Here is a 117316-nt window from a genome sequence, read left to right on the forward strand (position 1 = left end):
TAGTCCTTAGCACTTTAGTCATAATATTCATATGCATCTGGAGACCTTCATCATTTAAATCTCACACAGCTTAGCATGCATTCGCTTACAAGATGCAAGCTGACAAGCTGTTATGTCAGCGATGTCTAAATCTGACCTAAAGTGTAAAGTACTGAAATGTCCCCTGAAAATAGGAGCATGGCATCAACTTGCTCTCTTTCTTTTTTTTTCTTTCAAAAGTGCATACATACAGCCTTAGGTGATGTGCAGCCAGCCACATTCAAAACTGAATTCTATTATAAGTACATTGATATGCAAAAAGGCTTGAAAGGGCATTTGAAAATGAAGATTTTTTAGTCTCATGTTGGTTTGCAGTGTTCATAAAGTCATTGTACAGTTGGAGTGCTTGGCTAAACAAGAGAAATGACTGTTTTATTGAATATTTTGTACAAGAAGAGTCTTTCTGCCAAATGGCCTCTAAAACTGTCTGCACTCCAAGCTGCACCATTTCAGAGGAAACTGAAAAGTAGTAATTGATTCAATACTTGAACTTGTGTCCCCAAATTAACATGAGGTTTTATTAACTTTTCAGTAGTGTGCAAAATACATCACCACTAACCACATGTGTGCTAATGACAGTATGGCGTGTTAAATGACTTTTACATGGCAGGTTTCAAGGTTGTAGTTTAAACTTTAAAGGGAGTATGAACAGTGGTTACATGAGCTTCAAAACCAGCCACAACTCAGCCCTGAGCAGAGTGACCGTCCTCTATTGACCAATCAACAGACTGCAGTGATCACAGCTCCACCTTTTAGTACCAGATCTGTGTGCTAGGTACCCCAACAGAGGGGGGACCAAATATGGGGACAGTACGGAACGGTTTCATTGGTACCATCCACAACTTTTCACAGTGGAAACAGTAAAAAAGCGCACCGAACTGAACTGTACTGTACTGCTCAGTGGAAACAGGGCTATATATTTAAGAGAAAGCCAAAATCTGCGGCTGATATCTCCAACACTTTGCAGCTCACACTAAAACAATCTAGACTGATAAATAGCATTACAGGTAAGAGGAAAAAAATGTTGATTTTGGAATGAACTATCCCTGTAAGCTATCCACCAGCTATGGTGATTGTATCTGACCAACTTGTTTTGATCGAGAGATTAATGTGTATCAAGATAACAAGGAATGGAACTAATTTCTAATCAGATGGTGAAATCTGATGAGATGAATTTCACATGGAAACATCAGACATGCTAATTTAAATGATGACAGACAGGCCTGCAGAGTAACACGCATGAAACAAGACCTTAATCATGTAAAACCTGATTAATAAACATTAACAAAATTTTATTTTGACACGACATGTGCTGTTTTTTTTCCTTAATCATTTGGCTGCTTTATTACATGACGTAAGCAGGGGGCTCTAATCAGCAAGCTTGTTGAAGTGATTAAAGTGCAGTGTTAATTAATTATGAATTTGAGCAGGAGAAAGAAACAGAGACTGGAGACTAGAAATAAAAATAAAAAAATGGGGAAAACGGGAAACAGAGAGAGAGAGGAAGGAGGAACATGGAGGGAAGGGAAGAAGAGATGAGCTGTCAGATAAACATTTATGAAGCCGAGAGTTGTTGTGATCATTTCTGAGAATTTAAATTGTTTTTCTCTATCGCTTCAAATATCTGAAACGCTGGATATAAGAATAAGAGAGGCCTTCACCAGAAAAAAGTCAAATAATCAAATCATCTAGAAAATGCTTCACCGCAGAGACGGGAGTTATTCCGGCTCTGTTGAGATATTGATTTTACATATCAGGGACACCTCCTTCTCTCATAACGCTTTTGAAAATCCTCAGGGGTTCAGGATTTATTAGAAAAAGTGCAGTGCCTTTGTTTGGCAGAGACACATTTTCAGTGCACTGAGAGACATTTTGCTTCATTAAGACATGAATATTTTAAATAGCCATTTAAAAAATATATTTCTAATAAACATATACAAACCCTCCATTCGCCCATTACCTGTGAAATTACACAATCAGCATCCCTCTCCATTTACACCTCATCCTTTGGCGCTCCCTGTGACAAAAGATGTCGCCTTCTCCATTAGCACTATCGACTTGTGTCGTGAAGATCTTGATCTGGCTAGTACATGCGGAGGGGAGTAAAAGAAGATGCTAGTTATTGTCTCCGCCAGATGTAAGCCTGGAGGGGATCATACGTCATTGAAACAAAATAAAGTTTGTTTTAGTTGCCAATGTTAATTCCATCCATCCATCCATCCATTTTTACCCGCTTATCCGGGGCCAGGTCCCAGGGGCACCAGGCCAAACAAAGCACCCCAGACGTCCCTCCCCCCAGCACACTTTCCAGCTCCTCCTGGGGGACCCCAAGGTGTTCCCAGGCCAGATGAGATATATAATCCCACCAGTGTGTTCTTTGTCTATCCCAGGGCCTACTACCAGTGGTTCGTGCCCGTAACACCTATAAAGGGAGGCGCCTAGGAGGCAACCTGATCAGACACCAGAACCACCTCAACTGACCCCTTTCGGCGTGAAGGAGCAGCGCCTCGACTCCGAGCTCCCTTCGGATGTCCGCGCTCCTTACCCTATCTCTAAGGCTGATCCTAGCCACCCCACAAAGGAAAATCATTTCGGCCGCTGTATCCATGATCTCATTCTTTCGGTCACTACCCAGAGCTCATGACCATAGCAGAGGGTTAGGACGTAGATGGACCAGTAAATCGAAAGCTTCGCCTTCCGGCTCAGCTCCCTCTTAACTAAGACGATCTGGTGCAGCGCCCACATCACTGCGGAAGCTGCACCAAACCGCCAATCTATTTCACGCTCCATTCTACCCTCATTTGTGAACAAGACCCCGAGATACCTGAACTCCCTCGCTTGAGGTAATAACTCTCTCCCAACCCACAGGGGGCAATCCACTTGTTTCAGGCATGAACCAGTGTAAATCCATATATTGTAAAACCATGTAGGAGGCCGTGGGGCAGACCACGAACACGCTGGTCTGGCCTCACTATGCCTTGGGGTCCCCCAGGAGGAACTGGAAAGCATTGCTGGAGAGAGGGACTTCTGGAATACTTTGCTCAGCCTGCTGACCCCGCGACATGGCTTCGGATAAGTGGTTGAAAATGGATGGATGGATAAAACTATGTTTAGCAATGTATGTTATAAATAAAGTAAACACACTACGTACCAGTCCAGAAGGAACGTGGCCAATTCAGGATCAATTTTGCATCTTTTTAAATCCCACAGTTCTCTCCATCTGTTGAATAACTGACCAAGGCTGTCTAATGGTTTCTCTTATACTTTTACATTGTTCCTACCAGATTTTTTTGTTTTTCAGTCAATTCATTTTTTTTTCTTTGCTGAACCTGCCTCAGTATCAACCATAACCACAAAATATAATTTAAAAAAAAAAGCGAATATACTCCTCACTTTGAAACTTTGTCTGGGAATATGTTAACAGGTTCTTCCAGTCTGTGTGCAGTAAATTCTTTCAGATGATTTTGTGGGGAATAAGACCCGGAACAGGCATTACAGAAATAACCAATCTTTTCGCTTATGGTCTTGTCTGCTTTCATATAGTGCGGGTTCCATTCTGAATGGACCATAAGTGACTTTAGAACGAGTCAAGTTTGTAAAAAACACACTTTATTTTGAAGTACAGTGAATTACTGGCACATATCCTGTATTTTGAAGTGCTGTAGAGAGACTAACGGACAGCTACTTGACAGAGGCAGCAAACTAGCTCGACGACATGGCCAAACGCAAGCATGATGCTCAGTGTATAAACCTGTGTGGACCTTGGACTAATGACTAAGGAGAAATCTGGACCCTGTGGTTGGAGCAGTTGAGAACCACTGATATCGAGGCATCAGTATTAAATTGAAACTGTTTCATAACCAGTTAACGCCTTGCTTTAACCAAATGTTAAGCAACAATTTAAGTGTCTTATTTAAAGGTGGGGAAAAAGAGAATAATATAAAGCACAACACTATCTCCTCCAGCAGAGCTTTGAATGACCCAGTCTGAGGAGTAATGGCTCTTCAGAAATGACTAAATTAGGTCTGTCAGATGACAACCAAGCCAAGTGATGGCTGGAACATTAACTGCAAGAGTGACCTTTCATTATCCAGTAGTGCACTTATGCTTTCATAGCAAAGCTCACAGGACAAATGTCTGAGTCAGACTGACATAAAGAGCTACGCTTTAATAAATTAAGATTCATGTCAGGATCAGTGGAAAGTTGGAAGATCTGAAAACAATGTTTTTTACTGATTGGATGACAGGAAAGGTCTTCTGGGAATAGTTCAATATTATGATGCTTATTTGGTTTCTGCCAGAGAGTTAGCTGACAAGAATGATACCACTCATGCAGGGCTTGACACTAGCACCCACCCACCTGCCAAATACATGCCTTCAGCTGCACGCAGAATACACCGTATATACGTATGTTGATGCACGTAATGTGGAACCAAAGTTCACAAGCGCAAGTTCCGCCTGGAAACTTTTAGCTGTTCATCATTAGCAACAAGTGCTGTGCTTTGTAAAACAAGCATCTGATTGGCGTGCGTGTCAGTCATGCTAGCGAGTGCAAATAAATCTGCAGCTACAACAGCAACACAGAGTTTTTTTATAAGACAGAGGATGTGTCGCTGCTGCTGCGCCGTTATTTGCAACACACACACACACACACAGGGGACAGGTAACATCCTGGAGTCTTTGCTGGTTGCGAGGAAATACTTAAATACTTATGTCATACATAAGTAAAAAAAATCTCATTCAATACCCCATTGACATTTGTAAATGCTAATAACTGAAAGTGCGGCCTTAAACATAACCTTACTTACATTTACTGTGTTGGTGGTTTCCAACACCATCTAATATCAATACTTTTTTTTTAGCAGCCTTTAACAGACAACATTTTCCATAAGCCCTAGACCAGTGGTTCCCAACTGGTGGGTCACGGTCCAAAAGTCCATTGTGAAGGGACCGCAAGTGACTCGCTACCTTGTCCAGTTTGTAAAAAACACTTTATTTTGAGGTACAGTGAATTTCCAACACAGAGCTTTCATTTTGAGGTGCCATTTCCCGTTGTAAAGTGAGGGACTAACGGACAGCTACTTGACAGAAACAGCAAACTAGCTTGACGACATGGCCAAACACAAGTAGGACGCTGACTATATTAAACTGTGTGGACCTTGAACTGATGACTAAAAAAGACGGGTTCCATGTGAACAGCAGTTGAACATGGGTCAGTTGGTCCTAGCAGATTGGGATTGAGAGTCATTTATGACTCTTTCTTTTATGAATTTTTGATCCATGGAGGTTTTATAGAAAGGTTTTGTAGAAACACTACTGTGCATATTCACTGGGCCACATAGCACAAAAGCAGACTTAATAGATAGAAACTTCTACTTAACTAAATTGGCGCCATGTTGGGGTCTGGAATCTACTAATTGTTATATATTTATCTTTTTTAGGCCTCGAATTTGACATGCTGACTGTTGCTATCTTAGATTTGTGGAGCCATATTTGGACAAGAGGTTGGAACTGTGGAGGAAGAAGGGGTGGATGTGACTCATGTACTGGGGTGACACCTTGCAGACAGCCTGTCACCCAGTAAAAATTCACCTTCACACAGTTGTCATGAATGTTGAAATTAGCTATAAGGACAAAATAGTTTCTTTTACCAGGCTGTAAACACGTTTATTTCTGCTGTTAAGTTGGGCATTTTAACATTGATGTCTATTGATTGGCTCCTGGGGCTTCAGAAGTTGCTGCTTGGGTCTGACAGAGGAGTCCATGGCGGTGGTGAGTTCAGATGTGTTTGTAATAACAGCGAGGACAAAAAAGTGAGCTAAAAGAGAGAACTCAAAAGTTGGACAGGGCCCGGCTAGCCGCTTTCAGGGAATTCCAGTCTAAGCTAACTGTCTTCTGGCTGGAGCTTCATATTTAACAGGCAGATATGGTGTCATTCTTCTCAACTATCTTTCGGAAAGAATCCAAATTAGTGTGTTTCCCAAAGCGTGAACCGGCCATGAAATCAATCTGCACCCCCAGCAGCAGCAGTGAAATTGAATATGTCCAAGGTTTTACAAGAAGACATCTACTGTAGTAATCTGTTTAGCTCCAATCACCACTGTGAAGCCAAGTTTACAGTATATTGCCTGGAGGCTGCAGGGGAAACGGCACTGGTGACACATCCACACACACTCAGTCATTACGGATTCTCGTATGCACACACACACTCATTCACCCACTGTTGTTCCCTCTGCCCCCATGTATACACAAATGCATGCACACACATGCATGTATACACACGTTGACACCCCCAGTGTTAAATCTCCAACATGTACAGCCCCAATTGTAATCCGGCTGCCAGTTGCTAGGCAACAATGGAATTTGTAGTAGCACTTGGGTATCATGGCCCGCTGCGGGTGGGGTGGGGGTGAGGGTGTGGATGGGGGTGCCAGGGTGAGGAGGTCACATGTTGTTTTTTTTTGAGAGGTAGCCTCTGGAGGGGAGAAAGACGACGGTCGCTCCAACTGATGGAGGCTTATTGGCTCCTCCTTTGACCACCCAACCATCTCTAACCATCATGGGACTCAACAGTCAACACTAATGACATTTCTGACAAGAGCAGCTCTACGAGAGGGGCTACGATGTTAGATGAGGGCAAGCACAGCAGGGACAAATGACCAGATATATCTGGCATTTTTTTTCCCAGTAGCCTATGTTCTGACAGAAGTGAGGGTGGAGGGAGAAGAGGTGGGTGATACTGAAAAGATTTAATATTTTATCATCCAAACTAGGGCTGCAAGAACCTACAATTTTTCTTTTATTTAAAAAGAAATAAAACATGTCAGCATCAACATCAAACCTACATTATACATACAGCAATAATAAAAAAAATAAAATTAATGAAAAACAACATTAACAGCAGCACAGTGCCTGTTATACCTACTGAAACATTCAGTCTTCCAAGGATTCTAAATCTGAAAATATAATTTACTGATCATTTGATAACATGATCTTGATGAATTCATTTATAATTTGTGTTATGTCCTTTAAGGCTCTGGGGGCAACTCAAAGTCGGACATATCAGTCGAAATGAAGAAACACAACCCCCCTCCACAGTGGAGGACGATGGATGATGGTAGTGATGAAGATGTGTGTGAGTAGGGGTGTGTGTTTGAATATGGGTGTGGATGAAAGTAGAATTGAAGCTGACATGTAACGGGGAGGAGAGGGACAGGGAAGTACATGAAGTTTTGCATTCATATTCAGTAGAATTTCAAAAGAAAAAGTTGTAATAATTAAAATGTGTGTTTATTTTATTCTGCCAAATAAACATAAAGTTGAAAATAAAAAGACTAAATCAATTGATGTATTGTCAATATATCTTGAACAGGCTGTTACATCTTTAAGAAAAAGGCTAGATGTAACTAAAATGACACAATAAATCTAATGAAACACGTTCGCATTGATAAATTCATGTTGTAGGAATTGGTCATTGTGGAAGAACAGGGACAGAGTGCTGGAAGAAGGAAGCTGGATTCAGTTACATCACCCGTCCTCCTTTCAGGCAGACGTGGCTGCCAACATAGTACCCCAGCACTGATGTGATATAGTCTTCCACTCCATCCCTCATCCCTAAGAGGCAACCTGGGAGCAAGTTTGTCAGGTTTAGTCAGGCTTACTGTACCTTCTGCCTGTCGCCAAGCAGAACTGAACTAACCACCCTAGTGGAGAAGCCGCACTGCCTACTGGAGCTCAACTGTGCCAAAGGGGGCAATTTAAAAAACATTATAATCACATGAGGAGAAATGTCTCTGGCTTGATAATTAGCAGTGGCGAGTAGGGGATATCTTTGATGCTATTTGGTTTGGCTGCTGTGCAACAGCATAATAGGCTTCTTCATTATCCTCTTTCCAGCTGTCTTGGAAGCACTTTTAGGAGGAAGGGAAAACATACATTCATAATTCATGCAGGTTTTAGGGTAATGGTCTTTTGTCGAATTCCATCCATAACCATCCATCGCAGCACTGCTGTTTTCAAGTGCAGCAGAAACTGCTATCCTGTGCATGTTAAACATGACACAGTGGTTGAAAGCATAGCCTGATATTTGGGGAAAATCCAGTCTTTATGCTAAGGTAAGCAAACTGACTGTAGCTCTGTATTTACCAGAGAGATAGGAGAGCAGTACTGTATCAGTCTTCTTATCTAACTCTTGCTAACAAAGAAAATAATGTTAATTTTCAATGTCAAATTTAGGGATGTCAACACTTAACAGTTAATTGATTAATAACTGCCGATAATATTTTTGTCCGGTTATGTGTGTTGGTCTGTAGGGTAAGTTTGCTACTCTTCATTTTACTGCACTGCACACCACCCAGGTCTGGTGGGAGCTACCATTAGCTAGCAGCACTGCTCATAGCGATTACCACATGTAATGCCGGCCTGACCCTGCAGTGTTGCTGTAGAAGCTCTTCCCACAGGTCACCCCACTGAGTAAGCTGCCAAATTTTGAGCCACAAAGTTCATTTAGAGTTGTTAATTACTGTTGGCTCTGTTATTCCCATCTGCATTGTTAGCATGGCTAACAAAAGGTTAGTCATATATTGGAGATATTGATTGGGGTATGTCCTGCTTCCAGGTTCAGGTGCTGATAGTAAATGAAATATGGATCAGGTTGAAGAAGGGCCAGTAATCACCTCTACAGATTCTCTCACTCTTCATCAGTGATTAAAGGCATTATGTATGACCAGTACATAACATATTCATATAACATATTAAGTAGCGAAGAATAGAGACGGTTCCCCGACTGTTCACACAGCTCCATGAAAACATTGTGTTTCACTTAAAACTTTTCGCTCCGCTTATAACTGCCTCAGGGCACTACTTTCGTGCCCAAGTTTGGCACAGGTATGCCAGCGCCACAGGTGTGCCAAAAGAGCCTGGCCACAAAATTACCAAAAGTGCATTTGGCACGTTTGTGAGGCACTTGGCAGAGCGCACCGGACTGCAGTCTGGCTGCACTGCTGAGTTCACGAGCCTGCAGAGCAGCAACTAATATTCGACTTGTGGAGGCAAATAGATAAAAACAAACACTCTGACAGCTGCAGATTCTGAAATCTGACTGGATGGATATCTAAAACATGATGCATCATTCCAGACATTATCGATTGATGATCCTATCTTCTTCTGAAAACTGCAAAGGTGGTCATTTGCAAACGACATGAGATAAAGAGCTGTACAACCTGGATATAAACCACTGGCTTTGTCCCACCCTAGGATGTGATTGGCTGTTGGAATGGAAATTGTCAACTGTGATTGGCTTTCAGAGCTCAAAGGGGACAGGAAGTAAGTGACTATTGGGGTATCTGGCTCTGGCCTCAAACCAACCAAGATTGGTCTTTAGGAGGAAACAAAGACGATTGGCTGTTGTGTTTCCTGCTTGTTGTGGTTAGGTCATGTGTTCAGAGGCAGACAAAGAAGATCAATCGATGGTCGTCCCTCCAGCTTCAAGTTTTTAGTGCTATTTTAAATGATTCAGTAGAAGTAAAGCAAATTTAATGCAGATACCGCCCACAGAGAGTCAAAGTAGGGCCCCACCTTTCCCCAGCACTCAGCCTCAACACCGGCTCCTCACAGGAATGTGTGCTGAGCCCCCTACTGTACACTCTCTACACACATGACTGCACTCCCACCCACCCAAGTAACTCTATCGTGAAGTTCGTGGATGACATGACGGTGATCGGGTTCATCACAGGGGGAGATGAGACTGCATACAGGGATGAGGTGGAAAAACTGTCATCTTGGTGAAGCAACAATAACCTGGTCCTCAAACCACACCACAAAAACCCAAGAAATAATTGTGGACTTCAGAAGAAACAGATCTGACCTTCAGCCCATATACATCAACGGGGACTGTATGGAGAGGGTCTCTGACTTCAAGTTTCTGGGCCTGCACTTGGACGATGACCTAACCTGGAAACCAACACAGGAACCACTCCTTCCTGAGGGTCCTGAAAAACACGTACTGTTTCTAAACCTTTATATGTAAGAGCAGTTAGGCCTTATTATCAGTTAGAAATTTGTTTTTCTCTGCATTAGAAAATGGACCTGTGGCACGCAACATGTGAAAAATGTCACTTACATGAGTCTTATAGTTAATGCGTGAGAGTTGGCAGCCCTGCAGCTAAAAACGGGGACATTCCTGGGCACAGCTCCAGCCAGGGACGGGCCACCAAAACGGGGACTGTCCCTGGAAAATGGGGATGGCTGGTCATCCTAGGTAATTGTCGAATGAGCTGTGCTGCTAGTTAGCACAAGGTGGTGCGCAGTGCAGAGTGGCCAAGGCTAACGTTAGCTAACCAGTGGAGATGGAATGGTGGACAGTGGGCATTATGTTTCTGCATGTTAACGTGTCTGGCCGGCCTACTATCAGCAAAGCCAACGGAAAATAAAATACAAGGCAAAACATTTACATCACAAACCATTAAAATATTATCACCTGTAAATGGACAGCACTTTGAATTGCGGTGCTAAAGCTCACTGAGTCGGGCTAAAAGGAAAGGACTCTTGTATTTCACGTCATTATACATTTTTTTTCTTAAAAGTTAACCGGTTAGTTAAAATTTATGGATTTTCAGACTATCTAGCTAGCTAAACTAACACTGCCATCCCTACTCAGTTAAATTAGAGTGTTGTGTTTAGCTAATCAATGTGACTATTTGGAACCTAGACAGAGATTTTCATCCAGCAGCCATCACTGATGCAGTCATATGTTTTCTCATCCTCTCTGGAGCACTGATACTCCAACACACACGCTCACAATGCAGCAAGGTCCCTCAGCGACAACAGTAGTGATATAATGACAAAGGCTGAAACTGTAGGCACGACCACAATGCGACCAGGCATATCTGCACATGGACCATTTGTTCTTATTTCACCATTGTGCCGCTCTGCAGCTCTGCTCACCATCAGCCTTTATGGCCCCTGACAACCCATGTGACAAATAACCTCCAGGCCGCCTCTCTCCTGATACCTCAGCTCCCACCAACAATCTCCACTTTCTCTTAGATGATAATCGTCTGGTGACAAAGACGGACTGTGTGCATCAGCCATGGGGAATCACTGTCTGGCATCGGGATCCACCAGCTGCCAGCGTCAATCACCAAGTCTGTTTCAAGGCCACTGTTTGTGTATTACAGTGAAACCATGCCACCCTGTGGAGGGAATAGCTTCAGAAAGCATCAGAATGAAGAGCTCATCACAGGTTTTGCTACATCTACAGCTGGATCTAGGATCCAAAACTTGAATTTAATGTGGTGTAATGCTTTATTGATCCCCGGAGGAGAATTCTCTCTTTGCTTTTCTCACACCACCTTTAGGTCAGAGCACTGGGTCAGATGAAAAACAGCAGTGTCTCGCTCAAGGACATGTTAGCAGGATGGATGCTTGCTGACAGTGCAGCTTGGAGCCGAGACCTCTGGTGGAACCGGGGTCTTGGTACTCACATCATCAACCTGCTGCACAAACTGTGATCCAGATGGGATAGTTTAAATTTCTGTGTCAAACATGCAAAGATCACATCTGGCTCCCAGGGGAATATAAAGCAGGTGCTGTGTTCCTCTTCAGTGGGTACAAGCTGCACTATGTGTGAAATCAGACATGTAGTTTTCAGTTAAATAAGTCAGTTATTCTAGCTTGAATACAACCAATTGTTTTTTCTATTTTTTATCTCTTTATTTTAAAGCTTTATATTTTGCTTTATACATGAGTGAGATACTTTAATTAACAGTATGGATTTTCTTCATCAACTTGAAATGCAGGGAAACTAATTCACACACACAAGGCAGCTGAGTGGGTTTGATCGTTCACAACATCCACGTGTCAGGTCCTCTTGTTTTGCAATATGTAAGCACCAGTAAACCAGGCCGAATTCCTTCTGCACTCTACTTGTGGCTCTGACCTAGTCTGTATAATGACGGGCAAAGGGGCGAGGCCTGTTGTACTCGGATTTTTGTGTCGGTGGGTCAATGATGTCTCTTGTATTTCACGCCATTATACTTTGGCCAAAGGTTGTTTAATCACACAGAACAGTGTTTTAAATTTAAATTTGTAGACTTGCTTTAAAGTAATAAATGGACATACAGAGATTTTACATGAATATTTTGTTGCCTTTTTTCCCTTTGGTGGGCGTGGTTTTTACTGTATGGTGTGTTGCGCTCTGTCTCTATAGCCTGTTCACCATTTTTGGGAAAACATATTCCCCTTCTTGCAGAGAATTAGTTGAGATGATACCACATGAACTAGCATCTGGTTAGCTTAGCTTAAACAAACAGGATTTAACATGTCAATTAATGAGCTTTAGAGGTCTGAAAAGTGGATTGTGTTATCGTTGAACCGAGCCACGTTAGTGGTTTCCTCCTGATTTCAGCCTTAATGCTAAGCTAAGCTAACAGGCTGCTGGTTGTAGATTAATCTTCAGCGTACAGACATGCAAGTAGTATCAGTCTAATTTAACTCTGTGCGAGAAGCTTACTTTCCAAAACATCAAACTTCTAGACATTTGTCATACATTACTGTTGAGATGTGTATGAGATAATATGTTTGTATCATAAAAGTATTTGTTGACTATTTGAAGTGGATGTATGATGCATGACTGAGGTTGTAATACCTATTCTGTCTACAAAACATATTCCATGTAAAGGTTTCAGAGGCATGTTTAAAATCCTGCAATGCTCTGAAAGTTTCAAAAAATGTTGCACCTGTTTTAAATACTAGAGTTTGGATTCTGACAGCAATGACAGTGAACCAGCAATTCAATTTCTATTTATTTATTTGTTTATTGGTGTTTTTGTCATAGTTTGTCAATGACATTAACACCAATGGAGAGTTTTTAAGGATAATTAACAGAACTAACTAAATGAAAGTGATACCCACCCAGACCTTAGACTCTCAATGAGGGCGAGGAAAACTCCCGTTATAAGGCCAAAAAAAGGAAGAAACCTCGGGAGGGCCCACTATGGCAAGCTGTTTTAACATTTAATTGCTAGACTGGATTTTCATTACTGATATCTGCAACATAATTTTGCCTAGTCAAAACTCTTATTCAAGATATCTGTAATTAGATTTTGCCTAGTCAAAACTCTAATTACAGATATCAGTAATTCAGGTTTGACTAGTAAGATTCAAACTACTTTTGCCATTCATGTGTATGGGGTTTGTCATTATAGATATCTCAATGTAGTTGCGGATATCTGCAATTGTTATTGTGGATATCTGCAACTAAATTGTGGATATCTGTAATTCCAGTTTGAGATATCTACAATTTAATTTTGACTAGTCATAATTCAAGTTCAAGATATCTTTAATTATTATCAATTGAAGATATCTACATGGTCCTTTCTAGATATCTTGAATTGAGTTTCAGATAGTCAGAATGGCGTAGATATCTTGAATTCGAATTATGACTAGTCAAAATGACATTTTAGATATCTGCAACTGAATTATGACTAGTCAAAATGACATTTTAGATATCTGGAACTGAATTATGACTAGTCAAAATGACGTTGTAGATATCTCAAACTGGAATTATAGATAGTCATAATGTTATTGTAGATATCTATAATGACAAACCCCATACACATGAATGGCAAAAATAGTTTGAATCTTACTAGTCAAAACTGAATTACAGATATCTGTAACTGTAGTTTTGACTAGTCAGAATGACATTATAGATATCTGTAATTCAGTTTTGACTAGTCAGAATGACGTTATAGATATCTTCAATTAAAATTCATACTAGTCACAATGACATTACTACTTGTCAAAATGACGTTGTTGATATCTATAATGGTAATTCCGGATAGTCAAACTTAGTGATTAAATGTTAAAACGGCTTGCCATAGGCCCACTCAAAGAGAGATCCCCCTCTGGGACGATCAGCAGATGGGTGCCACTGTCTCTTTGTCCACAGTAGTCTTTGTTGTTGGTGTCTCCTCTTAATATTTACTTTTTTTGGTGTTTTCCTCATCTCCATCCTCCTGCCTTGACCTCTTTCTTGGTCTTCTTGGCTGTAGGTCCTCTTCCTCGTCCACCTGCTTGTCCTCCTCATTATCAGTCTGTTCCGCGGCACCTGCATCTTTGGTTGCATCAACATTGCCACTGCTGTCAGCAAGACCTTGGCCAGTTGTTACGGTAACAGTGTCCAAGATGCTGTCTGCAAACTCATCACACTGTCTTGCTTTCTTGCTGCTTCTCTCGTCCTCTGCTCTGTTGCTCTTTCGTAACCTTTTCCTGGATGGACCAGGCAGAGTTTCTTCCTCAGCATCCTCAGTGTCGTTGACTGGACTTCTTCCTGTTTCCCTGTTGAAGTCCTGACTATGGGTGCTGTCAGTATGGCTGTCTGAGCTGCTGTCAGCAAACTCATCCCACCTTCTGAAAATGTCCTGGTCATCCTCATCTCTAGATCTCTTCCTGGATCCTCCAGTCAGAGGGTCATCTTCCTCTACACTCTGGTTAGATCCAACCTCAAGCCCAGCACTCGGACCAGCGTCCTCTGCATTGTCATTGTTGTTATTAGCACTGAGACTGTCAGTGTTTTCAACATTGACATCTGCATTGTCGTCGTTATTGTTGTCGAGGTTGTCATGATTGCTGTTGTTGTCATTGTTCACAATGTTATCATTGTTTTCTTTGACCTGGTTGTCATTGTTGTCCTGGTTTTGGCCATTGTCATTGCCAATGTCATCCGAAAGCACATCGTCGTCCTCTTTTTCTTGAATGTCATCCAAAAGAACAACGAATTCATGGTGCCATTGTCCGAGATCCATGAAAAATTCCATCCAGGCAATGAATGCACCATTAGGATCGATGGCAGGCGGACGCCAGGTGGGAACAAAATGGGTAAAAAGGGATCTGCAAGATTGGGTAGAGAATTGTTAGAATTACCATTCATTCAATTAAACTGTAAATCAGTTTTGGCTGAAAGGTCTAGTGTTATTTTTGGGCATATATTGGTAGAACTTGTATTTAATATTCATTACTATGTTTTCATTAGTTTATAAATGCCTGAAATTGTGTTTTCTTTACCTTAGAATAAGCCATTTATATCTACTTATACCATGGTCTGGGGGAAATACTCTATTCTGATTGGCTGCAGGGTGTATATAATATATATGTATATGTATATATATATATATCTATACACACACACACACACACACACACACAATAGATGTGTGTATATGTGTGTGTGTGTGTGTGTGTGTGTATATATATTATATATATATATCAAATGTAATAGATTACAATAATTGTGATTTCAAAACACTTACACGTTGTTATTCTCAATTTTGATAAGGATCTGTCTTATCTGGCAGAGTAACATCACAGATAAACTTGTAAAGCTTATAATGTCATCATTAAAACATTGTACAAATATTTGTGTATTTTTCACTACCACCATATTGTTGTCTGATATAAGCTATCACTTTGTTTATTTGGTTAATTCTGTAATATTTTAGTACAGCACACGATGGGGAACTGCCCATTGGTCCGACATCCCATTGTTCCAACCACATTAAACCCATTGTTCCGAAGTCCGTTCCAAAATCATCATGGTGCCCTGTGGTTAAGGTCTGGTTAGGTTTAGGCACAAAAACCACTTGGTTAGGGTTAGGAAAAGATCATGGTGTGGGTTAAAATGAAAAAGAAAGTGGCAAACACATAAGCCGTGAGCCTGCTTCGCCTCAAGCCTTTCCCAGCTGACCCAGAGCCGGTCGCGGCGCACCATCAAGGTAGAAATACGCCCGCCGGGAGCCATTCAGCACCGCAGACCGTCGGACTAATGGGATGTCGGACCAATGACATGGACCCCACACGATGATGTGAATGCTAACGTTAGCTTGCTAGCTAAAAGCGGCACGTTGTATCATCAGGCTTTGACGTTAGGCTAGGCTACATGTATTGTAGTGTAAGGTATATGATCTAGGCCTGTCAGTAGTGTTTTATTGTTAATGCATGTTAAATTGCTGTCTTCACTTCTATAATAATTTGTACTGCAAATGATAATGTGAATGCTAACGTTAGCTTGCTAGCTAGCTAACTAACCGCGACACGTTGTATCATCAGGCCTTGACATTAGGCAAGGCTACATGTATTGTGGTGTGAGCCATACGATCTAGGGCTGTGAGTAGCGTTTTAGTGTTGTGACGGCCCTACTAATGTGTCTGTTTCTACACAGCTATCTTTTTCCTTGTGGCTGGAGAGGCGGACAGTCAGATCTTCTTGGCCACACCTGAGAGTATGGTCTCACCTTATAAAAAGGCCTTGTCATCCTGCTCTCTCTTTTCCCTGACTGAGCAGCTGACAGCTACATGGCCAACATGGTGTAGTTTGGTTTTCCTTTGTTCCATTTGTTCTGTTTTACACACACACACATCCACACACTGCAGTCACCACTTCAGCATGCATTATTTCTTCTTTTGGAGTATGTTTAGTTAAATAAACTATCTCTGTACCTTGAAATGGTTGTGTAGACTCTCTTTGTGTGAGCCAGGTTTGTAACAAATGGGGGCTTGTCCGGGATAAATTGTCTACTATGGTGAGTAAGAGACAGTGACTGTTGTTGTTGTATTTTGTAGCAGTAGTCTAAATTTAAGCATTGGTTTTGGAGGGAGTCTAACACATATTTAAAGGGTACATATGTGGTGAGTCAGTGTGGATTGCATTTCAGGCTCAGTTAGTCACACCAGTAGGCAGTTGTTAACCTGCCTTAGTTTTGTGTTTGCCTCTGATCTGGTGTGAATAAAACAGCCTTGTTAGTGGAACTACTTTCCAGATAGGTATTAGAGTGACATCCATTCGTGGATTTGTTGTTTTTTTGTTTTAGTTTGTTGTTTTTGTGCATTATGGCCACAGCATTTTTGCTTTGGGTGCACTTCCATGACTGTCTAGGTAGGTCGCCATTTTAATGGTTGCCTGGTTGGGTCATTGGGCTATGTGTTTAAATCTCCCACCAACACTATTGCATGAAGACTAGGGTTGAGACAGACAGCTAGTTTCCCGGTTAGGTAGTTAGCTGGGGGGGGTTCCACATTGTGGCTGTCACATCAGGTTGGTGGTAAACTTTTGTGGTCAGTTTGTGGCAGGTTAGCCTAGAGAGTCAGGTGTGGTGGTCTCTTTGGTCTGTGTGGGTCAACTGTTGTTGTTGGTCCAATCATGTCTGCGATTGAGGATTTTTTTTGCAGAATCCCAGTGAAGGTCTGTTGAAGGCCTGCACCAAGGATCAGTTGGTAAGGGTGGCAGAGCATTTTGAGCTTGAAATCCCCAGTCAGGGATGTAAAGATTGTACCTTCTGTGTATTAAAGGATGGTTTGGTTCAGTTGGGGGTTTTGTCTGCTACAGGTAAAGGTAGTGACATCCAGTCAGTCAGTGCAGTTTCTTCTCAGGTCAGTCAGCCAGAGACTTTTGAGAGTCTCAAAAGTTTGTGAGGCCTGTAGTTGGGATTGGGGTGCCTTTAACTTTTGAACAGCAAAAAGAACTGTTGATTTTGCAGCATAAATTGGAAATGGAACAAGACCAGGCTATTCATGCGCAGGAGCATGCTGTGGAAATTGAGAGGTTGAAATGTAATGTGAGGTTACATGAAGTTGAGCAGCAGCAGGAGAAAGAGCGTCAGGAGTTTGAGCATTACAAGCTGGAATTAATCAAGAAAGGTAAGAGTGTCAATGCATGTTAAATTGTCGTCTTCACTGTAGAAGATTTTAGTATTAGATTTGTGGTCAGATGCTTGACAAGTTGTAAGTATTCACCAAATGCACCAGCTATCATTAACTCAGGCTAGTACCAGCCATTATCAGCCACAGACATTTAGCGAGCAACATGCCGTGAAAGCATGTTCATTTTAAATTAAGTAAATAAATAATACAGAAAAAGTCAAGTGAGCAAATAAACAGATGTAGCAAGCATACATTTATGTAAGTGACAGTTGTTAGTCAAATGTTGGCGATAATGCTTCGCCTGGTTGCAATTTGCTGAGAAAAAGAGTAAGAGCAGCCAGATATATATATATATATGTATGTCCTTTCTTCCTGGCAGATTTTATTTTACTTTTCCATCATTTTACTGTTTGTATTCTTGTTTATTATCCTTGCCAGACGCTGCTAGTTATTTGTGTTCATGAACTTTTCCATTAGCGTGGAAATCCAGACTCAAATCTAGAAAGATTTAGGGTCTGGCTATGAGTAATGCAAATGGCCCAACTTGAGGAGCGGCACCAAGCATGCATTTGAAAATATCACTGCACGCAATTGGATAACACTACGACCAATCAGAACAATACACGGGGTGACATATCCAGAGCTTAGCTACCAGCAGAGCTAACTGGTAGATTAGACTCTTGCCGTATCCGGTCGGCAAAACAGCAAAAACGTCCTTCTTGCAAAGGAAAGATTCGAGCGCCGTCTTCTGTTCCTCTTTTAGAGAAAAAGCCAAGTCTAACTCGTTCATTGTAGCGGCCAAAGCCGTTTCAAACAACTGGTGTTCATCCGTAGCCATCTTGCAATGTTTATCGTCATCTGTTTAGCTTGCCTCTGGCCCGCCTATATCAGATACACCGATGTGATTGGTGCAGCTCGGCTACAAGGGCATGGGTAATGAGCATCATTACTGATTGACAGAGTGACTCGCTGAGCAAATTCAAATTGTGGTCTCACGAGAACTCTGGATTTCCAGGGTACTTTTCCATCATTTTATTGTGGTTAATTCTTACAGCTTGGCTTTTGTATGGATTACACAGACAAGGTACAAAATGTTAATTAGTGAGCTTTGGAAAAGCTGCTAGTCAGATTTTTTTTAACCTTTGGACTGTGCCAGGCTAGCTATTTCCCCATTGTTTACAGCCCTTATGCTAAGATAAGCTAATCCATGCTCTGGCTCCAGCTACATACTTATCGTGCACACATGAGAGTGGTATTGATCTTGACAAGTGAATATAAGGCTGTTACCCATAATGTTGAATTATTTCTTTAATAGGGTTTGGTTAATCGTTTCAAACTGACAATTGCTTGATAGTACTTTTTGAAACTGAACATCCTCTGTTGGATGAAAGTTTTATGTTGAACATCATGAATTAACTTCAATGAACTGATCTTGACTGGGTGTAGAGGTGACAGTTCAGGCGGGGGAGAGCGGAGGAGGGACTCAGGCTGTTTTATCTGCCTGGATTATCCATCCATCCACAGAGTTCAACATCTGGTCAGAGAGACAGCAGAGATAGAGTTACTCACTGCTGACAGCAAGAGAGGCACACAGACAGAGAGGGGTGGAGTAGATTTATTTATGTAGCAAGGGTTTTTAAAAAGAAGAATTCTTGGTTTATGACTAAATATCTATAAATTGGCAATTGAGCACCACCAATTCATGTCCAATAAAACTTCTTGTTTTTGCCACTGACAGGCTCAGATTGTTGCTGTGAATGTCTGACACTACAGAAAAGATCCCTGCAGAGATAGACCTGATTGTAAGAGAGTAAGATCCTGTTTGTTTGACCAGAAACAGCCCCAAAATCGCTATCCCCAAACCCACCAGACTCCATTTAAATTAACAGTAATTTTAGTGTGTATAGAACCAGTGTATTTACACATCTAACTGGGTGAAATAAGGGTTTATCTCAACCAAACCAGAGTTGGTGATTTTTGAAATAGTAGTTAAGACACACAAGATGGGTATTGTGAGTTTTATTGTGCTTCTGTCAACTTTGAATGAGGTGTGTTTTATGATGATAAAATTACAGTTTTTGTAGATGGAGTCTGGTCTGACAATGGCAATTTTGGGGTAAAACAAAAACAAAAAGGATCTTACTCTTAAACAAAGACATCCATTAGCTGTAGTGATCCTTTCCATAATGTTGTCAGACAAGTAGCATAATATTTTGAGACTGCTAAGCCTCATTTCTATCAAGCAGTACGATATAGTGCAGTTCAGTTCGGTACGCTTTTTTTTCTGTTTCCACTGTGAAAAGTTGTGGATGATAACCAATCGTTCGTACGGTCCCCATTTCTGGTTTTGAGGCTCATGTAACCACTGTTCATACTGTGGAGAGTTTTATTAGTAGACTAATTAAAATGAAAGGATGTATCACTGGACTGCCGACGACTTTTAAGGTGGAACATTAACTTGTAATGTTACTCAGTGCATGAGCTGACGACGTGAATCAATCGACACACCTTGAATATTCCATATGACAACTTTGACCGTTACTATGAGTGGATCTTTAAGCGTTTATATAGACTAATTTGACCAGGTAATGTGAACTGCATATATTCTAATCCTCGCTCTTGAGAAAAAAAAAAAAAAAAAGCATCACGGAGTGTCGGGCTAAGGCAACACTAAACCCCTGAGCCTGCCTTAGAAGGACGAAATGCACAAACCTGCTATTTTTAAATATCCCGTGGAAAGAGACTCTCACTGCAGCCTGTTCTATTTTGTTCTGAGAATGTTGGCATGTAACCTCATTCTGTGGACGATAAACGAGGTGCAGACTTCCATCTGTGTCACCGGTAATGAAAAGTGAGTACAGTGAGTGCTGGAGAGGGCAGTGATGGACAACATCCCCGCCCACATTTAAGAGTACTGTTTACAATGGAAACGCTAGGGTCTAGGTACCGTGTCTGAAGGGTTACTGTTGGTTTCAAAGGCACCATACCCAAAGTGTTTGGTGGAAACAGGGCTTTAGTGACCAGAACAAGCATTCTTAGTAGGTGTACATTGAAGGTGCACAATTGCCCCACATGACCACATTGCAGGCTGCTTCGCCCTGCCGTCTGCAGCAGTCTTGCTCAGTACTGGACCAATTTCAAAACTTGTTGTCTCCATTAGTCACTTAGACACAACAACATGGGAAAGTAGGGTCCAGGTTGAGAAATACCAAAGTTGCCCTTTAACACAGGTTTGGTGTGTCTGGGCCTGGACACAGCAGACCTGTTACCTGCAGCATGGCTGAAGGTTCTTATTTAAAGTCTGCGCTTGTCTCTTGTTTCCAATAAATATGACCTAAGTATGTTGTACTTCAGGCCTGTTTAATATTCAGATAATAAAGTATGGAACAAAATTTGCTTTGGAAAAACTGTTAAAGATAAGTACTAAACACCACACATTTTTTTATTTTTTTGGCTACATTATCCATCTACATTGTTATTTTGTCAATACCCTTGAATAAAAAAATACATTTGGAACGAGCATGAGTGAGTACTAGGTAAAAAAAATTTCAGCAACAAAAAATTAGTCACGGTTTTTCAAATGAGTCATGCACTGTGCCCTAAAAGCACAAAGTTAATAGCACACAGTTAATGTTGCTCTTTGTGGTGCAGCTGTTTGAGTGGTCCGTCAATGGTTGTCCTGCAGTTAGAGGGGCGATTTGCAGTGTGTTTTATTGTGTCTCCATCTTGCCAGCTGGAAAGCAGCCATCTAAAATTGCGTTGCAGCTGCGTCTTTTTTTAGCCTCCGCGTTTTCAGCCGCTCGGGTTGGGAAAGTAGCGTGCAGTAAGTTTAGTGAATGAACACTGGTGTTTGCTGCAGGCCTCTCTGAGCTGAGACTGGAAACAGACCAGCAGTGTGTGTGCAGCGCTTCAGTTTACAGCCCCGGTGTCAACTTCTGTGTGTGACCGCCTGGTGAAGCTTGGTTTCGGGGAACGACACGCTGCGATGGACCGGTGAGACTTGCAGTGCATGGAGGGAGGAGTTCATGCAGCAAGTGCAACATTTTAGCTTAATTACTCTAAAATAAAGTCCGAGAGTAACGTCATGTTTAAGATGATGGCTTGTTAATATGTCGATGTTTTAATTTAGGGTAACGTGACATGACAGGTCAGAGCATGTTCAGATGGCTTTCATTTTAGGAATAACAACTTAAAATGCTCTATAGGCATATTATTACTTTTCTTTCCTTGTCGCTCTGAGCCAGAACATTTATCACAACTGCAAGTATGAAGTCTGGTTACTGAATAGCAGACCTGGCGGACAGGGGCGTAAATATGAACAGTGCAGTCCCGGGGCCTGTGGGGTTGGGGTGGAGGGGGCCACAGAGAGAGTGGACCCTGCAACAATGTGTTGGGCGGAGAACAGGCCCTTGCAAGTGATTCAGATTCACCACCTTGGAAATACACCTGTGTTTAACACTTTCCTGCCATATTATTATTCAAAGTTGCCAGCCACCGCCAGCATTTTGATTATATTCACTAATCTTTCAAGACCCACAGAATAATTTGTTCTATTAATATGTGAACAGTATGTACATGAAACTAAGGAAGAGACCCTCTGTTTTTAAACACACAAAAACATTTTATTCTGTCTTATTCCATTCCTTTTTTATCAACATTGAATTTGTGTATTTTCATAAAACAAAAACCATTTTTGTCAAAGACAGTCATTTTAAGTTTAAAATCAATTTTACATTTACATTTTTCATTACGTTTCCTTACGTCAGTTTGAATTTTATAAATTATAATGATAATTATGCTAATAATTTGCTTTATATGTCCTCAAAAAGGCAAACCTATCTCCATCATGGTTTCAATATATTTTTTTAAATTTTCAAACAGTCGTAATTTGCATCAACATGATATACTTATTCTGCAGTAATTATAAAATAATATAAATAAACTAAAAAAGATTCAATTTAATCAATAATATATTATTTACTTTGGAATTTTTTGTCATATACTGATATGCAATAATATTTTCTGGGTAATATGTACATTGATGTTGATGTCCAGTGTCAACATTTGATCATGTGACAAGACAAGACGATATACAGTCAGGGTGGACAATATGGCCCTAAAATAATATCACATTATTTGGAGTATTTTTCCAATAACGATAGTCTTGACAATATGACAAATTAATAAATTAATAATAATTTACTATAACGTTTAAGAAAATAAAATTGCAACAAAATAAATGATACAGTTTTACAGTTTGTCTTCAAATATTCAGTAAAAACTAAACAAAAACGATCTCTCATTTCTTTAGTTTGTGAACAACAACAGTAAGTCAGAGTGAGATTCAGATTCTGTAGACAATATTAATAGTTCATAAAAGAAGATCTAACACAAATTACACAATTAAACAGCTCCCAATACAAAAAAGTACCCTGGGATCTATATATAAATCAACAGGTGATTTCCTTCTCTTTTAGCAAAATCTTAATTGATTGAGTTGTTTTTTTTTTTTTTCCACCTGGACCTTAATGCTCTGCCATTTCTCCTCTAATCATCACACTGTAACCTGTGACAGGTTATTATGATACCAGAACTTTCACACATTCACATATATGTAGTTATTTGTCGGGGCCGTGAGTGTCACGTAGGTTTACATTACCAAAGATTTATGACAAAATGACTTGGTGACACCGACTCCTGTGTGCGCACGGAGAGAGAGGAAAGAGAGAGAGGCGCTGTGCTGCTGCCAGAGGAGCCGCTGAATGAGTTCTGTGTGAGCAGTAACTCACTGAAAGAGCCTGAGAAGTCCGGGCTGTTCATAAAACATTCAGGACGCCACAGTTTATTCCACACAGCTGCTCCTCTTTTTGAAACCACCGCAGAGTCGATAATAATTTTGCTTTCAGCCATTGTTGTTGTTCCGTGGGCAACAGTATGATGTCAATATGTCAACAAGTCAAAATATTAAAATTGAAATATTGCCCATCAGAATAACGTACACTGGGGCCTGTCATAACTACCTTAGGCCACTGGTGGAGGAGGTATTCAGATCCTTTACTTAAGTAAAAGTACTAATACAACACCATAAAAACACTCTGTTACAAGTCCTGCATCAAAAATGTTACTTACCTAAAAGTATGCAAATACACCAGGAAAATGTATTCAAATATTAAAAGTAAAATTATTGAAGGCAGAGAATTTTAAATCAGTTTAATAGATTAATTTAGGCTAATTAAAATAATTAAAAAGAAAAGCAGTAAGTCTCATACTTGAGAAGCTGCAACCATGAAATGTTTTTGCATGAAAAATGACAATTATCCAAATACTTGCCCATGAATTTTCTCGTCAACTGACTAATCGTTTCAGCTGCACTTGTAGATTTTCATAACATTCCTGTGCAAAAATCTTCATTTGTAAAGTGACTAGTGACTAAAGCTGTCAAATAATTGTAGTGCAGTAAAAAGTACATGAGATGAAAACATTACTGTAAAGTAAAAATACATTAAATTTGTACTTTAGTACTGCGCTTGAGTAAATGTACGTAGTTACATTTTACCACTGCTGAAAAGCCAAAGGTTTTATTTTATTGGAAATATTTTAAAATTATCTCCATTTATAAAAAGGCTCTTGGCAAAATCTGAAGTGTTAGATATGGATCTGTTTCCACTGTGAGACATTTCCAAAATTACTTTACATTACAGTGGCAGCTAAATCCCCATTACCACACAGTGTTACAAGCATTATTGAAAGATAATACAAGTAGTGTAAGTGTATTTTGTTTTGTTTTGTTTTTAATTAAATCGGAAAAAAAAAAGATTCAAATGTGGGAAACAGCTTGAGTTGAAATTACTGTGAGACAGAAGGTAAATGATCTCATGAAGCAGCCTCTCCTCAGTGTGAATTCCTTTTTATGGGTGGTAAAAATAGAACTGTTAAAAAGAGCATGCACATTTGTAATTATCTGGTTTTAGAGTTCCCCCTTGAGTTGGTTAGTTGTGTTATGGTGCAGACTGGCATACATTAGTTAGGCTCCCTCATATATCTCCAGCCTTATTTCCCCACATACTCCATCATGCCCTTTATGTTCCCTTGATGCCGGTTACTTAACCATTCCTCGATTTAATCAGAACTCATGGGGTTGTTGAGCCTTTGCCCAGCAAGCCCCGCTTCTCTTGAATCATCTCTCACTGCACATTAGGAAGGCAAGTTCTGCTGATACAAATCCAAAGCCGAAACACACATCTTTTTTTCTGTACATTATGATCTCTCCTAATTTCTTCAGCTGGGAACCCAATCACTGACTGGTTTCACCTCATTGATATGTAGGATACCTCAATCCTGTTTCAGTTATACTGTCTGATCTCTGTTTTTTTAAAATGACTAACTTTAACCTTGTTCTTTTACCCAGATTATTACCCATGTATATGTGTGTGTGTTTATTTTTACATGTAATACTAAGCTTGTCTGCTTTTCATGCCTCCACGCTGGCGACAAGCCCGGTTCTAGACAGGCATATATGAGGGGGCAGTCATAAATGTGAAGGGGGCATCATGCTCCAGCACATTTTTGCCATAGGTAGAGCTGACAAATAAAGCTCACTCACTCACTCACTCACTCACTTGCAGGATGTGGGGACGCTGTGTGAGTGCCCTATAGAAGGTGTCACCGTGGTTTCAAATGTGCTCACTGCTTGTTTTGTTGTTGATAACAGTGTTTTCTACATGGAATTGGGTTGTTGTTAGCTGTGTGTCCAACCCCCAACCTAAAGAAATGGATTGCACTTTGTCAGGCCTCTACCCTAAGACCTGTCCAACTTGGGTGTCCCACCTGAAGACTAAGCTCCTGCTGGTATAGCTCTTAGGGTCACTGAGGCACGCAAACCCCCTGACCACAATAAGGTGGCAATCCCTCAGGGAGGAAAACTGAAAAATAAAATGAACAAAAAATAAAATAAAAATTAAGAAAAAATAAAATAAAAATATCCTTCATCAAGGCACAACCAACATCTTAACATTTATCCTAATGGATGGCCATTAGGCATCTAGACATATGAAATAAATTTGAACCTAATAATTACAATAACCTCACTATAGCCAGTATTTACCAAAGCTAGTCTTGTAAAATAAACTTCTCAAACTAACAGAACTAATAAACACAACAGCTATAGGCTAGAGCAGAACATTTTATACTTTTTGTTTTGTTTTGTTTTTTGTCATTTTTTTTGTTGTTGTTTTTTTTTTTGGGGGGGGGGGGGGCGTTGTTAGCAATTTAACAGATTTCTCTTCACTCTACTCTCCTTTGAGCTGCTGAAAGCTGCAGGAGTGAAAAGTTAAGCTTTGTAAAAATCACTGTGATTATCAAAAAACAGCATACAGAACTAGAGGCTGGGTGGGGCTTTATGTAGGGGTCTGGTACACACAGGGCATTTGTCCTCAGTATGTGACATGCAGCAGGTACTCATCTCTCGCTGTGCTTGTGTGACTGAAGAAACGTTCGCACTGACAGGCTCACACTCTATGCTCACTCTGCTATATTTACTTTTGGTTTTTGTTGTTAACTATATATTAAGTATCTCGCGACACGAGACGCTACAACGAGCTGTTTGTCCGTCTATATGGCCGTCCCATTCTTGTGAATGCAGTATCTCAAAAATGCCATAAGAGAATTTTTTCAAATTTGGCACAAACGTCCACTTGGACTCAACAATAGACTGATTAGATCTTGGTGGTCATAGGTCAACCGTCAAGGTCACTGGAACCTCCTCTGTGTAATCATTGTGAATGTGATATCTCAGCAACACCTTGGGAGAATTTTTTTAAATTTGGCACAAACGTCCACTTGGACTGAAGAATGAACTGATTAGATTTTGGTGGTAAAAGGTCAAAGTCACTGTGACCTAGTCTGTCTCATTCTTGTGAAAGCAATATCTCAAAAACATCATGATGCATTTTTTTTTCTAATTTAGCACAAATGTACACTTGAACTCGACAATAAACTGATTAAATTTTGGTGGTCAAAGGTCAAGGTCACTGTGACCTTGCATCTGTCTCATTCTCATGAAAGTGATATCTCAAGAACACCTTGGTGCACTTTTTTCAAATGTGGTACAAACGTCCACTTGGACTCAAGAATGAACTGATTAGATTTTGGTGGTCAAAGGTCATGGTCACTGGTTTTGGCCATAACTCAATAATTCATACGCTAATAACAACACAATTTTACACAAATGTCTATTAGGGTAAAATGATGGAGTGATGACATTATACATCCAAAAGGTCAAAGATTGTGACACTGTGACATCATAATGTTCTGCAAAAACACTTTTTTCTGGCCATTACTCAATTTCAAAACTCGGGAACAGAAGGGGAGACATTTGGTCAGATACTGAACTGGTGACTCTTTTCACCTCGAAACTGGTGATTATTAAGATCTTCTGTGTTGCCAGGAGAGGATGTGTGTGAAGCATCCATGTTTTTGCAGACATGGATGTAAACTTGACTGGTTTTTGCTGACTTTAAGAGGGTGAATAGATGCTGGGTGATGTGTACTTTGTTGGTTACTGTTTCCGAGGATACTCGCCAGCCAGATTGAAAGTAAAAGCCAACCTCAGATTCACTCTTGTTTGGCATTTGGCCTCGCTCTATTTGCATCGTTTTGGCACTGTGGCACCTGCCTTATAAAGCCCCGACCTCACCTGAGTGCTGTAGGGGCACACAGCCATAAACATCCAGAACACAGAAAATAAGATGAAAAAAAGCAAATACAGGCAGAAAAGAGGCAGAGTTTTTCAGAAAAATATACTGCCACACACTTCTAGTGGGTTAGTAGTGATGACCTACGGGGATTACTTCTGTATGAGTCCAAACCTTGTTTTTCAAGACAATCCTGCATAGTCTATCTTTAAAAAAGTGAAGTTAACAGAGTGGTCATAGCCTCTTTTGTCCCAGCAGATCTGCTACAGTGGAGCACTATAAGGCAGCCATGTTGCTGAGTGGTGTTGGTGATGCTCTGGGATACAGGAACCAGCTGTGGGAGTACAACGAGTCAGGACCAGCTATCCACCAGGTCAACATGAAAAGATGTGCTGAGTTTGTGATGAAGTTAAACCACTGCTAAAGCTGTATTTAACCTAAGATGTCTGCCCTTGTCTTTTCTGTCCTTGCAGGAGCTGAAGGAGCTTGGTGGTCTCAAGAACATCAAGGCCGAGCTCCCTGACTGGCCGGTGAGCGATGACACAGTTCTGCATCTGGCAACGGCTGAAGGACTGGCAACTGGTGAGGTCAAAATAACACACTCAAGCCATCTGCTCTCTCTTCTGCCCCTCCTTTGCTCATTTTGTTTCAAACAAGGAGTTTATTGGATTGATCTGATTGTCGGCGTCGTTCTGATGAGGCCTCATCAGGCCACGCGCCACACCCTCCTCCTCATAACTAAAGGTTAAATCTAATTTTCCAGCCTCGCCTTGATTTGGTGCTCTATTACAGCTTGGCAGAAGTGGAAGGAAAATGGTAGAAATTCAACTTGACCTTTACTGTGATAAGACAAACAACCAGCCTTGTTAACAGGTCCCTTACATCTTTAAAAAGTTAATAAGGACAGCGTCTGCAGTTTGAACAAGTTAACTCTGTGTTTTCTCTCATAGGGAAGACGGGGGAGGAGCTCATGCATGAGGTGGCAGCTCGATATGTGGAGGGGATGAAAGACATGGACGGGAGGAAACCAGGGCCTTCAAGCATTCTGGGTGAGATGAAGTCTTTATTTTTAAACTGCTGTACAGATGTCATCCTCCTCTCAAATATACTGAGCACTGAGCTTGTGCTGCTCAAAGTGCACAATAAAAACTGAAAAACTCAACAGCAATTTCTCTTTCCATAAATCCTTACCCGCTTACTCAAGAGAATTCACAGACCTGTGAGCAGTTTCATGTAGGAACTGTGACTTTAAATTTTCCACAGGTGTGAAAGTGAGTGTGAATGGTTGTCTGTCTCTGTGTGTCAGCCCTGTGATAGTCTGGTGACCTGTCCCATGCCAGCTGGGATCGGCTCCAGCCCCCCTGAGACTCCTAGCAGGATAAGCCGTCACGGAAAATGAATGAATGAATAAATGAATAATAATGTTGGGACGGCTGAGGCTCAGGAGGTAGAGCAGGCCGTCAACTAATTGGAAGATCAGTGGTTCAATCAGCGGCTCCTCTTGCCCAATTTACCTTGGGCAGTATCTTGCATTACTTGGGCAAGATACTGAACCCCAAATTGCTCCCAATGGCTGTGCCATTGATGTGTGAATGTGTGTGTGTGAATGGGTGAATACGAGTCATTGTGCTTTGAGTAGTTGAAAGACTCAAAAGGCATTATATATGTATAGGTCCATTTACCAATAATTATAATAATAATAATAATATTAAAATTGAAACACCACTGAATTGATGGCATTGAAATATTTTACTTAGAAAGGTCTGTATCTGAATTTATTTGCTGTGAATTCTCTTTGAAATTAAAATATGAAATTTCTTGATTTGCAATTTCAAAAGCAGAATTTGAAAATATTTTTTCAGTGTTCACAAATTTAAATCCACAAATCCAGGTTTTCGAATTTAAAAAAAAACAAAAAATGTTTTTACTAGAATTTTTGGACCTGAATTTGACAAATCACATTTAAGCAACCTTGATCTATTTTTTTTTTTTAAATCTGGAGCTTAATTTTTTTGGTTATGAATTTGTTAATATTGACAAAAATATATAGCTTTTGAAATTGCAAATCAGATTTCATATTTCAGTTTCAAAGAGGAGAATTCAGAACAAATAGGTTACGATACATGGTTTCAAAATAAAATATTTCAGTGCTACGAATCCAGTGGTGTTTAAATTTCATTACTAAGTATTCAGTGGCTGTTAAGATAAAATTAGTGTCTCTTTTTGCTTCGATAGTTTTGGACTTTTATTCACAAGCAAACTGCGTTTTAGGTCACTAAAATGAACCTTTTCTAAAACTATGTCCAGGGTGAAGATTTTCAGAAAACACTGTTTACACGTCAGTGTTGATGTGTAAACAGGGAAAAGGTAGAGAGAGTTTTTGACCTGAGATTTCAGAGTGCACTGTTATCTCCTTGTGGGATGTCACAAATGAGGCAACAGTTTGTGCAGTGGTGGAGCATGCCAAAACAGTGCTGTTCTATCCTTACTAACAGAAATTTTCATATGAACATGAATATACAGCTACCCCTCCATTATCTTGAGGGACAGGGGCTTCTGAAGACAATATTGGCATCACTGTTGCAGGTAGCCTTTCACTCATGGTTTATTTTAGGGGTTTTGATTGGCAAACATCTGCTCTTGACCTCACTTAATTTTTTTTAGAATGAGGGAGGAAAAACATTGTTTTCAAAACTACCTGCATATGTGTGGGCAAGGCCTTATGCTGTCTTTACTGTGTTTACAAGAAGAATCCATATGAACGCCCAATTGTAGTATTCACAACCTCGGAAGTTTCAGATTTGCAAGTTTTGACATGGTCTCTGAAGTTTTCGGAAATGGTGGAGGCTGTGGAAGTTAATTTTCCAGTGGATGGTTAGTTAATATATTGTAATTTAAGTCCTTTAGTGTTATCCTTTTTAGTCTTATTAATTGTCGAAGAAAAATGTTGACATTACCAACGGTCTCATCTTTTTCCTCCATCATTATACCTTTGCATTACCTGCATTACGTTACTAGCTCATCAGCTTGCTAAATTGTTGGCCTTGGTGGCTTCTAGATGCCGTTGACTTAACCACTTGAATGCCAAGATTATCGTACACATGACTTACCATGTTGGGACCACGAGCTCATGGGCAATACTCTCATTTGCTCTTTTAGGAGTCTCCCAGCTGAGGCCTGGAGAGGAAGGGGGCTACAGAGTGTCCTATAATCCAGAGGGGACAGGCTGTGGAGCAGCCATGAGGTCCATGTGTATTGGCCTCAGGTAAGATGTTTGTCCTGAAAATAAAAACATAATAACTCAGTCTAATCCTTTTGTATTCCAGCCTGAGCCATCCATGGGTTTGGTTATTAATTTTTAATTGTCAATTACCTTGCAGTATTGCTTTCCTGAGGAGGTACAGGGCAACATAATGACAAACTGAGGGCAAAGTAGAGAAAAGGAAATATGTTACAAATTGATTTCGAGCTGAGTGGCACTGTGTTATCAATTCATATCTCTAAATGGCAGATGTTCCAGCAAATCAAGTCACCTCCCTGTTGTGCTAGAACTTACTTTCATTTGTTTCTTGAAATGCGTAGGTTTTTGTTGGTAACACACCTGGTGTTTGCAGTAATCTGCAGTGATATTTTATTTATATAGTGCATTATTTTACAAGTAAACTCAATGTGCTTTGCATGAAAATGCATTTGAAAGACACCCATCCACCCAGAGACAGTCAGGAACTAAGAATCACCCCTCAGACACATACATACAGTATCTACATTTCAGTCAGGTCCACTTTAGTCAAAGAAAACTTTATTCCCATTTGCAGTATTATATTTGTATCATATTTACATTGCTACGTTTTGGGGCCTCTCTGCTTTTCCTAGGCCTACACAGAAAGCCTCTGCCATGTGCCTGCATGGAAAGCCTAAGGCGGAGAGAGCACACCTCTCCGCCCTTCCATGCGCAAACAAGGAAAGCCTGAGGCAGGGAGAGCAAACCTCCCTGCCCCTCCATGTGCCTACAGGGCCAGCATCAATGACAAACAGAAATGACATTGATGAGTCAGACAACATGAAAAGGAGAAGCTGGGGTGGAGGCAGATTGCAAAGCTTGCAGATGAAGCAGCAACACACTTGTCCTTAAAACAAGTGTTTTTGATCAAGTTTTCAAGTCATCATCTTCATTTGGATGATGAGGCTCAATAAAGTGAAAATAAGAAGGCGAGGTGGTGTTTGTAAAAAAGCACCGTGCAGCTTGGTGTGGTTATCTGAGGACACGAAGAACACGTGACATTGAACATTTCACATCTAAATTCACAGTTGAGGCACGAAGCTGCTGCTCTTATCCTAAGTAATTTATAATAAATGCACTGGTGGAATATGTTTACATTCTCTGATCACTGAGCAGAAAATAACAAATAAGAGTTCAGGGTAAAAACATCAACCAGAACCAGAGAGCGACATGGTGTGGAGTCAATTAGAGCATGAAAAGAAGTAATTACTATAAACAGAACTTGTATCCAAATATAATATAATGCAGGAAACATATTTCTCAGCTGTTTAATGGACCTCATTAGGTTTATGCAGAAACCTTCAGCTACATCTCCATAATAATAACTGCTGATAAGGACTTTAATACTTTGTCCCCGCCAGGTATCCAAAGCCTGACCAGCTGTTGTCATTGGTGGCGGTTGCCGTGGAGACAGGCAGAATGACCCATCCTCACCCCACTGGTTTTCTGGGAGCCGTCGCATCGGCCCTTTTTACTGCGTACGCCGTCCAGCGCAGGCCAATCACGACTTGGGGTCTAGGCCTGATTAATGAAGCCTGTCCAATAGCAAAGAACTTTGTTCAGAGTCGAGGCTACGCCGTGGAGGAGACGGAGAGAGACTGGAACTACTTCTGTGACAAGTGGCAGTGGTAAGAGTTGCTGGAGTGAGCCTATGTTAGGCTGCCATGCTTTATTAAAATTAGGTTTTCAACATGAACGACTTAATATGAACCTATTACGTCTCAAGTTTAATAGATGTTGACATGGGATTTGTACTGAAATGTCACAGGTTTGGTTCAATTCAGAAGCACAGAGCTCTTGAAAATGTCTCACCTTTGTTTACAGGTACCTAGATTTGAGGGGACTCTCTCATGGGGTGGGGCCTGTGATTTGGCCCTCCTCCTACGGCCCAGCTGAGAGAGATGAAGTCTACAAGACCTTCAGCCTGTCAGGCTGGGCGGGACGCAGCGGCCACGACGCTCCAATGATAGCACTGGATGCCCTGCTGGGGGCGGGTTCGGACTGGGAGGAACTGATGAGCAGAGCAGGCTTCCATGGAGGTCAGAGATTCAAACAACAAAATGTCTTTTTGGATGGTCTTATCAATCTCATAGGCTGAAGAACAGTATTGCCCCAACTTTAATACTACCAAACCTTTACAGAATCTCAAACATCTCCAGTTTTAGCTTAATGGTTTTGAGTTTTCAATTTAAAACCCACACTTAACCATCCCAGGCCTTTCTAAATGTAACCTTTTAGAATAAAGCCTGGTCTTTTACCTAAACACAGCCTTCTGGTTTAACTTGAATCACAGTAAAAATCATAAAGTCATAATTTCTCATCATTTAGCATTTTTCCAAACTCTCCTCTTGGTTTAAAGGGAGATGTTTTTTATCTGAAGTCTGAATTCCTGCTAAGACAGGCCATATGTACTGATGGTCTAAACTGTAATTAATCCTCATTTGTCATTGTCTTGAGAACAGAAACAGCTTTGTGGAAGCGCTACAAATGAATTGTAAAGGAAACTTCTTTCATACATAAGTTAGTAAGCAGGTAGTCTTTACCACAAAGGCCGACATGAAAAAAAGTCATAGTGTGATATGTCATAAAATTTTATATAAGACATAATACAGTATGTTATTAAAAAGGTCATATGGAGAGTCATAGTACAATATGTTATTAAAAACACCAGTAAGTCATAGTATAGTATGTCATCAAAAATAAAATAAAAAAAGTCATTGTATGGTATGTCGTCAAAAATTTCATAAAAAAGTCATAATATAACATGTCGTCAAAAATATCACAAAAAAGTCATAGTATAGTATGTCACCAAAAATATCACCAGTGTCATAGTATAGCATGTTGTCAAAAATATCACAAAAATGTCATAGTATAGCATGTCATTCAAAACTGCATAAAAAAGTCATAGTATAGCATGTCGTTCAAAACTGCATAAAAAAAGTCATAGTATAGCATTTTGTTCAAAATTGCATTAAAAAGTCATATTCAATTCAATTCAATTCAATTCAATTCAAATCACTTTATTTATGCCCAAGGTGCAATTTAAAAGGGCATGACAGTAACTATAAAACACAATCAGCAACACAAAATCAGCACATACACTGCAACATACAACATTCACAGTTAACAAGAGTATAATGATTTATAAAGTGCATGGATTGAAATGTGTTCAAAATTCATTCAAAACTGCATAAAAAGTCATAGTATAGCATATCATTAAAAACTGCATAAAAACGTCATAGTATAGCATATCATTAAAAACTGCATAAAAGCGTCATAGTATAGCATGTCTATAAAAACTGCATAAAAAAGTCATAGTATAACATGTTCAAAACTGCATAAAAACGTCATACTAGTATGTCGTTAAAAACTGCATAAAAAAGTCATAGTATAGTAGGTCGTTCAAAACCGCATAAAAAAGTCATAGTATAGTAGGTCGTTCAAAACTGCATGAAAACGTCATAGTATAGCATGCCGTTCAAAACTGCATAAAAAAGTCATAGTATAGTAGGTGGTTCAAAACTGCATAAAAAAGTCATAGTATAGCATGTCTTTAACAACTGCATAAAAAGTCATAGTATAGCATGTCGTTGAAAATATCACAAAAAAGTCATAGTATAGCATGTCATTAAAAACTGCATAAAAAAGTCATAGTATAGTAGGTCGTTAAGAACTGTATAAAAAAGTCATAGTATAGCATGTTGTTAAAACTGCATAAAAAAGTCATAGTATAGTAGGTCGTTCAAAACTGCATAAAAAAGTCATAGTATAGTAGGTCGTTCAAAACTGCATGAAAACGTCATAGTATAGCATGCCGTTCAAAACTGCATAAAAAAGTCATAGTATAGCATGTTGTTGAAAATATCACAAAAAAGTCATAGTATAGCATGTCTTTAACAACTGCATAAAAAAGTCATAGTATAGCATGTCGTTGAAAATATCACAAAAAAGTCATAGTATAGCATGTCTTTAACAACTGCATAAAAAAGTCATAGTATAGCATGTCATTAAAAACTGCATAAAAAAGTCATAGTATAGTAGGTCGTTCAAAACTGCATGAAAACGTCATAGTATAGCATGCCGTTCAAAACTGCATAAAAAAGTCATAGTATAGTAGGTGGTTCAAAACTGCATAAAAAAGTCATAGTATAGCATGTCTTTAACAACTGCATAAAAAGTCATAGTATAGCATGTCGTTGAAAATATCACAAAAAAGTCATAGTATAGCATGTCATTAAAAACTGCATAAAAAAGTCATAGTATAGTAGGTGGTTCAAAACTGCATAAAAAAGTCATAGTATAGCATGTCTTTAACAACTGCATAAAAAGTCATAGTATAGCATGTCGTTGAAAATATCACAAAAAAGTCATAGTATAGCATGTCATTAAAAACTGCATAAAAAAGTCATAGTATAGTAGGTCGTTAAGAACTGTATAAAAAAAGTCATAGTATAGCATGTTGTTAAAACTGCATAAAAAAGTCATAGTATAGTAGGTCGTTCAAAACTGCATAAAAAAGTCATAGTATAGTAGGTCGTTCAAAACTGCATGAAAACGTCATAGTATAGCATGCCGTTCAAAACTGCATAAAAAAGTCATAGTATAGCATGTCGTTGAAAATATCACAAAAAAGTCATAGTATAGCATGTCTTTAACAACTGCATAATAAAGTCATAGTATAGCATGTCGTTGAAAATATCACAAAAAAGTCATAGTATAGCATGTCATTAAAAACTGCATAAAAAAGTCATAGTATAGTAGGTCGTTAAGAACTGTATAAAAAAAGTCATAGTATAGCATGTTGTTAAAACTGCATAAAAAAGTCATAGTATAGTATGTCGTTCAAAACTGCATAAAAAAAGTCATAGTATAGCATGTCGTTCAAAACTGCATAAAAAAGTCATAGTATAGCATGTTGTTAAAACTGCATAAAAAAGTCATAGTATAGTAGGTCGTTCAAAACTGCATAAAAAAAGTCATAGTATAGCATGTTGTTAAAACTGTATAAAAAAGTCATAGTATAGTATGTCGTTCAAAACTGCATAAAAAAAGCCATAGTATAGTATGTCGTTAAAAACTGCATTGAAAAAGTCATAGTATAGCATGTCATTCAAAACTGCATAAAAAAAGTCATAGTATAGCATGTCGTTCAAAACTGCATAAAAAGTCATAGTATAGTATGTCGTTGAAAATATCACAAAAAAGTCATAGTTTAGCATGTTGTCAAAAATGTCACAAAAAAAGTCATAGTACAGTATGTTGTTAAAAAAAATTATGAAAATGTCGTATAACATGTGGACAAAACTATCACAAAAAAGTCATAGTATAGTATGTTGTCAAAAATGTCACAAAAAAGTCATAGTATAGTATGTTAAAAAAAATTACGAAAATGTTATAGTATAGCATGTGGACAAAAATATCACAAAAAAGTCATAGTATAGTATGTCGTTCAAAATTGCATAAAAAAAGTCAGTATAGCATATTGTCAGAATGTCACAAAAGTCAGCACATCGACAAAAATGTCATAAAAAAGTCACAGTATAGTATGTCGTCAAGAATATTATGAAAAAGTCATAGTATATAATATGTCATTCAAAATGGCATGAAAAAGTCATAGTATAGTATGGTGTCAAAAATGTCACAAAAAAGTCATAGTATGCCATATAAATGCCATAATATAGTAAGTAATAAAAAAAAAGTCATAAAAAGTGAGAGCATAGCATAGCATGTCATGAAAACTGTACTAAAAAAGTCACTTAATTGGACAGTCCATCTACAGACATTTTTTTAAGTATTTGTAATATTTCAATAGCTTGTTAGTTGAGATTCAAAGATTCAACTGTTCCGCATTCATCTGTAAATCTGTAAACAGATTATTTAGGTTATTTGTAATAATTCATGAACTGAAGTGTATATTCTTAGAATAATTTAGTTGAACTTTTTACTCAACCTCTGAAGCACAGGTCGCTAACCAAAATGTGATATAAAAAGTCACAGCATGTCCTTGAAGTCATACTGTAATGTGTCACAAAAAATGTAATAACAAGTGTGTTGTAAAGTCATATGGTTTGCCACTGATACATTTTACATCATCTCAACATCCAACAAAAAAACAATTTGTCAGATTTCCTGTTAAACTTCCTAAAGCAATAATGTGTGACACAGTATGTGAAGTTGTCTGCTTCCTTTTCTTCCTGTCCAGGTGACAGTGACAGCACAGCTGTGATTGCCTGCTGCTGCTGGGGTCTCCTCTACGGCACCCAGGGGGTCCCTGAAGGCAACTACTCCAACCTTGAGTACCGGGACCGACTGGAACGCAGCGCCGAGCAACTCTACACCCTGTCACACTGAGTAGGCCGCCACAGCCTGCTGCACTGACCGAGTGTGTTTCCCCTCAGTTCCCCAACTGAGGGGAAACTAGGCCGCACACTCTGACACATTGACGTAGAGCTAGTTGGCGCGCTCGGTAGTACATTGATTTAGGGGCCTGTCACTGAGCCGCAAAGTGTGGTGTCATACATGCCTGAAGGGGAAGCAGAGTGGCCCACTAACCCAAAGAAGAGTCATCTCTGCCTTAACAAGGACTGTGTGCTGTATAATGAGGGGTCCCCCTAGTGAGCATTTTAAATTAACATGCAGAATTGCACCACCGAGTGGAACGAATCCGAGCTAATGAGAATGTGAAGAGAATACAAAGTCCCCTGGGAGGTAATTACTTTGTTTCGTCAGCCTGACATAATAGCAAATGCTTATCGAACTTCAAATTAAATGTGCTCTTGTTATTGTCTAATGAAAAATAAATGTCTGCGTCTCATTATAGCTCTTAGCTTACTACAAAACTGTTAACTGTAATACTCAATTAATAGTACAATAAATAAAACAAACAAACCTTTTAAGTTGAGTTGAAAACTTTATTTTTTGGTCATTGTTGTTTTATTATTTTTTTTGTCTTGTCCATTTTTTTATTAATTATATTTTCCTACAGGAGAGAAGAAGCAAAGGGGTGGTTTTAACTACTGGATTGAGTTAAAAGAAAAAAGAAGGGGGGGGGGGGGGGGGAATGATTTGCTAAAAATCCCCTCTCCTCTTTAAATCCGTCCTTTCATGCTGTATTCATGAGAATCCCGTGACAGTCTGTGTTTCCCATTTGTGTCATGGTACTTAAAACACACTGCTGGAGGTGTCTGCTGCTGTTTGTCATCCGTGTTTTTTCCTCTCCGACTGGTCCGCCCAGCAAGGTGCCTCATGTCTCTGAAATAGGAGGAAGTTGGAGAGAAGAGCAGGATGGCAGCAGGGGGTCGGGCGCGGCTCGTCTGCCACCTTCATCATTAGCACTGAAAAGGTCCTCCTCGTCTGGGGCTGACACTGAGGTTTGTACTGATGAAGAACATTCCAGCAGAAAAATAAGGTGCTGTGAGACTTTTTGTCCTCTTCTCTCCTCTGCACGATCCTGTCAGTTTGTTTACTAATGAGTCGCGTTCAGTCTGGGCCTCGCGTCCAGCAGGCAGTGGGGGATGTTGGGGCTCATTCCTAAGAACAGTTGGGAAGGTGGGGAGGAGGGCGGGTGGGGTTTAGTTTCCAGGCTGATGGAAGGGAGCAGGATGCGTCTGTACCTGCATTGCTGTTGGAGGTAAACAGATAAAACAAACTGTAAATGTCATGCTTCAAACAACGGATAGAGAATCGGGATGGATTATACTCGGCTCTATGGCTCGTACCTTGTGGATGTCCTATGTAAAAGTGTTGGTGTGCTCCTTGCTGTGGTCCATGCTGGGGGTGCTGAGGCACTGAGCCGGGGCCCTGCTGAGGAGGTGGCTGCAACATCACTAACTGAGGCTGACCGTGGCTCCCCGAGTGGTGGGGACCCGACATCGCTCCTTGTACATGGGCCTAGCGGGGTGAAGGAGGTGGCAAATCAAAATTGAGAATACAAAGTTGTGTTTTATTAACTCGTCTCGTCATTTGGTCTGACCTGGGCTTTAAACAAGTGATGCATGAGAAGGAACAGTAACCACAAGCACTGTGGATCCATACCTGTGCTATCTGTCCCAGGGGGTACGTTGGTGGGATGCCCTGGTGGCTGTGGATGCTGTAGCCCTGAATGGGATAAGAGCCTTGTGGAGACGTGTGGCCTGGCGGCATGTTGGGTGGAGTGGGTGCTGACAGGGGACCTGAGTGGTACAAGGACTGGGGCTGTGGGCCGGACTGGGCGTTCTGAAAGGAAAGAACACAGCGTCAGAAGATTCATCACAATAACAGTGTCCCAGGGGCGGGAATCTGCTCCATTAGATTGAACAGTACAACAAATTCAATGTGTCTGTAGGTTTATAGGATTGTATTGTGAAAACTGACAATAATGTTGAAATGATATGGAAATGTACGTTGCTTATTTTGTTTGAAAGATGTAGGGTGAGGCTATAGGATGCAGTTTAGCCATCATGAGGAGACTTAAGTAACTGGACCTCTTTGAATTTTAACTAAAAACCCTTGTACACATTTCAATAGTATAGTATCAATATGGTTGAGGCTTTGTCTGTACGAATGTAATTCATTTAGAAATTTGGACACAGCAAATGTGTTTTGGTACATTTGGGAAATTCAAGCAGTCCTGTATCTCACCTGTCCGGGACTAGGTGCAGTGTGCTGGGGAGGGGGCTGGTTGCCTGTCGGGGTACTGGAGGGCTGGGGCTGATGAACTGCACCTGAGTGGTGTGAGAAGGACTGTGGAGCTGCACAGGAGAAAGAGAGAATCAGTGTCAGGTTAATGCTTTACATCGTTTTACAGTCCATAGTGAGACTCCTCATGGATGTTTTCAAGGTTTTTAATCAGGCCACTTCAAGACCATCCATGAATCAAAAAACACTGATACCATATGGGAGCAGTTTAACCTAAAATATGGCACGTTTGGGTCCACTCACCGTAGATGCCTTGCTGTGGTCCCTGAGGTCCGTCTCCCTGTGCAGAGAACTGGGGGCCTCCTGGGGGTCCCAGTGCTTGTGGGTGAGGACCCCCACCTTGACCTATCATTCTTCCACCTTGCAACATGGAGTACATCTGCTGGAGAGAAGAGGGGAAACAGTGTACTTGTTTTATACGTAGGAGGTAAGATATACCTGGAGGCTGTGTGGCTGAACCACTTATGTTTAATTTAATGCTACCACAAACATTATGCTAATTAAAACCTTATTAAAAAACGGGGTTAGAGGGTAGCCATCCTACCTGTCCAGGGTAGGGTGTCATGGCCTGTATGACCTGCTGCTGGCCGTACTGCTGTGGATTGTACTGAAGGTAGGACTGAGGGTAGGGGGACGCCACCAGCGGGGCTCCGGCTGCTGACGCTGCAGCTTGTAGCATGGGTGGTGCTGAAGTACCATGGTCAGAGCGCTGAGCCACTACTGAGCCTGGTGGAGGCAAAGAATTATCATCTTATAGGCATAGACACATCTATAGCAAGAGGCTAATTTTAAAGTGTTATTCTGTTAAGCAGATGTCACTGCACTGTTGTGTCGCAGGTTATAGCAATTTATAATTAAAACCACAGACATAAGGCACTGCGGAAAGAAATGCTGCTTTTACCTTTGGTCCTGGGGTATTTTCCCTGGCTGACTGTAGACATGGTGTACTGGTACATCGGTGGGGGCTGGAAGACAGAAATGATCAAGAGTCAACTCAAGAAAAAGCTTCCATGTCTTAAAATGACACTGGTAGTAAACATGTAAGAGTTAATTTGCTCACATACCTGCACAGAGTGGATCTGTGATACGTAGGAGAGGTAGGGGGCGTTGTAGAGTGGTCCCTGTCCGCCTGGGTGTTGAAGGACCACTGGGCTTGGAGGAGTTGGCCGAGGTGGGGTGGGCGCAGTGTTGGGCTTCGTCTGTACGACAACAGAACCAGAGGTCAATAAAAATGCATGTCACTTAGCTAATCACAGGGTTTAAACACATTATGTTCTACATATTTTACAGTAAGTGAAATAACAACATAGTGCCAACAGGTCTTTGACAGTGCTGGAAATTAACATTTTTGTCCACCTGCCACTGTGGCCGATGGATTCCAAAATCTAGCAGCCACTCAACAGATTACTGTTGTTTTATTGGCTGGTGAGTTAACAAAAGCTAGCAGCCCCAGCATTTGGCTGCCGGCTGGTGCTTATTTCCAACCCTGGTCTTCTACTATAAAATAGATGCTGCAATAAATATTCAGAGCAAATGACAGTATTTTTCATACTTTTTTTTACACTTTGGTGCATAGTTTATGTCATGGACTCCACTTAAATTCATTCCCTGAATACTAAACTGCTCTTTATATACAGCACCACCCTCGTCTCAGCCAAGATAATACATATTTTTTTACATTTTAAGGATTCAGCAGGAATAAATGAGCTTACCATGGGCATTTGAGGTTTGATGGGGTTGAACTCTTTAGCGTTGGGGTTTAAGGTTGATTTCTTTACTTGGCTAAAAGATATGAAAAAATAATGTGTTAGCAAAAGACACACCACAAGGACATAAGAGAGCATGATCAAACAGTTTACAATCTCTTTTTGGAACTCACTCTGCCACGCCCTCTGGCCGCTCTGTCGTCTCAGACCTGGCGTCCTCGCTTCCCGGGGTCCTGGCTGGCTGCGGGGTGGCTGGTGAATGCCTGTCTGAAATGGGTGCAGCGGCGGTGCTTGGTGTGGCACCAGGTGTAGTTGCGGTGTCCTTGGTGGCGTCCTCAGCAGGGGCTGGTGAAGGCTGAGGTTGGGGCTGGGAAGGACTGGGAGCTGGAGCCTGAGCTTTGGGCTCTGAAGCAGGGTGAGCGTCTGAGGGCGAAGGTGTGGCTGCACTGGGTTGGGCGACCTCGTTGACGGCAGGTGGGGTTGCTGCTGCTGGGGAGCTGGGAGAGCTGGAGCTGCCTCCACTTGGCTGGAGCTGGGAAAAAAAGTGGAAGACAAGGATTGAGTAGACGGAAGAGAGGTAAATAAGTATGGAGGGGATGGCAAAAAAGAGGAAAGTCATGAAGAGTTACTAAACATAAAAGTAAGCAGGGAACATGTGCAACAAATATGAGCTACAACACATTAGCAAATTTGTAGCAGGGTTTTTCGTGACTCTGACGGGGGTCTTCATGGATAATACTTGACTAGCAAGCCTTACACTAGATTTCTGTCATTTATGACTGCAATTGCAGCATTATGCCACTGTGGTGGCGCTGTATCTTAACCAGCAAAGTACACCGAAAAAGGTGCAGCTGAAACTGCCAAAGCGGAAGAAAAGACGCGTCTGTTTTGCAAATCAGGGGCCAGCCCTATAAATGCCCAAGTATGTCTCTCACTGACTGATGACGCTACACCACTGGTTGGTACAGTGTTGGTGTTTCCCCACTTGTTACTGCATGTGCCACAGTATTTCCACTGATAACATCTTTGCCACCACACACTCCAACACACTCACACCCACTCAAAAAACATCACCACAGCAAACAAACATCCTGCGATCATGTGGAACACGGAAAGTCGATGAGGTCTTGATTAGTCTCCTTTTCCCTGCAGTTCAAAATTTTAATATAGTTTTATATCATCTGGTGGCATTTGAATGCTGTTGCAAACAGCAGGTGTGATTTATAAACATGGCTCTGTGTGCCTCAATCTGTGTGTCTGAACACTGCCTTGTACTGCGACTACGACACCAGAGTGCGTCTGTTTACACCAGTAAAATGTGAGGAAATTAAGTCTTTTTTTAATTTTTATTTAATTTTCCTATTGAATTAACTTTTTCTCCCACTTTATCAAAAGCTCAAGCAGACATCTGTAAAGCATGATACTAGTTCACTGCAATACATACAGATACTGATAAAAGCAAATAATCTAAAATAGGAATGATGATGATGATGAGTTATGAATAAAAAGATAGGCCTTATTTTAAGTGTCTTGTAAAAGAGTGTGAGAGGGATAACGTAAAATACAACATACTTTAAAAACAGGAGATCTTCATCAGCAGAATGAAAATATTTTACAAGATACTCAGTCTATCAGTATTTGTGGTCATGTCCTCAGTCTAAAACATCACTCAACCAGGTCATACATATAAAACATTACTGGGACTGCTACAGAGAACTGCAAATCAACATTTATTATCCAGAGATTCACATTATAGACACCACTGACTATCTCTTTAACAGTTTGGCCATATTTCAGTACACTGACAGTGTTTCCCATGGACAGACTTTACAGTGGCGGGCCACCTAGAAATATTAACAGCTGACGAAGTATATTTGTTGACTCATTTTAGCATTTTTTGTCCATCTGAGACGACAGCATCTGCGATCAATTAACTTGTGGACTGAGCTGTGTGCAGCACATTGATTCACGCAGCCCCTCATCTTTGCCCGCTCTCTCTTAAACACTGACACAAACCAGTGTATGAGCAGCACCTGCTTTCTGTACACACTGTGAGGTTCAAGTTTAAGAGAAGCTTTGCTGATTTTCAGCCAGCTCTGTGACACTGCAGTGTGCGCAAATGAATAGTGTTTGACTTCCCCCTATGAAGCTGGAGCTCCCTGTCCATCTGCCAATGAAGGTGTCAACCTAGTCTAGTTTCCCCACAATTAGTTTCTGAAATTTGTTAGGCACCCTGAAATTTCGTGGCTGTTCCAAGTGAATATTGTTTATTTTGCATAATTCTCCGTCCAATTTCTTAAAGGTTAACTAAGTCAACATTGCATCAGTGTAATGGTTTCAGCTTTGCAGATATGGCTCGTAAAATCGACGACTATTCTACAAGCCAATTTCGTTGAGAGGAAATGATGAGGACAGGTGAAACAGTGCAAGACATCATCTTAATATTACAGGCGGTTAAAAGGAAATAATTCATGTTATGTGGGGGAGCCCCTCTGTGTGGAGTTTGCATGTTCTCCCGATGTCAGCATGGGTTTTCTCCAGGTACTCCAGCTTCCTCCCACAGTCCAAAGACTTGCAGGTTAATTGGTGACTCTAAATTGTCCGTAGGTGTGAATGTGAGTGTGAATGGTTGTCTGTCTCTATGTGTCAGCCCTGTGATAGTCTGGCAACCTGTACAGGGTGTACCCTGCCTCTCAAGGCCAAGCCATTGTCACATATAACTACGTTTCAGTAAATAGGTCTCACAAGTAATTTTTCTTACAGAACATTACGAGTAAAAGTGTCAAGACTTGAGTAATATGACTGTGCTTTACCTCCTCCACCCAAAAAAAGGTGGCACAACAGTAAATAATCACACACTGAAATCGAATAACCTCATCCTAGAAACCAGAGTCCCTGATGTACAGCTAATTTTTATACTAAGAAGTGTTGCATAAAAAGTGATGTCTCAATGTCGTGTGAAACGTTAATCGTCACAAATAAATGAATGAGGGGTTGTTGTTTTTTTTAGGAATCATAACATCAGTGGTGTCTCAGGTCATAGCCTCTTGATTGGTCACAGACTTTCTAATTTCATGCTTCGACGAAAGGAAGCTGAACTCTTACCCTGAATTCCTTGCCAAATTTCCGCAGCTCCTCGATCTGCGACCTTTGCTGAACTGAGGGAACTGTTTGAGGGGAGAGAGGGGAGGGGGAAGGTTAATGAAGATGTGAAAATTTGGAAACTTCAATCTGTTGTCAAAAACATACAGGGCATGCAACTAAGCTCGAGTGGATGTGTGTATAGTTATATTAAAAAACTCATATCCTGTTCAAATTGAAGTCTTACACACCTTTACTGCTCTTGCTGTCCTCTGTGCTGCTGGGGCTCTCTGCGGCACGCTCTTTTGCTGCACCAAGGATCTCATTCACTGTAAAGACGAGACAAACGGTAAACTAATTAGTTGCAGCACTTCATTAGATTCCACCTTCAAGACCTGTCACTTACTGCTGCCTCTCACTGAAGCAGATGAAGCTCACATCATTACAGAAAAATGAGTCTGACTTTGGTTTCAAACAAAATTAGGCAAGAACTGAGACAGTACCATCAACAGGGAAAAGAGGGGCGGGGCCAGACGTCTTCTGGGGAGGCAGGGAGACAGACGATGTGTCCAAATAAGGCGTGTCCTGGGAAGAACCTGATTTAGGAGAGCGAGTAGCTGCAAGGACAGCGCAGGGAAAAATAAAGGTTAGGTTTCAGACAATCGGTCAATAATGTAAAAGAGGATTTTATAACAGCAGCTGACTGAATGTACCTGTGGACTGAGAGTGTGAGTTTGAAGAACGGACTGTTCTGCTCGACTGTGGAGGTCTTTGGGCTTTAGGTGATGTTCTGGTCGAGACTGAAAGGCACACAAAAATATTCACAATTCATACTGCCTTATTAACATACACAGATGCTGTTAAAACACTTTCTGAAACAAGCTGAACACTTACTTCCATTAACAGGTCTACCAGCGTCAGACAGCGAGTGTGGGAGTGAGTGGGAATGAGGGACTGCGTGTCCGTGTGGGGCAGGGGGGCTGGCTGGCGACGGGGCAGTGGAAGCAGAGGCTGGCGTGGATGCTCCTCCCGGAGAGGCAGGTGTGTAAGGGCTCGCAGGGCCAGAGTTTGGGCCTGGGCTCGGGCTTCCCTGGGGGTGGTGGGGAGCGTAGGCCCCACCTCGGCCTGACAGAGGGCTGTTTCTCTCTGAGGGGGAGACGCCAGACTGCGGCCCAGCAGCAGAGGGCAGAGGGGGTCTGGGGGAAGAGGAGGATGGAGGATTGGAGCGATAACCTCCGCTAAGACGATTGTGGGGTGGAGGCCCACCAGGACCTCTCTCAGCTCGTTCCCGCTCCCGGTTCATCTCTCTCTGACGTTGAGGTAATGGAATGTACTTGCCCTCCCTGAAAGAGAAAGTACGTTACACAGGGGGCAACACATGAATGACATTACGCTGTCAAAACATAGCAGTGCATAGAAACATGATGGAGACTAGCTGAGGTTCAGACTTCATTTAACAGTTGACTGGGTTGATTATAAACTATCATCTAAATTACGACAAACACTGTTTATCTACACGCCCAACAAAGCAGCGGACCATCTCACCTGGTGCTGGCTCCAGGGCTGTCTCGCCCCCTTTCACGCTCTCTGTCACGGGGGCTCTCACGGCCCCTCTCACGATCGTTGCTGTCCCGCACCACAGCACTGTATTTGTCCTCCTCAGTTTTGCCCTCATCATTTTCCAGGCCGACACGATGGCGATACTGGGGACTGGACTCGATCTCACTGGCCAGGCGGGCAGCGCGGGCTTCCCTCTGCCGATACATCTCAGAGTTGCCCTTTTCCAGTGGCACACTGGAGAGCAGCAGAAAGACGGAACACAGAAACAACATCAGGTTACAAGAACATTTAAACCTGTTGATGACACCAAAGTGAGCCCAAAGATTGTCTTATTTTTTTTTTATGTATTAGTTAACGTCAAATGTGTGAATCATATTGTTATAATTAAAGAGTCTTAGAGGTAAAAATGATCTTGCCGACACCGGTAAGATTCCTTATAATTTTCTGGGCTGGGATCAGGCATCTTACTTTAAGCTTGACTATAATCAAACTTGATGCAAGGTAGAGATGGTACAGCCAACTTTAAGAACTCTACTGAAACTGAAACTTAAGTAAAGCTGCAGGTTTTCACTCCCTATAATAGTATGACATCATGTGACATCATGATTAAGTTTAATGTTTCATTCCTCTCTGGTTTAAGTTGTATTAACTACTGAAATCAGATGGAGCAATACACTATCTGATTAGGGTGAAAACCCCTAGCCACCAATGACATAATCTGAGAATACGGTAATTTATGGACCACATTACTGTAAATAGATTCACACTTGCTGTAATTTGTAATTACACCAGTGATGCTAATAAGGAATTTTTAATTGCATCTTAATGAATATGTATGATATGAGAGACATATATATGGAGTCTCACTGCTCACATAACATTCTGACACTGTATGATCGCCTGCTTGATTAACTTGATCACCACAAAATAAAGACGCACACTTCTATTGTTCTCTTTGCCAATAAATCCACAAAGAGATCTGATCTTTTTTTTTTTAAGTGAGCAAAAATACATAAAAACAGTTCAAGTCAGCGTGACCATTACATTTTAAAGCTGCCTGGGATCAAGACCTTTGACAGTTCATGACACCTGCATTAAAAATAACTGACAGGTTTTATGACTATTGGTCAGACGCTTATTCATTTACGTCCAAATATCTGCCAGGCTACGCTTTTCTTTAGTAATGCCGTCACCCCCTATTGGTCAATTGCAAAACAGCTTAATTGAAATTATCTAATGAGTTTGGTGATGTTTGGACAAACTCACTGATTTATGGCCAAATTTTGCACTAGGCCAATAGCACTTGTTTGGAACTAGTGACGCCCCCTACTGAGTGATTTCAAAATCATTTTACAAAGTAGTTCAACATTGTTATAAAACATATACTGCAGGTTCTGTCATGGTTGGACAAACAATAATATGGTGTAAAGTCTTTACAACCAACTTTTAAAGTGTGTTTTCCTGTAGTTTTTGGCTTATTTTAGTAATAATATTCTATTTTTTATTCCTAAAGGCAATGAGGCCATATGGAAACTTACGTATACATGGAAAGGCTGGAATCGTATGTTGACGTGACTCCATACTTCACTTCATTGTAACGGAACATCTCATTGGCATCCCAGCCATTTGACTGAAAAAATAGGAGATTAAAAAGGAACATTAGTGGGGTAATAAAATAACACTAAATTAAAGGCGCTGTATGTAAGAATGCGGCCAAAACGGTTACTGCACTCAAATTCAAAATACTGCCGCGAGTCGTGTCAGCCCCCCCTCCCCTACAGATTCAAAGTTGCTGGACAGCGGCACGCCGGAGACTGATTTGTTTGCCCACAAGAGGCTGCCGTGGCAGGGCCGAATCGCTGTGTCCTTGATCTTCTGTTTTCCAGCTGACCGTTCGAGCAAGTACGGCTTCTCTGCTGCTAACGCTGCTGCCGGGATACAGCTGAGGAGGAGCCATCTGCTAATGCTATGTACCGGGACACTGCTAATGCTGCTTGTCGTGCTGCTGTAGCTCAGTCGTAACTGTAACTGATGCTAAGACTCTACTGACTGCGTGACTGGTAGAAGGCGGTGGGTGGCGCAACAGGCCAAAACACAAATTCGAAACATAAACATGATTTGCGGACCGTAAAAATGTTTTTTAAATGCGAATATTCTGGCTGTACTATTGTTGTCAGTGAGATCAGTATGTTATATGAAAACTATACCTTAGTCTCTGTGACATATTAGGATGATTTTACGACTATTTGCTTTAGATATCTTACATATAGCTCCTTTAAGAAAGCAGTTTAAAAAAAAAAAAAAAAAAAAAAAAAAAAGATTTCCTGTGGAATATCAGATGAGCAGTTAACTTGCCTCAAAAGATTAAAGTGTGAACAATCATCTTAACATGTGTATGAAGTATCTTTAACTGAGGGTACATAGTATTCCAACATTTCTGAGTAGAAAGGGTATTTATATCATGCGATGGTTTGATGGTGTTTATGTGTGCATTTAAGAGACAGAGCAACTCACTGCATCATTTTCCAGGTCGTAACTCTCTCCATTGCTGTCTCCTCCCTCCCATCTCTGCAAAACCTTCTCTTTGTGTTCTCCATTCACGCGATTGGAGCTGATGGCTGTGTCTGTGAAGGTGTCTGAAATCCAAGACAAAAAAAATTAAACACTCTCCAAGTGTTTCATTTGGCAAGATGTGTCTACAGCAACATTTGGGGCTGATCATTTTGGGCCTGAAATGTTTAATTATGTTCAATTACGTTATCATTTGCTTACTTACTACCCGTACTGCAGAACATCAATTATTTTCTCTCAGAGTATTTAAAAACCAGTTGAGCCTAACAAAACATTTACTATGAATCAAGGACACAATCTAGTGCTTACTTTCACACAAAGCCCTCCTCTCTGTTTCAGGAAGAACTACAGATCTTTGCCTCCAACGCTTGCAGGTCTGTGAAGAGCTTATTTCTGTAACTGTCTTTCCTCAGTACCCTGAGTCTCAGCATGTGTGTGTGCTTGTACCTCTGGTGGCATAGTTGAGGTCGACGTCTCTGCAGATCATCGTCACCAGGTCTGAGGGGCTGAAGATCATAGTGTCAGTGATGTCCTCCCTCCTCGGCGGAGTTGATGTTGAGCCGTCCTCCTCACTGCGTTTGTGTACAGCATCCACAGCCAGCTCACACTACGGACCAAACATTAGGAAGGCAAAATGAAATTTGAGGACTGTGTGCACAGCAAGACTACAGAAAAGGCCTTATTTTTTCCTTGACATGAGTTTACTATTATGGTGACAGGATAACTTGCGGTTCCTCATTAAATGGGCGTAGAGAAGTGCATGACTGTGTGCTCAACCTGAGCTTCTTACCCGAGAACTGAGAGTCTTGAATATGCCTTCAAATACACTGCCGTTCTTCACTCTTATGTCACAGTTGGAACCCTGAGAGAGAGAAAGATTTTGTTTTAAAACTTATTCAGAAAAGTTAGTGATAAACAAATCATTTAGATAAGTGGCACTTCCAAAACTGGAACAGCATTTGTGGATTAATTATGCAAATATTTGTACACTGTTCTGTGTAGGGCTGTCCCGAAAACTAGCTTTTGGGCATCAAGGCTTTAGTGAGAAATAACTGCGATCAATCAAAGCTTCGACAGGGTTAATGACAGATAAGGACATAAGTCGGACTTTTTTGAATCTAAGACGGCTAAGCTGGTACACTATTTACATTGTAGATTGTATTGTAGATTTGTGATACACCTGTTTTCTTTGGCATATCTGGCATCCGACTTTTTGAGGGTTGTCTTTACTAACATTAAAACTATCCCAAAAGCTTGACTTTTTCGACTCTGAAGTTTTCGAAATACTCATCTGAACATCGACTACCATGGCAAAGACCAAAGCTTTAACGCATTCGGATCGGCCCTAGTATTCAGCGTACTGTGCATATTTTCAGGGGTAGCTGTGACACAGGATGTACAGCCTGCTTCTTCATAAACAAAAGTAATAGATGGCAGTCAGACGGAAAAAGGATTTTATCCATTAACCCTTCTAACCCTTAACTGCCTGGTACAGACACAGCAGATCATGAAACAAAAGGTTGCTTTGTAGTAGGTAGGAAGGTTACATCTCACCTCCAACTATTATGGTCTGTGTAAAAGGGAGTGATGCAAGTCATTAATTTTCTAGAATAATCATCCTGGTCGGAGAGACACATCGATAACAAGCCAAATGACTTACCACAACAGCTGTGAGGAAATGAAGCATTCTGGCATTGTTGTACACACCCTCGAAAACCTGCAGATGGGAAGATATGTATAGTATCGATCAAACAAAGTTTCAAAAAGACATGACATCAAACAATCACATTGTGATATACATCGAAAAAGAACATAGTTTGATCCGTTAACCAGTGCATAAAATTAGACAGTCAATTCTAAGAGCAGGGGAACACCAACTCTCTCCTTTTATACTATGACATAAATCTTCCGCACAGAGGTTACTTTGCTCGTGATCATCAGATTCAATCAGACTTCAGTTTCATGCATGCAACATTTTCTGTTTCTTTAAAATGTTTTTTACATAAAGTGCTGGCTACCGAACTTTGACACTTTTATGGCACCAAACAAACTGCTTCAATACTATCAAGTTTTGTAAAATGTCTTGTCATTCGGTACTAGATTTTTGATACCTAAGGAGTGAATCTCATCAGCCTCAGTGAGCCAGTAAGGATGCAGTATGCTTGTACCAACATTTAATAATGCTGGTGATGGGCTGTCTAAAGCTACAGGTCATAGAGATATGCATGAAAAACAGTATATTGTGTGTTGTTGTATTTGGAATATTGAGAGGCTCGACTACAGTGTGTGTTGCATAGGTGTAAAAATTAAAGAGACCACAATGTGGCTCAATTTTAACAGCCAATAGTGTGCAATGCAATACATGCAAATAGGGTATTGTCGCCAAGACCGGAGGTCTCCTGTATAAACACTGCATACACACAAACAAGGTCTGAAAGAGGCATATGCCACTTCCCACAGAAAAGTTGTGATTTATTAAAACAGGCTTGATGGGAGAAACTGTGACCCATGCTTTCAAACATTTTGAAGACAGGAAATTGGCGACGCAGATGGTGAGGTGGAAGCCTGATTGTAGAAGCTGTCGAATAATTTTTGGCACACGCCATTTTTAGCTTTGTCTGTACGAACATTTTTAGTATGGATCCTACTCACTGTTTTAAAAATGAGACCCCCCGCAATGGGACAAATTAAAAGAAATGAAGAACGGACCACTGCCACCTTCCTCTCAGCATTCAAATCTGGCTAACGTAACAGAGTCTCTTTCAAATATTACACCACTGGATTTCCCGTTATCCAAGATTACTGCGGACAGATGATGACTGGGATTCTAACAGGTAACGTTTGCAAACATAAAAATTCACCTAACTTGTACAAGGCTGTTTACTTAACGTGACTGTAATATGTGATGTGACAAACTGTGGCCTATGCAACGTTTATGTGTGTAGCTTTGGCGTATGGCTATATGGTACATAGCTCTCTATTGTTTATATTATAGTATTGCTAGTGTCAAAATGCCAAGGAGCTGAAAATAAACCTTAAGATTTGTACCACTGTGTTGAAAGTAATTTTCTGTTTGTTAAAATTCATTTTGTAAGAATGGTATCTATAAAAGTATTGTTTAGAAACCAGTTTATAAGTCAAAGTACTGTCTTGAACATTTTTGAACGACAACCAGCCCTATTTACATCAGTCATGTTTGTAAACATGACAAACATCCTTATATTTTAAGTTATGATCACTTTAGATTGATTTAAATTCAAAACATTGAATTTCCCCTCAGGGGGATTAATAAAGTAAATAAACTTAAACTTAACTTAAACTTTACGAACACAAAGATACTGATTTTCCATCAATATTTTCAAATCTTCACTCATATATGACCTTAAATATGGCAAGACAGATATAAGATAAGAGTCTTTCAATACCGTCCCTAACTTTTTATTACTGTAGTGTACACAATATGTTGTGTGTTTGTTTGCTGCCCAATTTGTCTATAATAGGATACTCACCGGAGATGACTGGAATGATGGCTTTGCAGAGGATCGATTCCTGTGGGAAAACAGCATAGTTAAAACATGTTTGTCTGCTTAGAAACAAAAGGAGTATAACTTGTTTTCAAAGCCTGTCAAGGCAGTGTCACATTCCACATCACACATATACAACATACAGATTAAGAGAAGTGGACACACTAACTTACAGGCCTGACAAGTTCCCAAATCAATATCCCTACTGCAATGAAAATATACAGTGCACACTTGGCCTCTAGAATCACCCATTATGAATGTATGCTTCATCTACTGCCAACTTTTCTTGTGTTAATGCTAGGTGTCCTTGTGTCACCTTCCACTCCACCTTTGTGGCTCAGAGCAAAAACACTGGCATCAAAACAGAAGCGGTTTTAATGAGGTAAGGTGTTGTCTAAAAGACAAATTAAAAATTGGTTTAAATGTCTCAAAAACCTGTTTCAGTTTCACTTATCCCTTTACAATGGGTCAACCCGAGTATTTCTATTTAAAGTAGAAAAGAAAATGGACACCTGCAGTGTTGAAATCACGTCAACATTTAGGAAAAGATAAACGTGGTTTATTGCAATAATTTCTATACAGTCAATACGGGATTTTGATCATTCTGGATACTAAATGCACCCCCCATAAGATTGTACAATTTGGGATGATATCACTGCTGCTTACAAAGACGGTTACAAAACAAAGGCTGAAACGAAGCTGCCAAGAGTTCAGTAAACACACACACCTCAGTGATTTAAACCACATAATACGACCTTGTGTTGGCCATAAAATCTCTTCAATGTTAATTATGATGTTCCTAGAACAAGTTTTTCTTAGCTACCAAGACGTGTTATTGTAAATTTTATATTTTGCAATCATCAACGTCCATTCTGTGGCACTGACAGGCCAGATAAACTTTCAATAGCTTGTATGCTGATTTGCTGCTCATTGCTTTCACTAAACTTGACTCCACCTCACTTTTTGTCTTCGACTCAATGTGAGCATTCTGATTGGCCCAGAGCCCCTGTCAATCACACACGAACCAATCTCATTGGCCTGGAGAGAAGCCGTATTACCGAGACACACCCACTAGGCTCACAGCGCCTTAACCGGTAGGCCTCTAAGTCACAGGACAATCCCCGGACTGTCCTGACAGGGAACCCCCACATCGCTTACCTCCCGGCCGGCGTCCTGTTGCCACTGTTGATGCCGCTGACTGGGGAAGACATACCGGCGGGGCCCGAGGTTCCGTTAGACGCTTTCCTCCCGCCTGAGCCGGGTTGCTGCTGTTTCAGCATCGCGAAGCACAAGGCTTAGACACCACCAAGTGTAAACTAACTTATAAACACCGATATGAAGTTGCTTTAAAGGCGACTATCTTTAGCAATATCACCTGTCCTGATGAGCGCAGAGCCGGTGTAACCTCAATAAGACCGGCTATTGTAGCTACTCTTGCTAAGCGAACACCAGTCGCTTGTGGCCTAAAATGTAAAGGCAAAACACCTCGCTATTTAAATTAAATGTAACATATAATTTAACAGTTCCCCCCCCCCGACTATCTACTTTGTAACCACAGTGGTTATGTCAAAGCAAGCGGCTTATGAAATGACACGAGTTTCCGTATAATTATTTAGCAATAGCAGGCTAACTTAGCATTAGCTTTGATCCTCAAGCTCACTTCGGGCGCTTTCCCTCCGGGATTTACTCTCTTCTCTCTGTCGCGTCGCCTTAACTCCGGCACCGCTGTCCCTTCCGTTAAAAAACAAGATCTTGGCGTTACTGTCAGTTGCCTTAGGAAGTTTGATATTCCAGGTTTCTTGGTGAAAACCTGCTGCGGTCGGTCAACACCACCTCTCGGTAGGTTCACTTGACTCAATCCGCGCGCGGCTGACTGGAAACCGGCTGGAAGGGGGAGGGGGCGTTGACGTGCGCGTGCGCCTTTGACCTACTAGTGAGCGCGCGTACGTGGAAAGATGTGTGCATTGAATCTATACTTGATTAAACCTGATTTATCTCTGACATAAACAAGAATGGATGGTTTCTACTGTACACGTGGCAGTCACCAAACAAAACACCAGTGTGGTTTTGTGTGCACACTATCACCTTGATTTTTGTGAATTCCTCTTTAACCTCACATGTTTTCATGTGTATGCTCCCCGTGCTTGCTTTATGCTTTCATTTCATTTATGATTTTATCAATGGCAGATACGAACAGCCAATGCCATGGCAAACCGACTTGACCCAGTCAAACAACTTTGTCAGTGCGCCTATATACCAGTTATTACTACAGTCAGCTGCAAACAGCATGGCAGCCTCCATGAAGTGCGTTTGTGTTACATAGCAGGATTTTGGTAATCTTCTCAAGGATTTTGATCATTCTGTGAGTCTCAGTATCTTCAGACACCATTCTGGAAACTAAACTTCTTTGGTCTTCTGCCAAAGAAACTGTAAGTAACTTTAATACTTGAGGTGATGACGTAGTTGAAATGGACCCATACATACAGTAACGTTAGTGTTAGGTGTATGTCCATATGACATTATGGGACAGTTTTCCTCTGTTAAATGGCAGAGGTTATATCTATGATCTTTATAGATCTAATAGATAAATATTCAACAGAAATGAGTTGCCTATGCAGTCTGGCTGTTGAGTGGAACATATCATATATATCATTGATTGTAAGCAATACTTCCTAAAAATGTGTTTTGATGTCATGTACAGTAACCATAGGTCTAAAAGGCTTGAGAGCTGTTAGTTTTGTCCTTCCGAGAGAACCAAGTGCAAGTAAATTTAGCAACAGTATATCAAGTAGTTAGAACAACTAAATTATAAAATTACTTATCAGCCGGTGGTGTATAGTGCACACTGAAAAATGATTCATGGGGTTTGTGGATGATGCTCAAAATAAATACGTTTTTCAGCATAGAAAAAATACATTTAACTTTTTAGGAGGTTTTTGACATTTTCAAGTAGGGTGGAATTGAAGTAAATAAATTAGAATATCTTTAATAAAATAATTTGACCACTAAACATCACCACAACCTTTGGATAAATATTAAGTTGATTCAAGTTAATTAAGCTTTTCGAGGTCAAAGCAAATCATGTTGGTTGTACTAAACTAATTGGGTTTGTTAGATTATGAAAGACTCATAGATTATCTCAAAAAGGCCAGAGTTGGACCAACTTAAAAAAGATGCGTGCAAATTGTTACCTTATTTTTTAAAAGTTGAACCAGTAGATTATGTTTTTTAATGTAGTTACCAGGGGCTCCAGTGCATACTACTGTGACGGGCCCTGGTGCACACTACTTACTAGTTATAAGGCACACACACCACTGGCATTGAAAACACAGTAAAGACAGTTATGCGCTCACTTTGTACTGCTCTCATTAAAACAACCCATCATGTCCACATCTCTGACCATCTAACCTTCACTCTACAGGTATGCATCCCACATGTTGACGAAGAAGCTTCCACCCCTGAAGGGTTTCCTGTCACTGGTTCCCAGACGTGCCAGTCACGTTGCCCGACAGCAGTATGACGTCATTGTTGTGGGTGGGGGCCATGCAGGGACCGAGGCTGCAGCGGCAGCGGCCAGAGTGGGAGCTGAGACGCTCCTGGTCACACAGAAAATACAAACCATTGGTGAGGAAAATATGCTTTGTTTTTCCTCTTTGTGCAGTTTTAATCTTGTTTTTCACAGACTATTGACTCTTACCCGTGCATGGTCCAAACATCTCTCTCCTTCTCCCTTTACGTCCCTCAGGTGCCCTGTCCTGTAACCCGTCCCTGGGAGGAGTAGGTAAGGGTCAGCTGGTGAAGGAGGTAGATGCTCTGGATGGTCTGTGTGGTCGAGCAGGCGACTGGGCTGGGATCCATTTCTCCATCCTGAATCGTAGTAAAGGCCCCGCTGTGTGGGGCCCAAGGGCCCAGCTGGACCGCCAGCGCTACCGTGAATTTATTCAGGTATGTTATACACAAATGTGGTTACATTTTCTGTGTTGAGTGTAATGGAATTTTTGTTTTATGGTTAATAATGTTGTTAACCATGTGTCTGCCTGCTGTTACTCATTCAGTCTGAGCTGCTGTCCACGCCCAGGCTGACGGTGCTGGAGGGCTCAGTGGAGGAGCTGCTGGTAACAGAACCAAACCCAGAGGAGCCTGGACAACACAAAGTCACTGGCATACGTTTGGGTAGGGAGCAACTGAGAACCTTTTTAATATTTTTCCGTCTAGATTGTTTTGGTGTGAAATGCCAAGTCTCAGAAAAATCGGCCGTACAGATGTTCTCCTTCTCTTGATACAATGGAACTAGATGGCACTCAGCTTGTGGTGCTCAAAGCAGCAATTTAAAAAAAAAAAAAAAAACTCAACAGCAATGTCTCTTTCCAGAAATCATGATCCAGTTACTCAAGATAATCCACAGACCTTGCTGTGAGCAGTTTCATGTCAGATTTATTTTCTTTCTACCGAACTACACCTGCTAAGTGTATCACCACGCAGAAGGAAGCGTGCATCTACTGCTAGCTCACCTAGCACCACTGAGCTAGCTAACATTTCAGCTCAACTGAGAAGGACGCCATTTATGTTTACATTGGCACCGTCACAAGCATGAGCCCCTTGTCCATGAGTAGATGCACATTTCCTTCTGTGCAGTGTTAGGGTTACAGTTTGGTAGAGAGATGTGCTTTGAGCACCTCAATCCGAATAAATCATCTTCAATATGCATTTTTCTTTCTCCATTGAATCATTTTTAATGTTCTAACTAAACTGTAAATATCGCACAGATTGTTTTTGAGAATCTGGAGTTTGTTTGACATCTGATATCTGACAATTGTACAAACCAGTAAAATGCACTTTTAAAAATTTCCGAAACAAGTTACAGAAATAAAAAAGCTGCCTGTTAATCAGTTAATTAATTTGCACTTCCTCTGACATTCTCTCAGCTAACGAAAGCCACCCGATCTCAGCCAGCTCTGTGATTCTTACCACTGGAACTTTCTTGTCCGGCTCCATCTTCATGGGCCAAAGCACGTCCCCCGGGGGGCGGATTGGAGATGCTCCATCGAGCGCTGGGCTGTCCCAGACACTGAGGGAGAGGCTGGGGCTAAGGACAGGCAGACTGAGGACTGGTACCCCTCCCAGGATTCTGAAGGATTCAGTAGACCTTTCCCAGGCTCACCTCCACCCCCCTGACAGTCATCCTACTCCATTTAGCTTCATGAATACACACACATGCTGCAAGGTGAAGTTTATTTTAAGTACTCTAAGTTTAAAAAATGTAAGTGGTCTAAAAAGAGCTGTCTAAAAATGTTTTTTGACTTCTACTTTTATTTCGAAACTTAACACCTCTGCAGCCTGAAGAACAGCTGCCATGCTACCTGACCCATACTACTCCTGGTGTAGAGAGAGTGGTGAGGGAGAGTCTTCATCTCAATTGTCACATACAGCAAGACACCAAGGGTCCCAGGTACACACATACACACACACACACACACACACACACACACACACACACACGTAACTTGGTATACAGATTGTTCCAAAACTCAGGATTGATACTTCTAGTCCTCGTCTCTCGTAGGTACTGCCCCTCCATTGAGTCGCGAGTGCTTCGCTTCCCAGGCCGACAGCACCAGGTGTGGCTGGAGCCTGAGGGGTTCACCTCTGACCTTCTGTACCCTCAGGGTCTATCCATGACCATGCCCCCTGACATGCAGCTCCGCCTCATCAGAGAAATCCCTGCCCTGCACAGAGCTGAGATCCACACGCCTGGTACGCTGAATCCTGATCGATCTGCACAGTAACACCTGATCTACAGTACATTTAAAAATCAGATACAATTATACAGCATGTGTACTGTGTTGCCTAATCATTCTTATATTTTGGGCTTTTCCAGGGTATGGTGTGCAGTATGACTTTGTTTGCCCGACTCAGCTGAGCCCTGCGCTGCAGGTGAAGAGCACACAGGGTCTATTTCTGGCCGGTCAGATTAATGGCACAACAGGGTATGAGGAGGCTGCCGCACAGGTACTTGCCGTTTTCTGTACACTACATTCAGATATTTAGGATTCATACAATAATCGTGGCTCAGAAAAAACATTTTTTGTCTTCTGCTTCTGCCTAGCAGTGCACACTTTGGGCCCAATTAAAGAGTAGTCTGCGGGTCTCATAGTTTATCTCTCTGGGGCAGCAGTAGCTCAGTAAGGACTTGGCTTGGGAACTGAAGGGTCGCCAATTCAAGTCCCTGTATGGACCAAGTATGTAACACGGACTGGTAGCTGGAGAGGTGCCAGTTTGCCTCCTGGGCATCACCAATGTGCCCTTGAGCAAGGCAGTGAACCCCCAACTGCTTGGGCGCCTGTGCAAGGCAGCCCCCTAGCTCTGACGTGTGTGTATTTTGGGCCTGTGTGTGTATGACAACAGAGTGGAAAAAAATTGAATTTCCCCTCAGGGATAGATCAAGTATATCTCTTACTCTTCTTCTTCTCTGCAGTCTGTGCAGCACAGTAAGGTAGTCCTAACCTTTACCCACATTTTCGCTTTGGTGTTCATTTCTGACGTTAAATGTGTTTTTGCAAGTACTCCATTACTCGCTATTAATATAGTATAAGTGCTTGAATATGGAGATTACTTAAAATGCCCATGCTTTGTTATTTTATTCCAAGTCTGCTCCATAACTGGACATGGATATCGCTAATACACCATTTTAAGCCGTGTAATTTCCCCTGCAATTATGCAACAGCCTGTTTAACCTCTTTATTACTTTCTAATTAAATAGCAGGCGTTATCTAAATGTTAGGCGGATCACGTACTTGCATTCCCCTGGAGAAACACAATGAGGAGCTTGTTTTCTTACTGGTATTACTTGTAATTGCTGTTTGTATCCCTGGGAGGAGGACTCTTCTTTCTCACGGCAAATGTTGGGGATCTACTGTTTGCACTAATAAGTAACACACGATGCTTTACACTTACACACATACTCATTTGCATAACAAAAGACACCCACATTTAGCAAAGTGCTTTAAAACAATGGTAGGACAAGCACAGTGGTTCCAACTACTCTGAAACAGAAGGTATTTAAACTCTTGTGTCTGTCTGTGTAGGGCCTGTGGGCGGGGGTGAATGCTGCCCGCTTGGCGCTCTCCATGCCTACACTGGCACTGTCTCGGACAGAGAGTTATATTGGAGTTCTCATTGATGATCTGGTGAGTCGAGGCGTTACAGAGCCGTACCGCATGTTCACCAGCCGGGCGGAGTTTCGAACCTCTCTAAGACCGGATAACGCTGACCTACGCCTCACTCTGAAAGGTAGGCAGCATAGACTGAATAATAAAGATGGACGACATGACAGCTCCTCAAAAGTGAAGCCAAAACATCTCGATTGCTTCCTGGTGGTTGGCTGCAGCATAAATTAAAAACCCTGCTCCCTCCATGTTAGAGAATGAGACATGGGCCAAACTAAAGATAATCAAAGTACAAGTCAAAAACAGTGGTGTCCATTTTCCTGATAAGTTTGTTTATAATTGTTTATGTGATGCTATAAAAAGGAGATCTGATGTCATGATTGACAGCTATGTGTGCCAGTTCGTGTGCTTGTAAGCAATGGCGCTGTTCCCAAAAGGTCGGACGGCGGCAACTTGATATTGTGGAGAACACTACTGCACAGACTGCACTAAGATGGCGGCAGTCATATTTTGGCTTCATTTTTGTACACTGGGAGGAAGTAGAGACGTGTTGTCCATCTTGATATACAGTACCTGGTAGGCATAATGTCTGGTACTTGAATAATGTCACAGACAAATATCACGAGGTTATGAGGGGCCCCTACTTTCTGTCCTTTAATTTTCTCCTCTCATAAAACCTTTTCCTCCGCCAGGGTTTGAGGAGCTGGGATGTGTGTCCACCTTGCGCTACCAGGAGGCTGTGAGAGTGAGGGACAGTCTGCAGGATGCACTGGCAGCCCTCGAGGCTCTCGCTCTCTCCACAGTCAACTGGAGAAAAAAGCTGCCCGACATGCGTATGAGTGAGGCCAAGAACATGACACTGACGTGAGTGACACTTGTGTGGAATCACCAGTGTAAAGATGCCGACCTGCCCAACTGAGCATGCCTGGTGCTTGACTTCAAGATGCAGTCAGCAGTGGTCAACTTTTGGTCCTGACTGTTACTCTGTGGCTTCTTTTTCAGCGGTGGGAACATGCTGCAGTACAAAGATGTGTCCTTTGAAATGCTGGCGTCTGCTTTCCCAGAGTGCCTTTCACCTTACATGGAATTCTCACAAAGACTTAAGATAGAAGGTAAAAACTGGTATTTGGCATTTTGAGGCAACAGAGAAAGGTAACCCTGCATTCATGGCTGCATTCACACCAAATCAGCTTTTAGAGAAACACAACCTGACATCATGCTGCAGTGGGCAGCAACGTAACAGGTGATCATACCGGCACATGCCCGCAGTCAACAGGCACAAGTAATAGTCTCCTTCTACCATTTAATATTGAGTAAAATAAATTAAGTATGTATTAAGAGCTCATGTGTACTATCCTACAAAGGAGAGCAGTCACTCTGTCTTTTGTGGCAGTTATGATAATGAATTTTACAGATCTGTTGAGCCAACAAAAACAAACCTACTGAATACAAATACTCAGTTGCTGAGATGGAGAGATTGGCTTTCTCTTCACCCTCCACTCCCCCACAAATGAGCCATTTGTAACGCTCCCACACCACCACACAAACCTGCGACTAATCGCTGCAATGCCTGATTTGGTGTGAATGCAGCTTTTGCCTCAAACTGTTGCTTTGGTATTGTGTTCTTTAATTAAGCTACCATAACACAGTTCATTCTCTCTCAATAAAATATTTCTCCTGTTATGAAGCTGTGTACAGGCCTCACTGTTACCTACAGAAGAAGGAGATTGAGAGAATTCAGAGGGAGGAGAACATGTCTCTCCCACAGGACATCGACTATTTCTCTCTGCCAGTGTCTCTGTCTCAGGAAGTCAGAGAGATTCTGGACAGAGTTCGACCGAGCACTGTGAGTACAGTGTGTTTGTTGCCTACTATCAACTTTTTGTTATTCTTTATATTTTCATAGAGCAGAAAATGGTTGGCTAAATTAACTTCATCTTTGTGTGGTTAAATGAAAAACTAATTCATACATGCCATGCTTTGTCCTCCAGCTGGGTGCTGCTACACGTTTGCAAGGTATAACTCCAGCTGCTATTGTCCATCTCCTCCACTACACGGTACAGAAGGAGAAAAGAACACACAGAAACCAAGCGGACCAAAAAGAGGACAGAGAGGAAGACATGTGTGCAAGAAATGCATCTTTACCTCAGTGAAACAATGACTCGTAAATGTCTTGTAAAAATGTATGTATTCCTGAAAATGTACAAAAGTATAAATTAAGGTTTTTGTAAAGTTTTGCTTGGGATGGAGACATCTTTATATTGTTTACAACAGCGTAAGAAAATAAAATGACATACTAAATATTCTTTCATAATCTTCTCTGCTCCTCTGTTAGCTGTCTGACTACCTGGTGATGAGCTCTAATCCTGTTAGTAACATGACTGTGAACAGCAGTAAACTCAATGTGACCTTCCCAGTGTCGGCACTGTTAATGGCAATGTGCCCGTCCAGCTCAGCAGCGCCTCTAGTGAAGAAACCAAACGGAAACTTCCAGTTAGGCTGAGGCATGCCCCTGGGGGGTTCTGGGTAAACTGTAGTGTCGACAAATGTCACCTCAGTGGTTAGAGTGATCGGAGACGACAGAGGACACTGGAAAAAAGATGGAAGGAGAGAGTTTGAACATTTTTGTAGAGGTGAAACAATGTGTTGCAGAGACAAGAATGTTTGACGCTGGCCTACCTTAAAATTTTGACACTGGAAAATGTATTTGGCCCCCAGGATGAAGTTCTGGGGAAGGTCTAGGAGACCCTGGCGGGCCCACAGTACTCGGATAGACAGAGAGTTGGGGAGGACGCAGCCTGATTCACATGCTTCCTGAGAGAAGCAACAAAATAAAAGACTGAATAGCAGGAACACAAGGTTATAAATTTAAACCACAGGCACACAAAAGCCTCTTTCACACATAGTTCCCAGTAAATTAGTGAGAAAACCTTTCAGGCACCCTAAGTGATTATCCCTGTTTACACAAGCTGCCTTATTGGGTGGCTGTGGCTCAGGAAGTAGAGCAGGTAGTCCACTAATCATAAGATCGGTGGTTTGATCACTGGCTTCTCCAGTCCACATGTTGAGATATCTTTAAGCCCCGAATTGCTCCTGATGGCTGTTCCACCGGTGTGTGTGAGTGTGTTAAAAACTGAGTAGCAGGTGGCACCTTGTACGATAGCCTCGGCCAACAGTGTGTGAATGTAGCACATGGTCAGAAGACTAAAAAGTTGCCATACAAGTGCATTTATATGCACTAGATTCAGGAACATTTCTGTCTTGCCCCTTTCACACATGCCATGGCAGTACAGGAATACAAGGGGACAGTGACAGTCCTGCAGATGGCGGTAATGCAACACTTACAGATGCCAACTACCATAAAACTCAGCAGCAGAAGAAGAAGGGACAAGGCCAGATGTACGTGTACGCTGCAGAGGACGTCTCTTATTATTTGGCAGGTGAAGAGATGTTTTTGGTGCTCGTGTTTTTGTGAGTTTGTGAGGCAAGTAATGAAACTGTAAACAAGTCGCGGATTCATATACGGCGTTAGTGGAGTCTCGTGATTGGTTCGCTAACTCCACATAAAAAGCATTTTTCATCAGATGTCCGGAACCATTTACATGTGTGTCCCAGCAATGCTACTGCTTTTATTCACAACGCAGCTGTACCGGCATTTTCCCTGAAATGTTAGTAAGTGTTGAGGTGGGAAATTGCCAGTACAAGTTTCCCTGACTATCAATCCTGGCGTCTAGTGTCTAGGTGGTAACCCCAGATTCGTGTTAACCCCCTCAAGATTTCATGCTCTGTGTTTCACGTGATCATTCTAACCCAAACCATGATCCTTCCCTAACCCTAACCAAGTGCTTTTTGAGCCTTGACCTCACCAGACCTCAACTACAGCAAAACAATGAGACAAGAACATTTTTAAGCAACTTGCGAGAATTTCACAATCTAGGGTTACCATATAGCCACAGCTATTGATCCCTGCTCCCATTCACACACGACCCCATGACCCCAAGGAAACGTTCCTGAACATATCATGAATGGAATGCATGTGTAAAAGAGGTTAATGTGTAGTTTTAGCTAATCCAAATTTGCTCAACACTGAAAGCTATTAAATTTTCTTACATACTTTAAATTCCTGATTCAGCTGTACCTGCAGCCTGACAGGACACTCCTGAGTGATGACTCTCGTCCAGTCTGGTTGGGAGCCCATGTTCATGGCGATCACATCAGGAGTAGCAAGTCCCTGCAAGATCCCGTAAATCTGGGAGCGCAGCTCTGAACAATCACCAGATGGAGAACTAAACAGCACAAGGAGAGAGTGCAACGACACAAAGAAAAATAAATAAAACTCACTGTTTCAGAATTATAATCTTAAAAACTGGGGCTCATTTTTAGCAACTTGATGTCAGAGGCCAAGCTAAGTATACTCACCTAAAGGTGCAGCCAGTGATGGTGTTGTGTGTGAAGAGGACAGCTGCTCGTCTGCTGGGGTCAGAGGAGCACTCCCCGCTCTGTGACACCCCCAGTGTGCTCAGCTGACTCGCTGTCAAGGAAGCATGATGCCTAAGTAATGCAAAGCTAGCTGGATAAATGAAACAATGGATTGAAATAGTGAAGTACATGATGTTGTTTTGAAGGATACAGGCTGCACTTCTCCATCAAAGCGACCAATGACAGGAGATCCCACTCTCAGTCCGACCGCAGGGGTCGGTCCTCCTGGAGTGGGGCTCGGTGTTGCAAGCTGGAGGAGAGAAATTATATTAATGTAAGCATCTGAATCCAGAGTTCATTTAGTGATTAAATCTGTAGCTTTAACAGGCTACCTGGAACTGTACAGAGTGTGTCTGCAGCAGCAACTGATTTGGATCCACATCAGCTAAGACTACGTTCACTGTTGCATAAGTGAGTTCTCCTCTGCCTGTGTATCCTATGACAAACTCAACCTGCAGGAGATTCAGGAAAAGGAGAATTAAGTGATGGATTTCTGATTTAGGAAACAATTTGGGGAAGAACAAATTTTCATGTACTCACATTTTTCACCACGTTGATGCAGGAGTTGTTTTGTTCACTTGGTGCAGGCCAGTCAGACGGTGGAGTAACTGGGATCTGAAACAAGAGTTAAGACAGAAGAAAAACATGTCTTAAAATGGCATTAACTCTTTGTGTAAAACCTTTTTTAAGGTAGAGAATACCACTGAATAAAATAAAGAGTAAATAAATAAAAATAAAAAAAGAGGTGGATGTCTGTAACCCTCGTCATAAACGATGTATTTTTTAATGCACATACTGTACCTTTATAGGCTGATGACTACCACACTCAAGAGGCTATACTTGTTAGTTGATAACACTCAACAAGTTTATTATTTATGCAACAGATTAACATTTTTGTAGATACAGTAAGGGATATTGCTTCATTCTCATGCCTTGTGACATGCAGGAGAAAAATTCAAATGCTAGTGCAGCTGATTTCATAGGCTCACTGTTGATCAAGATGTGAAGGACAAAATGAAAGTGTTCCTGCTTATGTCATGTATGGCTTTAATAATAACAATACTACATTATACTTATATAGCGAACGACAGAAGGTTGGTATCGGCAGAGCGTGTGATAAAGGAGGAGCTCAGGCAGGTAGGGTGGGGCCTGGTTATTGAGGACTTAGTATATTATGAGGAGGATTTTGAGGTGAATGTACAATCAGTAACTTACCAGAAATTCTGACATGTGTGCAGTCTCGGCTACTGGAATCTGTAATAAAAGGCATTGATGTTAGTCCTTCTACTTTGACATTCACACCACTAATTATTTACATATAAGCATCAGTGCATGCAGACTTGCTGACCTTAATCAGGCTCAGGTCGGAGAAGTAGGAGCGGGCGTTGAGATTTGGGTCAGTGGTGCACGACTGAGGAGTTAACATGCGGGTACAGGACAGAGACACAGACCTCAAGAACCCTGCAAGCAGAGGAGAACATAAGTTATAGTGGTTAATGTGGTTGTAAAATGAGGGCACAATATACTATACACACAGTAAAGCAATGACTATTTAAGAATATTGTTTATTTTATAAAAACAGAGCACAAATATACAAAGGAAAATGTCTGCAGATTCAGTTTGAGCTTGTTCGTCAATAAGGAAGCAGTTACTATCAACTGCAAAAAAAACAAGTACTTCAGGGACTGTTGGAAATCCTTAAAGGCTAACTTTGGTGTTTTTCAACCTGGACCCTATTTCCCAGTGTTTTTGTGTCTTAATGACTAATGGAGACAACAGTTTTTAATATTGGGCCAGTACTGAGCGAGACTGCTGCAGCAAGGTGTGGCTCAGACGTAAAGCAGAGTGTCCACTAATCAGAAGATTGGCAGTTCAATCCCTGGCTCCTCCAATCTGCATGTCGAAGTATCTTTGAGCAAGATACTGAACCTCAAATTGCTCCCAATGGCTGTGTGAGTGTGTGAATGGTTACTGAGTAGCAGGTGGCACCTTGTATGGAAGCCTCGGCCACCAGTGTGTGACTGTGTGTGTGAATGGGTGAATTGGGCAAATAATAATAATGGGAAAATTATGATTTCATTTTGTTGTCACTGGTGACATGAGAAGGACTGCTCACTCTGACAGGAGGAAGCTCCTGACACAAAACTCAGATGGCAGGTCTAGATTTGAAAATATTTGGGGAAACTCTGCAACACTGCGATACGCAACACTATTACACACTGTTATTTGGTGTGAACTTACTTGCAGGGTTGCGGTTGATGCAAAATGCAGCGGCAACCCCTGGAGACGGCTGACGGAGGACACCTCGCACAGACGAGCCAGAGAAATATGTCTGGATGACATCATCAACCTACAGAATGAGGAGAGTGTCAGTACTGTTGAGCACCTTTAATCTCAAAAGAGTATTACATTTAATACTATAGATACAATATTGAGAGTAGAAAGATATGTGTTTACCCTGTAGAAATCTCTGCTGTGGCTGCTGCCTGTAGGTGCTGGTGGTGAGAAATGGTAGGAGTCCCCTAAAGCTGGATATTGAGGTAGAGCTGGGAGGGGCTGTGGTGATTTATCTGTTGGGAGTTGCAGATTTTAACTGCATTAGTGGGGGATACTTTAATGTTGCTTATTAATATGCTCTTGCAAAATTAGCTGTAACATAATCACCGATTCCCCTGGTGACAGCACTGATGATTGTTCATTCATTTTAGATTAGTATATTCTGATTAAATCTACGTACCTTCGGGCCGGACACAAAACAAGGAGTCAGTCACAGTGACAAGAGACGAATCCACGTTGGCCCTGAACATCAGCCATTTCTCAATACAAACTCCTGAACTGAAAAATACAATTAAGAAAAAAAATTTAATTCTAAAAAATGTGCACTTTACGAACTATAACTTTAGAGCATGTGCAAAACACTTACATGGCTTTTTGTGGACATCCGGTGAAGACAGTGCTCAAGTTTGCAAAACCACAATCGAGTGTATCACAACAGCAGCCGATGTCACAGAAATCAGGGGTTAAATCACAGAGACAACCTGAATAACAACAGAGAAGATGTGTGTTAGTCAGGAAAACTTTAGCTTCGTGTGAAGTCACAGAATGTTCACTGGTTTAACAAGAGCACATGAGAAGACAGTGTCAGTCAAATGACTTTATATGATGTTACTGAGTTTATTGTACACACAGTTAATTGTAAAAAGTGAATTCGACAATGTTTGTGACAATTGATCTGTTTATTCTGTATATGGCAGAAAAATGTGAGTGAAATATAAGCATGTATGCTCTGCACAGAGGACTCACAAAGTGCACTTATATAGTGGACTATAACCTGATGTTTATTACTACTACCATTATTAAATGTATCTAGGTTAATCTGCAAATTTAAGGAAATTAAGATGACTGCAATGCTTTTGAGTTGTATATATACGGAAGCGTATTGCATTCACTTGACAAAAAAGCCCTGTTTTTCTGAGTATTTTTTTCTGTTTTTCGTAGGAATTTATTTATTTTTCTGTTTTTTGGCATAATTTTTTCTGTTTTTCTGAGTAATTTTTCTCTGTTTTTTCGGGGTAATTTTTTTCTGTTTTTCATGGTAGTTTTTTTTCCTGAACGAGAAGACGAGATACTTCAGAAAAACAGAAAATACTACTCAGAAAAACAGAAAAAATTACTCAGAAAAACAGAAAAAATAAAAAAAATTACTCAGAAAAACAGGGCTTTTTTTATTTGTCAAGTGAATGCAATATGCTTCCGTATATATAAACCTGAATACACACTACCAAATTATATCATGGGATTTGAAAAAAATAACTGGGTCTAGTGGGATACAGTTTGATGGATCATGTAGCACCTCTGTTTATCAGACCATTAATAAAGTGTGAGAGGCACTTGGCAGAATAGACAAGTGACTGCAGCAGAGTGGAGACAAGCTGGACTGAGACTTTCACAACATGAGAGATGAGAAGAGGCAGGTGTGTGTTACCCTCTGAAGTCACCACAGGTTGGACTGTGGTTGCAGGGGGCGCTTCAGTGACCACAGTGGGAGCTTCAGACACACTCAGCGACGTGGTTGCTGTGTAGTCTAGGGTGGGCTCCACGGTGGAGGAGTCCAGAGTGGGGTCCAGACTGGAGGGGTCCAGAGTGGGGTTCAGGGTAACCGCCTCAGTGGTCCCTACATTGGTGGAGCCCGCTGCCGCTGTACCGCCTGGAGCAGGGGTTGCTGAGCTAAGAGGCTCCCCAGGTATAGGGCTGGGAGTGACGGTTGAGGTGACCCCTGCTTCTGTGGCTGCGTGAGCCAAACGTCCACAGAAGATGATAAATATCTGAACTAACCACCACTGACGAGAATTCATTTCTTCAAGGAGACATGATGCGGTTAGCGGTGCTAAGTCTAGCTAATAAAATAGTTAAGTGTTATCTTAGATAACGTTAGCTTCACAGATAACTGGAATTATTTCTGCTACGACGCCACAACTACCCACCCATTGCTACTTACAATAAAATACAACTACGTTAAAATAAAACAAGCAATTTAAAGAACGTTTTACATTCATGCATTTAGCTAAACATGCTAGCCATAAATACACCTTGTTACTAAGGAAGTCGTCACGGCGACTTCCGTTTCGCAGACAGTGCTACCGTAAAACTTGTAAAAGAGGAGCCAGATTTTTTTTTTTTTTTTTTTTTTTTTTTTGCAACTACTTAAATTGATGTCATCATTCAGCAATGGTCTTCCCAGGAATCTGTGGTTATGCTGACATATCTGTCATAGCATTTACTGGCTTTTGACTTTGTGCAATATTCCAAAAACATGTGGATTATTTATTTATTCTGATTATTTAAAGGATCCTCTTTAGCTGATGTCATGGTAATGAACTAATCCTCCTTAGGCCCACAACTAACATATAGTACATAACAAATTACATGATGGACATTAATTGCATTAATATACTTAACATTACATTCATATATAATTCAAAGTCAACACTGTGTATACAATAGGGTGGAATACTAATTAAAAAGCATATATAGATTATGTTTAAAAAGAATAGATGGTATGAAGGAGAATTCTGTGCAATATTTCATGACTATGCGCAATAATTTATCATACTTACTCCACTTTAATGTCCTGTTTTTATATTTATTTATTGTTTTTATTGTTGGTATTTAGTCTTTAATGTGCCTGTTTATCTGTGCACTTCTGCGTGTACCTCTGGACACACCTAATGTCGTTGTACAGCTGTACAACAACAATAAAGTCATTGATTTATTAACTGAATTGCACAACTTATGCAAAGCGAAATGCAAATCCTATTAAATCCTATTATCCTATTAGAGTTGTACCTCCTACTATTCAGCCAGTCATTTGCATGCCAATAAATGCCTCTGCATATTCTTATTTATAAAGGATATATATTAGACAGCACCGAAATGCATGACTTGCAGAGTTTAGCATGCAAAAACAGCAAATTTTTCATTAGAAATTACTCATAGCAGTTGTTTGATAAAGATATCACATAGTTGTTGTGCTGTATATGCTTTTATGATGTTCTGTGCCTGGACTCTACAGAGGTATAAGGTCTGTTGTCTCAGTGGAAGCAGACACAACTGATATATTATGGAAAATGGTGATGGAAAAACAGTGGCCCTGTGTGATCAGTGTGCACAGTAACCTCAGCAACCAGGAGAACATTTCAACCTTTTCAGTATGTACATATCCATTTACCCAAATTTATGTCTTAGGTCTTACTCTTCTGAAGAAAATGGATACCCTAAGAGAGTTGTCAAGTTTCACAGTACAGTGCCAACAAAATGTCTTATCATATTACTCTTCTGTGTATTGTTTGTGTAAAACCTGTCTTCATCGCTCTCACCTGATCGTGTGTAAAGGTCGTCCACACGGCACGCGATGCAAAAGATAACCTGGTGAGCTGCAACGTCTCAGACTGTATGAATATGTCCCAGCCTGAGCCAGGGCCCTGGGGGGGCAACATGCCCAAGTTCATGCCAGGAGAGAACAATTAGATCAAATCACATTCCTGAGAGTCATTTTACTCGCAGTCAAACTCATTATTATTCTGCTATTTGTACAAAGCCTCCAGAAAGGTAGAAGGCATATCTTCGGATCTGTGACACTATGGATAAGAAACTGATTCTCTTTCCTATAAAAAAAAGGGAAACAACACAAAACACAGGACGTGCACAATCTCTGTAGGTAATAGTGCTGGGACAGTTTAAAACTCAGTCCCTCAGTGCATTGCAACTTACATAAGTGACCAGAAGGAAACCACTGTACTTAAAGCAGCTGAGTCAGCTGCTGACGTTTTTATGTGAACTCATAAAGGTGGTTTTGGGGATGTGCGCTCTGAGGGTGATGTGAGACGTACGGGAGTCATGGGAGTTCCCGTGGTGATAAAGATTTTACAACAGTTGGTCCATCTCTTGCCTTTAAAGCCTCATGAGATTAAAGATAATGGTGTGTGTCATTATTGTCAAGGCACTGGCCACTGGAAGAATCAATGTTCTGTTTTGAGGTCTGAAGATAAACATAAATCTTTGTCGTCTGCTGCGTCTCCTGCCCTGTCTTGTTCCAGTGCTCCCGGGCTGAAGCCTGCATGTGGTGGTCCTGGGATTGATGATGATTTTGAGCCCTTTATTGCTGAAGCTTTTGTGTCTTTGCTGGGTTATGAGAAGCATGTGTCTATAAGTTTTTGCATCAGTGTTGCCTTTTTCACCTGCAACAGAAACAAGGGGCCTAGCTCTGATGCATGGACAGAGATAGCGATGATAGCTGCACTGTAGCATAACATGATGCTTGAGTGTGATCTGGTGGAAGGTGTTGTTGCAGTCAGTGTGTGCCCTCGCCTTGTGATTCTGGGAAACAATCTAACTGGTGGTGCTGTGTGGGCTAATGTGCCACCACTTCCTGTGGTTACTCCTAAGCCGCTGGCATCAGGGGAGCCAGATGAGAGTGGTCAGAGGTTTCCTTGGGTGTTTCCAGTCAGCGCCTTGATGTAAGCACAGAGTCGTAGTGTAGCTGCTCCAGACTTGCAAGTGGGTTATAAAGGGAGTTGAAGTACATGGTTCCCCTGCTTGATCTTGTCCCTGTCTGTCACTTGGAGGAGTAGAGTGAAGTTGAATCAACCTGAATCAACCTGTTCAACTTCACTTAGTATGCCTCAATAGCCACAGGAGATTAGCAGCACCCTGCAATGCTGCAGACTCCAGTGAATGTCAATCAGATACCACCTGAGATTCCCTTTTTGGGATAACAAAGTTTACCTTATCTAACCTTTCTGTTGTTCTTACCCACGAACATAAAGCTTGAAAAAGACACACTTTGAAGGGACTGTACAAAGTATCTTTGCTGTTAATGTTTGACAAAGGATGTAAAGCCAGCCGAGAGAGGAGCAGCAGAGCAGAACCAACATACCAGTCTTCACTTAGACATTACAGTCAGCTTCTAGTTTTTGGGTTCCCTTAACTGAGCTCTTGACAGTATCAGTCATGTCGGAGGAAAAACAGTTGTCCTACAGCGAAGCCATTCAGAGGGCATGTGCCTCCATCACTCGCTTCCCTCTCATCCCAGTCAGAGGAGTTCCTCTCATGAGCTTGATCGCCAACAACTGGGACTCCATCTGGGCTTTCCGTCCTGACCCCTCGGACCTCCTCATTGCTACCTACCCCAAAGCAGGTACTCCAGTTCAGGTCTAAATGGGTAATCAGTTTTGGACAGGACTTTTTGTGTCATTTTTATTTTTATTGAAGTTCTGTATTGTTCACGCAGTTGGTACCATTTGTGAAATGTAACTAAGGAGTCTGGCTTTGAAGAGAGCATAGGTACATTTGAGTTTAGTTCCCCGTCCAGGAATGTAAATATAGACAGTGCTTATTTTAGTTGCCGTTTTTGCCATATACTGATATGAAGTGAGGATTGCTGGTAATTTGTATGCTGATGTTGTCCAGTGTCAAGTCTCTATTTGATCATGTGACGAGATGATACGTTACATGTATACATTATAGTTAAATGGTAAATGGTAAATGGACTGCACTTGTGTGGCCTTTTTCTAGTCTTCCATCAACTTAAAGAGCTTAAACAGTATATGTCACATTCACACACACATTCACACACTGGCGGCAGAGGCTACCATACAGGGTGCCACTACTACTAACCATTCACTTGCACTCACGCTCCAATGGAAAAGCCATCGAGAGCAATTTAGGGTTCAGTACCTTGCCCAAGAATGCTCGGGATTGAACCGTGGACAACCCACTCTGCCCCTGAGCCACAGCTGCCCTATGAATACTTGTGGTCTGTGTGTTACTGTAAGGTAGTTTAAAGGTACATTTTTCCTTTTAGAAATACTGGTAAAACAATTCAGTTGTTCTGATTGTTTTATCATAATATTCCATTTCATGTTATTGAGCCAGGTGGCTGGGAAGGCTACATACAGAAGCTAATATACAACCGGGGTGGGGGGTTCCAACCCTGGGGTGGGGGAGCCCTTCTGTGTGGAGAGTTTGTATGTTCTCCCTGTGTCAGCTGGTTTTCTACAACTGGATAAATGAGACTTTGATTCATCAAGAATTTTCTCAGTTCTTTTGATTCTTCGTTTGCTGAAGGCAGACCAGAAAACCATGTTGTTCATGACATTAAAGTTACACAGGATTAGTAATTGATAAATGGTCATTTGGGGGTGAAGTATTCTTTTAAATAAAGTGCCCATCATGGAGGGAAGCTGACAAGACAAACAGAAAATCAATTAAAAAAGTACACAAACTGGATCAATTTAAGCAAACCAGTAGCCACTGTTGGCCAATCATCTTGAGGAGTGAGGGCTAACATTCAAATTGATGAATTTCTTCCACTAAAGGGGGAATCAATTTCCCGGGAATAATATCTGTAAAATTGTCACATATTGGAAAATACGTCATTCTAGCACGAGTTGATGTGTTGTTGTTTTGGTGTGAGTGTACAATGGGATATCTCCTCAAACTGTTAAGATTTTATACTATACATGGAAAGTATCCATTTCATTTGTCTCAGTGTTAATTTGTGTTTCTGGGACATAAGGGACCACATGGACCCAGGAGATAGTTGACCTGCTCCTTCACAATGGAGGTGCTGAGGCCTGCAAACGAGCCCCCACATCTTTACGCAGTCCTTGCCTTGAGTTCTTCTCCCCACCACCCATCCCCTCAGGTGTGTATTTAGGTGGTTATGTTTATGTGCCAAATCCTCTTTTATTTGGGCACACTCTATCTATTGACATTGTTTCACTTCCCAGATATTTATTCTAGGAAAGAAACGAAAATGGTGCTAGTTTAAGTCAATGGATGATTATAAAGCAGCTGTAGGATATCTGTCCATCTCTGTGCATTAAAGTGGGACTCATGTAACATTACCATAACATGGAAACTGAGATAGTGTGGAACAAAAGTATGTTTCAGTGCCTTCATACATATCCTACATATCAAGATCTACAAATCCTTCTAAGTGAACTTGTGTTTCAGGTCTTGATCTTCTACAAAACATAGATCTTCCAAGAATCATCAAGACACATCTTCCTTTTCAGCTGGTGCCTCCTGGATTTTGGGAAAACAAGTGCAAGGTAAGGCTCAAACTGTCAGATTCAACCGAGAGCAAAATCCTGTGGTGAATTTTATTGCCTCACATGATGCACATAAATGGGGTGAGAGGTTACAATGCAAGTGCCTCATTCGGTTACCCAGTGTCTGCATTGTTGTTATAATCCCTTTTTATATTTCCCTCCTGGTTGTGTGTAAAGGTTATCTATGTGGCACGCAACGCCAAAGACAACTTGGTGAGCAACTACCACTTTGATCGTATGAATATGTACCAGCCCGAGCCCGGGCCCTGGGAGGGCTACATACCCAAGTTCATGCGAGGAGAGTGTAAGTATTAAATCACATTCCCAAGTGTCATTTTATCTTTATTCAAACTGGTTGTTTCTGTTTCCACAAAGCTTCTAACCGAACAGAGATATTACAGCCACACTGGTACATTTACCAACGCCACCGGCCAGAAGTTCTGATGTATTTTAAATGATTTAAATATGTAGGACTGGCTGGTGTAATCCATGACACCTTAGAAGAATAAGTGTCCTTACCCCACTGTTTTTCCCTGTGAGAACCTTATGCCTCAATGACCATAACAAGATTAACAGCACCCTGCAAGGCTGTAGAGTGAAGGTGATGCCAATCAGGAGAATATGTTCCTTCAGTTCTCCAAAAGAATTTCATCTGGTGTATTTTTATACTTAATTTCTGCCTTAGTGTTGGATTGCGCTCAATACACTAACTACTTTTTGGTTTGGGACCTTGGGATCCATTTTGCTTTTGGAAGTGCTGATGACCCTGCTGTCAAATCAAATCCACTCTATTTTATTTAAGATTAATACACAGTGCACAAAAATATTAGGCTGATAGGTCCAGTAGTATGTAATATTAGCTGTGGTTAGACAAATACACAAATGCATGGATGCACGCATGCACACACATATGCCCAAATGTGTGATCCCCTCCAAGCTTGTGCCTGGCAAAGAAAATGACTTTTTAAAGTGGCTTTAGGTAATAATTCTCTGATAACAATGTACAGCATGACTACTTGTATACATAGGCAGCCTTAGCTATGTTTGTAGATAGATAGATAGATAGATAGATAGATAGTAAAGAGAATCATCACAGAAGCAGCCAACTTCAAAACAATGGGTGTTGGTGCAGTAATCCATCAAGCCAGCAGCTATAAATATTAACAGGTTGTTAATAAATAGATCTGGGTCTAGAGTCTCTGCAGCCCTGTCCCAGAAGGTAACTGGATTTACTGTTCATCGGTGAGTCCTCTTTACAAATTGAAGAGCTCACTAGAGCCAGAGGGGTTTTTCACAACCTGGCATCCAAAAACTCACTGACTTATATTTGATCTATAATAAGTACATTCATTATGACTATACAAATATTTGTTACAACTTATAAACCCTTTAAATGTTGACATTTACCCTGTTATTGGACTGAGAGTAATGTTACCATGAAAGATGCTCAGTAACTTTTGTCTCTACAGTGGCCTGGGGCTCCTGGTACGACCATGTGAAAGGTTACTGGGTGGAGAGAGAGAAGAAGAACATCCTTTACCTCTTCTATGAGGACATGAAAGAGGTACAGAGAACATGTGGACTCAGTATTACCAAAGCATATTGAACGTACTCTTACCATCATATTTACTTCTCCAGAATCCTCGGCGTGAAGTGGAGCGCATCATGAGGTACCTGGACTTGTCAGTGTCTGATGAGGTCATCAGCCGGATTGTGGAGCTCACATCCTTTAAGAACATGAAGGAGAACCCAATGGCCAACTACACCTTCGTCCCAGTACCTGTTTTTGATCACTCCATCTCCCCCTTCATGAGAAAAGGTGCATCAGTCTGCTCCTGGTCTGGTCTAGAATGAAGATATTGATCAATATAATTACAAACGAGCAGAGCAGGACACGTACCAATTCTAAAGACAGAACACCATGAATATCTCATGATGTAATGCAGTTAAATCAACAGTATAAGCTTCACAAAGACAGGACACACTGATCTGTTACTGGCTTGTTTCATATTTTGTCTTCTGATTAGTCTATAAGCGGAAATTTGATCTGAAGTTGTTTTGGTGTTTATTTCATCTTTTATAATAAGAATATTATATCACAGATATAGATTTGATATAGATTATTATAATAAGATGCCACTGCCACTGACAGGCTCAGATTATTATTCCACTAACCTCGCCTCTCCACCACACCTACCTGCCAGCCTATCACCTGTCCACACGTCTCCCACTCCTGCCCACTCCTGCCCACTCCTGCCCACTCCTGGATTAAACCTGTTCCCCTAGAGGTTAGTCTTGCTTGGTGTTTCACTTGCCTGATTGTTCTGTTTGTTGCACGTGGTTTCATTAAAGCCAATTACAAACTGTCCTTCTATTTGTAGTGCTGCTATTGGGTTCTTACCATACCCTTGACATGGTGATTTCAAGTCTGTTTTTGGTTACACAACATGGATCTCTGTAGGGATCCTTTCCATAAGTTGTCAGACACCTATAATAACCATCTGAGCCTGTCAGTGGCAAAAAACATCACTTTTAATGGACTTAAATGTGCTCAGTTGCTCACAGGGCTGTAGCCCTCTCGCTCAATAACAGACTACGTTCAAAAATTGTTCCCATAATTTATTTAGACACAAAACATTAGAAAGGTTGGAAAATACCAAAGTTCCCCTTTAAGACTTTGTTTCTTGATTATTTGCAAATAACAGCACATATGGTCACTGATTTATATATCTAACACTGCCGTATTCTCTTCTGCATTTTCTCTTTACAGGTGAAGTAGGTGATTGGAGAAACCATTTCACACCCGAACAATCGAAGATGTTTGATGAAGATTATGAAAGGCAAATGAAGGGTGTCAACTTACCGTTCAGGACCCTCATCTAATGGATTTTGGGTTTCTAAAGTGATACAGCTCTGCAAACTAAAGACCTTTGTTGACCATTGTCTTCGCAATTTATTGTTTCTTATCTGTGAAATAAAAGTAAATAAAGGCTAAGTTTCCACCGAGGGAAATGGTTTCAGCTTTTAAAAATAGACAGGAGGTCTGCGTCACCGGGAGGTATCCCAGCAAGCATTTTTTGGTTTAAAAAACGTCTAATAGCCATCTACATGAAGACCTGACGTCTAGGCTAAATCACAGCTGAATTTGGGCTGTCAGTGAAAATTTGGTAGACGTCTAACCATAGCCAAAGTGTAGACGTCATCAATTATACGGCTATGTAGAGACCATGTCCAAAAAATGGAGGTAAACATATTTTAATTACTGTTGACTCTCCATACGTGATTGAACATCATACCGTACGCCATCTGCAATGGCGAAAATTACATTTAATCAATTTCAAAATTAAATCGGCTAGATTTGGGTTACATGTAGCTAGACTAAATCGGAGCTAAATATAGCCAATACGTTTAAATCACGACTATTGCTTGTTGGGATAGTTACATTTCTGGGGAAGTGGATGTCAGGCTACGCCGTAGGTGTGGCATCGATTTGACGCAGAAGTATAAATCCTGCTTTATTTTGATAAAATTAACAGGGTGATATGCAGCCTGTGAAGAATCTTGTACTGAGTCTCCTTCAGTCTGTAACATGTAAACGTGGATCTGATCTAGTCTACAGCCGCCTGCCAATCATTTTCAATGTATTTCTTTACCGTTTAAATATCTGGCAACTCGTATGTGTCAGAGGAACTGAAAAGTGAATAAAATGATGATAAAAACTGTTTTACATTTTGGTCCTCCAATATAAAACTCACCAAATCACTCACTGCAAGGGAGGTTAACAGAAAAGGTTAGCGCAGAAGATTTAAAACACCCTGTTTGCAGATATCCAAAGAAATATTCCTTATCGGTAACATCAATGTCTCTGATGCTTGGAGAACAGCAAAATATAATATTAACCAGATGATTTCTTGACTTCACTGTTTTCCTGCATGAGATACTTAGTATGCCTTAGCAGCCACAGGAGATTAGCAGCACCCTGCAATGTTGCAGACGCCAGTGAATGCCAATCAGAGGTGAATATACCACCTGAAATTGTCTTTTGGAATAACAAAGTTTACCTTATCTCACCTCTCTGTTATTCCTACCCACAAACATGAAATAAAAGATGTTCTGAAGGGATTGTACAAAGTATCTTTGCTGTTAATGTTTGACAAAGGATCAAAAGTCTGCCAAGAGAGGAGCAGCAGGGCAGAACCAACGTACCAGTCAACTGAGGTCTCGACAGTATCAGTCATGTCGAAGGAAAAACTGTTGTCCTACAGCGCAGCTATTCAGACAGCAAATGCCTCCCTCTATCGCTTCCCTCTCATCCCAGTCAGAGGAGTTCCTCTCACGTGCTTGATCGCCAACAACTGGGACTCCATCTGGGCTTTCCGTCCTGACCCCTCGGACCTCCTCATTGCCACCTACCCCAAAGCAGGTACTTCAGTTCAGGTCTAAATGGGTAATCAGTCTTGGACAGGACCTATTTGTGTTTTAATTGAAGTTATGTTATTGTTCGCACAGCTGGCACCATTTGTGAAATGTAACTAAATAGGTTGAATTAAGGGTGACTGGGACACAAGGTCAAAGCCTTGGGTGAATAGCCTTTGGCTTTCCTTGTTTGCGCATGGAAGGGCATAGAGGTGTGCTCTCTCTGCCTTAGGCTTTCCATGCAGGTGTGTGGAAGAGGCTTTCTGTGTAGGCCCGAGGAAAAGTAGAGAGGCCCCAGAATGGAGCCATACCGCCAAATATAATACTGCAAATGGAAAGAAAGTTTTCTTTGACTAAGGTGGTCCTGACTGAAACGTATTTATGGACAAGCTGGATTTTTTGTTGTGACAGTGAGAAAAGACAGCTTTATACTGTATGAATTGTGGACGGACTTAAAAAAAAAAGAGGCTTGGGGTCAGTTTCCTTAAAAGGGTATGTCACGCCCTCTTGAAATATGATATAACTTTCTTTCCTCCTCAAATGAATAGGTCACGTCTTTATTACAGAAATGTATCACTTGTTTGGCTATTTTTATTTATTTATTCATGGCCAAAAGCTTACAGAAGGAGTACAATCAAAAACCATCCAAATCACTCCTAATTCCCTTTACATTTACACAGGTGTTTGAGAAAATACAAATGTGAGTATTACGTGAGTATTTACATTTTCTGTTTCTTTATTCTTCTACTCATCTACATATCGGAGGAAAACATTTTACTTTTTGCTTCACTACTTTTTTTGCCCAAAAAATTATCTTAAAAAAAAGTACACAACTTTATTACTCAACAAAAGGACCACCATCCAGTGTTAATTTGTGTTTCTGGGACATAAGGGACCACATGGACCCAGGAGATAGTTGACCTGCTTCTTCACAACGGAGATGCTGAGGCCTGCAAACGAGCCCCCACACCTGAACGTTGTCCTTTCCTGGAACTCTTCTCCCCACCACCCATCCCCTCAGGTGTGTATTAAGGCGATTATGTTTATGTGCCAAGCCTCTTTTATTTGAACACACTCCTATTCTCTTAAAACGCAACTGCAGTGGTGCTAGTTTTAAGTTATTTATCTGATATCCATTCATCTCTGTGCAGATGGTGTGGGACTCATGTAGCATGAGCACAATGAGAATAAGAATAGGAATATACACACCACAACTACTTGGGCATGGCCAATCGTTGGCTTGGTTAGCCAGGGCCTTAAGACGACAAGAAATGAGCAGTTTCAGTGTTGTGGTATGTTCTAAAGCCTGATAGAAATCCTTCCAAGATACTATTCTCTTTTAGAAAGGAGTTTATGTTGCACTGAAACTACTTTTTACAAGTCTTGTACCAATGAATGAGAGGTTGCCTATCGACCTATAACTGGTCAGTGCATGTACATCTGGGTTTGGTTTCTCTAGTATTACAGCAGCTGTTTTGAAGGCACCTGGGGAGGTGCCTGAATTTCCAATCTTCAGGGCTTGACTTGAAACACTGTCGAGCGCCCTCTTAGAAATGTTGTAGGTACAAAGTCGATACATGGGGTCAAGGAGTTACACTGAGTGACAGTCTTGCAAAGCTCAGGTAATGTCACAAAACTCAATTTCCCCATGATTACATCTTTGTTTGATGGTTTACTGATGTCATCTGCCTTTACATCAGCAGTAATAACAGCTCTAACTGAAGTTATTGAGGTTTTTAAGAACAATGCAAGTTCTTCACTCTGTGATGCAGAGAACTGCAGACAGGTGGGGGCAGTGTTGAGTAGCTAATCTATTCTGGACTTCCCAGTATGGTTTGTGATTTTTTTGGGAAAGTAGGCTAATCCCTTTATGTCCGAGGTATTGCTTGTTATGGGCAGCCATGGCTTCTTTGTATATCTTACAGAGAACTGTAGTTTTCCTCCATTTTCTCTCAGCTGCTCAACAGATTCCCTTAAAGTCTCTTTAACACTCTTATTGTTTAACCATAGGGAGATTCGGTCAGTCTAATTTTTTTAGCCTTTAGTGGAGCAACAGTATTTAAGGCAGATGACAAAGTATTGTTTACATTTTCAACCATGTCATTTACAGAGCAGCCATAGCTGTATGACTCAGAGAACTCTGCTTCAGTCTTGCCATCTTGAAATGTCTTTTTTTAAACCAGAACTTCACCTTTAGTCTTTGTTGGGTTTAGTTTGGCACCAAAAAACACACAGTGATGGTCAGAGATAGGTAACTCCAATACTGAATCATTGTCCATGTTTAATCCTGCTGTTATTACAAAGTTAGAGTGTTACCAATACTGATGAGTGGCTTCATATACATGTTGGGTAAGTTCAAAGCTGTCAAGTAAATTAATTAACCAAGAAAGATTTGTTAGTCAATGATGTCACATTAAAAAGAGCTAATATTAGCTTTATAACATGGAATCTGAGATAGTGTTGAACAAAAGTTTAATTCTTTCATATGTACATATCTTTTTCTCTGAACTGATGTTTCAGGTATTGATCTTCTTAACACCATGGATCCTCCAAGAGTCATCAAGACACACCTTCCTTTTCAGCTGGTGCCTCCTGGATTTTGGGAAAACAAGTGCAAGGTGAGGCCCAAACTGTCAGATTCAACTGAGAGCAAAATTCTGAATTTTATTGCTTCACACTGCTAACAGGGTAAAAGGTTTATGGTACGATGCACATAAACAGGGTGAGAGGTTACAATGCAACTGCCTCATTAGGTTATCCAGTGTCTGCATTGTATTTATAATCCCTTTTTATATGTCCCTCTTGATTGTGTGTAAAGGTTATCTACGTAGCACGCAACGCCAAAGACAACCTGGTGAGCTACTACCACTTTGATCGTATGGACCAGACCCAGCCTGAGCCCGGGCCCTGGGAGGGCTACATACCCAAGTTCATGCGAGGAGAGTGTACGTATTAAATCACATTCCTGGGTGTCATTTTACCTTTATTCAAACTGGTTGTTTCTGTTTGCACAAAGCTTCTAACTGAACTGAGATATTACAGCCACACTGGTACATTTACCCACGCCACCAGCCAGAAGTTCTGATGTGACTTCTACATTCCACTACACCTTAGAAGAATAAGTGTCCTTACCTAAGTGTTTTTCCCTGTGAGAAACTTATGCCTCAATGACCATGACAGGATTAACAGCACCCTGCGAGGCTGCAGAGTCAAGGTGATGCCAATCAGGAGAAAATGTTCCTTCAGAAGAATTTCAACTGGTGTATTTTTACATTCAATTTCTGCTGTGGTGTCTGACTGCCATCAATACACTAACTGCTACTTTACTGCCACATATACATTTTCAGTTTTTTGGTTTGGGACTTTGCTTCTGGAAGAGCTGACAACACTGCTGCTGCAAATGTTCAGGTTTTAAGTTTATTAAACTGTTAATATCAAAACCATTCCATTTTGTGAAGGGTTTACACATTGCCCACAATGGTTAGTCATTTGCTAATGTTTCACTGATTATTGTGAACTTCACCCACTGCATAATATAAAACAAACAAACAAAAAAAAGCTAAAAAGTGGGTAAGAGGCTGAAGGGTGGGACAGGGAGGGGTGGATGTGGACATGTGGGGCAAGAATTGATTTGAACACATTGATATTGTTAAATTTCATGACATAGATAAGTACCAGCTGGACGACCATGTCCGCTTCAGCCTTGCAAAGTTCAGGGCTGATTTAAAAACAGTGCTGATCAATTATCAACAACTTGAAATGCAGATTTTTTTTTGTTAGGAAATGTCCATATTAACACCAGCCCTGGTGTGTTTGATCACAGTACAGTCAGTTCATGTCAAATAATTTTTTAAGCACTGGAGAGGGACTTCTGTTTTTATTTTGGATTAGGGGAGGGGCATACAAATTTAAATGGTTGTATTTTGTATTTATATTTTGCTAATTTTTGAGGAAAGCATTCCTTCCAAACCTGCATGTTTTCTTTAAAAACTGCAAAAATTTTACCATTTATTATAGCAGGAAACTGTAAAAACATTAAGGCATTTGTAAAGACATTATGGTTGGATTTTTAAATTTCTGACAGTCCTTGAAAACATTATGTGGCACAAATGCTTCCATCAGGAAAAAAGCATAACCAAATCTGACCTTACAGTAGTGATATTACATCAAAATCACTTTATTCTATGTCGCATGTCAAATTTGGCCAAAAATAAAGAATTCCCACAAGCTTATCAGCCTGCACAACAATAGTGGAAAACCAAGGCTTTTTTCAACTCCAGGATTTCTCCTTCAACTTTTAACCTTTAACTTTCAAACATCAAAGGGTAAGTTTTAAAAACCTTATATTTTATAGTGGCAGGAGGGTCATGTATTTTTCACCAGTCACTCAGGGAGGCTCAATGAAAACTATTTGTAGCTCTGAAGGAGCAAAATAAAGAAAACAAAATGAAGTCACACCCCAGACACCCCCCTCCTCTGACAAGTTAAGAACAGTCCCCAAGACATCTGCAATCACAAATGTTTTTGGGGTTATTGCACTAATCCATCAAGCCAGCAGTTGTAAATATTAACAGGTTGTTGATAAATAGATTTTGGTCCAGAATCTCTGCAGCCCTATCCCAGAAGGTAAGTGGATTAACTGCTCATCAGTGAGTCTTCTTAATGCTCAGTATGTTTTGTCGCTACAGTGGCCTGGGGCTCCTGGTACGACCATGTGAAAAGTTACTGGGTGGAGAGAGAGAAGAAGAACATCCTTTACCTCTTCTATGAGGACATGAAAGAGGTACAGAGAAGATATGGACTCAGTATTACCAAAGCGTGTTGTATGTACACTTACCATCATATTTACTTCTCCAGAATCCTCGGCGTGAAGTGGAGCGCATCATGAGGTACCTGGACTTGTCAGTGTCTGATGAGGTCATCAGCCGGATTGTGGAGCTCACGTCCTTTAAGAACATGAAGGAGAACCCAATGACCAACTACTCCTTCATCCCAGCGACTGTTTTTGATCGCTCCATCTCCTCCTTCATGAGAAAAGGTGCATCAGTCTGCTCCTGGTCTGGTCCAGAAGGAAGATATTGATCAATATGATTACAAATGAGCAGAGCAGGACATGTACCAACTCTAAAGCCAGAACACCATGAATATCTCATGATGTAATACAGTTTAATCAACAGTATAGGTTTTCACAAAGACAGAACACACTGCTCTGTTACTGTATTGTTTTAGATTTCATATTCTCCCTGTCCTTCACATTATACAGTACGATGGTGTCCCCTAGAGGTTCCTGGACTTCCTGCCTTTACTTCTATATATATATATATATGTGTATATATATATATATATATATATATATATATATATATATATATATATATATATACATATATATTTTTTAAGACTATGAGATTGATATTCTAACACTATTTTGGTAAAAGCTTCATCTTTTTTTCCCAATCACCCTCTACAACAATGTGCCCTAAAATGTGAAGCTTTACTGTTTTTCTTCATCTTGTAGTATAGAAATCTGATGCAGGCCGTCCTGAGGTTTTATTTGATAATCATGAAATGTAAACAACTGCTGTGCTTGCCTTTTTTCAGTGGTTTACTCATACAACCTATCGTTTCAAAGCTATGCTCCTTACAGTTTGATGCGAACCTTTTCAAGATACAACCACCACTGCAGGTTCAATAAACACTTCTGTCAGATAAAAACCCCCAACAAAAAACAGATATAACTCACCTATGAAGCATTATTTTGATCCACCAATCCATATCATGCTGATAAAAATGGTGCTCATGTTGTCTTCATGCACTCCCAGTGGTCAGGACGATCTATATCCAGTGAAACATTAAGTCCGAAAACATTATTATGTCCATAGATTTCTACAAACTGTCACTGCATTGTTTCAAATGTTAGTATTTGTTTGTGTATTTACCATAATTTCTTCCATTCGCGTTTAAGTATGCCAACTCCTTGCTACCCAAATGAACAAAAACTCCTGACCTTTTGATTGACACCTCACTTGAGCCAGTGGGAGCTTCCAATGCTGTTGCTATGGCCTCAATAGCCAAAGAGGGTCTGTGTTGAAGGAAGGTGCACCCCTCACACTTCCTGGTCTCATAGCCAATCAATAGATAGTGATTGGTCTGATGGTTTATGAGTCTTGTAGTCAATGACACTCTGGAAATCTGGTTTCAACTCCTGACATGAGAAAATAAGCACGCTAAAATTAGTTTCTGTTTCAACAAAAAAGATCTTACTCCTAAACAAAAAGGTCTGTCTGTGTAGGAATCTTTTCAATAATGATGTAGGACACTTATAATAACAATCTGAGCCTACTGAAGTTATCTTTTAAAGAACTTTTGTCTAGTGACTGATTTATATATCTAACACTGTCGTATTCAGTTCTGCATTTTTTTGTCTTTACAGGTGAAGTCGGTGACTGGAAAAATCATTTCACAACCGAGCAATCAAAGACGTTTGATGAAGATTATGAAAAGCAAATGAAGGGAGTCAACATACCATTCAGGACCCTCATCTAACCAATTTTGGGTTTCCAAACTGACACAGCTCTGCAAACAACAGAACAATGAACCAAAGACCAATGAACTGACACTGCAGCACTCAGAAGGCAAGAATACTGTCAGAAAATCTGACATGTGCTAAACACTAAAACAGAACATAAATAAAAATAATTTGAGCCTGGATGTTAAACACTGTAATCATACAATGAAAGGATCAATAAAAATGTGCTCCACAAAACAAGTGAGTTGGTAGTCATCACTTGATTGCCGCTCATCATGTAAACAATATATAAGACCAAAAGTGTTGTGACTGAGTGGACATGCCCATTTTATGTCATGAGACCTCCACCAGAGTCTGCATTGAGATCGCAAAATGGGTTTCCTCTGTGGGGTGGCCTGGTTTAGCCTTTGAGATAGGGTGAGGAGCTGTTGCTCCTTATGACCATGTTGAGCTGATTCAGGCATCTGATCAGGATGCTTCCTGTTAGAGGTTTTACGGGCATGTCCAACTAGTGGGAGGCCCTGAACATGCTAACGAGATTATACATCTCATCTGGCCCAAGAATGCTTCAGATTCCCCCAGGAAGAGCAGGAAAGCGTTCCATCTGGAAAATAACTTGCACTCCCAATGAAATGTTTCTTGGAAATAGCAAATGTCTCCTTTATGTGCTGGGAGGACAGTAGAGCATTATCTTTATAAGTTGATTTATTGATCCCACTGTTTTTCTCCTCAAGTAGGAGATGAGCGACTCCCTTCAAGGTTGCAGACTCCAGTGAATACAACACCTGAAATTCCCTTTTGGGATAATAAGGTCAACCTTATATCACCTTTCTGTTATTCTTACCTACAAACTTAAAATTATGCTCTGAAATTTAAGAAAGGTAAACAGGACACCTAAGTTTTCTCGGAGACACGGTTTGGAGGGAATGTACAAAATATTATTGGGTAAAATAAATAAAGGATAAATGCAAAAACAAAAGAAATAGAGATAAAAGTAGTAAAACATTGAATCACATGTTCAAATCATACACAAGTTGCAGGCTAAAACTACTCTATCATGAATCATACATATTGCTTTTGCTTGACCCTCCCTCATCTTCCAAACACCATGCTCATAGTTTATAATGCATTTTTCCTGCCAAATATTTGAAGCCTCAAAACTTTCACTGCCTTGGAAAAGCAGGAAACATTATGCAACTGTTTTCACAAGCTGAGTAAACTGACCTTTATGTCTAAACAGGGTTCAACGCTAAGGTTTTTTTTCACTTGCCCGGTCGGGCAAGTAGATCTCTGACCAACAAGTCAGTTTTTACTTGCCCTATAAAAACTGTTTAATTTAAGCGGCTATCAAATAACAAAGACTGCAGTTATTTTTATGTTATATAATCTTTATTCACACTGTATTTATTAATTAAAACAACATATGGCATGTATTGTAGCTTAATTCCTACACAAAAATGACAGTGTCAGGGCATAAAGTGAAAAATTTGTCAATCATTCTCCATCTATAATTTTGCGCCCTACTTGAGCCATGCCCACCTCTATTTATTTTTCACCCCTCTCTCCAGTTCTGCTGTATTAACACCGGGTTTAATATATTTTGCTTCCATCTCTCTGCCCTGCTCTACTGTACTTCAACGCTACTTAGCTCTCTCTACTCTACCAGTAGACTACCACATCCACCTGTTACACAAAACGCACACAGCAGTGTTTCCCCTAGGATGGAGTTGTAGCAGCGGAGGTGAAGCACATGCATGAAAAATAATTTTCACATGCGTGAAACTTTTTGGTATGCTTGCAAAGCAGCCTGCTGGGATGTTTCTATGTATCTACTGGCACCAGAAGGGCTCTTTAGGACTAAGTACATACAGTACATGTGTGCACAGTAATGAGCAGGTGAAATGTCTGTCTAGCTTACATATGAGGTGTCTCAAGATTTAGGAACATACAATTTTATTGAATATAATAAAGTAAAAAGTCACTTGACATGCTGCTGTTTTGTGCTATGACCTATTTAAGTGTCAGAAGTTGTTATTTACGTGACAACACCTGAACGCAACACAAGTTTAGCATGAGTGCCGTGCTGAGCTGCTGTGCGAGCAGCGTGTCTGTCTGTGCGTAACAGCAGTCTGTTGGTTATTTACACACTGTCCATAACAATAACTTTGTCAGCTGACAAACTGCACCGGGCTCGGGGTCAGGTTTGGTCAGGAAAATGCGGCCTGAGCTGCTCTAGCGTGATCATCTGTGTGTGTGGCGGAACTCCACCGTGCGCCATACAGAGAGCAGAGGAGAATTGTTAACGCGTGACCATGTAGAGGCAGAAATGACACGATGACATAACACCATAAATAGTATATTGTTATGTTATTATATGAAGCGTCCGTCGCGCAAAATAATATCAATGGGGGCTGTGGGCAGGACCCTGTTACACAGCTGTGCCTGTGACTTCAGGCAGAGAGACCGCTGCATCAGAGCCGAAGGAGCACGTTTTAAAATACATTTATTTTATCAATTAGTTATTAACTTTTACTATTTTTAGCAACCTGCCCGATCGGGCAAGTGAGTTGTTAGTTTACATGCCCGACCGTGAGTTTTACTTGCCCCGGGCAATCGGGCAATCCTTATTGTTGAGCCCTGCTAAAATAAGAGGAATAAAAATTACGGCTATTTTCAAAATTCATACATAATATTCCTATGGTCTACAAAAAAGTTAACATGGGCAATTGTTTCCCCAAATCCAGAAACTAGAGAGCTAAAACTAACTTCAGCTTAGGACTGAATGTTACAATCCCTTGATGCACATACTTGAGACGATGTGTGGGAGTAATAGTGCTGTCTGGGAGTTTCCGAGTGGGACCCAAAGGATTAAGGTTAAATGGACAGAAAAGTAGGAAAGAGCAAAGGTAGGTAGACAGTTAGAGTGAGCATAGGGAAGGCAGAGCCAAGGAGAGACGTCTGTGCAGAATGAACTCTACACCGCCAGACCGGGCTGTACACTGTACCTCCCCCTACTCCCTTATTGTGATGAGGGAAGAGAGAAGAAACTAACAGGAGAAAAACGTACCTAACTTTAATCGAGGTGGAGTTAAACTGGTCGATTGTTGTTGACCTTCTAGCACTTGTGAGTGAAAGTTGGAGCCATGCTGGGGGAGTGGGTGGAAGTTTAGGGAGGGTAAAATCTTCATTAGAGTCATCAAGTGGGTAGTGCCCTTCACTGGTGTTTCCATGATAGGCCCAAAACACCCCCAGAGGGCTCACTGGCATCACCTGTGTGTGCATCACCCCCCCCCCCAAAAAAAAAAAGTTTAGTTAGCTTTACCATTCACAAAATGATGAATAGCATTAGATCTGAGCAGAAAATCAACGTTTAGCATTGTGGCTTGCACTCTGATCACCTGAGAGGATGAACAGTGTGTTAGTGGTGAGTGTGGTGACGGTGAAGTGTTCCCTTCTGCCTCTATGCAGATTCTGTGAAGCTTCCATTTCATTCACCATTACTCACTGTCTTGGTTCCATACTGTTGTTTTATTAATGGATGTTATTTGACTGCTGTTTTAGTTCCAGAAATACTCACCTACTCTGTTGGAGCTGCAACAGCCAAGAGAAAACCCTGAGCTCCCAGATGTGAGTGTGTGGACCTGCACAGATTTACATCAGGATGTTACAGAAGCATGTGTTTACCGACTTAAGTTGCATCTATTAGCTCAGTGGGTAGAGCAGGCACACCATTAACAAAGGCAATGTCCTTGCTGCAGCTGCTGTGGGCTCGATTTCAGCGTGGACCCAATCGGCATACCTGGGTCCCCACCCCTGCCTACTGCCTAATTCACAATGCACCAGACCCCGATGGCCCAAGGCGCAGCCACCAGACACTCGCCCAGCCAGCTCCCCTCTCAGGTCTGGCTCCAAAAGGGGGTCCTACTTTCCCTTTACCAGGCAAAGCACTCTAGCTCTTATTCGGCTGATTCATTAAGGTTTCTTGAAATGCTCTTAGTTTGACCCCTCCTGGGACCACTTTGCCTTGGAAGACTCTACCAGTAGCTGTGCGCCCTGGACAACACAACTCCCAGGCTCACAAGGACAGGTACATCAAACATATTCTCACTCTGAACTTGTCACAAATCGCTGCTTGGTCATGGACTTTCCACATTGACATCTGACGTGCAAGGTAGCCTGAGTGAGTCTGTTGTTGACTTTCTGGGATGCCGGTAAACTTAAGCCAGCAACATGCATTGTGCCATTTCAAAATACACTTAGACTCTCACAGGAAATGTACAGTTTGCATACAGTCTTTTTCAAAATAGACATATTACATGGGTGCAAAACTGCGAATTAATTTTTTTTCCCTTCAACGACAAACACACGTGGCTTCATTTAGCCAGCACATGCATGTGCTTTGGTTTAGGCAACAAAAGCAAGTAGTTGGGTTTAGAAAAAATAACAGGGTTTGGATTTACATTCATATGGGAAGCAAACACCGGACTCCTGGGTGAAAGTCAGTGATTGCTGGACCCATTCACCACCCTCCCACCTACCTTACTCGGACTTTACACTCATTAACTAAAGTCGAATACACTGACAAAGAGCTTTGTGAAATTGAAGAACGGAGGAGGATAGAGAGAGAGGGGCACAACAGGTAGAGGACAAGAGAGGAGGAATGGCTGCTGCAAGGCTGCGTAGCTCTGGAGATTGGTGGCGTACCTGTCGATGCCGTGCCCCAGTGCCCACAGAAGAGGAATGCCTCTGTTGCAAGGAATGGGACCGGTTGCAGCCTTATTTTCAAGGTCTGGATGTGACCGAGGACGAGACACCTCCACCTGGAGTAGTATCCAGCTGGGCTTTATCTAGAGCTCGCCATATTTCAGCCGCGCTTTGGAAAGCAGAGCTAAATGTAAACAAACATGGCACCACACCGGTAAGGTAAGACAACACATTTACATGTCGTTTTCTATATGTTCTCTGACATTTATCCTAACGATATGAGGCGGTCTTTGTGGAAAAAAAAGCTTGTTTAGTGGACTAACTTTGCACTTGAAGTATGCCTGTTCACTTACGTTTTAACAGGTCTGATGCTACTATGAGCCCCGGCTGTATCTAGGCTAACGGCTAACATGCTAACTATTATTTTTATGTCACTAGTCACTTGAAACAAATTTAGGACGATAGGAGACAGGTTGAAATAAACCGAAATTTCCCTTTAAAGTTTACTTTCACTAATTACATATCAATACCTTGTGAACAGTATTGCTGTATCAGCATACTTCATGCCCAGTTCAGAGTAAAATTCAATGAGCTGATCCATACTGGGACGATGGTTTTGGAGCAAATGAGTGGAAATAGACAGGACTCTGAAGGAATGGAAAAAGAAAATTATTGCAATAAATACATAAATCTTGCTGTGACCTTTAAGGGGCTTCGTATTCTTCATCTTCACACACACGCCCATACATACACATTCATGCACTTCTCTCTTTGTGAGGACCCCTATTGACATAATGCATTCCCTAGCCCCTTACCCTAACCTTAACCATGACAACTAAATGCCCAACCATAACCCTTAGCCTAAACCTAATTCTAACCTGAACCCTAAAGCCAAGTCTTAAACCTGAAACAGGCCTTTGAGAAAGTGAGGATGGGCCAAAATGTCCTCACTTTGCAAGACTGTCCTCACACTGTCGCAAAAATACCTTTTTTGGTCCTCACTGTGTAGCATGTACAAGTACTCACACACACCCACACAAAAATGAATTTGCTCAAAATAAAGCTTTAGATTGCTTTAAACTTTAAATAAGTTTCAAGATTGTAAATTGCTTTTGGTAACTTGAGCTGAGCTTATTTTCAGTGTAAATATTGTTTCTACCTTAAGCAGGATATTGACTGTGGAAATCCTGGAATGCATATTCTAAACAAACTGAGCTGAGCGCTCTGGACACAAATGAATTCACGCCCAGCAGACATGCATCAAATAGCTGCATATCTACACGTAAAATGTTTCTACTTTGCACGCTTATGAAATCTAAAATGAGAACAGCAGACATTTCTCAAGCTCTTTTCTTTTTACTGCCATTTGGTCATCTGTTTTTGTTTACTTTAAAAGTGTGGGTCCAAAGGTAGGTTTCAGCTGGAGAGTGTCAACAGCTTTTCTGTCTCTCAGTAAAAGATTAGTTTTTCTTTATAAGAGATATTGACAAAAACTCAAGCCTCATTGTTGAGCTCTCAGATGAAATGTTCGATCTTTTGCACTGAGTGTGTGATTATAGTTTGCCTCCCTGTGGTAGGGCTCTTTTAAGACCCTCCCATATCCCTTCCTCAAATTACAGAGCAAGCAGTTGAGATAGTATTGTGAGCAAAAGTGGAATTCATAGGCAACTGGGAATGTTACATAAGGGCACTTTAGTGTTCGTCGGCTTGTACAAGTTCCAGTGATCGCAGACAGACAAGAACCTGGTGCATGCACTCAGACAGCCAGGTTACAAAGATAGAAAGAGGGTGAAAAGAAACCCATTTCAGAGTGACTGAAGCACTTAGGCTTCAGCTGGGAGTTCAGAACGGATTGTTTTTCAGATGTTGGAGAGGATTCAGGCTGAAATTCAGACGAAATCAAGGAAGGAGACCAAAACAATAGGCTCCCGACCAGCAGACAAGGAAACAAGGAAGAGATCATGACAGAGTGACGAGGTTGTCGACACAGTGAACAAGCAGGAAGAGATTTGCAGACAGCTGGAATTTATGGTGTACAAAAAGCAAATCAACTGTGAATGTTTGACAAAGGACTGAAAGCCAACTGAGAGAGTGTCTGCTGGGGAGAACCACCTGACCGGCCTTGTCCAAGGCATTTCGCAATTAAATTTTGGATTCTGGTTTTTGGTTTCCTCAACTGAGCTTTTGACAATATTAGTCATGTCGGAAGAAAAAGAGTTTTCCTACAGTGCAGCCATTCAGGAAGCACATGCCTCCATCACTCGCTTCCCTCTCATCCCAGTGAAAGGTGTTCCTCTCATGAACTACATCGCCAACAACTGGGACTCCATCTGGGCTTTCCGTCCTGACCCCTCGGACCTCCTAATCGCCACCTACCCCAAAGCAGGTAGTTCAATTCAGGTTCTGTTAGTGCTTACACAGTTGTCATCAGTGGTAAACTGTAACTGAATACATTAACACAAGTACACATTTAAGTATTACTTAAGTATTTACATTTTCTGCTACTTTATACTTCCATTCATCTATTTATCAGAGTGAACAATGGCACTTTTTACTCCACTACATTTATTTGACATCTTACGTTGTTTTCAGATCAAGAGTTTGCATAAAAAAACATATAACCTTATAAAACTTAGCATGATGTCATTGTAAGGATACTGGGGGCAGCCTTTTGTGTTGTATCTTGATGCAGGGAGTTGGTGGTTAGGTTTAGGTTTGGTTTAGGCAACAGAGCTACTTGGTCAGAATTAGGAAAAGATAGTCTATTATTATTGTTATTGAGAATTTGCTGCTTGTGAACTAACCCTTTAAAATGCCAAAGTCACACAATACCACAAACAAACTAACTAATCGAGGCAGCAGCTCCTGAGGTAAAATTACACTTTTTGTCAATGGAGTCTGGCTTTGAAAAAAATCATTGATAAGTTTTAGTTCAGTTCCCTGTCATAAACGTTGTGTATTTGGCAAATACTGAGCATATAACTGGATCAATAGACTTGGATTGTTGCATAGGAGTTTGCAAATGGTTGTTTTGATATATATATGGTACATAACTTACATACTAATAGTCATTTGGGGGTACTTTAAGTGAAGTACAAGAATGCTTCTTCCACCATTGCAATAAAGCTACTATGACAGATGGGATATCTACATGAACTGGTAAGATTTAATACTGTACATGCAAAAGTATCCAATTCATTCAACTCAGTGTTAATTTGTGTTTCTGGGACATAAGGGACTACATGGACCCAGGAGATAGTTGACCTGCTTCTTCACAACGGAGATGCTGAGGCCTGCAAACGAGCCCCCACACCTGTCCGCAGTCCTTTCCTAGAGATCTTCTCCCCACCGCCCATCCCCTCAGGTGTGTATTAAGGTGGTTATGTTTGTATGTGTGTAATCGTGCCAGTTTAAATTCAGTCTATCTTGAAGTGCACTTTGTAGCCACAAGTATTTGCTGAAATTAAAGATATTATTTCCATATCCTCCTGAGACCCTGCATCCTATACTTTATTCTGCTAAACTTAGTCTGCAGCCGATCCCGACACAAAAGTGGACAAGGTGCAAAATCTGATCAAATTTTATGGTTGAAACATGTTTATTTATGCTTAATAACATCTGTAGTTTAATATTGCGTACAAATTTTATATATCTTTAACTTATATATTTTTAGATATTTTACAAATATTGCGGTCCTCATTTGAGGACCCTGGAGCTTTACTATTGTATTATAGCAGTATTTTATGTCGGCCAGTTAGGTGTGACAGACTGTTCCTAGAGACAAAAAGGACGTTCCTAATTTGGAGTGTGAAGCAAAGAAAATTATTTTTTAATTATTTATTTATTTTTATATTTTTTGGGGGGCATTTTTTGCCTTTATAGATAGGATAGCTAATCGTGAAGGGGGGAGAGAGAGAGGGAATGACATGCAGCAAAGGGCCACAGGCTGGAGTCGAACCCGGGCCACTGCAGCAACAGCCTTATACATGGGGCGCCTGCTCTATCCACTGAGCCATCGACGCCCCAAGCAAGGAAAATTTATACAGAATTATAAAATGAACAAATCACAAGACTTTTAGAAATGTTGTATTATTTGCAATTTTGTTTTCACAGCTATGTTCAGATGTTACAATGCACAGTTTTAAACAGAGGGTTACAAAATGTTTTGTTGTTGAACAAAATGTTCAGGCATTGAAATATACAGTTTTTTACTGCATTACACACACATGTGACTACTAAAAATAAACCCATTGTCCTCATATGCAGACATCCTTTTAGTTTTTTATACTTTTTAAAATACTTTTTGTACTACTAATCCCAAATAGATAGAAGAAATTGAAAGTGCATACCAAACAAAAGCTGGGGTCTCAGGAGGATATACTGACTGTGCCACGCATGCCATCACTCACAAATTCCTAAAGGAATGTTTTCATAACGGCTTGTTTCACCAGCTAATCAGGGTCAACTAGTTATTAACCAGTGCATTGTACATTTTACTTAGCACCAAAACGCTGCCCGAGTGACAGACTCAAGCGGAAAGATGGCAGTTTTGGCTAGTGACCAAACTGAAAATTGTCTGGTGGGATTAGTGGCCTATTTTTTTCCGTAGTCTGCTGTAAGTGAAACCTGATTTGGCTAAGATTTACCAAAGTTGAGCATTACCCATGCTGTCTCTTGCTGTCTTGAATTATTTATCTATTTTTGTAATGCAAAAAATACCCCCCCCCCCCAAAAAAAAAATACTTGTAAATGGGTGACTCGCCAACAATAATGACCTACCTCCACATTCTTCAGATGTGGAGCATCTTTAGCATTTATTTTTCTTTCTAACCAAACACTTTGATTTCCGCCATCTCCTCAGTTGGTTACTTCCCTTGCTAAATGCTTGTTTATGCTAGCTAGTTAGCTAGTTGCTTATTTGAATCTTTTTGCCATTTGGTGCTGGACAGAATGTGGTTGGAGTTATTTTTCTCGAAATGGTCATCTACAGGGGTTGATAGGAGCAGCTTGGACTTAAAAACATAGAGTGCCCCAGGGATGACGTTTTTTCTGTGCAATGAAGCAGAAGTTAGCAACATACTGGCTCCCTTGTCAAAAAGCCTATGGGAATTTTCCATTGGGTTTTGGATTAATGCAGAAAATAAGCTCAGTGGCAAATAAACATTTATAATACTTACATGTTTTGTGGAGCATAATTCCACAAATTAAATTTGAATTAAATAATGAATGATCAGAAAAGAGCACACACACAGCAATAACAGCACTCCCTCATGTGGTATTGCTTAAGAAAATATGTTTATGTGCGTTCTTGCGGAGTGTTAGAGGAGAGGCCCAATACTCCTATGTCTGTAGGGTAAGTGTGAGCTACAGTTAGCAGTCAGTTAGCCTAGCTTAGCATAAAGAAAGCTGGACACAAGGCTATCCTGTCTCTGTCTGAATGTAAGAAAATCCTCCTGCTAACTAAGCTAGCAAATTATCAAATTATCTTTATGCTAAGCTAAGCTAACAGGCTGTTGGCTGTAGCTTCTATATAGTCTACAAACGTGAGAATGGTATTAATCCTATCTACAGTGACTCTCAACAAGAAGGCTAGCACACATCCCAAAATTTTTATGTGCTGCTGAAAATGTGAATGATCAGACAACAAAAAAACAAGATAGAAGAGGCTAAGACAGAGTTAGATGGCAGGCAAACTCTCAGATTGTGGTACTATGGGTGACTGTGCACTAAATCTTTGTTTGCTACCCTACAAGATAACTGACCTTTGCCAACAATTTGGCTGCAGCAAACACACCCTACTGTGCACCAAGTCCTCTTTTATTTGAACACACTGTATTAAATAACATTATTTCACCTCCCAGGTATTTCTTCTAAAGCTAAAAAGAAACTAAAATGGTGCTAGTTTTAAGTCAGTTGACGCTCTCTTGCTCTTACATATGCAATACCCTTTTCCTGAACTTAGGTATTGATCTTCTTAACACCATGGATCCTCCAAGAATCATCAAGACACATCTTGCTTTTAAGTTGGTGCCTCCTGGATTTTGGGAAAACAAGTGCAAGGTGAGGCCCAAACTGTCAGATTCAACTGAGAGCAAAATCCTGAATTTTATTGCTTCACACTGCTAACAGGGTAAAAGGTTTATGGTACGATGCACATAAACAGGGTGAGAGGTTACAATGCAACTGCCTCATTAAGTTATCCAGTGTCTGCATTGTATTTATAATCCCTTTTTATATGTCCCTCTTGATTGTGTGTAAAGGTTATCTACGTAGCACGCAACGCCAAAGACAACCTGGTGAGCTACTACCACTTTGACCGTATGAATCTGACCCAGCCTGAACCTGGACCCTGGGAGGGCTACATACCCAAGTTCATGCGAGGAGAGTGTACGTATTAAATCACATTCCTGGGTGTCATTTTACCTTTATTCAAACTGGTTGTTTCTGTTTGCACAAAGCTTCTAACTGAACTGAGATATTACAGCCACACAGGTACATTTACCAACGCCACCAGCCAGAAGTTCTGATGTATTTTAAATTATTTAAATATGATAAAGTGGCTGGTGACTTCTGTAATCCATGACGCCTTAGAAGAATAAGTGTCCTTACCTCAGTGTTTTTCCCTGTGAGAACCGTATGCCTCAATGACCATGACAGGATTAACAGCACCCTGCGAGGCTGCAGAGTCAAGGTGATGCCAATCAGGAGAAAATGTTGCTTTAGACCTACAAAAGAATTTTAACTGGTTTATTTTTACGCTTGATGTGTGGGGCAGGAGGTCATTAGAAGGCCTTTACATTCTTAAATTTAATGATATAGATAAGTACCAACCAGTCAGCTCTATGTCAGCATTAGCTTCCCAAGGGTTGGTGCTGTTTTGAAACAGTAGATGGCGTGTGGAGCCATTTTCAATCCATGAAATATCAGGTTTAAATGTGGTCATTAGTCACTGAATTTAATTTACAGCAAAAAACACATTTTAGTGCTGTAATAAGAACATATTTTGGGTTGCCAAATTGCTGAAAAAAAATCCCTTCAACTAGTGTGTAACCTACTGCAGCATGACACATGTTTTGATGTTTTGTTTGATGTTTAATTCATCAGGAAGGTTGTTCTGATGGATTATTTAAAGCACGTCCTGTCCAGACAAGGGTTTCACAACATCTGGAACAATTTATTAACAACTTAAAATCATTTACAGATGGAGACCTTGTGGAATGTTGGAAAAAAATGTTTCTTGGCTGCATCCTAACAAAATCTTCCACCAGACATAAGCACCTGGCAAAGTACCCAAAACTTCCTCTGTGGTAGCTCCTGCTACAGGAGGTGTCTCCAGGGGTCCGTTTCACAAAGCAGGTTTAGTGAAAACTCAGAGTCTGTTAACCCTGAAATGAGGGAAACTCTGAGTTTTCCGTTTCAAAAAGGGAGGTAACTCAAATCAGAGAAAGAGGAGTAACTCTAGCCTGTTTGAGAGAGAGAGGTAACTTAAGCTCTCGGTCAGTTACCGTAGTAACAGACTCTATGAACCTAACCTGGTCGGGACCAGGTTTTTCTCAATGAACCTCGAGTTTCTCTCTGTCTCCGCCCTCTTTCAGAGCCACACTCTCCATCTGATTTCCTCATTCATTCAGTCAGCAGGCGAGTTTTGGCGTAGCCTTGTCCTGCCGTCCGTCATTTTAAAAAATCATTAAAAAATCAGAGGATATTAAAAGTCCATTAGGCACAGTGGGTGGCGACTTTTTTCACTAACATGGCATGTCCTTTTGATAACGATCCCTTGGATGAAGGTGCAGCATTGCTGCGCAGAGAATTAAAATTCGTCAGGAGATGGTTATCAGACCGCGCATAGATGTTCTAGCATTTCCAGACAATTATCTTTTTGAGCTGTACCGTTTCACATCACAGTCCATCATCTACACAACCTAATCCGTCCTTACATTTGCAGCATTACCAGTCGTAGTCATGCTCTCACGTCCCAGCAGATATTGTGTGTTGCGCTGCGTTTCTTTGCAAATGGAAGTTTTTTTGTACAGTGTCGGAGATGCTGAGCACTTGAGTAAGGCAACTGTATGCAGGGCGGTCAGAAAAGTGTGCTCGTTTTACGGCATCTGCCTTCTTTCTGTTGGCTGAGTAGAAGTCTGTGTTAGTTTAAATAGGCTTAATTATTTAACAGAACATGATATAGATGAGAAGACATTTATGTGTGTGAAAACAGCATTATGTTGGGGATAAAACAACTGCACAGTCAAACAGCCACTTAATATTTACTTTACAATGTAAAACATGATCAAACTGAGGTACCCCCATGAGATTATGCTGAGCCTTACCTGTTTGAACAATGTTTTTATATTTCATCCTAAACTGCTGCCAAGTGCGCTTCTCCCCCGCGGGATTGCACCTAAATGAAATAAATTAATAGGCTACCATTCAAGCAGTTTTCCCCTGTAATATTATTGTGATTGCAAAGGACTACATTTAAACTTACGCATTGACCCGAGCAGCAATGTTCTCCCATGCCGTCTCCCTCTCTTTTGCAGCTGCAGCGGTGTTGCACTTCTTTTTGAAAACGTGTGCAAACTCGCCGTATGAGCGCAGATTTCTAAGTCTAGTGGGGTGAAAAACGCAGCCCTCCTCTTCCCCGTTGCCATGGTGACTCGTCGAATCGGGGCTCCATTGATGCTGGCTTTTTATAGTTGTGGTGCACGCCCTTAACTCCTGGTGAAACTACTCCGAGTTTATTAAACTGATTCAAATCAGCTGTTCTGCAGCCGGAAACTCAGAGTTTCCTATCTCAGAGTAGATCAACTCAGAGTTCAGGATTAGACTCAGAGTTTGTTGAACCTGCTTTGTGAAACGGACCCCAGGAAGACATTTTGCTACACACATTCCAAATTCACAACAGAAGAGACTTGATGATCACTGAAATTAGGTGGGGATATATTGATATTGGTATCGGTTATTGGCCAAATTAGTTGTTTTATATTGGCAAAAAAACAAAAAAGTCTAATATCCTGCATCCCTAACAAAGTGTGTTGTCCATAGCGATGACAAGATTCAAAGCTGAAGCAGTTGTTGATCACTGTTGGCTGGTTAAAGGTTCAGTGTGTAAGATTTAGGTGGATATGTTGTTTTCTTAAGTGTATAATCACATGAAAATAAGAACCATTGTGTCTTCATTACCTCAGAATGAACCGTTGATATCTACATAGGGAGCAGGTCCTCGTCTAAGGAGATTGCCATGTTGCACTACGATGTTTCTACAGTGGCCCAGAACAGACAAACTAAACATTGACTCTAGATAGGGCCATTCGCTTTTAACGTCAGCCTCCACAATGAACAGAGTTGGAAAAATGCTAATCTTTTAAACATGAAACTGCTTTAGTCAGTGTTTTCACCAGTTATAATCACCTGGTCTGTTTGTTTTGGAGAGGACAAGACCTCTGCAGATAATATGGCACCTGGTAAAATCCTCTCAAATGTCTGGATCTTAAGATATCTGAGGCAAGAGGTGAGCATAGATTAGCAGGTGCTGGGTTGGCGAGCTGTCACCGACATGCTGATCATGGTAGGAGAAACACTGATTTGTAACATGGAACTACTTTAGTCAATTTAAAAAAAAATTATTTACCACTTTTAATCACCTGGTCCGTTTGTTTGGAGAGGAAGAGACCTCTGTGGATAATTTGGCTCCCAGTAAAAACCTCCTGAACCCTGAACACTTAAAGAATTCTAACAGGAAAAGTTCAGCTGGTTGCAATCTGCAACCTTCACCACTAGATGCCACAAAATCACCCAAATTCTTACACACTGGACTTTTAAGAGAAGTGGCTAGTCGGCAGTCGATGATGGTATAAAGTTGAGTGCGCATGATGAGCCTGCAGTGGCTTTAATCAATATTTTTATGGCAACGATGGTAGCATGACTACTTGTATGTGAAAGGTGATCGTAGTGGTGAACCTACAGAAAATGATCACAGAATCAGCCAACAAAACACATGAGGACATCTGCAATTATTAATGTTTTATAGGGGTTGTTGCACTAATCCATCAAGCCAGCAGCTGTAAATATTAACAGGTTGTTAATAAATAGATTTTGATCCAGAGTCTCTGTAGCCCTGTCCCAGAAGGTAAATGGATTAACTGCTCATCAGTGAGTCTTCTTGATGAATTAAAGAGCTCACTAGAGCCAGAGGGGTTTTTCACAATCTGGCAACCCAAAACTCACTGACTTATATTTGATCTATAATCAGTACATTCATTACGACTATACAAATATTTACAACTTATAAACCCTTTAAATGTTGACATTAACCCTGTTATTGGACTGAGAGTGATGTTACCATGAAAGATGCTCAGTAACTTTTGTCTCTACAGTGGCCTGGGGCTCCTGGTACGACCATGTGAAAGGTTACTGGGTGGAGAGAGAGAAGAAGAACATCCTTTACCTCTTCTATGAGGACATGAAAGAGGTACAGAGAACATATGGACTCAGTATTACCAAAGCGTGTTGTATGTACACTTACCATCATATTTACTTCTCCAGAATCCTCGGCGTGAAGTGGAGCGCATCATGAGGTACCTGGACTTGTCAGTGTCTGATGAGGTCATCAGCCAGATCGTGGAGCTCACATCCTTTAAGAACATGAAGGAGAACCCAATGACCAACTATTCCTGCATCCCAACACCTGTGTTTGATCACTCCATCTCCCCCTTCATGAGAAAAGGTGCATCAGTCTGCTCCTGGTCTGGTCCAGAAGGAAGATATTGATCAAAATTAGTACAAATGAGCAGAGCAGGACATGTACCAATTCTAAAGCCAGAGCTCCATGAATATCTCATGATGTATTGCAGTTAAATCAACAGTATAAGCTTCACAAAGACAGAACACACTGCTCTTTGTCCTTCACATTATACTGTATAGTGGCGCCCCCTAGAGGTTCCTGGATTTTGTTTTTGCTTTGCTTCTGTTTTCTTCTTCTTTTTCGATAATATTTCAAGCTAAATACCCCAAATCTCCTCAAATGTGAAGATTCTGAGCATTTTTTATTTTTATTTTTTACAGTTTTCTGAAATTTCATTTATAACTAATCAGCCAGAAAAATGTATCGTTAGTTACGGCTCTACTGTTCAACAATATGCTGCTCTATGCTTTTAGGGAAAATAATTTAAAGGGTAAGTTCAGTATTTTCCAACCTGGGGTCTCATTTATAAATATTGCGTACGCACAAAACGAGGCCTGAAAGAGGCATACACCACTTCCCACACAAAAGCTGTGATCTATAAAAACAGACTTCATAGGAGAAACTTTGACCCGTGCTTACAAACATTTTGGAGATGGGATAATGGCAACGCAGATGGTGAGGTGGAAGCCTGATTGTAGAAACTGTCGAATATTTTTGGTGTGCACACCACTTTTGGCTGTTTAACTGACTAATAGGAATAATTCTGGAGCCTGGTCCAGTATCCAATGAGAAACAGGCTGCACCCTGCACTGTCAATTTACATCCACTAAAAGTGCTGTTTTTTGCCACTGACAGGCTCAGATTATTATTCTGAAACAGCACCGAAATCACTATCGGCAAACAAACGGACTTCACTTAAATAAACAGTAATGTTATGGTAGTAAAACAAACTTCATTTAAAGGTGGCAGACATAAAATAAAACTCACAACAGGTGTCCAACAATCACCAGTTCTGGATTGGTTGAAATAAACCCCATAATTCACCCAGTTAGATGTGAAAATAAATATGCTAGCTCTATACATGTTAAAGTTACTGTTTATTTAAGTGGAGTCTGGTGAGTTTGGCGATAACGATTTTGGGGCTGTTTCTGGTTAAACAAACAGGTCTATCTCTGTAGGGATCCTATGCATTATGCTGTAAGACACTTACAATAACAGTGTGAGCCTGTCAGTGGCAAAAAGGAAATTTTAGTGGATGGGATTACACTACAGCCTGTTTTGCCGCTGTTGGTTGCAGCCCTCTTGCTCAATACTGGACCAATTTCGAAAATGGCTCTTCCAAATATTCACTTAGACACAAAAGCATACAAAAGTTGAGTCCAGGATGGAAAATATTTCAGTTATCTTCCAAGAACTTGCTTCTAGTGATTGATGAATAAATCTAACACCATCGTATCTTCTTCTGCATTTCCTGTTTACAGGTGAAGTAGGTGACTGGAGAAATCATTTCACACCTGAGCAATCGAAGACGTTTGATGAAGATTATGAAAAGCAAATGAAGGATGTCAACATACCGTTCAGGACCCTCATCTAACCGATTTTGGGTTTCCAAACTAATGCAGCTCTTCAAACCAAAGACCAATGAAACAAAGGCCAATGAAGCAGAGACCGATGAACTGACACTGTGCAGCACTCAGAAGGCAGAAATACAGTCAGAAAATCTGACATGTGCTAAACACCAAATCAAAAACATAAATAAAATGAAATTGAGCGTGGATGTTAAACACTGTAATCACTGCGCCTCCTGATGGAAACCATCCAAATGTACATTTAAAGGATCAATAAAAATGTGCTCCACGATACAAGTGAGTTGGTAGTCATCACTTTATTGCAGCTTATCACGTAAACAATATATAAGACCAAAAGTGTTGTGACTGAGTGGACATGCCCATTTTATGTCATGAGACCTCCACCAGAGTCTGCTGACCGCATGGAGCTTATAGAGAGCGCTGGCAGCTGGAGGCATGTGGTTTTTCTGCCCATATGAAGTCATTTTGCAACCCTAAACCACACTGTACAGAGCCCAGCCAAAGCAGGGAGGCTGCACGAGACACGAGCAACAAAGACTAGAATAAAAGTAATGAGCTGGAAAGTCAATCATATGAAAATGGACAGAGGACACAAAAACACAACAGCTGAGAATATCCAAGTTTAACAAAAAAAATCACTTTTAATACATACTTTATTTCTGAGAATAAAATCTTAAATATTTGAATACTTTATCAGCAAAGATACTTCCCGTCATTTACTCAAATCTCCTTCCTTATATAGAGGCTATGTTTATGTAGAGTTTTTTTGAAAAGTTTTTTGTTTGTTTTTTTTTGTCAGTTTTTCCATGTTTTCTCCTCTCTCTTCTATTGGTTGGCTCGCTATGGCTACTTGATCTTCTCTCTCTTCTCCGCCTCATCCTCTCCAACCCTTAAGATCCTCTTCTTCTACATCTCTATTTAGCTTCTGTACCTGGTAAAGAGAAAATGGAAAATCAGGGAGGGAAAGGACTTTTGGGCAACAATGGAAAGCGACGCAAACGACACTTTGGACAAATCAGACAGAACAAAACTTAAACTACCTATGCAGACAAACATATGATCGCTACTGAGTCAAGGCGCCTTCTCGCTAAAAAAGCATGACGTAATCTATGAGACAACAGCTCACTTCAGAGTGATTTATTTTTGACATCAAATCTAATGAAAGCAGCAAGCAAACTAAGTTTCTACTCAAGCCATTTTGCCCAAACAGCATATCAATCCTATTTAAAAATTCTCAACACTTAAGGGTATCTACAGATATCAGACACTTAAATGAAATAATTCTTAAGATCATTTTATTATCAAATTTAAAACAGATTTTTGGACAAATCTTTTTCTTATTCAAGTTTTGCAGCTAAGAATAAAGCGAAGTAATATGTATGTAGTCCCATGCAGAGGTAGGTTTTAAGAAGAATATGGATATAAGAGTGAGAGTTTGCTTAATCTACATTTTGCCAACAGGTCAGTGCAAATATAAAGTAAAATGTTTGTGGCAATTAAACCCTCACAAATTCAAATTTAAGACTATTTTTTAAGGTCCAACATTTTTAACATTAAATTTGAGATATTTTTAAGACTATTTTAAGACCCTCCATTTTGTAAAACATCTTTATCAGTCCTCACATTTAATAATCATAAGCAGTGTGTGAACATTTGAAATGGTTTCTAACACATTATAGTGTGGTTATAAGTGGATAAACAGATATTTTAAGTCGTAGATTTCACAGACCACTAATTCAACTGTGATCTGTTGGGGTTTTGGTTTTTTTAGCATTTGGCGTGCAGTGTACTTGTTGGGACGATTTGGTCCCTATATTTGGCTGCAAAGTGAGTCCTCCTCGCTATTACGTTGCTCTCCGGAACAAGCAGCTGCACATCCAGACCCAGGGTGAGTCTGTGTGAGATGGAGGCAGCTGCCCAGAGGAAGACAGGCTTTTCCCAGTCGGGCTTTGAGAAATTGTTATTTTGTGTGTTCTGTTGAGAAGTGGTGAATTCACAGCTCACAGTAACTTCAGGTCTAGTCTGCAGGATTTAGTGGCACCTGGTGGCTGAGTTTGCAGATTTCAACCAACTGAAACTGCTCCCATGTGTCAAAGGTGTAAGTGAAGGCCCTATGTAGTGCCAGAGTTGGATTTGTCTGCTCTGAGCTACTGTAGAAACAACAGGGTGGCTTTCACTGAAGATGACCCGCTATATGTAGATATAAACAGCTCATTCTAAGGTCATGAAAACACAACGGTTCTTATCTTCAGGTGATTATAAACTGATGAAAACAATTTATATTATATTATATTATATTTCTGCCAATATATTTTACACACCCTGTCCTAAGTCTTACACAGTGGATCTTTAATACAAAACAAAAACAAAAATTCTGGCTTTTGTCTGACATCTAGTAAAAAATTTTGATGCACATTTCTGATCTGTTTTTAGTGTAGTTAGTTCACATGAACTCGAAGGGCTAACTAGGCTTGTTTGCCATATTACTAAAACGTCACCGTCACCCTGAACGAGCCCTGTTCAAACTCTCAAACTAGATGGAAAAAAAAGAAATCAATAGTTGAAAATTCTCATTGAACAGCCAAATTCAATTTGACAGACATAATTCTGATTTAGGTGCAACCCTATTGTATAGTATTTTCAACGATTATAACTTCTCATATTAAAACATTTCCTATACAATTACATCTGAGTAATATTATATTATCATTCATTATCTGCTTATATATCATCATCCTGTTAAGAGTTAAATCTGTTGATAACAATGTCAATTAACACTGTTAAAGACCTTACATCTGCTCACAACTACATTGTAGTGCATTATAAACTATTACTGTTTAAATACTGCTCCTACTGAGGAGGATTAAAATCAAGTGTTGCTGAAGGCTTTTTGATGTACACCAACAATATTAAGCTTTTTTGCAAAACTTGTATCACAACAGGCACTGGTCCCACTCCTACCTACAGACAGAAACAACCCAAAAAACGCTGAAACGCCAACACTTACAGCAGCTCAGAGGTGACTGACTCACCGTCTGAGGCATCTCATGAGCCGCTACAAACACAGAGCTCAGAGGAGGACATCAGATACAGAAAGTAGCACTCACTCAGGGATCTCCCTGTTCATTAGTCATCGTGTCACCTTGTCAGTTTTGACAGATTCACTTTTTTATCATATCATAAGGTAGTAGGAAGAAGCCAGAGGTCCACACCAATAGGAGTGTGGCAATACACAAACTACACCACCGAGGACTGATCTGCATAAGAGCAGGAACATGCGCGATACAGCGAAAAATACACCAACATGCACATAAACTACAGACACAGTGATAGCCAGCAGAAGTTCAAGTCATGGAGTACCTTGCTTTAGTTACAGGCTAATGGTGGTGGCTTGACTGAATTTACACTGGAAATCAACAAGGGTTAAGTGAGTTAATGGTGAGGGAAAGATGGAATTAAGCAGGTTAAAAGAGACATTGTCAAACGTGATGAATTCGTAAACAGATGAAGAGATGATGTCATAAAAATGAGATGACAGTACAGGATGAAGAAGGATTGCACTTAGTTAAAACATTAATGAATATTTAATGAAAAAACACAACAGTATTAATACATTTAAAAAATATTCAAGCTTGTCAAAAGAGATTGAATTGTTTTAGAAAATAAGGTAAATATTAATATGTAGATATATTTATATGTTAGAGTGAATGCGCAAAAAATGCAAGGGTACTTACACTCAACGTAGTTGCGGGCAATGAACTTCAGCACCTCATCAATGGCGATGACGGGGAAGGAAAGCTTCAAGACTACCAACCACTGGTCGAGGTTCAGATGGGTCAACTTGAAGACCATCTGGGGGGGCAAAAGAGCGGGAGTCAGAACTGTTGGGAAACTACGGCTGAGAGCAACTACGACAAAAACTAGTGGAGGAGACTTCAGAATAATTCCTACAACTGGGAGATTTACAGACGCAGCTCTTAAAGGACAACTTCTGTATTTTTCAACCTGGGCTCTATTTCCCCATGTGTATGTGTGCGTATGATTCATGGGTACCACTTGTTCTAAAATTGGTTCAGTACTGAGGTGCGAAACGAGCTAAAATGGTAACGGGGGCAAATGCGTCCTGTATAAAAGTGCTTTTTTTCGCCACTGACTGGTTCAGATCGCCGTGTTATCTCTGTAGATAGCATATTGTAGTGGCCCTGGGGCAGTGGTGAGTGTGAATAAGTGGAGTCAGCTGTCAGTCAGTGTTGGAGCAGAGAGGGGGAGGGCGGCCCCGCTAGGTACTGTAAGTGAGTATGTGTGTGTGAAGTGTGTGTGTTAGCCTACGCTAGAAGAGTCAGAGTTTGGGACGGAGTCTTTTATGTGCTACCCCCTGGAGTGTTACCGGAGTTTTTGGAGTGCTCAAATAAACGGGCCTTTTTCCCACAAGAACACGATGTCGCGCAACACCCCGTAACGTTACAGCTTTCACAGGCTGCCTTTGTCGGACGGCGAGATGCTGAAGTTGTGGCTAGTTGTGCTACAAAATGGATGCTAACACTCCTCTCCAGACACTGCACCTTGCAGACCATCGGGTCTGCAGTGCTCACTTCTTCCAAGATGACTACTGCCAGCCGAAGAAGAGAAGACATACAATCCTGAAACATCTCTTCCTCAAGAGAATGGCTGTCCCACGTGTAGAGAGAGCTACAGACACAGTGGAGCAAAGCTCGTGACATCACACAGCCCAGAGGTAAGGTAAAGGCTAGTATGCTATTTACAGAGATAACACTGGCGATCTGAACCGGTCAGTGGTGAAAAAACGCACACTTCATACACACATACTCACTTACAGTACCCAGCGGGGTAGCCCTCCCCCTCTCTGCACCAACACTGACTGACAGCTGACTCCACTCATAGCACTCATAGCACTGGCGATCTGAACCAGTCAGTGGCGAAAAAAGCACTTTTAATGCACAAACTTATACGGGACGCATTTGCCCCCGTTATTGTTTTAGCTCGTTTCGCAGCTCCGGTTGCATCCACCTCCCTCAATACTGAACCAATTTTAGAACGAGTTGTACCCATGAATCATATGCATACATACACATGGGGAAATAGGGCCCAGGTTGAAAAATACCGAAGTTGTCCTTTAACGCCCAGACACACCAAGCCGACATCAAAGAGTGAGAGGTGAAGAAGGCCATGTGTTGCCTCATCTCACATCACCTGTGTTTTGGCCACAAAGTTGCACCTGAACAAACCGCAAACACAACAGCCAACGGCCAACTAGCAGGTATGTTCTGCACCCGCGTGAGAAATAACTCTCTGTAGCAGAGCACAGAGCAGCGGAAGTCTGACAGGATGGATACAAGGTGCTGCTTAGCAGTTAGCACATCAACATCACAACCCAGTGTCGGAAGACCAAAGAATATTTACGAACAATAGCACAAAAAGTTTGTTTCGATCTCACTCCCTCTTGACTTAAGCTGAAGTTTGCTTTCCTCACTTCCATTTCTCTTCGTAACCACTGAGCTACACTGTAAATCGGAGTAATTTCATTCACCGGTGAGCTCCGCCAGCTCGAAAAACTACCGACAAGGGGCGTGTAGTGCCAATGGTGCAGAACACACCGCAAAAACTAGGGTTAACATTGACCGCTGGCTGACTGTCGGGTGGGTGGCTGACTTACGGGCAGAGGGTCAACATAGATGATCATGAAGTGCAGGGACATGGAGAGGGTCATGGCGGCGAGCAGCCAGAAGTTGCTCCATGGGGGCATGCGCACCAGAGACTGATTCTCAGACAAGCTTGAAAAAGAAAAAAATGAGAATGAAAATGAGAACGTGTCACCTGAGGAAACAACTGGGGTCATTATGAAATGTGTCATCATCAAATCTGGAGAGTTACCTGTTGAGGGCGTTGCACATCTCGATGGTGACCAGCACAGACAGGGCCATGGTCATGGGAGGAGCAGCCTCAAAGATCTCACACTCGACGCCAGCGAAGTGCTCATTTTCTTCCTCGCACTGCATGAAGTGGGACTGTACAGAAGAGGTGAGGTTAGTAAGTGTCTGTGTGTGTGTGTGTGTGTGTGTCTGTGTGTGTCTGTGTGTGAAAGAGAGCATGAAAGAGAGAATTACTTACCAGCTGGTAGTAGGTGACACCGGGACCCTCATCATCGTAGAGGAACCAATAGGCTGCACCTCCAACAGTGGCGGCACCGACGTATCCTGTTAGAACAAGTGAACAGCGTTGGTGTAGGCGATGGTTTTTCCTGCCTTTAAACAAAATCCAAACATAATGTCCAAAGTCCTACATACCACCAATAGCCATGTATCTGAAGAACAGCCAGCCAGAGATCAGGGGCTCCTTGGGGGAACGTGGGGGCTTGCCCATGATGTCCAGATCAGGGGGGTTGAAGCCCAGAGCGGTGGCGGGCAGACCGTCAGTAACCAGATTGACCCACAGCAGCTGGACGGGGATCAGAGCCTCGGGCAGACCCAGGGCAGCAGTCAAGAAGATACTGATAGAGTAAAAAAGGAAATAATAAAACACATGGAAGGTCAAGGGTAGCCAGAGACAGAAAGAGTGTGGATTACAGTGCCTGTTGTGTAAGCCACTCACCAGACGACCTCACCAACGTTGGAGGAGATGAGGTAGCGGATGAACTGCTTCATGTTGTTGTAGATAGCTCTGCCTTCCTCAACAGCAGCCACAATGGAAGAGAAGTTGTCGTCAGCAAGTACCATCTCAGAGGCACTCTTGGCAACGGCAGTGCCAGAGCCCATGGCGATGCCGATCTCGGCCTTCTTCAGGGCAGGGGCATCGTTCACACCATCACCGGTCTGCGGTGGGCGGAAGGGAAGCATGAATTAAACTACACAAATGTACAGACATAACATGGACATGCTGTAAATACTGAACACAAAACCACAAAGACAAGTACTCTGATGCAGCTGCGCTCTCACCATAGCAGTAATGTCATCATAACCCTGCAGGTACTCCACAATCTTGGACTTGTGGGATGGCTCCACACGGGCGAAGCAGCAAGCCCTACGCACAGCCTCGGACTGTTCGTGGAGGGGCAGATCGTCAAACTCACGTCCAGTGTAGGCCCTGCCCTCAACATCCTCCTCCTCGGTGAAGATGCCAATGCGACGGCAGATAGCGATAGCGGTTCCCTTGTTGTCACCTGAAATATGGAGAAGGAGAAGTTTGGAGGGGAGTGGATAGAGTTGTTTTAAATTCTGTATACTGTAGATACAGTAGAACGGTGACAGTGGATGTTTGAACAAATACACTACACACAAGAAGAACTTTATATAAAAGTAGGGATGTACGTGTGTTTACATTTAGATAACAGATTCTCCCTGTAAGAGCACATTATATATTAGGTTATATTTGGTCAGTTGCTCAATTGGTTGTTGGATATGCTCCTTTCTGACCAAATTCACATTGGTCGCTGCTGTTACTTTCAAAGGCCATGTGTCTACCAAAGTGTTTTTTCCAACTTGAAAATGGCAGTTGTTTTTTAGCACTTGCACGAGTATGTGATGGTTGGTATTTGTCCTGCCCCTCCTCCACTGTGATTGGACGGCTGGGTAAAAAGTGACAGTGACTAGCGCAGCATTTTACCCAAAGTTAAGTCTCTTTTTTTAACAGAAGCATGAACGTCAAGTTCTGTAACACTTTATTGGACACACAACACTACCAGGGATAACATGCAGATGTTTTTCCCCCCTTGACCGATCAATTGCTTGAGGAGTAAGTAGAATTTCAGTCGACCAAGATGTTGAGTCTGGTTGAGTACAGTCTTAATCAATACATTTCTGTATCCGTAATTCATCCCACCCATATTACTAACCAGTGATCATAATGACACGGATTCCAGCAGCTTTGCACAGCTCAATGGAGCCAGTGACCTCCTTGCGAGGGGGATCCAGCATACCCACGCAGCCAACAAAGGTCAGGTCAGTCTGAGGAGAGAAGGGCAAATGGAGTCATTCAATAGAAGTTTTCACATGTTCATCACAGCTGCACCCACACATCTTAGTATTGAAGTTCTCACCTCATAATCTATAAACTTGGTTGAGTCCTCGAGGTTCATCTCGTCCAGCTTCAGTGGGCTGTCACGGGTGGCCAGGGCCAGGCAACGCAGGGTGTCACGGCCGGTACCCCAGTCCCTGATCACAGTCATGATCTTCTCCTTGATGGCGTTGGTCAGGGGCACGCGGGTGGTGCCAACACGCACATATGTGCACCTGTCAATCACACCCTCAGGGGCGCCCTGTGGAGAGAGCAGTAGGATAATTTTATGTTAGGTTGAATGCTACACCGTCAGAGCGCTGGCTTCTGACCAAACGCTGTGAGAAGGAAGACAGACGCAACTTGCCTTCACAAACATCTTGGCACCACCATCACCCTTGGTGGGAGTGCAGTACACGGACATGGACTTCCTGTCACGGGAGAACTCCAGAGTGACGTTCTTCCTCATGAGCTGTTTGATCACCTGTTGGATGAAAGGGGTTTTTATTAGATCGTATCATTAGATAACCTGTTATTATTATTATTATTATTTACCCTCTCTCTGATGTAATAAATTACAATTAGCTGTGGATATAATTTTGGATAAACCAGAGTTCTAGTTTTAAATTCAAATATATTATAAGATGAAACATATTACCGGTGGCGCCCTGGACAAATTTGCCTAGGGCTCCAAAAATGCTAGAGCTGGCCCTGTACTCATTGTTCATGTGTTGCTTTGTTAGTGTTTTGTCTTTTGTCTTACAGTTAAAATTCAAAAAAGGGCAAAAACAACAAACAATAAGAAAATGAATTATCCTCAACACGTAGCAAATAGCAGGAGAAAACTTACTGAGCAGCAAGCGTTGGCTCTCTCAATCCTGGACAAGCTCTTCACGTTGGTGTTGAACACGTTCATCTTCTCAACCAGGCAGGACAGGGCAGTCTCAGTGGCCTCACCGACCTTCTCATAGATCTTCTTGGCCTGAAGAAAAGGAAAGAAATGTGTTTAAACTGTGGAAGGTCTTGAGGTTTCAGTGTATGAAATGCGCTGCATGACTTTATTACTTTACCTCGTTGTAGTCCAGAGAGGAGTCGTTGCACAGGGCACAGATGGTAGCCAGCTCAACAAGTCCGTCGTAAACGCTGCAGTTCACCTTGGCACCTCCCTGGGAACTGAAAAAGAAAGAAATAATTAGATATAAATGTTTATAAATGTTTTCATGCGCTTGTTAATGAATGCCTGATTTGGAACAAAAAAAAAATCAACTTACACCTCGCCCTCGGGGGTGTACTTGGAGCCAGAGATATCGAATGCATCAAGGTCAATGTGTTCACCTTCAACGCTCTTGACAATGAACATCTGTGGTGGAGAAAACAAAGACAGTTTTAATTGGGTCCGAAGTAGGCTAGGGTTTGTAGATAAACAGTCGAAAACAACTCAGTTTCCTTTTTGAGTTTGAAAAAAAAAAGTTTCCCTCACCTTGGTCACACACATCTGGTTGGTGGTGAGGGTGCCAGTCTTGTCGGAGCAGATGACGGAGGTGCAGCCCAGGGTCTCCACAGAGGGCAGGCTTCTGACGATGGCGTTCTTCTTGGCCATACGGCGGGTACCAAGGGCCAGGCAGGTGGTGATGACGGCAGGCAGACCTGAGAGACATTGGTGAAAACTGTGAGTGTGATGAAGACGCGGCGGAGGAACAAACAGCCCTCTCATACTCTCACTCCATCTGGTCTCATGACATGCTTCCCTCACCCTCGGGAATGGCAGCCACAGCCAGAGCAACAGCGATCTTGAAGTAGTAGACAGCACCACGGATCCATGAGCCTCCGTGGACGGGGTCGTTGAAGTGGCCAATGTTGATGGCCCACACGGCGACGCAGATCAGGGAGATGACCTTGGACAGCTGCTCGCCAAACTCGTCCAGCTTGGCCTGCAGAGGAGTCTTCTCCTGCTCGGTGGCAGCCATCTGGTCACGGATCTTACCGATCTCAGTGGAGACTCCGGTGGCAACAGCAACACCAATGGCCTTGCCGGCAGCGATGTTAGTGCCCTGCAGAGCAGAGAAGCAGAAAAAGGTTAAAGATTTTGTCAAATCACCAGTCCAAAACCCAAAGACTCTTCATTTACTATTATTACTGACAAATAAAAGCACCAAATTCTCACATTTAAGAAGCGAGAATCAACAGTTGTTTTACATTTTTGCTTGAGAAATGACCAAAGCAAGTGATCGATCAGCAAAATAGTTGGCGACTGATATTAATCTAATCTAAATCGACTAATCGTTCAGCTCTAATAAGAAGAAACATGAAAAAATCTTGAAACACAGTGAAGAAATATATATATGTATGTTGATAAGGCGCTTACAGAGAAAAGCATGTTCTTCTTGTCCTGGTTGACAGCTCTGGGGTCGGGCACAGCCTCAGTGTGCTTGATCACACTGACGGACTCACCTGAGAGAGAAAACAGACAATCAGCTCAGTAATAAGCCAGCGGAGTTGGGACAGAAAAACACATCTTCTGCAGAGTGAAATTTTCCTCAAAGTTTACCAGTAAGGATGGACTGGTCAACACGCAGGGTGGTGGACTTGATGGAAACAATCCTGATGTCAGCGGGGACTTTGTCACCAACTGTTGGGAATCACAAACCAGTCTTCATTAAAATTAAATTGTCATAGAACAGTTTTTGTATTTACATTAAACATAAAATAAACACAGCTGGTAACTATATATATATTAATTATATTAAACAAATTGTCAGTTCTTGGTCTGAAGATGTACGCTCACTGTTTTGCAGCTCTGAGTTTAGTGATGCTTTTTTTAATAATGAAAAGCTCAATATTGGTTTGTTTAGAAAATCTGTGTTTTGTTATGACGATGGAAAAGAGAATTATGTTGTATATACTTTGTCTAAAAAGCAAAGATCTCTATGTGCTCATCTGAGATCTGGTATATTACCTTCTACTGCTGAAAGTGGACAGTATTTTAATCTAGAAGAAGAAAAGCAGATCTGTCCAATGTGCTGATCAAACAATATAGAAAATGAGTTTCATTTTATTTTCTACTGCCCTTTAATTATGAACTGCGCAGTGCTTTGTCTGATGGTAAAAGGGTGAGTATTGATTTTGTAAACATGGAAGATGTACAAAGACTTAGATGGCTGTTCACATTTGAGACACATAGATTGGCCAATTATCTGGGTAGGCGTGCGAGAGGAGAACGGGGGCTCCTTGTTTGAGCAGTTGCAGTTTGTTTTTTGTTTTTTTATTTTATTTTTTTTTCCTACTTGTCTGCATTTTCTTCTTCTTTTCAAGGGCCAAAGGCATGGCTGCTGAATGAATGAATGAAATGTATTGGCCATCCACCAATTACATCCCTAACTGAAAAATAATTAAACAAATGTTCGCATTTATGGTCGATGAGATTCTAAACTTAGAGCCAAAATTCTCAGAGTAATGGGGAGAGGCAACAGGTGTACACTGACAAATGAACAGAAGTGGGCCGTAGCAGTGAGGGGAGAAGAGGTGCGGCAGGTGCTAGTACGGGTATTTATACTCATGATTTTGCTTTCCCTCAGTCAGCATGTTTTCACAGCAGTGCTACTCATGTTGCCTTGAAAAGACACGAGGCTCTGCTATCAGGTTTTACCCAAAAATTCTTTCTTTCCCTCAACAGAAATATGAAGAAACCCACTGGATCTTTGTTGTATCTTCTCACAGAAATTTGATACAGACTGTGATATTACAGATCAGGCTGACAGACTGGGGTTCTGCTCTTTAAGAATGATCAACAGTCATGACATTTCTTACCGGACACCTCCACAATGTCTCCGGGGACAATTTCTCTGGCCTTGATCCTCTGCACACTCTTTCTGTCAGAGCGATAAACCTTGCCCATCTCAGGCTCGTACTCCTTGAGAGCCTCGATGGCATCTTCAGCGTTACGCTCCTGTGGCACACATACAAAGACACAGTCAGCTAAAATGAAAACACAAACACACATTTACAACTTTTGAGTCACACTCTAACAGTCATCAATAAACTCATGTCAGCACGCCTGTTTATCCTTGCGTAAATGTAATCTATACTCATGGTGTCCTTGGTCTGGCACTTGCAGTGTCCTCCAGTAGGCTTTGAGTCATTACACAAAGCACTTACGCACTGATACACAGCTACTGATGACACATGAGTAGGTCAAATCTATGACCTGATGTTTGCCATGTATTGTTACGGCAGTTATTTTTCAAATAAACACCAATTACTGAGTGGACAGTGGTGCATGGATCTATGTTTATATGCATAATCTCAGGGAGCGTGCAATGAGAAAGTACATGCTGAGTTAAGAGATATTTAGAGCAATAAAATCTTGCAATGAAACAAGAATGAAGCAGCTGATTTCGACACTTGGCGGGGATGTGATGTTCCCGTAGTGACTGATGCCCGACAGCAGTGTCAATTACTTACTGGCATGCATGTAGAAGAGCATGACTTGCATAATGCAAATAATCCATCGCCTATCTGGCGAACATATCGTATTTTTCTTCTTGAATTGCGTGAATAATATTGTTTATTTGAGATTTACTCGATGTTGTAACAGCAACTTTGGAGCACATGCCGGCTATTTTGAGTTTAAAAGTTGTAAAAGTTGAGCAACCACGTCTGGGTATAAAAACATGGCAGTAACTGGAGTCTGTGTACTTTCTGTCATCATTGCAATGGATATGTGTGATTGCTCAATGTGCCGCTGGGCCTCGTCACTAACCTGCCACACTCCAACAACGGCATTAGCGATGAGGATAAGAAGGATGACAAAGGGCTCCACGAAGGCGGTGACGGTCTCTTCACCTTCCTCAAACCAGGCCAGCACCTGAGGTCAGAGTGGTAGAGGGCAAATCAGTGATGGCGTGTGAGCACAGGAGGGGAGACAACAGTGACAGCAGGCGTGAGGAATAGCACGCAAATACGTATTTATGTGCTTTAAATGGAAAATTAACATTTAGATTGTACCTGAAAGAAAAAATTGGTGGCAGCTTTATAACCTTGTTATGCATGATGATTGATGATGGTTTTAAAAGCTTGATTATACAGGCCATTTTATGACTTGGTATACTTTTAAATCAGTCCCTTTTTTTCCGGTATTGACGCCTGTTATTTTGATAACATATCTGCATGTCATAACATGATTACATAATCCTCATTAATTTGATCTCAATGTCCCATAACTCCTTGCTCCTTCTGACTTCAACCCTCTCTCTGTGGAGGCCCTTCGTTCCTTCCTTCAGGCCTGACCTTTCCCGAAGGATTCAGTTTCTCTCCTTAGCTTGGGGCTTTCTTAAAATAAACCCTTACCCCTCAGCCCCCCTAGACTTCTCTGACCCCCATCTCTCACTGGCTCCTCAATATTCGCCTTCTAAGGCCATCATGACAGCTGCCCAAAGGGGTGAAAGCTGGGTGCGGGAATTAATACACCTCGTACAAGCCCTTGCAATCTGTCTCCCTCCTCTCAAGTTGTCGTCCTCAAAAATACATGGAGGGGTGGAGGGACATGGAGGGGGATAAGAGGTCATCTGGACAAAGTGACCAGGCAGAAACTATCAACTGCAGCATGCTTGTTTACTCGCAGAGTTTGTTTGATGGGGTCTAAAGTTATATGGCCTGTTTTCAAGGTGGCAATCAAGAAGGCCCCAAAGATTATTGTGCCAAAAATGTAAAAGAGAGAATCACAAGTTTAATCCTCTTAATGAGAGTTGTGAAAGTATGCACCTGTTTTTCTTTCATAGATAAAAGTTGAGTGTCTGATCCCACGTGGTGCCAGTGTCACGTGGACTTTGTAGCTACTATTATGAGTACTACAAATACTACTGCTGTTACCTACTGCAGTTTACAATTACTGACATGTTTAAAAAAAAAAAAGACTTGTTTACTTACAAAAGAGATGCAGGCAGCCAGCAGCAGGATCCTGACGAGCAAGTCCTCAAACTGCTCAATGATCAGCTCCCAGATGCTCTTACCTGAGAGACAGACAGAGACAGACAGGGATATAAATTAATGAATAATTATCACAAAATATAAATGTGATGACTGAAATATGCAAATGAAAGGTGCAAAGGAAAGTGTTTTCAGTGTATAAACAATGGATTTCAGGTCTTTGTTGCTAAAGATGACAATCAAAATGTAATACACATTTCCAGTACAGTGCTATCAGTGTGTGGGCATCACCTGTATGCAACATTATAACAACCCTTCTGTGGACGAGGGGCTTTTTTTTTAAAATATTAATGATGGTTCAAATCAGGTGTCTGGAAGTTCTCATTCAGATTTACACATTTTATTTGTGTGGCTGGATAAACACTTACCCTCCTCAGCTGGCAGCTCTGGAGTTGGACACAAAGGTGAAGGAGGACAAAGGTTGTGGAGACAGAAAGACAGGACAACTGATGATTAATATACAGCAAAGAAACATGGCGTTCATCAAGGAAATATTTTCAACAATACTTCAACAAACTAAATGTGGCCTCAAGATCTTTGGTTTCTTAAACTTTCACCTTTTCAAAAACCTATGTGTTTTATGCTTAGAGACTGCAAGTGCTGTACTGAGATGCCTGAAATTAAAAAGCCATTGTTCTGTGTTTGATATTGAATCAGCTTTGACTTGTAACCTCGGCCTGCTGAAAACCTCACTGCAATGGCTGGTCACTTTATAAATTCCTTAACTTGTAAACAAAGTATAACATTCTGTTTAATGGTAGCTGACTAAAATGCTCCGAAGCAACCGAAACATCACTGTGAAAACAAGAATTCTTTTAGATATAATACCCTACTACAGTTTTCTAATTTGCCATTCCACTGGTTATTGATCAGCAATCATATCACGGATCATTTAGCCGTAAGCCATCTAAGGACCTCCCCTTTCTACCCGGCCTAAAATTATCCGTCTCTCCTGTTAACGCCCGCCCCATATATCACCCAGGAAGCTTCTTGAGCCATCACCTGTCTCTCTCGCTCTCCAGCCATCTTCTTTGGCTATCTTTAAATAGCTCTTCAAAGCCCTCAAAGTCTCTGCTTCTCAGTGTCTCTGCATTTCTACCAGCTGTTGCAACTCCTCTCTAAAAAAGCATCACATGCAAAATCTCAACCCAGCCCGACGCAACAAGTATATCTCATCTCCACTGGTGTTGACTCAGGAGAATCCCTCCGGAAACTACCCGAGGAAGTTTACTTTGAAGAATATTTTAATGCAAACACTCAGATATTTCTTTAACTGTGAAGTGAGAGGTTTCTCTTTGTGGCCTAGTTGCCAAACAGTGACTTTGTGAGTCTTTCCTCTTTCAGTAGACCTCCCACCCCATCCCTGACGCCCACACTCACCATTGAACCCATACTTGTCCAGGTTCTTCTTGAACTGGTCGGGAGTGAGACCGCTGTTCTCGTTCACTCCGAAGTAAGCCAGGCATTCTGCCGGGACCTTTGTGTGTGCGTTCTCCATCCTCTCAGGATAGACAAGGGATTGCCCGTCTAACCGTGCCTATCCACGCTCTTCTACCTCTTAGGTGTTCGCTGCAGTTTTTACCCTTGTTCCACCACCCGCGCCTAGAAGTGTGGCACCCTCCAATTCAGGAGTGCTGGACTGACAGAAAGAGCGAATAACCGCATGCACGTTCAGGGTTTTATACCACCAAAGGGCTCAGGATTGGTGGACACCCCGCTGACACACGCCTCCAAATTCCAGCATGGGAGGGCATGGTGGGGGGGCGCGGGTGGGGCTCGAGGTGGAGCAATGGGGAGGTGGGATGGTGGACTTGGACAGGAACTGTGGACAAGGCTTGGATTTGGAAAGGAGGCAATGCAGGAGAGTGGTGATGAAGGGGCTGGAGGGTGGGGGTCGCACCGTGGATGAAAATGAGATCTGTTTTTGGAACATGCATGGTCAGTGGAATAAGACGAAGGGAGAAGGTGAGAGACTGAGACAGGAGATCATCCAGAGTGGAGAGGGGGGAATTGGGGGGGCGCATTGAGTGATGGCTCAACTGGTTTCTGCTGAGGAAGGTGGCTGAGCCAGAGAGGGATGAGTAAACTGGTAAGAGACTAAAGATGGTAGACAAATAATTTAGTACAAGAATTAGCTGGCACTTTTACATGGACAATGTGAGTTAGACATGTCGGCACATTGACACATGAAGTTCAAAGCTCACCCAAGAAACAAGAACTTTGTGCAGCAGAACTACATCATCTACTGTCATCAGCATGTCTACATTTATCTTTAGTTCTGCAGAGCTGCTCATAATAACAGAGACACCAGACCTGATAAT

General features: G+C 41.3%; 8 protein-coding genes and 2 long non-coding RNA genes across 18 annotated transcripts; 5 read left to right on the forward strand and 5 right to left on the reverse strand.

Annotated features, from left to right (window-relative positions):
* Positions 1–21389: 21389 nt before the first annotated feature.
* adprh (ADP-ribosylarginine hydrolase) lies at positions 21390–37600 on the forward strand. The gene is made up of 8 exons (XM_033611647.2): positions 21390–21725; positions 27683–27797; positions 27898–28006; positions 28375–28473; positions 30584–30689; positions 32066–32332; positions 32529–32743; positions 36907–37600. Exons 1-8 carry the CDS (start codon positions 21718–21720, stop codon positions 37053–37055), a joined length of 1068 nt encoding a protein of 355 aa, XP_033467538.1. The 5' UTR covers positions 21390–21717; the 3' UTR covers positions 37056–37600.
* A 538-nt stretch (positions 37601–38138) lies between these two features.
* Positions 38139–53694, reverse strand: LOC117247245 (ataxin-2-like protein). Of its 2 annotated transcripts, none has more exons than XM_033611645.2 (23): positions 52981–53694; positions 51808–51847; positions 49959–50015; positions 49089–49160; positions 48746–48905; positions 48242–48363; positions 47266–47357; positions 45713–45961; positions 45062–45510; positions 44881–44967; positions 44671–44784; positions 44419–44496; positions 44192–44253; positions 41260–41618; positions 41093–41162; positions 40445–40579; positions 40282–40345; positions 39925–40106; positions 39624–39759; positions 39324–39433; positions 38739–38918; positions 38423–38594; positions 38139–38325 (listed from the first exon to the last, which is right to left on the reverse strand). In XM_033611645.2, the coding sequence occupies exons 1-23, from the start codon at positions 53100–53102 to the stop codon at positions 38276–38278; spliced, it is 3162 nt and encodes a 1053-aa protein (XP_033467536.1). In that variant the 5' UTR covers positions 53103–53694; the 3' UTR covers positions 38139–38275. The 2 variants fall into 2 exon arrangements, with proteins under 2 accessions (XP_033467536.1, XP_033467534.1); XM_033611643.2 differs by having other exon boundaries at positions 39624–39762.
* Positions 53695–54094: 400 nt separating this feature from the next.
* mto1 (mitochondrial tRNA translation optimization 1) lies at positions 54095–61299 on the forward strand. Its single transcript, XM_033610841.2, has 13 exons — positions 54095–54251; positions 55244–55446; positions 55568–55767; positions 55878–55995; positions 56748–57046; positions 57159–57271; positions 57386–57576; positions 57701–57831; positions 58908–59112; positions 59681–59852; positions 59991–60100; positions 60677–60834; positions 60980–61299. Exons 2-13 carry the CDS (start codon positions 55257–55259, stop codon positions 61139–61141), a joined length of 2049 nt encoding a protein of 682 aa, XP_033466732.1. The 5' UTR covers positions 54095–54251; positions 55244–55256; the 3' UTR covers positions 61142–61299.
* LOC117246851 (tectonic-3-like) lies at positions 61110–68095 on the reverse strand. Of its 2 annotated transcripts, none has more exons than XM_033610842.2 (14): positions 67453–68095; positions 66391–66505; positions 66205–66302; positions 65925–66037; positions 65709–65817; positions 64816–64928; positions 64683–64721; positions 64008–64082; positions 63800–63919; positions 63619–63717; positions 63408–63511; positions 63103–63274; positions 61668–61802; positions 61110–61577 (listed from the first exon to the last, which is right to left on the reverse strand). In XM_033610842.2, the coding sequence occupies exons 1-14, from the start codon at positions 67820–67822 to the stop codon at positions 61332–61334; spliced, it is 1908 nt and encodes a 635-aa protein (XP_033466733.1). In that variant the 5' UTR covers positions 67823–68095; the 3' UTR covers positions 61110–61331. The 2 variants fall into 2 exon arrangements, with proteins under 2 accessions (XP_033466733.1, XP_033466734.1); XM_033610843.2 differs by having other exon boundaries at positions 63127–63274; positions 67453–68093.
* Positions 68096–70830: 2735 nt separating this feature from the next.
* LOC117246853 (sulfotransferase 1C1-like) lies at positions 70831–76590 on the forward strand. Of its 2 annotated transcripts, none has more exons than XR_013488424.1 (7): positions 70831–71163; positions 72544–72672; positions 72984–73081; positions 73259–73385; positions 74551–74645; positions 74720–75369; positions 75852–75946. XR_013488424.1 is itself a non-coding variant. In XM_033610844.2 (7 exons), exons 1-7 carry the CDS (start codon positions 70977–70979, stop codon positions 75962–75964), a joined length of 930 nt encoding a protein of 309 aa, XP_033466735.2. In that variant the 5' UTR covers positions 70831–70976; the 3' UTR covers positions 75965–76590. The 2 variants fall into 2 exon arrangements, 1 of the variants encoding a protein (XP_033466735.2); XM_033610844.2 differs by having other exon boundaries at positions 74720–74900; positions 75852–76590.
* LOC144459443 (uncharacterized) lies at positions 73411–77423 on the reverse strand. Its single transcript, XR_013488428.1, has 3 exons — positions 77288–77423; positions 74700–74926; positions 73411–74587 (listed from the first exon to the last, which is right to left on the reverse strand). It is a non-coding gene; the product is annotated as an uncharacterized LOC144459443 (long non-coding RNA).
* On the forward strand, positions 76752–84227 carry LOC117246854 (sulfotransferase 1C1-like). The gene is made up of 7 exons (XM_033610845.2): positions 76752–77504; positions 78390–78518; positions 80018–80115; positions 80316–80442; positions 82186–82280; positions 82355–82535; positions 83931–84227. The coding sequence occupies exons 1-7, from the start codon at positions 77228–77230 to the stop codon at positions 84041–84043; spliced, it is 1020 nt and encodes a 339-aa protein (XP_033466736.2). The 5' UTR covers positions 76752–77227; the 3' UTR covers positions 84044–84227.
* LOC117246856 (uncharacterized) lies at positions 79746–99380 on the reverse strand. 5 transcript variants are annotated; one of them, XR_013488426.1, is made up of 10 exons: positions 99253–99380; positions 99070–99140; positions 95340–95455; positions 88731–88899; positions 87604–87667; positions 87094–87296; positions 83437–83702; positions 83241–83332; positions 82335–82556; positions 79746–82222 (listed from the first exon to the last, which is right to left on the reverse strand). It is a non-coding gene; the product is annotated as an uncharacterized LOC117246856 (long non-coding RNA). The 5 variants fall into 5 exon arrangements; XR_013488425.1 differs by having other exon boundaries at positions 88731–88914; XR_013488427.1 differs by lacking the exon at positions 88731–88899 and having other exon boundaries at positions 87099–87296.
* Positions 90335–101891, forward strand: LOC117246855 (sulfotransferase 1C1). The gene is made up of 7 exons (XM_078163524.1): positions 90335–91116; positions 91966–92094; positions 94693–94790; positions 94991–95117; positions 99104–99198; positions 99273–99453; positions 100893–101891. Exons 1-7 carry the CDS (start codon positions 90930–90932, stop codon positions 101003–101005), a joined length of 930 nt encoding a protein of 309 aa, XP_078019650.1. The 5' UTR covers positions 90335–90929; the 3' UTR covers positions 101006–101891.
* Positions 101278–116656, reverse strand: atp2a1l (ATPase sarcoplasmic/endoplasmic reticulum Ca2+ transporting 1, like). 2 transcript variants are annotated; one of them, XM_033610840.2, is made up of 24 exons: positions 116376–116656; positions 115364–115381; positions 114936–115018; positions 113770–113874; positions 112818–112956; positions 111559–111639; positions 111376–111461; positions 110764–111061; positions 110491–110657; positions 110282–110370; positions 110081–110183; positions 109861–109992; positions 109378–109494; positions 109054–109272; positions 108850–108961; positions 107954–108177; positions 107610–107830; positions 107306–107508; positions 107130–107215; positions 106893–107026; positions 106675–106792; positions 104735–104852; positions 104361–104406; positions 101278–101931 (listed from the first exon to the last, which is right to left on the reverse strand). In XM_033610840.2, exons 1-23 carry the CDS (start codon positions 116491–116493, stop codon positions 104402–104404), a joined length of 2976 nt encoding a protein of 991 aa, XP_033466731.1. In that variant the 5' UTR covers positions 116494–116656; the 3' UTR covers positions 101278–101931; positions 104361–104401. The 2 variants fall into 2 exon arrangements, with proteins under 2 accessions (XP_033466731.1, XP_033466730.1); XM_033610839.2 differs by lacking the exon at positions 104361–104406.
* Between the last annotated feature and the right edge of the window lie 660 nt (positions 116657–117316).

This window comes from Epinephelus lanceolatus, chromosome 21 (genome assembly GCF_041903045.1).
Source record: "Epinephelus lanceolatus isolate andai-2023 chromosome 21, ASM4190304v1, whole genome shotgun sequence".
In the NCBI taxonomy this organism is placed as follows: domain Eukaryota; kingdom Metazoa; phylum Chordata; class Actinopteri; order Perciformes; family Serranidae; genus Epinephelus; species Epinephelus lanceolatus.

Coding starts and splice junctions, on each gene's coding strand:
- LOC117246853 (XM_033610844.2), top strand. CDS start 70,977: ATGTCGGAGGAAAAACAGTTGTCCTACAGCGAAGCCATTCAGAGGGCA. Junction 71,164..72,543: donor TGCTACCTACCCCAAAGCAG/GTACTCCAGTTC, acceptor CTGGGACATAAG/GGACCACATGGACCCAGGAG. Junction 73,386..74,550: donor CAAGTTCATGCGAGGAGAGT/GTAAGTATTAAA, acceptor TTGTCTCTACAG/TGGCCTGGGGCTCCTGGTAC.
- LOC117247245 (XM_033611643.2), bottom strand. CDS start 53,102: ATGCTGAAACAGCAGCAACCCGGCTCAGGCGGGAGGAAAGCGTCTAAC. Junction 45,962..47,265: donor TCCAGCCTTTCCATGTATAC/GTAAGTTTCCAT, acceptor GCTGCTCTCCAG/TGTGCCACTGGAAAAGGGCA. Junction 44,968..45,061: donor TGGTAGACCTGTTAATGGAA/GTAAGTGTTCAG, acceptor TGTGCCTTTCAG/TCTCGACCAGAACATCACCT.
- LOC117246851 (XM_033610842.2), bottom strand. CDS start 67,822: ATGAATTCTCGTCAGTGGTGGTTAGTTCAGATATTTATCATCTTCTGT. Junction 66,038..66,204: donor GTTTTGTGTCCGGCCCGAAG/GTACGTAGATTT, acceptor AACTCCCAACAG/ATAAATCACCACAGCCCCTC. Junction 63,512..63,618: donor TTGATGGAGAAGTGCAGCCT/GTATCCTTCAAA, acceptor ACAGCGAGTCAG/CTGAGCACACTGGGGGTGTC.
- adprh (XM_033611647.2), top strand. Junction 27,798..27,897: donor CAGGACCAGCTATCCACCAG/GTCAACATGAAA, acceptor CTGTCCTTGCAG/GAGCTGAAGGAGCTTGGTGG. Junction 30,690..32,065: donor TCCATGTGTATTGGCCTCAG/GTAAGATGTTTG, acceptor TGTCCCCGCCAG/GTATCCAAAGCCTGACCAGC.
- mto1 (XM_033610841.2), top strand. CDS start 55,257: ATGTTGACGAAGAAGCTTCCACCCCTGAAGGGTTTCCTGTCACTGGTT. Junction 57,047..57,158: donor ATACACACACATGCTGCAAG/GTGAAGTTTATT, acceptor ACACCTCTGCAG/CCTGAAGAACAGCTGCCATG. Junction 60,101..60,676: donor ACAAAGACTTAAGATAGAAG/GTAAAAACTGGT, acceptor CCTGTTATGAAG/CTGTGTACAGGCCTCACTGT.
- atp2a1l (XM_033610839.2), bottom strand. CDS start 116,493: ATGGAGAACGCACACACAAAGGTCCCGGCAGAATGCCTGGCTTACTTC. Junction 110,658..110,763: donor TGTGGCTGCCATTCCCGAGG/GTGAGGGAAGCA, acceptor AATGTCTCTCAG/GTCTGCCTGCCGTCATCACC. Junction 108,178..108,849: donor CCGTGTCATTATGATCACTG/GTTAGTAATATG, acceptor TCCATATTTCAG/GTGACAACAAGGGAACCGCT.
- LOC117246854 (XM_033610845.2), top strand. CDS start 77,228: ATGTTTGACAAAGGATCAAAAGTCTGCCAAGAGAGGAGCAGCAGGGCA. Junction 80,116..80,315: donor TTTGGGAAAACAAGTGCAAG/GTGAGGCCCAAA, acceptor TTGTGTGTAAAG/GTTATCTACGTAGCACGCAA. Junction 82,281..82,354: donor TCTATGAGGACATGAAAGAG/GTACAGAGAAGA, acceptor TTACTTCTCCAG/AATCCTCGGCGTGAAGTGGA.
- LOC117246855 (XM_078163524.1), top strand. CDS start 90,930: ATGTCGGAAGAAAAAGAGTTTTCCTACAGTGCAGCCATTCAGGAAGCA. Junction 94,791..94,990: donor TTTGGGAAAACAAGTGCAAG/GTGAGGCCCAAA, acceptor TTGTGTGTAAAG/GTTATCTACGTAGCACGCAA. Junction 99,454..100,892: donor CTCCCCCTTCATGAGAAAAG/GTGCATCAGTCT, acceptor TCCTGTTTACAG/GTGAAGTAGGTGACTGGAGA.